This window comes from Epinephelus fuscoguttatus, linkage group LG7 (assembly GCF_011397635.1).
Source record: "Epinephelus fuscoguttatus linkage group LG7, E.fuscoguttatus.final_Chr_v1".
In the NCBI taxonomy this organism is placed as follows: Eukaryota; Metazoa; Chordata; class Actinopteri; order Perciformes; family Serranidae; genus Epinephelus; species Epinephelus fuscoguttatus.
The window spans coordinates 22,245,840-22,367,735 of NC_064758.1; the positions used below are offsets into that span (position 1 = coordinate 22,245,840).

General features: G+C 40.5%; 1 protein-coding gene across 2 annotated transcripts; it reads right to left on the minus strand.

Annotated features, from left to right (window-relative positions):
• Window positions 1-10,674: 10,674 nt before the first annotated feature.
• cpne5a (copine Va) lies at window positions 10,675-118,672 on the minus strand. Of its 2 annotated transcripts, XM_049582116.1 has the most exons (21): window positions 118,240-118,672; window positions 98,415-98,455; window positions 97,536-97,582; window positions 90,151-90,254; window positions 89,003-89,042; window positions 88,012-88,026; window positions 87,779-87,855; window positions 62,650-62,713; window positions 58,085-58,188; window positions 57,726-57,830; window positions 54,028-54,069; window positions 53,607-53,682; window positions 49,045-49,098; window positions 48,379-48,440; window positions 31,590-31,636; window positions 28,616-28,797; window positions 26,159-26,286; window positions 22,311-22,413; window positions 17,453-17,510; window positions 17,211-17,284; window positions 10,675-14,488 (listed from the first exon to the last, which is right to left on the minus strand). In XM_049582116.1, the coding sequence occupies exons 1-21, from the start codon at window positions 118,347-118,349 to the stop codon at window positions 14,300-14,302; spliced, it is 1,722 nt and encodes a 573-aa protein (XP_049438073.1). In that variant the 5' UTR covers window positions 118,350-118,672; the 3' UTR covers window positions 10,675-14,299. The 2 variants fall into 2 exon arrangements, with proteins under 2 accessions (XP_049438073.1, XP_049438074.1); XM_049582117.1 differs by lacking the exon at window positions 88,012-88,026 and having other exon boundaries at window positions 118,240-118,671.
• Between the last annotated feature and the right edge of the window lie 3,224 nt (window positions 118,673-121,896).

The following is a 121,896-nucleotide window of genomic DNA, read 5'->3' on the forward strand; positions in this document are numbered from 1 at the left end:
CTTCATCATCCCCTCCCTCTAAAATATTCTCTTTTACTTGCCTCCTCTTCCCTTTCCCCTCCAGCCACAGAGATTACAGTCCCAGCTCTGAGTCAGTGAAGAGGTAATCTAAGGTGTATAGTAAATACATGCAGAGGGCACAGCAGAGAGAGCAGCAGAAAGAGCAGCTGTCAGTGTAGGAAGTATTATCTGAGCACTATGTGAGACTACCACCTACTTTCACTTATTTCAAATCTCCAAAGCCTTTTTACTGCTTGACAGGGCTGGTCATGCTGGGTATTGTGTGCACTTTTCAGCTCGCTGGTAAATGGCACGCATCAACCAGGGAATGGTTTTCACTGCTGAAATGGTTCATGGCTGCTGGCAGCATCAGCACTCAGAGATGTAACAGCCATTTGATTTGCATGAGATTGAGTCAGTGTGGAGGTCCTTACAGACCTAAGGGATTGTGGGAAAATTATTAAGGGGGGAGGGTAATTTTAATTTTAGCTGAAGGAAGGGTAGGCTGACTTTCTGTAGGAGAGCAGGGGGGCTGTCATTTGTTTTTCTTTCCCATAGTTATACTTTAAGAGATTTGCTGGAGATTTATTGCTGGATGATATCAGACAGAACTGTCAACTCGTTACATTGTGTTTCCATCTTCAGTCTGACACTGTGTCCTCTCTAAACAATTTCCGTGGAGAAAGGCGATTCAATTTTCCCAAACCAATCACTAGAGACCAACATCTACCAGGATCTAATGTCATTTTCAGTCCACACTGATGTGTAGCCATGCCAACATACCTATTTTGCTTGAGCTTTAAGAGTGAAGTGGAGCAGAGAGGAGAAAAACCAACTACGTTGTCCAGCGAATTAAAGACGACATGTCGATTTTGACAAGAAATTCTCCAAATTAAACGTCAAAATACAATGTTTGCTCTCCAGAACGACACATACAAGCAGGGTGCAAAAACTTTTTGGTCCACCAGTCAAATGGCTAGTGAATGTTCAAATTTTACCAGCCACATGGGGCGCCCAGTAGCTCAGTGGGTAGAGCAGGTGCCCCATATACAAAGGGGCCATGGCTTTGATTCCAGCCTGTGGTCCTTCACTGCACAGCATCCCTTCTCTTTCCTTCTTTCACGCTTAGTCTGTCCTATCTAATGAAGGCATAACAAGCCAAAAAAATGACAATTACCAGCCTTTCAGCAGATTACCACTGTTTTTTGGCTGGTGAGTGAAGCATATCTTAAAGCCACTTGCCAATTCAATTTTGTTTCCTGCATAGTATGTTCTGATATGGCTCCCCTACCAGTAGGATGATATCATTGTCTGTGCCTTTCAAAACTGTTACGAATCCATTGTATGATGTGACAATGCTAAGGTTAAGGTTTGGTTAGGTTCAGGCAAAAAAACACCTTGGGTGGGTTTAGGTAAATGTAACCCCTGAAGCCTGCTCAGTGGTCACAGGGCAGTGAAATCAATACTGGTCCACTGTGTAGTGTAGTGTAAAAGTTATGTTCAATGAATCAAGTAATAAGGTTTTAACCCAAAATTGATTATAAGGAACTATATAATCATGTATAAGGTATTATAAAAGCTTTGGATCAAAGTTAAATATTGTATTCACAATATCAGGTTATTATGTGATGTTGTATGCACTTACTGAAAGAACACACCATGTTTTGTTCAATGATGATTCACACACACACACACACACACACACACACACACACACACACACACACACACACACACACACACACACACACACACACACACTCACATATTGTATGACTAAGGCTTTATTTTATAAGAAACTAAGAGCACTGTGGACTGTGTAGAAAGTCCCTAGAATTCACATATTTTTTAAAAATAAAGTGAAAACGAAACCAAACATAAGGGAAGGAAATTTGGGAAATTCCAGGCTGCATTACACCATTAAAAATGGGCCCAATCAGAATTGGACACAAAGAAAAGTTCTCCACCAATAGAATTGGCCCAGAGTGGGAAGGATTAGCAAAAAGAGGTGGAGACTCATTTGAATCTCCACCAGCATATAAGCTAGGACACTGAGAGCAGGATTTTAGTCGCATCCCGGGGGCTGACTCACGAAGTTGTATGTGTTATTGCCTGTTGACACATTAAACTTGATTGCATCGGACTTTGCCTGTTTCCAGTGATTCTTTAAGAGTTTTGCAGCTGAATGTAAGATACCAAATCGACATCTGAGAACAACTGACAGAGACAAGAGGTTCAAGGTCGGGAGCCTACAGGCCCACTTCCAGGCACCGATCTTTGACACTTCAGTAGGCTCACAGTGAGAAGCTGAGGGTGAGTAAGGACAGTGTCAGTCTCTGGAGCCAGAGGAGAAGGTTGAATATGGTGTATGATGTATTAAAATCCTGTTTTAGTAAATAATAAAATAAAATCACAACCTAAGCGAGCATTACTAGCTTTTAATAAAGTCAGAGTCAATGTTATTGTAAGTCTGCCAACAGTCCAGGATATATAGAGGACTTAAATGCTGTTTCTGTCAGACCGTAATGTTGGTATATACAACTATTAAAACAAAACAACAAGAGTTAGAAATACTAGGATATGCTGGCAGCCTGACTGCTGCTGGAGCTCCTGACACTAAGTCGCTGTGTCACACTGAGAGATGCTGAGTCACAACGTTCAGACAGGTTTGGCGGTGGCTGTGAATCAAACTAAGTGTTTAGTTTGATTATTCAGTCTATTAACTGCATTTTTCTAATAAAAACAAAAACTATAATTACTGCTTCGCGCTTGTATGCACTTACAGTTTATATCCATGTCTGAGAAAACGTTAATGCTTCACACACATCATCACCCCAACAGCACAGACAATCTATTCAATCAGCACAGTTTCAAAGTGGGCACCTAAGATTAGTGTCACCAGTTCAGTATCCGACCAGATGTCTCCCCTTTTGTTCCTGCGATATGACGTTCAATAATTGCCAGATAAGTGTTTTTGCAAAACATTATGACCTGACAGTGACCTTTGACCCTCTGGATATAAAATGTCATCACTTCATCATTTTGTCCTATCAGACATTTGTGTGAAATTTCATGTGAAAAGTCACAGTGACCTTTGACGACTAAAATACTAATCAGTTTATTCTACAGTCCACGTGGATGTTTGTGCCAAATTTGAGGAAATCCCCTCAAGGCCTTCTTCAGATATTGTGTTCATGAGGAGCACGCTGTCGAAATCCAGCGCTTGGGCAGAGACTTGTGGCCTCAGAAATCCACGCAAAAAGGTGTCCTTTAACGTCGTCATGATACGCTGCCAGTTGCTGTTAAAGTCTAACAGTGACAGGGGGATACGCTGCGGCACAAGGACGAAAGTTAAGGCGGCGAAAGTCTGAGTGGGGCGAGTAGGAGTGTTGGTGAATGGGTCCCACAAACACAGACTTTTACCTAAGAGAGCGGTGTTTGCATCCTGTAAGATTCTAAAGCCAAACCCTGTTCTTTTGTCCTAAACCTAACCACGTGTGTTTGTTGTTGAAGGAAAAAAATCATGGTGGTATTCCGGCGTAGTGCGAGACTGTATGTAAATGTTAAATTTCCTGTGAAAACGGAAGTGTATCTTGAAAGAGGAGAACTTGACGTGGTGTCCCAGAACGTCAACAACCAATGCACCCAGAGTACCTTGCACATTGTATGTGGACATGGAAAGTCCATGACCAAAACATCAATATGTGGCAATATCAGAGTGAGAATGTATTGTCATAAGAATAAGACAGATGCAAGGTCACACTGACCTTGACCCTTGACCATCAAAATCAGTCGGAGCAAGTGGCCAGGAAGAAATTCCCTTAAGCCATTCTTGTGATCAGAATGGGGACGTACAGGAAGTGGAAACAGGTGTAGTGCATATAGATGAAATATACTGCAGGTAAAGATGAGAGAAATATGCCCTCTACAGGATGAGTAATTAGCAGCAGTTTTTGTAGTGTTCAAAGTGTCTAGTGTTGAGTGTAGACATGTGTGCTTGTATAAAAGACAGTTGTCAGCATCCTCACAACCTGATGTATAAAGCTGTTAACCAGTATGTTGGAGCAGGCTTGGAGGCACCAGTATCTTCTCCCAGATGGCAGGAAACCGAGGAGGCGATGTAGGTGGCTTTGCGGGCTAGGCAGGTGTTGTAAATGTCCAAAAGGAAGGGGAGTGAGGCGAAAGTGATCTTCGCAGCTGCGTTCACTGTGCACTGCTGGGTCTTGTGGTTGGAGGCAGTGCAGCTCCCAAACCACGCAGTGATGCAGCTGGTCAGGATGCTCTCAATGATGCCTCAATAGAGGGAGCACATGATAGTTGCCGGGGCTATTACCCCTTTTTGGTTTCCAGAGGAAGTTAAAACACTGCTTGGCTTTTTTTGGCTAGTGATGCGGTGATATTTGTCCAGGAGAGGTCCTCGGTGATGTACACAACCAGAAATTTGGTGCTTAAGAACCACTTAAGAGAAGAACTGTTCTTATTTTCAGGTGATTATACACTAAAGAAAACATATCCCACTACATTCTGGGTTTATTCTATATATTCTGTACTGGGTTTTGTATGAACAAGGTCTGGACTAGACTGTGTACTTATGGTTAGGGGATCTTTACGGTGACATTATAAACACTTGGTTAAAGGAATAGTTAATCTGAAAACAATACAATGGTAAATTGTATATAGTTGGCTACTCACCTCCTATGCTCACTACTTTTGCTAAACTATTGCTAAACAAAGCTTTTCCCATGAAGAATTTGTGTACAAACTTCTGCGAAGCATAATGTGAACATGCTTTGTTCGGTCAACAAAAGTTAACTGAAAATTGCTGGCTTTAGCTTTAGCTCCCATCCCTGTACATTTTCACACAGTCCCTTTAAAATTAATATTCTTTTTTTAGAGTACTTTTGTGATTCTCCCTCCCTTTTCCCCAACAGAATTTTTAGCACTTCATAAATATTCAGTAACTGTGAGGAGACTGTGTAGTCTGAACAGTGACTAATAAATCAACCGAAAAAGGAAAAACATTACTTTATCATTTTTCTGGGTTTTTATTCATAACAGTAAGGTAATATATTTTATTTCAGCATTGTTAGTATTAAGAGCTTGTGTGGAGCTACACTGACCTTCTCTCTTTCCCTGCCATATATGCATACATCTTCATTTAACGTATCAATTTGCAATAATTATTATGATTTTTTTCCCAGTGTTTCCAGGTGGTGTTATCGTTGGCACCACTGTTGCAAAGACAACCATATCGCTCTCCATTTTCCACAGAGCCCAGCAACAACACAGGACACACTGCATTTAGTTTTCCACAGTTATTACAGTAGTTTCACTGGTCCCCGTCTCCGCTACTGGGGACATTAGATGTAAAAAATCTAAGAACTTAACACTGCTAGTCTTTGGTAACTGGGGATAGCTGCCTATAGCTACTAGTGCTATCTTCTTCCTGTTTTTGTGTCATAAACCTTTATTTTCCCAGGAGAACATACTCTGTGGCAGACAGAGCTGCATAGTGAAAGTAAGGCTTGAAGGGAACCACTCTAAATGGCAGTGGTGTCACTATTCTATGGCCATTACACTGTGCATACAGCACTTATCATCATGGTAAGTTTAAGCAAAAAACTCATCTATTTCCACTGTAATTGGTCCAAAATGTCAGAAAACTGTGAGACAAATAATCAGTATTCAAAATTATTGCTGGTAAATTTTTGCTGATCACCTAATTGATTTACTGGGGACTCCTTTCACCTCTAAATATGCTGTGGCAGTGTTTAGGCAGTGGTCTGTTCAGCGTGCAGGCAATTAAAACATGCATTGGCATTCAGACTGGGGTATTTACCTTCTCAGTATTCTCCTGTTTTGTTCCAGCATGTAGAATCACATAAAATCACCAAAATATCCCTGACATTTTCAAATTCATTGTTGTTTTTGTGCCTGTAATGGGAATGCATTTTTATGGAGAACAGTCTGTTCCAGCATGCTGCAAACAGTAAATAAGGCTCACTCTGCCACGATGTAATGATACTCAGCATGTCGGACTCCCTTCTGAGAAGTCAGCACTCTCATACAGTAGGTACTCAGCTCTTCTCCGGTTTGTATTTGTTAATGTTATTGATGTGTGTGGTCAGTTAATGAATGCTTAAATGTCAGATTTCATTCCTTCAAGGCAGAGGAGGTGATATTTATTGATGTGATGTTTTATTCCAGACCACTTCGGTCTTTAGATTGAAAGTAAAATGAACAGCTTTAAGAAATATTTTATGTTTGTGTTTCTTTACATTGAATCTGAGTGATTATTTTTCACAATTATTTTCCATATGAGCGGCTTTCCCAGCTGACAAATCTCCAACACATAATCTCAGCAGTGGGTGGTAATGGGAAACCACACACTGCTCCACTTCGGCTCCATTACAGTGCACTGAAAACTCACTCGTTCTTCTAATATCAGTCTCTATCGGTAGCCTAATGATGATTTATAGCCAATACAGCTGTGGCTGGTGAATCGTGGTGGTGAGTGCATTTGTGCTGCTGAGCGAGAGCTATGTTGTAGCCCTGAGGTGAGTGGAGTTCAGTTTGAACAGCAGAGCAGAAAGCTTACAACAGAGAGGTGCACCATACAGTTAATGGGAGCCGCGAAGGTCTAACGAAACCTTCCCACTGTAACTCCAAACCTGAAGAGAAATAGCTTAATGTTTTCAGCTGACCTGAACTCTGCAAATTGGTGGATGTTGTTCCACCCACCATCAGACATGAAACAGCCCACCTTGCCGCTGGACAACCTGGAGGCTGTTTTAATTGGGCAGCGTTGGCAGTGCTGTGACGTACCATGAAGAGATCTGGTTCTGGTTGGTTTCCAGGTCAATACTGAAACTGCACATCTCTGATTAGAGTGGGAATAGCTTCTGCACACCTCCCTCCCCGCCCCGCTGAACAGATTAAAAACAGAGTCCAGAGGGATGTTTGGTGGCTGCTGACCACACTCGCTGCAGGCCTTATTAATTTACAAGTGCACACTTAGTTTGTGTTTCTTAAAAAGCACTGTAGTTATTGCTCTGCTAAATTAAATGTTGCAAGCTGCAGCTAATTATTCAAATGACTTTTTAAGATTATTTATATCAGTCTGTAGTTATTTATCAGCTTTGTATTTTTGATGCAGTTTAAATGTTTTTAGAAACACACACAAACATTTCATAATTTAATGCACTGCCAACCTCCTGTTCAGACATGAATTCATGCAGTGGCATATTGTATCATATTTGAGATATTTCTGATGTGTGCACATGGCTGATTGAAAAACATGAGTCAACAGTCGAATACATTTTAACACTTTTAAAATTAAATATCAAAGACACAATTCAGCGTTTTGAAAAATAAGCTCATTTGCTTTCTTACAGAGAGTTGGTTTTAAAGACTGAAGCTGTGTTAGCTTAGCACAAAAGCCGAGCCTGTGTTTTTCAATATCTAATTTGGCTCTTGAAATGTTGCCTGCCAGAGCTCCAGAGTAATTGGTGCAGTTAGTTCTAGCAGAACTGATTTTTGCACATTATACATGTGAAATGTTACATATAAGTAGGGTATAATTCTATGTCATTAGCTGTTGATTTTCTTCCTGGCTGCCAGTCGGTGGTTATTGTTCAGGCAGTAAGTGGGTGGGCGAGGGAGGTGTTGGCTCTATCTTAGGCTGGTAATTTATGGCTCCAGCTGCTGTCTCCCTCTCCCCAGGTGGACAGCTTGATTCGTCAGCAGTGCATCTCATTAGGGGGAGAAAAACACGTTTCTGAGGGGAACACACTCTGCGAGAGGATAGCGCTGATTGGACGCAAGTCTCTCGGGGGGGATAGATGTGTAGATGCGAATCAGCCATGTTGGTGATTGTTGAAGATCTGTGATAAAAAATCTCAAGACAGCAGTGTTTTTAATGTTTGAATAAAGGGTCTGTTTATGTAACTGTTAAAGTCCAAGATGATAAATTATTCAGCTGAGTCCAAACGACAAACTAAATATAAGTTAGTGCCCACTTTAAGATGTCTGTCCTTCTGTTTCATACTGGCAATGATGACTTTAGATGGAAGATCCTAGGCTGTAATTGCAGTATATATTAGGGGGGACTCAAACATGCTCAAAATGCCCCCTCCCAATATACTGATAAAAAAAATATAAAGTAAAATTAGTGCTATGCTACGAGACCCATCGCCCTCTGATATAATCATTAGCAAATTTAATCATAATCATAAACATACTTAACAAACTGCCATTATTAATACTATCAGTTCTGGTATTATGGTACTGCAGTTCTGTGTATGGTTTGTCCAAATGGGGTTTCCATACTCCAGCTGTTACTAGACAGCTGTAGGTACAATCAATGTCTCTATTTCATTGTTTTCAAATGTATTAAAATGGAAAACTAGAGTGTAATATGAATGTCACATAGGCTGTATCAGTGTGGATTGTGATAATTCTTGTCAAGTGTTAGTATGCCATAAAAATATCATTAAAAGTCAGATTGTGTGCGCTTTTCCCATGTGTGGCCCTCCATCATTTGCTGGTGCCCTGAAATGAAACTCAGCCATCAGAACTGTGAGAACCTCTGATCTAAGATTTTTGCGTCAAAATACTTTAAAATGTTCAGTTTAGATTTTAAAGTGTCTAAAAATGTCGCTGATAGGGAATTCCCCAAAGAGCCCTGGAGGGTGTGGAGGAGGAAAGTGTAGATTGAAAATGCACACAAGACTCAAACAAAAAGCTTGTCTGTCTTAAACGTCTGTTCACATGATTTCTCTCTCCATTTTGCTGTAGTTTAGTCCTTATCGACTGCAGCACAGTATCCCTGAACAAAGTTAATTCAATTTGCTAATTCATTATGGGACACAGATCAATCAATGTCCAACACACAGTATTCTCCAACTTATGATTGATTCATTTCAAACTAATGAATCCTAAAATTAAGCATTTTTGAAAAAAACCTTTTCAATTAGTCTTTTGAATATTAATTTGAAAAGGCTAAATTAACAAGTCAGCAAAGTAAAACTTGAAGGTCAGTGGGCCCTTCCCTTCAAGGGATACCAGACAGACCACGCCATAGGGACACCAGAAGAGAGGTCCTGTACCCTGCTGCATGATATTAAATCAGTTTTTTTTTTAACTAAATGGTGCTTTATGGTGCCCCTCGATCCGTGTGGGCTCCTTTGTCCCCATAAATCCTGCTGCTGTTCAGCACTGCCTATGTGAGAAAAGTTGTATGAAGCCTTTTGTGCTGAAGGAGCTGTGTGAAGTCTGATAAACTGTTAGGATTGAAGACCACAAGTCTGAGAGTGTGGAGTGAAAAAGAATTGATCTTACCAGACCTCTGCTTGAGGCTAACAGGTCGAGGCTACAATAGCCACCACTAGCGTAACACACCTGCATCGAACAACTCAACTGCGTTTTGGGCAGTGGCACCCCCCAGGAAACTTTTCATAGGGGGGCAGATAGGGGCACTGAAAATCTTGGAGTGGCACACCAAATCCAAAAGCTGTAACTGAATTTTAGGAATTTACTCAGGCTGTTGAGGTAATTAAAAACTATGCCAATATAGAGAGTGTAGGGATCACACACTGATATACTTTGGTATTTCTTATTTTACAATTAATCTTACTATCTGATGTGTGGCGGCACAGTGGTTAGCTTTGTCACCTGACAGCAAGAGGGTTCCTGGTTTGAACTCCTGTGCGGAGTCTGCATGTTCTCCCTGTGTCGGTGTGGGTTTTTTCCAGGTACTCCAGCTTCATCCCACAGTCCAAAGACATGCAGGTTAACTGGTGACTCTAAATTGTCCATAGGTGTGAATGTGAATGTGAATGGTTGTCTGTCTCTATGTATCAGCCCTGTGATAGTCTGGCGACCTGTCCAGGGTGTAACCCACCTCTTACCTGTCAGCTGGGATAGAGTCCAGCTCCCTGCGACCCTCAGCAGGATGAGCAGTTATGGAAAATGAGTGAATGAATGATTTGATGTGCATAGACTAGTACTGGTACAATTAACACTTTGATTTCCACAACTATCCTGTTTTAATGTATTGTGTTTTTACACATTCGGTGATTCACTGCTCCTCAAATAGGCTGGTTGTCCTTTTCTTAAAGACACATATGCAGCTTTAATTTGAAGGAGTACACTGATAGTTGGAACAAAACATTTACTTGAAGCAAGTCTTCTCTAGCTCAGGGTTAGACTCGTGGGTCTCTATAGAACCCATTTTCATTCAGATATCTTCATGTGAGCATTCAAGGGACCCCTTTTTAATGGCCATGCCAGTTATTCTCTTGCCAAAATTTAGCCTTATTTTGGTGCATTATTTAGCCCCCTTCCTGACAGACTATGCTGACATGGTTGATAGCAATGGATGCCTTAGATTATCTAGTTTCACAAGATACCACTACCATCATAATAACACTAGGAGGGGACAGCAATTTATCAGGGTCATTGATTATGGGTGATGTTTTAACAAGGAAGAAGAATGGTCGAATACAAAAGACTAAGTCTGTTTCTCCAGCATTGATATTAATACTAAATAGTCCATTGTGAGGCTGGCATTGTGAAAGGGTACTTTATCAAAATTAAGTCTTAAGTTACTGGTCCAACTCGCTTCATCTCATTAGTGACCGTACACATAAAAAACCCATTTTGTATTCTGCCAAAGTTGTCAATGTTTTATTAATCTTCAGTTAAGGCAATCCATTACAAAGCATTTCACAAACCACAGTATGACGACAATATTATGTCCAACACCTGGTTTGGAAATTATTCAGCATGCAAGTCAGAGACCAAGAGAGGTATGTAAACAACCTGGGATAAAACAGGAGTAGTGGCAAGAAGAACCCATACAGTATGTGTCTCATAGGAACAGAATGGAAAGAAACCAGAGATGCAACATGCGAGAGGTGGCCGTTATCTCTAAATAACATCCCAAGTAACAAATGAAGCACATGGCAGATGCACTAATCGGGTGAAATGAAAGTCATCTAACAAACTTCCTGCCATTTTGGCACAAACATGCACGTTGTCTAAAGAGGCCAAGTTCAACAAGTGAACACACTTTGGCTCTGAGTATTCTTTATATGGGGCTTATGTACATAATTAGAGTTCAGCCTCAAAGAAAATTCAAAATGAAGGGGTAATCAAAGCCATTTCCACTGAGAGAAAAGAATTAATTGTATCATTGGAAAGACATCTTTTAGACTGAAATATATATTTCATTATAATTTCATGTTTCACAATTGCATAAGTGTCATTACTGTGCTCATTTCATATTTACTGATTATTTGTTGACTTCTGAGGGTAGTCATTTTTTGATTTCCCTGTGGTGGAAATCTCACAAAGGGAAGAGGGAAAAAAGGGGTTTAGCTTATTATAATCTTGGTAGAAAAAAAGCCATCTTGTTATTAATTACATGAAATATGTATGAAAAAGTGCACACAACATACGGCCCCAACTCCACGTTTTCACGTATACTCTCAGACATTTGAAACACACTCATAGTATATGAGCTGCATGCTGATGCTGACTTCACGTGCCTGCCACATGACGCACTGTACTTTTTCTAACTAATTCCTGTGAGTAATGATTAACTTGTGGTTGCTTTTAAAAATAAAATGTTAAAATAAATCACTTTGAAAAGCAGAATTTAAATAGGTTACTTACAAAGCAAATATATCAGATATATAAGTCAATCATTCATAATATCTCTTTAAATATATTTCATAAGAATGTATATATTCATGATTTCCTTTTGGCTTGAATGGCTTTCCGCAGAGGTATTCTGGTATTTATATGCGTGTTATGTAACTTAACTTAATGGCCTTATTTAACTTCTGATGAACAAGTGAATTTGGCAGCAGATTAAACGCTGCTTTGTCTTTTGAGGGAAAAAAAAAAGTCATCGCTAATGAAAAATTAAAAAAAAAGAAGAAGAAAAAAAAAGCCAAATATGGATCAGGGCCTGTGACAGAAGGAGCCCACTGCCTCTGGACTGAGTTTCTGCAGTATCATCACACTATATCTTCTCTCTGAGAGCACTAAAGCAATGGGAGTCAGAGGACATTATGCGGCAAACAAAGATCGTAAAGCAACATGAATTACGTAAACACATTTGCCCTCAACACAAAACAAAAATATAACAGTGAGAGATCTGAGCTTCACATTCTCTGGGAACAACATGACAACTCTTTGTAAACGGTAGTTCTCCAGTGGCATCCAACGAAACTCTTTTAAAGCACAAAACAAGACTGAATAATGCACAAACACAACGGACCGGAAATAAACTCACGTCTTAATGAAACTCATGAATGTTTACTTTTTTTCCTTGAGGCAATGTTAATAGCCACAGTTGAGTTGTAAACAAGTCTTGACTTAGAATATTGTACAACAAGGCTCAGAGACACTCTCGTTATTTCAAAGATCGTTAGTGAAGAGCTGTAAGTATAAAAAGTACAGGACACTGGTAGAGACAGCGTGTAGTAGTCCTAATCTTGCAACAGTTTAATCATCACTAACATTTTCTGTGTGTACGTCTTTAACACGAGACCTACTGCTGCTGGCAGAGTAACACCTGGGTAACTGAATTTGGATATGTTTCCATATAATAGGCACATTTGGATCGAGATATTGAGTGACTGAGAGATACTAATGGAAATAATGGCCTTTATATATAGATAGGATGTACACAACCGGGCTACAGCTGTCTTTAAAAATGTGCACACAGTCACTGAAAGGAAATGCAAATGTAAGTAAATATACCGAAAGCTGAATTTAATCCTTAAACAAAACTGTGAAATTGGATCTCAGGTAGTAAAATGGCATCCCAATGTTCTGTTGTGCATTAGTGTAAAACAATGTTGTCTGGGAACGCTCAATTAATTTGACAGAGTAAAAACAATGCACTCATAAGACACTGAATAAACAAGGAAAGATGGTCTCATTTTGTTTTGTGCAATCTGATGTTGTTTTCATCAAAAAACAAACCAAAAACAAAAACAAACAAAACATTCAACGCCCAAATACCTCATTGCAAGATTTGTGATCTTTCACTTTTCATTCAGGGAAACAAATCAATTTAAGGAGGAAGAAAAGAAAGTGGGTATTAGTTGACATCAGTCTCTGAAAAGTGTGTTTGTAGGGTCCGAGCCAAATCCCAGACAATAAAACTGTAACCACAACAAATATAATGGAAAGAAACACAAACAGCGAGATGACGAATGAGACGTGGCAGCATGACTTACAGTTTACCTCTCTGCATACTAACTGGGAACGTGAGTATGTGCTCTGAATTATTCATCAGCTTCTGTGATGAATATAAGCTGACTTTAATATATCAGTATAGTTATTTCCTTATAAACACCGTTCCTGTTGTGATCCGGTTTAAAATGATGTTAAAGCCATGTTAAAAACATAATGTGGGGTCCTTTCCATTATTTTTATTGTGGTAGCTGTTCCTTCAAAATAAAGGTGTCAAGCTTATTAACACTATTACCTTTGTGCTTTTTATTTGGACAGTAATTAGTGCATTCTGTTAATATAAATATTAGAAATACCTATAGGACATGGTGCTGGAAAATCAGTATGGCAACAGCTCACAGCAGGTCCTCCACATAACTGCTTTGCAATCAAAAATTATCCATCAGTGAAAATGATCCATAAACTGCTGAATAGGTTTTATCACATGCTTTTATATTACAGTCCTTATCAAAGTAGAAATGGGGATTTTTTTTTATTACACTGGTCACAAAATATAAGATGGAAAACTACAGGGGAATATGACTTTAATCCCCTCCCTGTAAAACCCCCTGAAAGGAATAAATTACTCTGCAATAAATAAATAAATAAATAAATAAATTAGTATACACATGATTTCCTAGTTTAACACACACCGATTCCAAAAGGGTATCACAAACATGATACACACTGTCACATTCTAATATATTTACGCCCTCAAACAGGCTCTCTCTACAGGTTTACTTGCTATCCATTACATCACCACTTTGACAGGTTTGACAGCGAACAACTAAAACCTCTGTCTACACCGGGCCCCTCTCTGCGCTCTCATCCTCCAGCATTCAGAGCGAAACAATCTCCCTGATCATCAGCAGGTTCACCCAAAGCAGCCGCAGTTCTCCAAAACAAAATGGAGTCCCGTCATCTTTTATATTTAGCCGAATTAATATTTACGAAAGGGCCTCGTTTCCATTTAACCAAAAGGACGGTTGTGGAGGCGGGTTCCTGTCGTCCACGCTCCTACCCTGCCCCACCTCGGAGCTGTGTGTGGGGCTCAGACGGGGTTGGTCTGGGGGAAGTCGCCAGGTGAGTAAGCTGGTGGGACGGGGTTAGGCTTAATGCCTCTGCTCTTCATGTAGGAGATCAGCTGGTCAGGGATCTCGGCCAGGACGTCTTTAGCCAGCCGCGCCATGCTCAGCACGTGGTTCCCTGTGCGGTCCATGTAGTCTCTAAACGGGACAAACTGGAAGACAAGTATGACATAAAGTACACCTGGCAATATGAAACCATTGGACCAAACAATTTGATGATGATGATGTTGATGATCAAAATAATATTGATATTGTGATATGAGACAAGATATCTTCTTAGATTTTGGATATCGTAATATCACAAGTGTTGTTTCTTTCTTGTTTTAAAGGCTGCATTACAGTAAAGATATAGTAAAAGATATAGTAAAGATATAATTTCCTCAAATGTTCTAGCTGTGCTATTATTTGCCTTTACCCACTTAGTCATTATATCGACATTACTGATGATTATTTGTCAGAAATCTCATTGTGTAAATAGTCTGTGAAAGCACCAAAAACCCTACACTACCACTGGAATATTGATAAGGAGATGTTGGGTTGAAAAATATTGTGATATTTGATTTTCTACATATCATCCGGCCCGAACCGCCATTCAAGAGTTTAGAATCGCCTGCTGCCACAAAAGCTTGATTGGATACAGTCAGGCAGCTGAAAGGACTTCTCATTTATATTTTTGAATGGTCTTTTTGCTTTTTGGTTGTAGAAAGTCCTCTTTATAAATACATGTTATTTAGTGTGAAGTGCTGCTGTACAAGGGTTCGTCCAGTCTGACAACTGAAAGGCCAGACAGAAACAAAGATTCCTCTGAGCAGCAGTTCAATAAGAACAGAGGAATCACCAGTGGTGGGTAAAACAATCTGGAAGCTTAGCATCAAAATCTGTTCAGGATTAAACAGGTTCCTGTCTCAGTGTGAAGTGCACAATAATGCCTCTAACAAGCTGGAATTAACAGGCAACGTGTTGCTGTGGCAAAGCTCTTCTTTAAACTTAACAACAGAAATAGAAGGATGATGTAGGGTTAGCACGTCTGGAATATCAGCTGAACATACTGTGGACTGACTATTCAGTCTAACCAATGAATCGACTAAAGGGCCCAAAGAAAAATGGATGAACTTAATATTTAGAGCCCAGTCGGACCTTGTGGTTCAATAATAATCTAGGATAGCTTAAACTGTTCTAGACTGGAAACAGGTTATTTTGGGGAAAAATCTTTACAATGATATTCTCCCCTGTCATGCAGCACTGTGGGGACATTGACTAAAAGTTAAATTCATTTGATTAGTCTTTTCAAATGTAAATAATACATCTTGTGTCTCAATTAAACTGTTTTTTTTTATCTCTTTTAAAACAGCCATTACTGAAGAATAGAAGAAAACCCCACATATAACAGGTGATTCCAAACTTGTGAACAGTAGTGTATTACATAAGATCGGGCTGTGCTTTAATTATATTCCCCACAGAAGCTGTGTTTACATTCTTTAATCTACTTTGTGATGTAGAGCGACTTGGGTGGTGCTCAAACTTATATAACAGGAGTTACATCCAAGCAACTTCTCTTTTGCCTTGTCTTATTACTCTCTGCTGCCATGCCATTACAGCATTTACATTCTTCTACTCACTGTGATTAAAAATGGAGATGGCTCTGCTAGACACAGCAGATATTTGAGTTAATTAATGTTGTCTTTACAACTTAACAAACTCTACTGGCATCAGAAACTTCTGAACACTTGTGACTCTGTAGCTGCCAAAAGTTTTTGAGGCGGTACATCCTATAGAGGTGCATGCATACGCTCTGTGACTGTCATGGCTTCTTAACACATGACTATGATTCAAGATTTGGAGCATTTATCAGAACTTAAACCTTAAAGATAAGAACATGTTATAGTTTCCATGATACTGGTGCTAGAGGATAGAACAGAAAGTCATTAAATTTCAATAGTATACTCTCTTTTGAACATTAGTGTGTTCAACTAATTTTGCACTTGCAGATTAGATTGTGAGAGTTCATGTAAGAAAAGTTTACATTTTAGCATCACTGTGGTGTACGAGTAAAGGACATGGGGTCACCAAAGCACAGTGGTTCATCCTCTGCAGATGAAGAATATGCATAGTAAATGAATTCAAAATCCATTTATCTGATATCTTTTGTACAAAGTTGCCATTTGGGTTGAGCTTTGGGTGTGGATAACAACCCATGGAGTGAATTCATCCTCTGGTGAGCATGAATGGGTTCAGTAAATTTCATCGTGATTTGCTTCTTGGATTTTTATATTTTGATACTGAATGTGTACATAAAGACTTCTCAGAACCCAAACTATCGACATATTTTAAGACATCTGGCACTGACAGGACAGAAATGACAGTTTTTAACCACTGCTGTGGTGGCGAAAAAGGCCTAGAAATACTTCACCCTTAAGTTCAAGTTAGAAGCAAAACATGTTTACCAAAACTGAGCAACCCTAAATGGTCTCTCTCTGGGGAGAAGTCCTAGAACAAGGTGACCTGGCAAACATTGTGATGAAGAAACATTGTGATGGGGAAATAGATTTTGTTGGCAGAACAAGTTGTGCTAAAACGGCAGGTATTAAGATGAGGATAAGTGCAAGTTCTGGAAATGGCAGCAAATCACACCAACACACATACGCACATGGAAAGTTAGGTATGATGTTTATCTAAGGAGTATAAGAGTGTTCAGTGAACTGTTCTACGGGGTTGTCTCATTGTTGCAGTATGTGAAGTTTGTATTTGTGACTTCAATAAAGTCCTGCAAAAGCTGCAAGACTGATCCCTTGTCATAAGACTCCTTCTTTAACACGGTGCCTTTGTTAAATGAACCGTGTCCTTCACATGACAAATAATAAACAAAGGTCTCACCTGTACAATGTCTCTCTCTGCCAACTTCCCTCGTGAGGAAATCCTGATGTCATCACCATCCAGCTCAACCATGGCTACAGAGAAAGGGCATTAAAAACAATTCCACATAAAAATATTTCCATACTGATCATATTGTACAATAATTGTCATGGTTTGTTTAGCCAAGAAAGCCCATTTGACTAAAACAAATCACCCCTGATGCAAACAGATCACAAACTGGTTTCTTTAGTTACTGTTCTCACCATCAAACTCAGCCTGGCCAACTCCGACAATGATGATAGACATGGGGAGTTTAGCTGCCTGTCGTGAACAAGAAGAACAAACAGTCAGTCAAGGTTACATTTCCAGCTATTTGTATTTTTCCCCCAATACACTTCTTATTCTGCAAAGTCAGAATCAATCTCCAGGCACATTACTCCTGAGAACAGAAACAATAATGGACAAGGTAAAATAAGACGAATTTAACAGATACATAGCATTCTCTTGACTGTGTTTCACATTATGTTGCATAGTTTGGGCTGTGCAGGGACTGAGAGAGAATACAAAATACATTATTCAGCCCAGGATCCCTAAGGTTGTTACAACAGCCAGCATATAACACAATATTTTAGCTAACTATTACAGTGTACACATTTTACAGGCTGCTTTTACAATGTGGAATACCAAACGAGTTAAAGTACACAATGTTCTTGATTTAATGGTCACAAAGAATAAAAAAAGTAAAGATAACATGCACAAACATGAATAAAGTCAAATGCTTTATTCATTAAACATCATCCTACATACTCACATCATTCAGTCAAACATTATCTATTTATGATCTTTGCATATAGAAATGTTTCAAACACTGTTAACATCAAAACAGAAAGGCCACAAGTCCTGCCTAAAGGCACAGTTCACCCCTAATCAAAGATACGTATTGTCCTCTTACCTGTTATTTGCTGATATGCATATAAGTTATTTATCAGTCTTGATTGTTTTGGTGTGAGTTGTCCAGTGTCAGAGATAACGGCTGTAGAGGTGTCAGCCTTTTCTCCAGTATAATGGAACAAGATGGCACCTCTCAGCTAGCTAACATTACAGCTCAGCCGAGGAGGACACCATTAATGTTTATATCTAACGACAAGCATGCTCTCCATGAGTAGATGCACGCTTCCTTCTGCATGGTAATATGGTTGGCGGGTGTAGTTTGGTGGAAAAATATAGTTCTTCCATGAAACTGCTCACAACAAGGCCTGTGAATTATCTTGAGTAACCAGGTCATGATTTCTGAGAAAGAGACATTGCTGTTAAGTTTTTTTTTAATTATTTTTTTTCGCGCTTTGAGCACCACAAGCCATGTTTGCACAAAAACGATCGGCTGAAAATGGAATAATTTCTCATTTTCATTTTGAAAAAAGTTTCATGTTCAGACGACAACATTTTCATAACAACTGCAGCGCACACGGATCTACAAAAATGTCCAAATGCAACTAAAGTTTACCGTTTTCGATTTAAATTGTTGTCGTATGAACAGGACCCTAGTTTCATCTGGGGGGAGGATATCACCAGAGGCCTCACAATATGATCATGATACTTGAGTCACAATACAACATTATTTTGATTTCAAACATGTTGCGATTTGCTGAGTATTGTGATAACATATATTTTGATCTAGGAAAACTTTGTTAACATCTCCTTTCAGATAATATTTTCAGTCTGTTCATCTCACGCCAATTTATCAAGTGGCCTGTGAAAGCAACTTTTATTATTCTAGCAGGGTACCAAAAGTTTAATTTGTATTTGGAACATCAATAATTTGGATTAAAAAAATCAATACTTGGCATCAATGTATCAGTATGATACTGCCACACAAAAATATTGCGGTACTATGCTATATCGATTTTTTTCCCTTGCCCCTAATTCAATCACATTGGAGAGAAGGCAGGCATCTCTACAGCACACGGCAACTCACAACAAAACAATCTAGCCTGATAAATAGCACTACAGGTAAGAGGAAAAAGATGTATTTTTATTTTGGGGTGAACTATCCCTTTAACACCAACTGGATCAAAACCTTAACCCATATAATAAAGCTTTAATAAGACATATTCTTCACACTGTATGTGGTGTACAGGTTTGACCACGGCATTATTCCAAACCGCAGTCCTGATGTGGAGACTGTGAAAGCTCGGGCATGAATGAATGATATATGCTTGTGGTAGAAATGCATTTACAGGGGTAAAAGTAGGTCAGCTTTCCTGGAAAAACATCCCGAGGGTAGAGGCCTGTCACAGATAGGAGTAAATAGACTGAGGAGGACCATCCTCTCCATGGTCTCTATCATTATTCCCCCGCCATCCCCTTCCTCGTGACCTCTTGCTCTCACATTAAATACATACATTCTGTTTGCCCATTTCCAGCAGCAAAACACCACACAAGCATATACCTATAAATGCCAAATCAGATTCTGTATCCAGAGCTGAATTATTCAGTCGACACCATTTGTTACTTTGCTTGTTCTGTAAAGTCACTCAGGGGATTTCGATCCTTCAATCTGTCTGAACACATCCTCCTCACGCCGCACAGAATAACATACAAATACCTGTTCTCATAAATAAACTTTTAATTGATTTCTTTAAAAGCACTTCACCAACTTTTTCACCTCATCACATTTAAGAGATAGCTTGGATCTTTTGAAGAGGGGTCGTATGAGGTACTTATCCATAGTCAGTGTATTACCTACAGTAGATGGCAGTCAGCACGCCCCCAGTTTGGAGAAGCAGACAGGAGTACTGGCATGGAAGATAAGCAATGTACCGCTGTGGACATGGGCAACAGCAAAATGCATTTTAGCCACTTTAAAAAAAAAAATCAATATGTGTTTAAGAGTATGCTATATTTAGGATATTTTCACAGCTTTACCTTGCCATGACATAGCGATATTCAATGGGGAACTGAAGCTGTTATCTCTCTGTCTTCAAAGCTCTGTCTTTAAAGTTGCTGAACACAGAAGCTGCTCCTCTACTGCTGCCTCGATCAGTTACACAATAAGACAAACTAACTGATCAAGGCAGCGGTAGACCAGCAGCTCCCATGTTCAACCAGTTAAAATGAATGTTTTTGTCAATGAGTCTGGTGGCATTGAAGAGAGCATGGATGTGGAACTGCAGCAGTTAATGTTTCGCTCTGTTAAAGCTGTGAAAATATTCTCAATATAGTGTACACTTACACTAACAACACATTTTTTAGATGGCTAAATATGTTTTGCTGTTACCCCATTAACAGCAGTACATTGCTCAGCCTCTGTGTTGGTTCTCCTGCCTGCTTCTCCAAACTGAGGGGGTGCTGACTGCCATCTACAGGAGGTAATACGCTGAATATAGATAAGTACCTCATACAACCCCATTTCAAAAGATCCAAACTATCCCTTTAACTATCAGAAGAGAGGATTGACACTAGATTGGTTGATAGATGTTTCCAGTACAAATGCTGACACTCCAGGTTGTTCAGTTCCTGTATTTAACCCCTTAAACAGGGACATAGAATTAAAAAACTGGGAAATTAATGTTTCATGTCTTTGAGTAACTTTACGGTTGGAAAAGACATCAATTCATGAATCAGCTTGTCATTATTTTCTATGGCCATAAAATGGAAAAATTCTAAATGTCTAAGGCATCATTTTATACCCATTTCCACAAAATGAAGCCAAACATATCTGTAGTCTTTGTAAACTCTGGGTTCTTTGAGTTTAAACAAAGGTTGTCTCCACTGCAAAGTTTTTAATGACTGTGGGGTTTAAAAGGTCAATGATAACAACAGTGAGAAAAAGAGAACTTACAGCAGCTGTAAGATGAGATACAGTTCATTTTGATAACAGAAATCTAAATCTGTTTGCTTTACTCAAAATTTGGTAAAATAAGAAATAAAATATGACTAAATAAGTACATTCAGTAGCAGAGTATCTCTTCTTGTGTCAATTTGTACATAGCCTGCAGGTTAGTCAGTAAGTGTTAGATGGAGAGGTGAAACGTTTGTGTTGATTCAGAGTGGACAGAGGAACTGAGCAAAATGCAATAATTTGTGTCTAAATTTTTAAATATTCATAGGTTGTTGGTGGAGCCAGTGGTCTCCATCCACACAACAAACTGACACCCCAAGTCATAATCCAATACCTGGCCAAAAATTAAATTTTTTTTTTTTTTCGATTTTTTGGCTGCCAGGTCAGAGTGAGACCCTTTTTATAATTCAAAATCCTGAAATGAAATTTGGAGCTTAAAGGGAAAACATCAAAGGAAAGATGGCCCCAGAAGCTGTCCTGTTAGATGTGTGGACACATTAGTCACTGAAGGCTAAGTTGTGTTGGTTTGGTCAGCAGCAGCAGTACCTGTAACATTACCAACACATATCTTACGTGCAAATTATAAGGATATCTCTGAAGATAAACCACAGCATCAGCGAGTAGAAAATAAGACACTAAAAGTGCAGACGTAAGCATTGCACCTAACTCTTTCGTAATGATTCAACTCTCCAGGACAAAGGCTAAATGTCAAACGAAGCAGGTCATTCGGTCCTTTGCTCTGTGGGCAGAGAAGAGTGTAGCCAAGTCCAAACTGAGAGGCGAGAGGTGGCAGCAGGACGCAGCAGGTTCGGGCCGAGCAGTGCAGAGCAGCAGACAAGATCTTAAAAGGAAGGTGTGGCTGTTCGAATGGTTTGATTAACAGTCGCAAATTCCCTTTAAACCCAGTCTGCTGGGGGTCAGAGCATCGTGTTGCTGTGCCTCAGATGGTGCGCCGGGTAAGACCATCGCCTCTAATAAAGTGAACCTGTTGACCTGAGAGTGAGTCTCAGCTGAGCCCCTCAGCCTCCTGAGGGTCTCAATAAAAAGGAAAAATATTGGACAAACAGAGCACCCGAGCACAGGGGGTGAGACAAGTGGAGCAGAAAACATCCCATAAATCCTCAAATCCAGTGCTACAGGCTTATAAACCCTCAAAGTAACAGAAAGCCTGAGAGAAGCGCCACAGCAAGCTAAAAGCACCTGCAATGCCAATGCAGACAGGGTAAGAGAGAGAGTGCGAGAGATGAACATCCTCCGGGTAGTGTTAGAACAGCACTTACATTCACTATGGCCTCCTTGGTTTGAGCCATGTCTGATATGACGCCATCAGTGATGATGAGGAGAACAAAGTACTGAGACCCGTCCTGCACTGCTGCTGCATACCTGAAAAAGAGAACTCATTAGCACGGAGCAGTTTACGACCACACAGACCATCTTAAAGTGAAGCAAAGTTAAAAACAGCTGCAGACAACATGTTTGTGGATTTACATAAAACTCTGAGATTGGTTTGAACCACCACAGAGAGAGTCTAAGAGCAGCAGAGCGGCATCCACTGAGTCAAAGATTAAAAACAAAAAAACATGTTTTGCAGACACAGTCCCCCGCCCACCACGCGACACAAAAGCTTAATATAGACATGTAAAGAAGTGAAATATGTTGTATGGCTCTTTATGTCTCAGAGGTCTATCTAGACACTGTTACGAAACCCATCAGAGACAGCATAGTGAGTGTGGCCTAGTTTCAATCGCCCATCGCTGGCTGCTCTATGAATAATTTATTAAACTGTTTATGCAAGTGCTGCAGTCTTATTCTTTCAGAGCATTATTGATTGCCTAGCACTCGATTGACCACACTTGATGAGCGAGACAGGGAAAAACATGGCAGATCATTGTGAGAGCCAAGGACAGGTCAGAGGTCAGCCTGTACTCTCGTTTTCAAATCGGTAAATTTGACTTTGAGGCGCTGGCATTTTAATCAAAGAGCGCGGCCGGTTAGTGACAGAGGCAAGAGTGATGACTGGTGTTCAGGAGATTAAAGAGACCTTTGTCTTCCTCATCTGGCGTACAACAATGTAGGTCACTCTCACTGGAAACATTTGAGCACATTAGAAGAATAATAACTGCAGCACCAAAAACAATATTGTTTCATAAAGAGTCTATATTTTAGAGATTACTAGTCCACCATAGTAAAGCACAGCATATTAACAATTCAACGTCATACTTTACATCTAGTTTGTATTCTGCATCGACACCTTAATCAATCGTCTGCTTCCATTAACTCATCAGTTTTCTGCCTGTGCTGCTTTCATAACGTACACAGAGTACAAACTGCATTATTTTGCACAACATTCAATGTTAGGATTTGTTTCTGGTCATGTAAAGAGTCATATTAGTCTTTATGTCATTGGTTTACTGTATGACCTATTTCCCTTGTTCTGAACTGTTGAGAAATGGCAACATCTTTGTAAATAATGTGAGTTCTCCTGCACCCTTTAGGCACAGAGAGGCTGTACAAAGTCAATTTTTTTCAGTCCCTGATTGCTTTAAACCAAGATTATTCAAACCCCGAATGTGACGTTTTTTATTGGGCATGAAATCCTTCAAAGAGTTTTGTTAATTATAAATAATTCTATTCTATACTTGAAATCACACTAAGACACCTACAGGAGACATTTTCCCTTTTTTATTATTATTATAATGCTTATGAGTCTATGTGGGTAGAGAAGTAAACAAAATAAATGGTTTACAACACACAATTGTGTAATTTAAAGCAAATATAAGTGTTTATAAATGTATTTTGTCAATGACTAAGTTCTCTAGTGGACCAGAGTAATTATAGTTTTGTATTTTTCATTAGTTTTTGTGTTGTGTTTAATTATTGTTTTCAATTTAGTTTCATTTCAGTTGGTTTCTAAAGTTTTTCTTGTTTCAGTTCAGTTTTTTTTTTTTTAATGTTTACTTTCAGTTTAGTGTATATTAGATTCAGTTTCTTATTATACTATGGGAGGTATTTGTCGGGGACAAAATTTGAGAAGTTCAGAATAGGTGTTAGAATACAAACACAAAAGGCGACTGACTCACAGTCATGTAGAGATCGCAGTCTCAATAAACATGTGAACCAATGCCTCGCCATGCTTGTGTTGATGAATTTCCCCAAATTGACAAAGACAAAAACTGAAGACATTTCCAGTTTATTTTTATTTTATTCTAGTTAGTTCAGTAAATGTTTTTTTCACACCTACTTTTAGCTTTTTTGTTTAGTTTTAGTTAACTGCTATAACCTTGCTGTGATAATGAATGATACAGTACAACACAGTTTATTTATATAAAATATAAATATCTTCTTTTAAGGTCTACTGTGTAGGTTAAGTGGCATCTAGGGGTGAGGTTGTGACATTGCAACCAACTGAAACTTCTCCCATGCGCCAAGTGTGTAGGAGTACTATGGTGGTGGATGCAAAAATGCAAATGGCCTTATCCAGAGCCAGTGTTTGTGTGTCCATTCTGGGCTACTGTAGAACAACATGGCAGAGTTAATGGAAAAGGACCCAGTCTGTGTGTAGATACAAATGGCTCATTATGAGGTAATGAAAACACAATGGTTCTTATTTTCAGGTGATTATAAACTAATGAAAGCACAGTTCTAAATATTAAATTCCATTTCTGCCAATAGATGACCATAAATCTTACAAATTACAATTGTACATTGATAAACATGTACTTATATCTATAAAACTGTCCATATATCTGTTTACAATGACATTGTAGTGTCTTAGAAACCATTTATTAAATGTTTATGCAGTTTGATTTAAAGCAAAATGTTATCTCATGGGGTAATTGTTAACAACAACAGAAAAACTCTTTACACATCTATTTCAAAACAGGTGCAGACCTTCAAAACAGACCTTCAACAGGCAAACAGGTTTGTGACAAAGAGAAGCCCACTTAATTAGGAAGTGTCTGTAAGTCTGCAATCAATCAAGTTACCCCTGTGCAGTAGCAAGCCACAAGTATCATCATCAACATCAACTTATTATGTGACAATCTACAGTATAATGCATGGAGCTAGCCAAGTATAACACTCTGTATAGTGACAATCATAAATGTAACCTAAAATGGTTACATTAAATCAGTATATTCTTATAAAAAATAAATGCTTAAAGCCTTAAAGGATAAAATGTATTCTCAAAAAGATACATTTCCAGATATTGCAGGTTATATCTGTAGATGAACCAGTAGGGATATGTTTACATTTCCAGTGAAAAAAACAGCATAAATAAATAAAACAAGGCCTCAAAAAATCGAATGAGCAAACTTTACATCAATGTATACATGACGACAATCACAATAGCCTCTACCACAACTATCAAGACTGCATGCACTGAATGAAGTAGATCTTCTCTTTGTTACTATGTTCAAATGTTTACCGATGAAGGTCTGGTACCGAAATTTAGGGTTGTATTTTTTTTTGTAAATTATATGTCAGAGTTTGTCAGCAGATTTTTTTATTTATTTATTTATTTTAAGATATTTTTTGGGGCATTTTGCCTTTAATGGACAGGACAGATAAGCATGAAAGGGGGAGAGAGAAATATGGGTTAATGCTGAAAATCTAGTCTAAAATTCAAGTTCAGGTCAACAGTGCACAAACCTCAGTCCAAGAAGTGTGAGTCATTAATATTCAAGTCCAAGCCAATTCATGAGTCATCACTAGTGAGACCTAAATCCCAGCTTGAGTCCGAGAGTCCAGTATTAACACACAGGTTGGGGGGAGATAGTGTACATCTGTGCCTTGTTACAATTTCACCACTATTTCAATCTTGAAAAGACCAAATAAATCATGTGGTGCAGCCCCCCACCACACTAGACGTCTAAAAAGAAATGTAGCACCTGCAATCTGAAATATCTGGTCCCACATACGCCTGATTATCATTTCTGTTCATCTCCGCTTGGCAGCCGATTGTTTATTTTCCCTTCATTAGTTCTGCTCAATTCATAGAGAAACCATCACTCACTGTCTTAATACCTCTGACGGAGCATCTACCTACCGAGGATTATTTACAGATTGACTTTCAAAGAGAGGACGCCTGTGCTCTGATGTTCACTGAGACAGCTATTTGTTCTTGTACCTTGCCACATGATTGACAACAGGAGCAAAGTTGGTGGGTCCATACAGCTGAACCGTCTTAAGGCTTTGATGGTACGCTTCGAGAATCCCCTCCATGCCATTGCAGTACGGGTTCTCGACGTTGCCATTCTGAGAAAAACAAAAACAAAACATGAACAGTTCATAAACAACAATGTTATTCAGACTGGAATACAATGCTAATGCATTCAGTACAGATATGATTCAGCGACATGCTGAGTCTGGCAAAGTACAAAGGCTGTATAGATTAGCTATTCTTTACATAGTCGACTACACAGTGTGCCATGTAGTGTTTTTTGAATGTCTAATTACTGTATTCTTTGTAGGGAACTCAGATTATCCAACAATGCATCTCAAAAAGTTGTGTACAATTCAAACTGATGCTTACTAGCTGCAAGAAAAACTACCATCACCGTCACATGCGTCTGACAAAAGAGGCTTCACCATGAAGCGAGCCAACCAATTACAAGACTCCGCTGATTGCTTTTTTGAATCTGCAACTTGTTTACAGTTAAGATTCATGCTAACACTTTCACAGGTGACTCGATAACAATCAAGCAATATCATTTTTTGGTTTACAAACAAGCTCATTTTTACAAGAATGGCTGGAAACTTGACAGATTCAGACACAAGGGAGCTCCTCTCAATCTGTGCAGAGGATGACATGGATAGGCAGCTGTCTCACAAATTCTTTTAATGTTCCTCTTAATGTATTAAATGTGTGTTTCTGATTCATGTAGATGATGAAATTGCAAACTGTTAATTATTAAATACATTACAAGAACATTAGCAATGGACAAAAACAGCTCCTCCCCCAACATGTTCCTAAAAATAATGAGACGTCTTCCTCCACGTACACATCCAGCCTGAATGCTTTTTCTCTTGAGTTTTACAGCGGTTGGCAGCTGTAAGTGTTGCATTACCCTCATCTGCTGGATTGCTCCTTGCTCCATCCATTGCAGCATTGCCACAGCATGTGTGAAGACGTGCAACATGGAAATGTTTTTGAATGTAGTGCATACGTGAATAGTGAAAATCACTAGCGGTGCCTGAAATGTTATCCCAGTAACTTAGCGGGAACTAAGTGTGAAAGAACTGCTAAGGGGCTTTAACACTGCCTCACAGTAATTTGCTGCCTCTAGTCATCTTAATGACAAGAATGCAGCAGAAGGGAAGCGATTTCCAACATGGTGGCCAAATGATTAGCGACATCACAGAAGCACAAAGAAGACAAGGAGATGATAATGTTGGTGTTCCAATACCTGGAGTCATGGTGCTAGCAAAGGACAATCAGTCAAAAAACTGGGCCTGGTGTAACATTTCCACCAGACTTTAGATGACTGGTACGTTGTCCAAGTATGAAAGTAGTAATCTTAAGTAATTGCAGGGACTTCTGTTTTTGTGCTACAATATGCAGCTAAGCTAGTTCTGCCAGTCTTTAACAAAGCACCTGCCTGGTATCACAGCTGTGGACCATAGCGGCAGCAGCCATTTTTAAAAATGCTTTACTTTTTTGGGGAACACTCTTGCAGGTAGGCAGTTGTCAGGGCGCTTACCCTGCGGCAGTGTGAAAGCAGCTTCAGACTGCTTTCCATCAAAGCTAAGTTAGGCTAAACATACTTGTGGGTTTCTGTAGTGGATGTAAACATGCAACTGGGATGTAGCGGCTGGCTGTGTTCTCAATTTACAACACAACACACCTGACCACACCCAGCTGTGATCAGGAGTTTACATATTAGTAGACTTATATCTAGCAATCCACAGAGGTCTATGTAGCAGTGCTTCTTTGCCATAAAAGATGGAGCAGTGTGGTTACTCTCAAAGGGCTAAATGACATTTTGATAAAATTCTCTGCACCCAGAGATGTGCTTGTCAAACTTTAGCTTCCTTAGCTGCAAGGCAAAACTCTAACCAAACATACTGTATATAACAAATATTTCTCCAAGGACTCTAACTTTACTTTTAAACCCACTCACAAGACTAGTGCATGAAAGAATGAGGCTTCAATTATATGGTGAGATGAGTCTTAATTTGCAAATTTTAATGGAAACATGGAGTGATGCAGACGTTACCCAGTAGACAGACTCCTCATTAGGCAGTACTATGTAGCAGCCAGAGCACATTAGCTGGCAGAGAGAAGCCAAATTGATTTAAGAATCCTTCAGCCTTAAAGAACCTCATTTGCACTATAAAAGGTAAATTGAAATTCACTCTGAATTATGCATGTCAAAGGTGTAGCAGCATTCATCTGAAAATGCACACATCCATATTGCACATGAAAACACATTCATCCATACATGTTGGAGAGAGTGCTCCAGCTCAAAGATAAGCTCCACTGGGAGGGCAAATTCATTTTCACATGGAGTCTAATTAACTTTGTGAACAATACTGATGCTGAATTACAACCCTAGGTTCTGATATAATCCCGTAGTTTACTCACAAGGGGGAACTCGTGGGAGACCCTCCCATCAGGGGGCAGCTTAGCACCGAATCCCAGGGCAGGGAACATCTTATCACTGTCATAGTCCTGGATGATCTCTCCCACGGCCTTCAGGGCCATGGCATAGGCATTCATCTGGTACGGGTTCATGTAGTGCAGTGAAGTGGACTGGGACGGATTTCCTTCCAAGACAAGAGAAGTCAGAGTCAGTGATGCAAACCATCAGACTGAGGCTGAACTGACAGCAGCTACTGCAGCAACACGAGTGAGCTGAGACTAAATTGGATGTTTTGAATCAGATGTGGGGCTCGATGTGACTATCTGGGTTATTAGCGATGCTAGAATTCAATGTTTATAATTTCCTGTTCATGTTTTTGAAGGTTACAGCGACATTTTTAACATTTCTGGGTAGACATGAGTTTCCAGGATTCTCTTTTATGCTGACATGAATCAGTAACAGTCAAAACATTACAGGCAGTTCAGTGAGAGCAGAGAGAATAAACTACCTTTAAAATTATCTCACTGAAATATTCAGTGTACATGGAAACCATGAATTGACTATTTGCAGCAGTGGAAGACGTATTTAGATTTTTTACTTCAATAAAAGTAGCGACACCACAGTGTAGAAATACTCGGTTACAAGTAAAAGTCCTGCATTCAAAATGTTCCTGAAGTAAAACTACAAAAGTAATAGCATCAAAATAAACTTAAAGAACAAAAACAAGGTGAACTCATTATGCAGAATGGTTCACTACAGAATAATATACAGTATATCATATGATTGCAATTATTGATTCATTAATGTGTAAGCGTCATGTTGGCAGATGGAGCTACTTTCTTCCAGCGTTACAGGGGTTTTTTTGGGGAGTTTTCCCTTATCCACTGTGAGGATCCTAAGGACAGAGGGATGTCGTATGCTGTAAAGCCCTGTGAGGCAAATTGTGATTTGTGATATTGGGCTTTATAAATAAAATTAATTGATTGATTGATTGATTGATTGACTTGTACTGTAACTACTTAATATAGTGTTGGGTAGCTGAACTGATAACACATATTTGTTATATATAAATATATATACACCGATCAGCCAAAACACTGACACCACTGGCTGGTAAAGTGAATAACATTGATCATTTCGTTACAGTGCAATGCTCTTCTGAGGAACCTTTTATTCACCCACCCCAACAACATTACAGACCAAGTACACCCGCCACTGGCAACTCCACTCCCTGATGGAAGTGCGCCCCCTCAGGCAGGACAATGCACCATGTCACACCACAAATACTGCTCAGGAATGGCCTGGGGTATGTGACTAAGAGTTCAAGGAATCAACCTGGCCTCCAAATTCCCCAGATCCCAATCCAATTGAACATCCACTGAACATGCCGGTACCTTATCTCACAACCCACAGGACTCAAAGGATCTGTTGACAATGCCCTGGTGCCAGACAACACAGGAGACCCCCAGAAGTCCTGCCTCCATGCCTTGACAGGTCAGAGGCTCCACCGTAGACCAGACTTGGCCCTGACCCGTCAAGGCCCAGACAACGGACCTCTGGGGTACCAGTTTGTCCAACAGATGCTTGATTAGATTGGCATCTGGGGAATTTGAACGCTAGATTGATGCCTTGTCAAGTTACTTGGACCACTCCTGAGCAGTGTTTGTGGCGTGGCATAGTGCATTGCCTTACTGAGGGGCTACTGTCATTGGGGATACTGTTGCAATTAGTTGGGGTACTTGGTCTATGACAATGTTTAAGTGGGTGGAGTGTGCTAAAGGGCATCCACATGGATGCAAGGACCAAAGGTTTCCCAGCAGAACATTGCATAATGATGAAATGATCAATGTTGTTCACTTCACCTGCCAGTGGTTTTCATGTTTTGGCTGATCAGTGTCTGTACTGTTGAAGGAGCTGTATAGCAGCAAACAATTATTTGTTCACACTCCCGCTCTGTGTCGTGTAATCCAAGCTTCTCTGTTCTTCGTTTTGGTAGCCAGTGTGGCCCTACGTACATCAGTGCTAGCTCATCGCCACCACTCTGCACTGCACTCATACAGCAGATAACTGCACACTTTGTTGCAGAAGCAAGTGCCCAAACTCCAGTCCCCTCCCCCATGTTAACACTGGTAAGTCTGTCAGCACTGTTCTCTGTTAGTACCCTTTGCTGCCAGCTCATCCACCTCCATGTTTACAGCTACAGTATGCGCAAACAATCCCAGCTCAGAGTCTGAATCATAAGCTCCTTTTAGACCAACATTCCAGGCAGGAATGTTGCACTGCTATTCCACCTAGCTGTTCTGTATTAATGGCACTATCACAGAATGGGGGAACAGAGTTTCTTGTCTTTAAGACAACTGCAGGGGAAGTGACAGCACTGAATCAATGTCTGTATAAACATTGTGAGCCGTCAGGATGGGACAAGTGTGACATTTTGATGACACCAATGTTTGGTTCTAGATTAAAAAGCAAAGGCAGCAATATGAAGGGTCTCTGTGCTGCAGAATTAGAAGATATAAGGGCTATAAATGTGTTTTGAATGTCATATACAGCTCCTATAATGATAGATTTCCTTCCCATTAATTTAAATCTAACCTCAATTACTTCATTGATCCTTTGTGTGCATCTCTATATTTGCAACCCCCATGAACATACCATATCATCTTAACTATAGTATGTATTATGCATGCCGTGCCCTTAAATCCACAACTGACAAGATACCTTTTCAACTTTTCTGCATTTAGTTTATAATAACTTCTTTTAAGTCTTCTCTCCTGTCCTCTTTTTAAAATGTATTGCATGTACTTGACTTTGTTTATTGTGTGTACACTTCAATGAAAAAAAGTTTTACAAGGCACAAGATAGAACATTACAAGCAGAGAAAACTCCAGACACTCTGATTTATGAAAAATGCCATAGTCATACATCAGATGAGAAATGGAAGCAGAACAGGGTGATGGTGGTGAAAGCACTCACCATTTGATGCGGTGAAATCAATGGCCACTGTGAAGTGAATCTGAGTCCTGAAACAGATGAATGGGAGAAAGGATGCTGTTAACAAAAGCCAGGCAGGAAAACTCAGCGCAGCAGTTTAATGAGGCTCTGCCAGATTTCACTGTGCTCTCACACTCTACCTCTCATCTGAGGAAGAGGTGGAACAAAATGAAACCCGAAACAGTGTGGATTATACACCTTTATTGTCAGGGCAACATGGGATCTAATCAGGTTTTTATTATTCCATTTCATGAAACAGAGAGAGGCTAAATTTGCTTACGGTCAAACAGGATCCAAAGCACCGTTTTTTGTTGTTGTTTTTTTTATTTAAAGATTTAACAGCACAGAGGCAGAGTCAAATCACAAACACATCACACAAAAACCTAGAAAAACTAATAAAGGCAGAGTAATTTCACAAATGGTCACATAATGAGTTGCTGCAGCTGGCTTAATGGTCTGACTGAACATCACACTGAGCAAAGATATGACTATTAACAAGAAACAAGAGCTGTAAAAACAGAACAATCTCAATTCTGCACTTGCTGTTACCACTACTTTTCAAGATATACTTTGATAAGATAATTTGCACAATCCTGTATATGGTACATGCACCTTATTGTTCATTATAGGTACATCATCATCTCTATTATCATTGTAATCACTGTCATTGTCTTCACTTCACATGGTTGCTGTTGTATGATCAACGGAAAATTTGAGTTTTTCCATTCCCTGCATCAATCTGGAAAAAACAGGCTCACAAAAACTACTGGACATGTTTTATTCATGAGCCCGTAATGATAGCCAAAACCTTGAAAAGAAACTAAACATGGCCTAACTAGTCTCCGCTGGGTTTTTTCCCCAGTGAGACAAACGAAGAAAGGAAGGGGAGCTGAGATCAAAGTGTGTGCTCTTTCATTGTGATTAACACTGATTGCCTTTCCTGACTTCACCTCCATTCAGAAATTCCCACAAGCGCAGCATCGGAGATAATGGCGGCTTCCTCCCCGGGAGACTCTGACCCCAGCTCATTAATCAGCATTGAGCTGGACCGCTCAGCTGACAAAGGGGAATTGTTACAAGTGCTTGCTGCCTCAATTTGAAAGTCTCTGCTGATTTCTATGGTTAGTTTTGAATGTTCGGCTGGAGAAGCAAGGTGGGAAGTTAGTGTTGAGGCAGAACACAGGACAGCAGAAATGGCCACACGGGTACTCTCAGTCAAACTGCCAATTACAGTCGATCATCAGGGCATTACCTGGAAGTTCATCCTCTGCTGCTACACTCTGCAATAAATGGTGGTCCATTACTGAAACTTAATACTGTTTATTATATTTGGACAGTGGGGAACCCTTTACATCCTGACCTCATCAGCTGGATCTTGAAATAACAAACAGATCTGATTTGGTGTGACTGACAAGTAACAGTAAATGAACCTAGCCTGGAGTGGGTGTTCGAGAGGCTTACTAAGTAAACAAGATGATGTTTGTTTGTTGTTGATGACATTATGTTGTTTTGGGATGCTTGCCATCAGCTGTCAGATTCCAGAACAGCCTGCTGAGTGATCGTTAACCTGATGGTGCTGTCATCTCCCACAGAGACAGCATCATACCAACCCTGTCATATTCAATATTTCAGTCAAGTTAGGCTGTAATAAATGTACTGCATGTCTAGTCCACCACACAGCATTCAAATTATATTAAATCTCATTTGCTTACATGTAGGAAATGTTTGCTCTGTGACATATGAGGTCAATTTACAGTAAAACTTTGGAGATTAACATCCGATCTTAGTTTTTCATTATCATGATTTCTGTGCCTCTCTACTTCTGAGCAACCATTCAGGCAAAGACTGGTCTATTTTGTTTCATGAAGAAATATGTAAATAATTGCCATGTTTAACTGTTTATTTCTATAATTACTATTTTATTAAAATACTAAGATACCTTTAAGTGGCAACTCCCAGGCCTGAAAAATGAAGCCAACACGGAAGTGACAAAAACTGCAGTTCCTCAAATAGCTACTTGAGGCTGGCTCCAGAAGCCAGTCTATCCCCATAGACCCTCATGTCAAGATGCCAAAATTTACTGCAGAAATAAACATGTTTACAGCTTTGCACAGGTTTTGGTCTCTTTAGCTAATCCCCCCCCACACTGACAACTGTACGGGGGATGAATTTTTATATTACCCATCTGTTTACATTTTATCAAGGCTTAAAGTTAAGCATAATTAAGGGCAAACTGCTTTAAGTAATGCGCTGTCTGTCGATAGTATCCATGGCTTCTTAGTCAGATCTATCCTTCACTTCACTAACGTGCCAGTCTCTCGCCCTAATATGGTCACTTCTGGCTCCAAAACACAAAGATGACGACAGCTGAAATGCCAAACTCAAGGCTTAAATTTTTTAGAATAGATATAGCTATGTCACAGTAGCTACATCCATTATCTTTACAGTCCATGGCTACCTCACATGTGACCATTCTTTACAAGTAACAACAAATTGGTTGATATAAGATCAACACAAGGCTAAGAACAAAAGTATGATTTGATTTCAAAGTCACTGGCTGAATCTCTGCTGCTCTCTGCAGACAATGTAGTTTAGCTTTTAAACATTATTTTATGTCACATTTTCATTATTATGCTGACATTTAACTGCTTAGTGTCTTAATTACTCAAAATATAAAGGGACAAAAAACAGCAACCCTATTTCAGTTTCAGTTTCAGTAACCAAAACCAACCACTTTTAAAAGTTAGTGTTGAGCCCTGCAAACAGTAAATAGAGTGTATAAATTTACAATAAAAGTACTTAAACTGATGCTGGAACATTCATTTTCTATAACTGCTTATCATGTTGGGGGTCGCGGGGGGCTGGAGCCTATCCCAGCTGACATTAGGCGAAAGGCGGGGTACACCCTGGACAGGTCGCCAGACTATCACAGGACTGACACATAGAGACAGACAACCATTCACACCTACGGGCAATTTAGAGTCACCAATCAATATGCCAGCTCCATACAGAAGGGCTCCCCACCCCAGGTTCAAACCAGGAACCCTCTTTCTGTGTGGTGAAAATGCTAACCACTGCATTGTGCTACAACAATTAGTCAATTAATCAATAACTCGACAACCACTGACCAAAATAACCTTAGTTTATACACTATAGCCTTCTTTTTGCAGAGTTTTGCAGAATGACCCAAGACCAAAGTCCTTGTCTGGTAATGGGATTCTTAATTTCATATTATGTATCTATATCTGTAGACTATATGACCAGTTTTAAGGGAAAAATATCAAACCTCTCTGAGCTTTTGTGTAACTGCTGCACCGTACACGAGGTAGATATCAATTGTCTCCCTCTTAGGACCATAGGGTTTGGACTGAGGTTAGAGGTGAGGTTATCTCAATCCTACTAATCGTCTATCCCACTCTCTACGGTATTTTTCCATGAGGACTCACTGGCTGAACATCAAGGGAAATCAGGGCATTCTCAGTAGTGCCCTTTTCTATTAGAGAAAAATACAGTGAAACAAACAGGCCAACAGACCATGGACACATGGTCCTCTGGGGATCAATATTTTCTGCTGTCTGTCTGCAGCGTGCTGCAGGAAGAGTTACATCTCCCATCACACATACGTCTGTGTTCAGCTGAATGGTTTGGCTTTTACTACTTGTTTTTTTATTTCACTTGTGACACACAGTGAGGCTTTGTTTAAGAGCTGAGCTCACAAATTATTTTGAGACTAAAAAATCAATGTGGATTGAGGTTGACTGGTGCTGCTTTATTGTCTGTTTTCTGGGTCTAGCACCAGTGGCTGGTCCGGGGTTAGGATTTTTATCCCTGCTATCCTCAAATCTATAGTCCTTGAGAACGGGCAATTCACTCATCTTTCAACTTTCAGACTTTTCTCTGAGTGAAGTATTGCTCTCTGGACAAATTAATGTCCCATCATCTGTTCCTACATTTTATCAGGAGATCATAAATCTGACACCAGAACTTGACCTCTCACAACCCGATTCAGGACAAATCCTTCAGAACATGCAGTCCAACAACTCCCTATGGGCGTCATTCTGTTCTTTCAAGTCTTCACTAACTCGCTCAGCATCTCCTCCTCTCTCAGTTTTGTTCTCAGCTAAAATGACAGCTCCTCAGCCAGTGTGCCCATCACCTTGAATTACTGCAATAGTTTAAAATAGGTACAAATGTATCGGTGTCATATTGACTTTCTCCTTCCAGTTAGACAAACACCATATGGCAGGAGGCTTTGTAATGTGAAATCCCTGCAGTCTTGGCAGCCTGGGATGGCTGGGATATTGTATGTAATGTAAAACAGTCTGACAAAGAAAACAGCTACAGTATACTGACAGTCTCATCAGCATGTGCTGTAAATTGGCCAACTCAAACTACATCAGTGAGCAGATTGGCACAGTGTTTTCCTTGTGTATGAAATGCAGGCAGATATACACAAGGGAGTAACTTTGATTGTTTTTTCCCTTCATTATATGTATTTTTTAAAAAAAAAAATATATAGTATAGAAGACAGTAGAGCTATGTAAACTGTTGCACTATTCGTGCAATAACCTTACTCAAAGTTATTTTTAGTTTCATTGATGGAGACCTGATACTTCCTGATATTAATGCTTACCACCAAAGCACTGTGCTTCACTGCCTTATCTGAAACTAAAATACAGATTAAATGATCTTATTCAAAGTAGAAACAGACAATCCCAGTGTTTTCAAGTGGTATTATTGTTGATGCTGCTGTCACAGTAACAACCGGATCACTCTCCATTTTCTCCATTTTCCTCTGAACCTAGAAACTACCACAGTTTTCACCAGTAGGCGTTTTGTTAATTTTTAACAGTCTGATGTTTAACTTGCGTTTGTATTCAGTGATTCAGTGCCATACAAAATATTTTTGTGCCCTAACCTTGGATTTGAGTGGGTGTGTTTACTCAAAATATGCTCTGTGCTTTGTCTTGTAGTGTCTCTAAAAAATGTCACTGTTACTAATCACTATGGTCTCATTACAAATGATGAGACATGCTGGTTTTGATCATGTATGAGTTTATTCACTGCTGATTAAAATCTCTGTTTTCATTATCTACTTTTCTCTCTTCAAAACAAGTGAAATTACTTTTCTCTGACTCGGTTATTTCTGCAACTGCTGCCTCTCGTCTTGTCTCCCCTGTGTGTGTATCTCACTCGAGCTGCAATGCTCAGCTGTTGGTGGACGTTTGCTTCAGGGCTTTCTGCCAGAAAGGGATTTCTTGGTTAAGGTTTGGAATAAAATCGTGGTTTGGGTTAAAATGAATAGATTGCAAACTTCTCCCTTGGGCCAGCGCTCATCAGAATGCACAGATCTGATTGGCTGAGTAGCATCACAAGAAGATTTCACGCATGCTATTGGTCTGTGGTTCACTAAGCAAGTGCTACAAATGCTGCACTGGTTAAAATAAAAACACTCTGTAAACATTTAGTAATTATCAATAAATTATAGGTCTGGGTCTGGATCGGATGGCGTCTGGTTTCAGAACCAGGGGATGGAGAGGGATGGCAGATTAATTAGTGCGATGCATTTTGGTGATTTTGCTAACAAGGTGGGATGCCGTCCCCACTCATTCCCCCTCAAATTCCACAGTTACTTCAGTTGTCCCACCATCGACCATTTCTGGGGATAGTAACTGCAAAGAACTTATACTGATACTCTTTGGTAAGTGCCGATGGCTATTATGGGTGGGGGAAAAAATGATACAGCATAGTTTCGCAATATTTTTGTGTGTTTGTGTGTCAATTTTTTTATTATATAAATTATTAATATGAGAAATAAATATTAAACTTATGGTAGCCTACAAGAATAATATAATTTATTGCCTTTTTAATCTAAAAAAAAAAAAAAAGGCTGGAGTGAGATGAACAGAGTGAAAACTTTATTCTATTAGATAAAACAGACAAAGTTTTCCCTTGGGGACATTATTTACAGTTGAATAAAAGGTAATAAATCACAATATATTGCAATATATTTTACCACAATACTTAGCATATTGCCACATATTTAAAATCGCGATAATGTTGTATCATGACTAAAGTATCGTGATGATAGATAATCGTTTTATTGATCCTCTTGTGATTACCACCCCTAATAGCTACTAATAGCTACAGAGGAAAACTAGTAAATGGTAAATAGACCCGCACTTGTATAGTGCCTTCCTAGTCATCTGACCACTCAAAGCGCTCTTTACACTACGAGTCATATTCACCTATTTGCACACACATTCACACACTGGTGGCCGAGGCTACCAAACAAATGCCTCTTCCTGTTTTGGTTAGCCATGGTTGACAGACTTCGTTTAAGCCTTCATTTTCCCAGGAGGCTGTATCTAATGGCAGAAAGAATGGCATTTTAAAAGCAAGTCTTAGAGAAAACCAATCTGAACACTGGTTGGTCAATATTACAATAACTGGTGCAACTAACTATTCAACAGTGCAATATTATTTTTTTGTGTTCTAATTTATTTCTATTTACACTGCACTTGAATGCTTGAATGTATATTTAACATATGATGCACATATTATACAATCACAATTTTTCCATTGCAATCGATAAAGTATTGCAATCAATATAGTATTTATATATCTATAGCGATTACACTGTACCATCAACATTTACTTGTAAACAATAAGTTAAAGCAAAAAAATGGTCTATTTCCACTTAAACCTGCAAAACTAAAACAATGTGAAAAGAAGTTATTCCAGGCCTGAGCAAAGTCTGCAGGTTTTCCTCTCAAGGCTGCATACAACCAAAACAACCACCAACAACAAGGTAAGGCAGCCTGTGTGAATGTTTTTAGCGACTCAGATCTGCTCTCGTCTAGACTAAGGTGGGTGGACAGTAAGAAAACAATGCTCAGAGAGATTTTAGAAGGAAACCTGAAACTATAGAAGTGGGGATGAGAGTGGGATTTTGAAAAGGAAGGTTGACATGTTCATCCATTCCAACTGGAAATTACGCCCTTGGATATTTAGTGTGTGGCAGTAAATGTGGCTTTAGCACAAAGTAAAAGAAAGGTCAGGCAGGTCTACAGCAGCAAGACTCAGATAGCAGAAAACTGTCATGACAGTTTCTAGTTGCTACAAATTCCCCGGACAAAACTGAACACAATTGTGCCATACATAAATTTAAAGTGAAGTGTTCTGCCTCTGCTTCGCGGTAAACTCAAACATGAACACGATCAGCGGTGGCCTGATGTCAGAATGAGACGCCAACGCAGCACAACACCTCGAATCTTTTATCATCAATACAACAATACATAACTTTCCTGTATTTCTGCAAAGTGAATAGATAACAAACCACCACGCATGCATTAAAATATAAAGTGGCAGAAGAGGGAAGGCCAAAAAATATCTCTCTATGCACAAGTATCAGTGAACATAAAAGGGAAGTAAAATAAGACAAAGAAAGAAAATGGTGTTCTCCCGTAAAAACACCACATATCTGCAGTCTGACCACAGAGCAAAGCTAAATGAAATGAGAAAAAAAAAACAAAAACGCATCACTTTCTCCCATTTCAGGACAACAAGATATTTTGGGATGAAACTATTAAACCTTAATAAGATCTCCACACAACAGAGACTCCACACGAGCCATTACACGGCCGATCTCACTGCAGATTTAATTTAAAAAGAAACATTTCAACATGCGATGAAAAGAATATAAATCTTTCATTAGCCTCTCAGAATCAGAGCAGCATGTGGCTTTTGGACTTTAATTACCTCTGTTTGACTATATCTCTGCCCCAATTGAACATTAATGAAAATTTATGAAAAACCAATTCACTGTGAAACCAGTCAGGATGTGATAGTGTGTCTGGAGGCGAAATTGCTTTTTTACCCTCCGCTTCAGAAAAGTCATCTAAAATGCATCATGTTAGTTATCACCTGTTAGAAAGGGAGCGGTAAAGCAAACATTTATGAAAGGGGAGGAATCAATAGCAGAACTCTAAAAGATCAAATTTGGGTCTTTGGATCAGATGTATAAGCCTGATGCAGGCTTCTGCTCATATTTCTCATCATCTCTATGAAAGGCAGGGTTGGCAGACATTCTGGTTCATCTTCTTTTTTTTCCTTCCAGTTGCTTTTTATACATTTGCATGATTTGAAAAAAGCCATCTCTTTCACCCAGCGACTGCAGTACAGATGCCAAATCAAAACCAAGCGATCCATTGGACAAACACTGACTATGCCAGAGCCCGTAAATTGCAAATGTTGTAGAATAGAATTTAATCTGAGTCTGATTCAAAAATGTTTTGCAACTTGTGATTGTGTAGAAACATCTGTAAATGAGCAGAAACTTTCCCATTGCACATCAATTTCAAATTAAAGTAAGATCTTTTTTTGGAGCATGTCAGAGTTAGATTACAGTAAAAAATGTGTTTATGTATTAGTGATTTGTCGGAGTATATATTTGCTCAAATAGCTGACATCTAATTTTTGTTGTAATCTTGGTGACAATGTGAGCTGTTTCCTTAAATGTTATCTCGCAAATCAAACCAGCAAACATCGTGTGATGAGATGAAACGCACAATTAATCTTCATTAGCCCATTTTCAGCACCCACTGCACATCTGACCATCTCACTGGGGCAAATCTCTTTGTTTCTAATGAGGATTTGTGAGTTTTTCTCCACCTCAGTTGAAGGGTTAAGGTTATGGGGGTGGGGTTTATTTTCATAATGTTGCTGTTGTGAAGCCCTTTGAGACACAAACTGTAATTCAGGGTTATACAATTAACCTGGCCTATATTGATGAATGTTCATTGGAGAATAGGCTCTGACTAAAAAGACTAATAACACTTCAAAGTAGCCTGAAGGTTTCCCAGTTGAATCAACCAAAACAACAGCTACTTTTCCAGAAGTCTCTTCATTTAAACACTGTAAGTCTGGTGTTTCATTTTCCATGGATACAGTTAATCTGGATCCCATCATGAATACGCAGCACGCTCATTGTTTCACTGCCAGCACTAGTAATCTTGTTTATTTTCTTCATCAGTCTGTCATGCAATCTGCTCCATGCAGAGAGTCCGTTAAATGCTTTTATTTTGGTTTTTTCTACATGATAAATCAGGTTATTTTATTTGATGAAGTAAAATTATATCTCTGCAGTTGTGCCACAAATCTCTTCACTCCCATAGCATCAATAGATCATAAAGTTCTATTGGATAACAGCAGTGCACAAATAATATCTGAACATATTTTTACGTGTTTTATATATCTAAAATGTGCAAATAATGGGCCAGAGATGAAAGAACTGATGGAAAGTACAGACACGTTCTAGGTCATAACGCAGACATCAAAGGAAGGACTCATAAATCAGATCCACTCTTTGTATTTCAAATTATATTAATCAGTGTTTCAGCACAGTGAGGCTTTCTGCAGGACAAAAGCCTCTATTTAGCACCACAAACTACAGCCTCCAAAATACCACTAAATTAAATTAACTACTCTCTAAAATAGGTCCACACAATAACTCAACAACTGAGAATAAATCAAACTAATTTGCAAAATTAAATAAATAAACAGATACTGTAAAAAACAAGGAGTCTTTAATATTGTGAGTTAACAGATAATGAGAATTAAACTGTGAATCATACAGGACAAAATAAGAGTTGGGTCTGAACAAGAACAAAGAAACAAAACTTCATAAAAATGGTTCAATATCAGATTTTGTGATTCACTATATTATACATTTATTTCTACATATTTTCTAGTTTGAGCTGTTTCCTTACTTGACCACAAGTATCATGTGTGTAACTCACGCTTTTTTTTTTTTTTTTGTAGACTTACTTACTGAATTTAAATGCAACCATCCATTCTATTTAGTATTTGCTGATTCCTATAACATGGACCTACATTATAGAGTTCTGCAGGGATGAGTCCTAAAATGTTTTTTACTTAGATGCCTGAAATAAGGTCTGTAGTTCACACAAGCTAAAGAGACTTTCACGTTTTGTTCTCCAACATAAAATACATCAGTAAATATGTCACTTGTGAATTTTGCTTTTATGTGTCTCTTAAAAAGCGGTTGCTAACAAGTGACTGAATGAGAATACAGAGCACCATCACACTGGACACGGCTTTACAGCCTCGTCGTGGTGGAGGCTTTGAAGTCATGCGACCATAGTTCGTTTACAGCCTAAGGTTAGACTTTTTACTTCTGGCGATTGAAAGTACGCTTAAAAAATCATAGAAGTGGTGTTAATATGTGAAGATTATCTCAATGAACAGAACATGTACAGTATCATATTGTTTGTTTGCCACACTTTCTGAAATGATCCAAAATTTAATGAAAAAACCCTGCAGACTTTTATTCAAAGGAACCAGGGCAAAAAGTCATCGCTGCAACACACTATTAATGTTATAGTTCTTAAATGACCTATAATATTTCATCTATCTATATTTCTACATTCTTGTTGATTGACCAGTGAACTCACGTTTTTGAATCACTGTCATATTCTCTATATATGTCATCTTGACTTTAATCCAGAAGAGGATGATATGTGCCATAAAAATGATTCATCAATGTCCTCCAACATCACCAAATATGTTCTTTATATTTTCTATTGTTTTTCACCACCGGGCTAGAATACCTGGTAACTGAAACAAGTTTATAGAAAGCTAGAATCAGTGCCTTCCAGTTGTGTACCTCTGCTTACCAGTCAACTTGCAGTTTACATCCTGTCCACACGCATATGTAGCTACAACAGCAGATGATGCTTCAAACATGGGTGTTGCTGCAACGAAGCTACATATTCTAAAACATGGATGCTTCACACACAACTTCAAGGTAGGCACCCAAGATTAGTGTCACCAATCCAGTATCTGACCCTCTGCTCCTGAGATATAACAATGAATAAAGGCAAGAAAAGTGCTTCTGCAGAACATTATGTCACAGTAAAGTTCACCTTTGACCTTTTGGATATAAAATGTCATCATGTCATCATTTTATCCTATTAGACATTTATGTGAGAAATATTGCTAGAGGAAGCGAATAAATTCTTGAGTCATGGCCAAAAACATGTATTGTGAGGCCACAGTGACCTTTGACCAACAAATTCCAATCAGCTGAGTCCAAGTGGACATTTGCGCCATATCTATGGAAATACCCTCAAGGCCTTCTGGAGACATTGCAGCCACAAGAATGGGTCAGACAGACAGACAAACTGTAAACATAATGCGTCCAGCCATGGCTGTCACTAAGGCGGAGGCATAAAAAAGATACAACACAGTGATTCTGTGTCATCAGTCACATCATTGCCATTCCTCCTAACAGCCACTAGTGGACACACAGTTGAGGCTAACTACGAAAGGGTGAATGAAGGTAGAAATCAATTAATAACAACAAGATAAATGAATGAATCATCAAAATTATAATGAGTAGTAATTAATATGCAAGTTATTTTTTAATTAACAACAACTCAGGGTGCTGTGGGTGTAGGTCAATTAATTAACATAATGAGTAAAAGTTAATGTTGCCTTAAATCTCCTGCATGTAGAATGAATGAATATTAACATCAGTATATCTGTCTGAAATTGATTTTGACAGCACAATCTAATGGCCACAATAAATACACGTTAAGCATTTATTGCTCTCTGCCCACAGAAACTATTTGTCACAAAAAAACAGAGTGACAAGGAGAAAGAAAGTGCCTCAGTCACAACACAAACCCACAAAAGGTGGAGACAGAGATATCTTTGACTTACAGCACAAAGAGACCAGGAGATTGGACTAAGTAATATTGACCCTTTCTCAATCCCCTGTAACTATCATGTTTTGATGATATCTTCCTAGCAATTCTTATCTCTGCTGCTCCTTATGAGACTTATAATACACAAGGACTTCCACTGTTGAGAGCACTTTTCAAAGAAAACATTAGGGAGAAAATGACAACAGCAGGCACAGAGGCTGCAGCTGAGTCTTTCATGATGATTTAAAAGACCTCAAGAGAGAATATCAGAACACAGATGCTGGAGCGATTTCCTTTCAGGGATTTCTTTTTTTTTTTTTTTTTTCCCAATTCCCAAAGTGTTTTTAAAGTAATAGTCTGTGTCATCAGCCCCTCTCCCAAGCACGACACCGAAACCACACAAAGGAACCTGATGAGCTTTTAACATCTCTAAATGTCTGGAACAAAAGGATGAAGCACCACTCTGCTTCACTCCACATGCTGGATCACATTAATTAATGGGGTAATCTCCGCCTGAAACAGTTTCATGTGAAGATTACCACTTTTCATTTAACATGATGAATAAAAAGCTGTTTCAAGCTTTAAACTGGTGGCTTTATTAAGAGTTCAATTTCAATCTGGTTTTAAAGCGCGGACGTTAAGAAACAAATGACTGTCCCTAAAATCCGAGTACACATTTTCCTCTTACCTGTAGTGCTAGTTATCAACCTACATTGTTTAGGTGTGAGTTGTCGAAAATTAGAGATAACGGCTGTAGAGATGTCTGCCTTCTCTCCAATATAACAGAACCTATGTCACTCAGCTTGTGGTGCTCAAAGTACCAAAGAACTAACTTGTAAAACTCAACAGCAATGTCTCTTTCAAGAGATCATGACCTGGTTACACAAGATAATCCACAGACCTCGTTGTGAGCAGTTTCATGTATGAACTATATTCCTTCTACCAACATACACCCTGCCAACCGTATTTCTGTGAAGCATGCAGCTCTGTGGATTATCTTGTAAACAGGTCATGATTTCTGTTCCTTTGTTTTTTGTTTTGCTTTGGATCTTTGAGCACCACAAGCCGAGTGCCATCTAGTTCTATTATATTGAAGAGAAAGCCAAAATCTCTATGGCCGATATCTCCAACACTCCGCAGCTCATTCCAAAACAATCTAGACTGATAAATAGCACTACAGGTAAGAGGAAAAATATGTATTTTGATTTAGGGGTGAAATGTTCCTTTAACAACAGATGTAGATGAAAGCAACGTGCCTACAGCTCTGGACCGTAGCTACATTTATGTTTATTCCATTAATAATCAGAAATAGACCTCAATCAAATTCCTGTCAACACTATGAGAATAAAGTGTCTCTAAGTAGGTTTAACCTTTCAGAGCTATTAAAAGTTGGACATTTGTTATACAAGTACTTTTTTTTGATTACATTCTATTTTAGGAAACCAAAACTTATCCTGCACATGTTCGCCCACTTGTCCAGGTTGTCTTTCTCAAGGGAGCCATCTACGAATACACAACATTTATGAGTTTACTATCGAACAGAAGGTGAGCCATCTGTTAATTAAATAACTCCAGCAGTAGTATATTCTAATAACGACTTATTTATGGAATTTCACCTCTGGGGATCAGTAAAGAATTATCTTCTCTTATCTCAAAGCATTTACTACAATGGAAACACAAAGCAGGTAACCAACAAAAGTTATTAGTGTTTCAAACAGGTAGTGGTGGGTGGAGTATTGAAAATCTACTCTGAAGTGAAAGTAGAATTACTCACAGTAAAAACATACCTGGTTAATAAATTACTCAAAGTACAAGTTATTATTTTGATGAGCAGCGCAGCTAATCAAACATATAAGAACAGACTATACAACTGAGATATAAAAATCTCCCTTTCTCTTTCCATTTCTTCCCTTTCTACCCCTGCCTTACCATAACATTAAAGATTAACGTTACACATGAAAAATTAGCTAACTAACTACACTTTCACTTACAGTAAGTACGACTTATTTAAATGTAGGGTTTTCCAGAAAAGCCGTTAGGCCAGGTGGTAGGTATCTTTTGACGAGGCCTGGAAGACAGGTGTTTTTTTGCCAGCAACACTTAGTTTTGATTTTAATGTCAACAATGCAGTTAAATGAAAAAATGAATGAAGTTAAATTAAGAAAAGTTTTTATATGTATAGCATATGGTCTCATAAGCATATGGAATATGATGCAGATTTGGTGTGTACTGAGTGATTGAAATGGCAGGGAGAATCAAGGTTTTCCATAAAAGGGTCTGAAAAAGCTAGAAATGGCCCTGCTAGCTGGCGTGTCTACTGGACAAGATGCAGCATTTTGCCAAAAAAACTTTGTTTTAGTTTTCAATTTTATGATATGTCAACTCCATGGTTAATGCATGGTTAGGTTTAGGCACAAAAAACACTTGGTTAGGGTTAGGAAAAGATCATGTTTTAGCTTAAAATACTTGGTTTGGTCACTATAAACAGGGCTTGTTGTTTTTCAGTCTACTGCTTCTCACCTACATGTCAGGACATCCACACTCCCCTCCTCCCCCTGATGAGAAACTCATATACATGTAATCTGAACTATTCATTGAAGAAATGTTATAATATGTATGAAATGTTCTAATGTAGCACATTTGTGGTTTGCAGCAACGCACAATGCCAACATTTTTGTCTGGTGACTGGGCTGCTAAATGTCATGCAGAAATATGTCTGTCCCAATTAAAGCAAGAACAACAGTGGGAACACTATGTGTACATGCCCCAGTATCTGCAAATCCCAGTGCTCATATTAAGGTTATACAGTACTTGGATAAGTGCTCATCTGGAGTTTTGTGAATATAAAATGATGATAAGATGCACCAACAAAAGACGAGAAAGCCCATTAAGTGAAATATGAATCTAAATGCAGCACATTTTTATTTGGAGCTACAGTGCGTAAGCACTTATTTGTCAATGTTCCCTCTCCCTCCATTTTCCTAAAGTGTCTCAAGGACCAACAAAATCAGAGGCGAACAGGTAGTGAAGCTAAGGATGAAAGCACAGTTACTTTAAGTGCCTGTATGTGTGTCCATTTGTGTGAGCTGGAGAGAGACCAACAGGACAGATCTGGGACACTCAGCCATCAGCAGCAAAGTAGCAGAAAACTAAAACCAGGGCAGCCACTGATCCACTGAGAAACATTTCCATATGTGACAGGTTGTCCGCCTTTAATTAAGCTCTCAGATCTTCTCCATATTTTATCATAGTCATTCATATTCATTCACACTATAGTTGTGAATGTGGACAACATCGTCTCCTGTGGGGCCCACACTTTACTCACATGTGGAAACTTCCAGGCCACTGAGTAACCGCAGTCAATAATAATACTGAGGAAAATGTGGACGGGTGCTTGTGCTGCAGTGGGCAGCAGGGGAGATGGGAAAGGGGATGAGTCAGGGGAGGCAAAGTAATGCATTTAAATCTACTGTATTAAATCTCGCAGCACTGATTTTCCACCTTATTTCCATGCATTAGTCACAGAGATGACGTGTTTATAATGCCCATAACACAAGGTAATGTCCTCCATATTGCTGTAGCAAGCTTTAGCAATCTAGTTAACTCCCACTCTTGACTGATATGTTAATAATGTATCTATGTAAGGTGAAACGACAAAAAGAGTCCAGTCAAGTGTGTCCTCTTTTTTCCCTCTCATTGCCTCAAGGTTTACGGTTTTTTCAGTATTGTACTATGTCATAGAAGCAGTTAGTGGAGTTTTAGTCAGCCACATTGGTTTCCCAAGGCTGTTAAATAAAGGCTGCGACACGTTGCCATATCGTGTGATATTATTGTGGTACAACACACACGCAGGAAAATCCTGTCTGCACTTGCCAAAAGGCTCAATAGCTGGTGCGCTATCATAGAACATGAAGATGATTGATTCATTTCACTGAGCCGTCTGCAGTCTGCCTTGGGTTGGATTAAATTTCATGAGAAAAATGAAGACATGGGTTAGAATTATAATTCTGCAATTACTGAAAAGATCTATAATAAAAGACAATAAACAAATGCTTTTTATTTGAAATGTTCTTTTGTATGTTGGCTGCCATCTACTCAAGCGTATCCAAGAAGTTCTGTCAGGCCCAGTGCACCCAAACTGCACCTGAGCGGACACCATCTCTTTATTTCTAGCATCGTCTGCTGTAACCCTCCAACATCGCAGCTCCAGTTACATTGTGCATGTGTCATACTCCATAGCTCCCATGGGGTCAAAGACAGTGTCCCATTCTTCACTTAAGAGCCTTTATCAGCTGGCTGATGCTACACTTTGATTAGCCAGTCTGAAGGGACTCAGTGAAGGTCCCTTACTATTTGCAAACACAGCACTCAAACTTGGCCCCTCCTTCCTACACTGCAAGCTACTGTTCTATTGTAGGAACGCTACAATTGTTTTAATGGAAAAGCTGATACTTTAGCAAGCTAGCCAAGGTAACCACCAGTGCCTATCTGTCCAATAGAAAACAGGCTAACTCCGCGTCCGTCTTCATCCTTTCCTTCAGCTCTCACCAGCGAGAATGAAAGCTAACCCAAGACTCATTATCATTTTGTAGCGAGCTTTGTCCACTTGCGGTTTTACCTAGTTACATTTGCCTGATTTTTTTAGCGCTGTGTCTGCAGTTTTTGTAAGTCTGTTGGACTCATACTGCATAAGGTCTGGCAAATGGTTACTACCTTTTTTATGAAGTCCTGATCTCACCTGCCCACTGTTATTGCCTGGGGGCTACATACTAGTACCCAAAGGCTGCAGCCTATAAACGTCTTTGGGGAAAATACACAGCCACACACACTTCTAGTGGGTATAAACTGATGATTGAGAGGGATCACTTTTGTATGAGGCTATTTTTTTATTAGGAAAATCCTGCAGGGCATACCTTTAAGAAAACTAATTATATGTTGTCAGACTTTCTGTGTTATTGCCCAAAGGAGCCTGGCACAAAGGTGATAAATAAATATACCGGGCGTGCATATAAACATCATTAACAGACAAACATTAGACTCACCCTCCTTTGATGTAATCCAGGAAGGTGTGCTCCGACTCCACATTGAATGACAACAAGGACACCTGAGGAAAAAAAACGTCCAAACTGATTATCTCATGCTTGGTAATTAAGCAAAGCTAAATCTACCAATCTCCACATTAACACTGACCTCTGAGCTAACCACCCACAAAATGACTTATCCACGCAGAGTGATTCTGACGCTTGGGCAGCATATTAGTATTACAATCACTGAGAGAACATCAGTGTGGCTGCACGCTGATGGATGATCCGTGTGATGGATAACTAGCCACAGATTTTAATTACAGAGTCACCGCGTACAGCAAGAGCAGCCAGAGTGCTCAGGCAGTAACAAAAGCTCTGGCTCATTTATAAATACCCATCACTACTCTTCACTAATAGGACACAGACAAGAGTCCCTTTATGCATTACTATGGACTGGGTTATTCACCCCGTTTCAGGTCACGAGAATGTTTTCCCATCTTCTTAAATTCACTGTCTGGATCATAAGCCCAGAGAGTGGGAATGGAGCAAAAACATTTAACAGAGCTGAACAGCCTCATGCAATCCACTTAGAGGAAACTTCCCGATGAATACAAAAGCGAAAGAGGGCAGGGGCGTGTGTGAGTGCAGCAGGAGGTTTGCTCTTATCTGAGAACTCAGCCTCACCGTCCCAGAGTTGATGTATCTCTTTTTCTTTATTTTCTTCTTGGCATTCACCACCTGGTATGAGGGCAGAATAGAACAGAAGGGATGATGATAATGTAACCTTGCAGCACAATTCTTTTTATCCACCCATGGGCAAGTAATAAAAACATCTTTGTCCTCCTACTCCATGTCTGTAAGGGTAATGGAGCATAGGGACTGAATCCAATAACTGCAGTAGGTGAGAATGAGATAGCATTGATCATGCCTTGCAGCAAGATACAGATTATTCAGAGGGATTTTTATAAGCGCTTACATCGTGCTGTACATTTTACATGCACATCACCAAGCTTGGGATGGTAGAACACATATCTCTGTCCCAAACCATTTGCTTGTAATAAGCTGTATGATAACCACATACAGACGGCATTACATAATAATGTGTAAAATGGGCAAAAATACACAAATATCAAGGCGATAAGCAAGGCGAGCTGATCATGAGCGATTACATTACTCCTCGCTTTAAAATAATGTTACATCTAGAGCCTTCGGGCAAAAATATGAGCGCAACAGTAAGCCACTGCGGTCCAGTATCTCTACTGCTTATTCTATGGGTCTGCACATCAACATAAAGCACAAGCCTGAAGCAAACTGAGCTGTATAATAAAAGTAAAAGGTATCCCGCTCTCTCCCTCTCTCCTCCGTTCTGCCTCTGCGGCGTCTCATGCTACTCTTCAACTCCTCCAACACAGATGATGCCTCATAGCACTGTGGCCATCACTCAGTCACTGCCAGGTCCACATTACGTTACACAGACATCACCCTCAGTTACACCAGCCTCTGCTGGCATTCGCCTGCTGTCATCTCAGCTCACAGAGCTAATGTTTGCAGGCCCTGTGCACGGCAGGTTGAGTCCACGGGAATCTGCAAAGAGTTGAATACCGCAGCCTGTGACCTATTCAAATTCTGTATTTGTCAGAAAGTGGCTTCATGTTGTTTTTGAGCACATCTTGAAATTGATTCAGGGGCACTGACTTGGCAATGAGTGCTCACTCTTAGAATTAATGGTGCTAAATTGAACCATAAAGGGTTCTTCGGCTTGAAGGAAACCAATTTTTGGGTTTTTGAGGTTTCTACCTACAACTCAGTGTAATGGGTTGCACTTGGGACCATCTGTGAAAGGTTCCACTCGAAACCCCCTGTGAGAGGTTCTACAGACACTCCATCTATGGTGTAATGGTTCCACCCTGAACCCTCACTGGGGGTTCTATTCATAACCTTTCCACCCCAAAGGGTGCTAACAAGAACCACCCAGGGGGTTCTACCGAGCAACCATTCCAAGTGTTTCATTAGGAACCCACCAGGGAGGCTCTAAAAATAGTAGTCAAGTACGTTACCCATACATGTCTTTTACACTTTTTTTTTTAGTTTGCAGGTTAGACTGGAGCCAAGAAGCCCGTCTTCAGCAGCCTTGACCTTAATAAAGAGCTGGGCTGATGTGGTCCAGCACAACTTACAACAATCATGGCTCACAATCACGTTTTCAGGGGGTGGAAATTTCGTGAAATCACTATTTCTACACCCTGTGCTATTTCAATGCCGCAACAGGGCGAGGAACAGAAACATGGTTCCAAATTTGGAACAAATAAAAAATGCCAAGTAGTAGGCACCCATAAAAAATGAATTTCTGCAAATCATATGGTATTGTATGGCATGAAGTGAAAGATATCAATTATGGCAGCAGAAAACTAAAATGAACTGATTAAGTGGATTTCTGATACATCTATATTCAAAACTATCCACATATATGAGGGTAAAGAACTTTTGACACCCATGCTTTCAACAATCCTTGAAGAACTCTTTCTTCCAAAAAGGGTTTTTAGGATGAAAAGGGTTCTTAATGTAACCCATAGTCTTACAAAGAACCCTTAAAGAACCCCTCTTCAGAAGCAAATGGTTCTGGGTAGAACTTCAGCCCTTCAGGAAGAACCCATCTGGAACCCTTATATCTCAGAGTGCACAAAGAAACTGCTGTGTTTCATTTTCTAATTAAAATCCAGAAAGGGTTGGTGAAGGGTAATGGATGCACCTTCTTCTGCCATGTCAGCCGTGTGGAAGGGCAACTCTGCATGTCACTCACTAATTCTGTCTCTCTCTCTCTCTCTCTCTCTCTCTCTCTCTCTCTCACTGTGACTCTCCTTATCTATCCCCATGTACCCACCACCCTCTCACTCTCTTCATTGGCCCTGTTCTTGCCTAAGCCACCTCCATGACTAATTCAGAGGCTAATGTAACATGGCAAGTGTTTTAATGAGCAGGGACCAATAGGAGCCTCTCAGCACCGTACAGTAATACCCAGTCTAACCCTCCAAGGACCATCCTATAAAGCTCTAATCAGCAGCATAGGTTCCTATGCCACGTACCTCTCAGATGCTTAATGCCTTGTAGGGTGAGGAAAGACAGAGGAGACTAGGTGTTAATCGCAAATAGCCACAACTCTGGCTCAAACAACCACAGCCTCCTAAAGTCATTAAACTTTGGAGAGCAAGACCTTGCTGAGCCAAAGGGCACACTGATTTGGTCTTAAATCGAAGTTAGTTTCTCACACTTGCTCCCAGAAATGTAGCTCAGTTTTGTTTTTGTGCCAAAGATGCATCCCACACTTCATTCAGTAATAGGTTGCTCACAGCTCTGTCCAGCTGCGGTGTGCTCCACATACTTCACTCGACTTTAAACACATTTAAGGAATACTTCATCACCCAAATGACCATTTGCATGCCAATTCCTCACCCTGTGTTCCATTGAGTATGTCAAGAAAATATTTTTCTCGCATGCCTCCACATCGAGCAAAGAATCCAAAAACTGAGAAAATTCTTGGTGAATTGATGTCAAAGGGGTCCACGTTTAACAACAGCAAAACTATATCACAACATCCGTTTACAAACTCTCACACAACTTGTGCAGTATAATCCAAGTCTTATTTACTCACTCATATGCTTAGTACTTCCCAAATACACATTTTTCTCTGAAACCTTGCTTTTTAAAAGTAAACTGAAAGTGAAACACATCTACTACGGCTGTCCTGAATTCTCGTTTTTAAGAATCAAAGCTTCAGTGAGAAATATCTGCAATTAATCAAAGCAGAGACAAGGACATAAGACTTTTTTTGTCAATGTACCTAATATAACGTGACAAGTAGCCACTTTGTTAGCAGGTCGCGGTAACATTAGCCATAAAAGAATACTTTGCAAATGGCTCAGCTTTTACTTGCAGTTTTCTGGTGACAGGCTATACCGGTTTCCTTTGGCGCCTCAGGCACTATACTTTTCTGGGGTCACCTTTGCAAATTTTAAAACTGTTCCAGACATTTCAATTTTTCAACATCAAATTTGTAAGCCTGTCACGTGAGGTAAAACTATCCCAGTTTCAGAAGTGCTGGAGCACTAGTGACTGATGTTAGAGAGAAAGCAAGTCAGAGTCACAAAGCTACCACTAAGTTTAAATGTCCTTGTCTAAGGATGACTAATAATAATTAATGTTGGATGCATAATGAATAATGTTGGATTATTCTGTCTCAATTTATGGGCTATTTGGTATTCTTAGGGTAATGAATTTATACTTTATATATTTTTAAAAAACAAAACAAAACAGAGCATTCGAATATTTATTTCAACATCCATTACCAACGCAATGATCCCAGCTCTGAAGCACTCAGGTAAGCCCTAAAATCTATGCTCTCTTTAAAGCAGACTCCATGGACAAAAAGTGTAGTTTTACCTCACTGAACAGGCAACTGATCATTGCCTTGATCAATTGTTTGTGTTAATGTTTGACTTTAGTGTTTTAAAAGGTTAGTTCCGATTCAGCAAAGTCACACAATAACACAAACAAAGTAAGTGATCGAGGCAGTGGTAGACCAGGTGCTCCCGTGTTCAGTGAGGTACTTACAGCTTTTGTCAACGGAGTCTAGCTTTTGAAGAGGGCATAGATAAATTTCACTTTTACTGCAGTTCCCGGTCAGAAAGGGCTGTCTGTTTGGGAATTTCTGATGATACAACTTGAATTAAACTGCACAAGTTGTGTGAGAGTTTGTAAACAAATGTTTTAATATAGTTTTGCCATTGTTAAACATGGACCCCTATGACTTCAATTCCTGAACAATTTTCATTGTTTTTGGATTGTTCGTTTACCATGGAGGCATTCGAGACAAACAAAGTTTTCTTCACAAATTCAACGTAACATGGGGTGAAATACTGATATACAAATGGTAAGTTGGGGGGTGAAGTATTCCCTTTAAATAATGGTTGTAGACACACAAAAATCTTATATGCAGAATTAGGTATAAAGAAGGTCAGGTTTACACTGGGAACTGAATTCTACTTCAAAGTAGTTTAGAGAGACCAAAGATAAACAGCAAGAGAAAATAACATAAAACAAGACCTAAACACAGCACTATGACTTTAAAAATGTCTGCAAGAGAGGTTAACTATTAATCAAGCACAATCAGTGTTTTAAATAAAGGTCCTCTGCTCTGAGGCTAAACAGAGAGGATGATAACAGTATTGACTGGCTTTATCTTCACTTACCTCGTAGACGTTTAACTGGCTCTGACCTCGACATAGCTCTTTGTAGCTGGTGGTGAATTCACCAATGAAATCGTGGCTGGAGAAAAGAGACAAAATGAAATGATGGTGAAAACATGACATACAACCCTGAGAGGTAGAAGATAAAAGTAGCTGGAGGAGTTACATAACAGCCACTGATGCACAGACGTAATCTAATAATCGAAAGTTAATTTAAAAATTAATAGTAATTAGGTGGAAAAGATTGTGAATGAGATGAAGATGTAATTTATAAGGGGAGCTGAAGAGGAGAAGTGTAGATAGTGTGAAAGACATGGTAAAAACTTCTGATAATAGAGATGTTTTGTCTATGTGTGTGTGTGTGTGTGTGTGTGTGTGTGTGTGTGTGTGTGTGTGTGTGTGTGTGTGTGTGTGCATCCATTACCTCCCGTCTCTGTCCCAGTCATACACCTCCACTTTGATTGTCCTGTAAAACACATCAAAAAGAGAGGAAAACGTGTTGAGCACATTTATGTAGCATGTGAGCCACCAGTAAATGTAAATGACCTTGAAAAGAAACTTCAAATGAAACATTTCTGAAATGACGCAGCAAAAAAGAAAAAGCTATTAAAGCTCATTAATTGGCTAAATTAAATCAATCAAAGACAGACTGCTCTGTGTTTTGAATGACAAAGTTATGAAGATGCTTTCGGCGGAGCTCATTAGGGTGCTAAAACTTTGTTACCTCTTTAGTTTTTGACATATATCAGCTTAATGACAAATCATTTAACGTAAACTGAGACCAATACAAACCCACAAAGCTTGTTTTTTGTTAGTGCTGCATCCAACAACGCAAAAAAAAAAGGCTTTTCAGAGCAGGTTGGTGAAATTTGATTTTAATGAATTGTTGTGAGTTTGTGTTTCTCACTGAAGAGTTTGAGGTTGATACAATTGCCAACAGTTTGGGTAAAGCATTTCTCTGCACATCCCAAAGATAGAAAACTAACCTCTTGGGAGGGAGGATATTTTGCAAGTTCCTGAAATAATTTGTTAGTCGAGAAACCAAATAGGAGATAAAGCACTGAGAATGAGGAAAGTGCTTCCCCTTTTCTTCTCTATCTGATGGAAAGATCAGTTGGCTGTCCCACTCCTCCCGTCAGCCTCTGACAGTGATGTGTTTCTGGGTCCAGGAGGAGGCAAGGTGATGGAGGGCCGCCCTGTTATCCTGACCTGAACTCATTCTGTCTGCTCTTAACGGATTCCCCCACATAACAAATGTGTGCGATCCATGTAGTGCAGAGAGAGATAAGGCGAGCATTGTGCTGCAAATCTGTGACAGAACTAGTCCTTTACTGAATACTGAGATAACATATAACACAGCCAGATATTCAGAGTCGAAGTGGGAGACACTTATATCTTCCTTGTACTCCGAACTAATAAACTAATGTGTTTTGACACACAGGGCAGATGATTCCTCAATGATGAGTCACTCATCATCGGTTTCATCTCATGTTATTTTCTCACAACTAATGATCAGGGTCATGAGTGGCATTATGAGACCATTAAATACACTGTTGAAGATAGAGAAAATTAGTTACTGGATCAATCCTATCTTGGCCCCTGCACACACTGCATGTTGGAGCGTAAATTGGAGGGAATTTCACTGTCTGATCGCTATTAAAGCCAGATGATTACAAGAGATTGGAAAGAGTCACATGAGGCTGAAAGACGTGACTCAGGTGAGGGAGTAAACATGATTATCCCCTCCTTAGATTTAACTGTAAAAGATGGGCACGGAGAAAATATCAAGAGCAGAACATGAGGTTTTTCAGCACAGGAGTATCAGCCATCCTGGGACCGCTCTCATTTCTACCCTCATCTCCTTCCAGACATCTCGGATGTAGGTCTTCGTCCTCCATGAGAACCACCTCTTGCCTCTGCTAACAAGTGTTGTCAAAGATACTGATTTCTAATACTTATTTTCAGCAGTACCAGATGCACTTTCTCACTCTTTTTTATTGTTGAAGGTTGTGTATGTGACATCAGAGCATTAATATAGCAACAAACAAGTATTTGCTATGTAAAGATTTAGTGGATTAATTGCATCCTGAGCAGAGAATGAAGTCACGCTTCCTCTCTGTGTGTTGTAATCCAGGCTTCACTGTTCTTTGTTGTGGTAGCCGTGCTGCCTGCACATGCATGTCAGTGCTTCTGAGTCCTATGTTCTAATGGCTAACTAATTGCCGCTGGTTACTGCTGATATCAGGATGCCATCGTTTCAGAGGTGTAGCACCCACCCTAAGCTTCCCCCCAGGTAAAAACATTAGGTCTTTTACCACTGTTACTGTTATTGATTACTGAGATAGCACTGTTAGCTGCTAGCTGTCAGCTGAACCATGTACATGTACAACTGTGTGTAGACTAGGGATGTCAGTTTTGGTTAATGTTGCCTCTATAGCTCGATACCGATTAACTGCTAACTAAACAGTTAATTTTAAAAAGGACATGAATCGAAAAAAGACTTTCCTTTTACTTTGGGGCTTTTAATTGTGTGCTGTAAATGTCTTGCCTTGTTGACAGATGGCCAGCTTAACATATGGAAATTTAGTGCCCACTGCCCAACCTCCCGTCTCCACTGGTTAGCTAACTCTCCACGGTTAACCAATTAACGGTTAACAGCAGACATCCCTAGTTCAGCAGACTACTGCACTCCTGACTCTGAGTCATAGCCATTCTCTGAATGTCACACAAAGATCCATTACTGTTTACTACAGTCATTCTGCTGTCCTCTGCTGATAACCACGAAGAGAAAAGTCATCATTTTCATGTTACAGTCATTATCTTTTAATAAAAAATTTAAATTGTATGCCCTTAATATCAATTTTTCCCCACGGTATGGAATATCAGTATTTTTCAAGGCATTTTATCGAAGATAGAAATTCCAGCATTTGTGACAACACTACTTCCAACAATGTATGAATGGTGTTTCAGGTTGGCCTTACAGTATGTGTGTAATCTGAATGTATCAAATATTATCATTGTGTCCTCCCATAGTGTAACTTTACAAATTTTATTTCTATCTGTGCACATAAACTCTACTGTGTGTCAGAGGCTAAATCTGTGAAGCCTGCATTATCTGTAAAGTACAAAGGGATGTGCATTTCAAAAGTGCCTGGGTCAAAGATATTCAAAGCCTCAGAATCACTGGAAATACTGTGGGTTCAAAACCAGGCCAACTGCAATTATTATAAAGCCATTATATTTTAAACATAATTTAAAATTTGATTTGTGGAGAAGCACTGAATCAGACGAATGAAAACTGCAGGGGCTCTGCTGTGCAGATCTTGGAAATAGAGCACGTCAAAAAAAGGCGAACTGTCGATATTTCACAGGAAACGTTGGGGTAAATCGGCATAGATTTCTCTTGACATCAAAATCCTCAAAAGGGAATCAGGCTTCTTTCATGCTTCCACTCCATCTGTCTGACCCAATTAGCTCCTCCAGGCAGGTGAGCGGAGACGGGATCGAAGTGGAGAACCTCGGTTGACACCCAGTGTGGTGGAGAGGGCGAGGTTTGACATGTTCTTTGACGACTTCTACACACTCTCTTGGCTGTCTGGGTCTATAATACACTTTCATGGCTAGGCACACACATACACACATACACGAGCAGCAGGGCTTCTCTGTTGTTCCAGCCACCTGTCAACATCTATAGAACGACAAGTACAGCCATTCCTACTCCCCCTCCCACTTCCTTTCTCTCGCCTCTCATTTTTTATTTTCCTGCCAAAACTCCTCCTGCTCCTCAGGTATCCCACGAGGCCCTTTGCTCTGAAGAGATTCGGATAAGATAGGAGATGCCACTGGAGCAGCCAATCAGAAACTTAAAATGCTCTGAAATGCCGCTTGTGGGCAAATCGATGAACGGCCAGATAGCATGTAGTCAGAGATGGGCCTTTAATAATTCTCTATTACAGCAGCAGATAAAAAAACGATAGAAAATCAATGGTGTCTAAATTTGATGCACCCAAACCATTTTGAAATAAGTACACAGCATATTGAAACTCTGTGTGGCTTTGATTTCCACTGGAAGATCCATCCAAGTGTGCAGAACACTTTATCGAACATCATCATTCATCTTACCTCTCATAGTCTCCGTTGCAGAGTGCTCTGACGGGGATGGAGAAGGGCTGCCACACAGGGTTCAGCGTGCTCTTCACCACTTCAGTCTTGTGGCAGATGGTGAACCTGGAGAAGCAGGTCGACAGGGATTTAAAAATCTTAAAAGACACATCTTTCAGGAAAAAAAAAAAACACAGATAAGATCTTCTCGCTATATTTTTGCTTCAGCACCATGTCTGCATGCTGCTGAGTTCAAGGGATTTCAATCTAATTCTCTCGACCTTGGTTCACTTCCTCTTTGATCTCAACGCCCTCCTACCTGTCTTTGATAGGCTAAAATAAGATACCCACTGAGGAGCTGAGGCAAGAGACAAACTCACGTGCCATCCTCGTTGCTTCTGTAGAAGACCATGAAGGGGTCTGACTTCCCAAAGAAGTCTTTTTTATCTAGTTTGTTGGCACAGAATTGCATGGTGGCATAGTCCTAAAAAAACAGAGAGTGAGACAAATGAAAAGACGAAAAAAAGTAAAGGGCATTGTAAATCCATGCTTCTGCCTCCGTTTCCCTCCTGTTGTTTGTTTATACATGCTGTGTGCCAAGATATAAAAGCACTGAAGCACCAAATAAAAGCAAAGTGCTGACTGAATCCTAATAAGAGCAGAGTGAAGCCAGCCAGTGGGCGCTCACTTCCAAAACCTGCAAATGCATTCATTACCATTTCTTTATTATGCAACTGCTGCATAACAACAGTGGATGGGATAAGGGGTATCAAATTGAAAATACCTTGTTGTGCTGAATATAATCATAGTAACAGTATGAGAGACCATGCCGAGGCACAGAAATGGATTCTAAAAACCTGCACATGGAGGAGGTGGGTGCTGTGTACAAAAAGGATGTGGAGGGTGTGAGTGCAGCTAATGATACATTAGAAAGGCTGGTATTAACATAATTATACTCATTTAGGCAGCATTTCAATGTGCGCTGCCATTACAAGGACAATGAACATACCCCATAATGCTCTTGGTTCCAGATAGTCTCCCTGTGGTCAAGGTATTAGTCTGCATTGTACAATAATGAGGCTGCGTAGCGGGTACAGACTGGACAGGTAAACGTCAGACAAAACTCTGCAAAGTGTTCTCCATAACTTCTCCCTTTATATCAGTGCTGTATGGTTTGAAGCTTTTTAGCCCCACAACATATGCAAGTCAAGTGTCTGATCAGTGAATTTCAAAACATGAGATGTGATATCAGAAGACATTCAGGGGCTTCAACTGGCAAAAAAAGAGCTGTTTTCACCCTGCTGGTCTCCTGAGCTTTTAGGGGTTTGAAGTGCAGCTATTAGATCTGAATCAGCATGGTGCTGGGATGGGCCTCCATCGATTGCTTTGACCCACATCAGTGTGGTGCGCTCTGCCTCTGACCTGCCTCTCACTAACCCCCATCACATCAATTTATGCCTTGGACAGGACACAGACCCCGCCTTTGAGGCAACCCCTGAGAAAAAGATGGATGACATTACATAGATACCTAGTAAAATGGCAAAAACAAATTGAGCAAATATGATCGCCACCCTTGTTTCAAATCACAGTTTATGTTTCCAATCAACATTGTAGAAATGATGAGACCGAAGCAAAGAGCTGATTGAAACAGTCACTGGTGGCTGAATGAAGGCTGTCTTATATACCTACTTTAATTTGATTCCCCACTATCATCTTCCATTCTGCAAACCATGGCTATGGTACATTTGTATGTTTCGTATGAATCAAATTAATGTTTCTAAAGTGACAAAGTTCTGATTTCAGGCTTATGAGCTGTCCTTGTCAACCAGAGGTGGAGGGGATACCGAATATGGCTGCCAAGTTGCAGCCCACTGCATACCACTGTTAGAGACCAACAAACAACAAAGTTAAACAGAAAAGTTGTGTTTTAGCGAGACATTGGCAGTGATTGTGCCACCAAGACTGGGTGTTTCTTAGCAAGACACTGGCAGCAACTCCAGCTGCAACTCTAGTGGCATTTCAAGGGGTGATCGTGCCACCAAAAGCAGTGTTTTAAGCTGGAACATGATGTTTTCCTAACCATAACTAAGTGGTTTGTGTACCTAAACATAACCACAAGTTAACCTCAGTATTGTTGAAACATAAGTTTCAAAATTTCTGCTACACTGTAACATACTAATGTGACATATCTGTGGTTTGCAGAAATGTACAATGCTGACATTTATTCTGGCAATTGGGCTGCATTATCTGTGTTTTTACAAATTCTACAATATAGGAAGAGAGTACTTTTTACAATTTGTGCAGCTGGATACAGATTAGCTAAGTGCCATCCACCGTGCAGTTTGTGCCTGAAGTGTGGCATTTCACAAGAACATCTAATTCCCAAGTTCCAACTGTGGCTTCTTTTGTGGATTTAAAGTTTGCTCAGGTCAGTTATCCAAGCACTTTAACACAGAGGCATCCTATAACTGTCCTGCTTAGCTCTGACACGGCCTCTACAATTACACTATCATGGCAACACGGTGCCTTAAGCCTTCATTAGGCACAGATAACACATACCCACTTTGGTGCCAAGCAGTGTTCTCTCATTAAGTGGTGAAAAAAGGCAGAACATTCATTTCAACCACTGAGGTTTAAGAGCAGCAGGGGAATACTGAGTGCAGTCCGCATCCCTCTTTCCATTTCCCTGCTCTACCGAGATATCGCTGCATGGGGTAAGTGGCAGAGCAATGCGCACTGTCACTTTCATAAAGTGGGACTGGTCTTTCAAAGGAATGCAAAGCGATGCAGACAATACCTGCATTGACATTACATACACTTATGACCTCGTCATGATCGTACGCTGCTGTGAATCACCAAATGAATCATGAGCCAGAGGATTATATAAATCTCAAATAACCACATTTCCTCTGTATGCGTCTCGCATCATACCATTCATTCAGATGTTTTTGTCTATTATGACTGCAAGCCTGCCAATGTGAGGAGCTGTTTTACATATGCACAAAAAAAGCATGAAAAAAATAGTGACGATGCTTAATTCTATTTTATGACCACAGTAATAAACTGAGAACACTTGCTTGAGGGGAATGTGCCATACGATCCAAAATGTTAATGGTAAATGGGCTTATTGATGATGAAGGATACAGTAATAAAAATGGATGGCTATGAGCTGAGTATCAGTGAATGGTAAGTTGGTGAGTATATACTGTAAATACACTTGAGAGAAAGACATGGAGGAGCTATGTTTACCTTCACATGCTCTCAACAGGCAAAAATAAACTCTCTCTCCGGTTAACTGCTGTCATATGTAAAGTGTTGTGCGGTTTACTCAGATTTAAATCAGCCAGAGCTGCTGCTGGACTGTGAGGAGGATCTGAGGGAGAGCCAGCCGCTGCTCAGCGTGTCATATGTGCCAGAGTTAACGACAGCCAAGAGGAAGCCTTTGATCCATGCAGAGGCTGTTGCTCTGTCTAATGATACCTGGCAAATCCACCACGAAGGTGAGAGCCAACCCACCTCTCGGTTAACAGTCCCTGCAGAACTTCCCCAGTTGATTCCCACTCTGCTGGTTTCCCCAAACAAGAGTTGCAGTGTTTACCTCAGGCGAATCAGCAACTCAGCTGCCTCCATTTATTGGTCACAGGTGGATTATAGAATAAACACCATCCAGATGGATGATAGCAGTTGCAAACTGCGATAATTCACAGGTGTGGGACTTGTACTGACAGCAGGGTCTTCAGATTATTCAACTATGCGTTTTCTCTCAGTTCCCTGTTCTTTAATCAAACATGAGGTATTTCCATGCAGGGTCAGATTCTGTGTAAACAGAGCAGGTCTGGAGTGACATGTCAAGTCTGTGTCTCTCTAATTGAGTCTGGGAGAAAGAAAACGGTCATTTGTACCGGTAATGATCATTTGCATTTATATTACAAAACCGCTTCTTGAAGTGGTGCTTTGCAGTGATTATGCTTACTTCTATCATGGCAGATCCTCTGCACCTGATGACTCACAGCACCCTTCAATGATGGCACTTGCTTCAATTCGGCAAGAACCAAATCAGTGCTAGTTATCATGGCAGTTTTATTATCAGCATGGCATATCCATCTCACTCTAATCATGGACTGTTTATTTGTCAGGAAATAAAAGGTGCTATTTGTAATTCTTTCTCAACGTCAGAAAAAATTACTGTGGAACCAGGTGCTTTTTACTCAACATGTATTGCTGGAAGTTGCAACACTTAAAACCATTAATTGCTTTAGGATATCATAAAACATAAAATGTTCATACAATAGTTGCAGCTCAATAGCTTGCTTTACAGCCTCTGAGGGAGGCCAGTTGTTCTAGCCAATAAGTCTTGCTACTTTGCAGCACTGGCAGCAGTATAATGTGGTTATTTACTGTCTTCATTTAGCAGTGCAGAGGGAAAGCCAATGGGCATTAGTGGACACAGGTTATTAACGGAGATTCATGGATTAACACACCACACATAGGAGGAAATGCCTGTTTTAGTGATTGGAATGAAGGCGAGCTCATTAAATAGCCATTCAAACTCATAGCATATTCACTATGTACACAATTTCCAAATGGCAAACGCAATTGCAAAGAGACATGGCGTATCCCGCTGGTTTAATGGGGCAGTTATGACACAATAAATCTAACTGAAGTCAAGGCTATTAAACATCTCACTTCACTTCAGCAGGTTTGCTATATTTTTGCATCATGTGACTTACACAACATGCACCATTTCCCTATAGTGTGTCACATACAATTTCACAGTGACATGCTGTGATCTATCAGCTACAGTCATATGTTCAATTTAACTCTAATGTGCTGCTGTTTAAGGGCCCGTTTCAAATTAGATCAGTGAGCACTGCAAAACATTTATTATAAAACCTACATTGTAAGCAAATTACAAAACACACCAGTTAAAACAGCCAAGACTTACTCTGCAGTTTCCCAGCTCCTCGGCAGACAAGATAATGGTCCCACATTTCTTCCCAGGTATACCTCTGTGAAAACAAGAAATTATTCACTCTTACAACAAAAGTAGTTCACAGCACAATGTTAAAGACCAACTTGACAATCATTTTTTTAAATAGCACTGAGAGGCACTGTGTTGCACTTTGCAATGCCCATAAGTCATGCAATATAATAAACTGTACTCACCTGTGATCTAAATTTCTTAAAGGGATAGTTTGGATTTTTAAGTGGGGTTGTATGAGGTACTCACTGTATTCATATTCACTGATTTGGTGGTCGACATGCCCTCAGTTGGGAGGAGCAGATAGACGTACCACAACAGAAGCTAAGCAATGTACTGGTGTGGACGTGGACAGCAGCAGAGCTATTTTAGCTACCTCAAAAAGACCCACCCAAATCATCCTTATCAGTTTAACTGTACACTATATTTAGAATATTTTCAGCACTTTAACTTGCTGTCAGACAGCTCTTTCCAAGGGGAACTGGAGCCATTAAATCACTCTCTTCAAACCCACCAGACTCCACTGACAGAAACAGTAATTTTGCCTCTCAAAACACGTGAGTTACAGGTATCCCGCTGCCTTGATTGTTTGTTTGTGCTATTCTGTGAATTTGGTGAACAAGAACCAACACTTAAAAACACAAAAGTCACACAATAACACGAACAAACTACAAGATCAACCAGCAGCTCAGGTATTCAGCAGGGTAAAAATATTGTTTGTGTCAATGGAGTGTGGCTTTAAAGAGAGAATAAATAACAGTCTTAGTTCCTCTTTAAAGACCTATCTGACGTCAAGGTAAAGCAGTAAAAATATCTTAAATATAGCATGTACTCAAATTGATATTGATTTATTTTAGGCAGCTGAAATTTGTTTTACTGCAGCTACCGTGAACAGCAGTACATTATCTTCCACTGTGGTAATCCTGTCTGCTTCTCTAAACTGGGGCGTGCTGGCTCTGATGTTTACTGTATGTAATACCTCATACAACTCCCCTTCAAAAAATCTAAACTATCCCTTTAATGGGGATGGAGGTGAAAATTGTAGCAGTTATTTTAGCAGCAGCTTTCACCATTGCTGGTGAATCCAGCTACCTTTTGAAAGAGGGTTTAAGTACATCTGAGGAGCAGTGACTTTTATTCCAGGTTTTATTTATCACCCCCCTGTATTTTATTCCCATCGGAGAATATACCAGATACTTACATAATAATAATTACAGAGATTAATGTTCATAAGGTATTTTGTGCAGTCATACTTTTCACTTGAGGCTGATAATACAGGTGTATTTTTACATGAAATTATGGCTTTAATCCTATAATGCGTTACAGAATGTGACAATAGTGTGACAGTCTGACGGCTCTAATGAGCACATTATTTTATTTCACCACTGTAACAGAATCAAAAAACCAAGTTATGAATACTGGCTCGAGTCTCTTAATACAATGTGGAACAGAACTCCTCTGATCCCTGTTTGCCCGTATTACACTGAGACTTTAAAGCTCCGCAGGTCTGCAGTTGTTTACCACTGATTCCCGCTCCAGCAGATGATCAAGACATATCATAGCACAAGAGAGGTTCCCTGCATGTCTGTGTGTCTACGCTTCACCTCCCCAGCTGCTTGCTAACCCAATGGCGCGAACAAAAATAGAGACAGAGATGCTCCGGAGTTTGTCCTAAATGTTTTTTGGGCTGTATTTTTTGAAGGTGAACAAAATGAGATTTTTTTTTTTTATATATATGTATATCTCCAACTCCTTGCAGCCACTGAAGCTGTGCAAAGGAGGCAGAGCCCATTTCACCCAGCACAGAGTAAGACAGCAGATATCTACTTTCCCATCATACAGAGGCACTCCAGCTGCTGACACTCCTGTCATCTTTCCGGATAAAGAAGGAAATTACACGGGAGTCCTGCTGTGGCCTTAGCTGGAGAGCAATCATTAGAAGGTCAGACTTGCCACAGATCCTCATCAAGCTGTGACGGTTGATCTGACTGGCAGTAATACTGGATTCCAAACTGCTGAATGGGAGGCAGCCTTTGACTACAGCAGCAGAAGTTTGCATTATTTACAAGACAATCTAAAGCACAAACTTGCAGTGGCTAAACATAAAGCACTGGGTTTGCCAGGGGACCTATTAAGAGATAGAGCGTGGTGTCCTCTTGCTTATCTGCCTGTGCAGGAAGTGTTTGTAGTGTTTTTAAGAGATATGGAACTGGGTGTTTCCATTAACCTTTGCTGGCCTCTCTCATGTTTCCCAAGTCCATAATACATGCAGTTTAATGCTCCATAAAAGCAATTGTATCAGCTTTGATCAATACCTTAACATAAATCTACTGATCAAAAGCATCCAGCTGGAAACGCTGCACATCCACCAGTGTGTGCAATTAAGTAGCCCTATCGCTATAAAAAATGCCTCACGCAACCACCTAAATCTTGCACCCACCCAGCCTGATCGAAAAGATTTTTGACCAGGTTGGGAGTATGGGTGTATACCTTTGATAATCCATCCAGTGGAAAAATATTACCACCTGTGTTTGCACCGTGTGGGGGCAACATCAAGCCCAGGTCAGACCAAAGATTTACAACAAGATGAACATTTTAGAACGTTGCAGTGGTGTGAACTGGCCAGTCTCAACTCAACTTAAGCCAACTGATGGCGCCAACTGCAACTCAGCTTGTCATAAGGCACTTCACCTATTTCAACAGCCAGTCGGCTTGTAGTAAAATCAGCAGGCCAAGTCAGTTACAAACTGTCTGCAGACGACATGTCCACTTGCTGTGGCATTTTGCGATGACAGCCATCCGTCTGCACTGAGCCTGAGTCCATCTCATTTACATCCCTGCAGCTGCTGACACCAACATCAGTCTCCGTCTTCACAGTGTGTTGATGGCGGAGCTGAATGTGTGCATGTCACACACACATATACTCACTGACTGATTGATCGGCGCTGTTTATCTCAATAATTTGGGCGTGTTTATTATAAATACAGTCCATCTGAAGCTCAGGTCGTTTTATGCTTTTCACAGTACACTACTAAAAATGCAACTGTAGCCAGTATCTCACTATCACTATCCTCACCTACAAATGATATTCAGCTACAAACTAAATCCGAAAAGCTGTACGTTAGAATGAAAGTACATTCAGTTGCTCATGGAGACAATACAACGTCTTGTCTAGTCACATTGGTGTAAACAGGCAGGTTTTCAGAATGTTGCTGACTGGCACATTGCAAATAGTTGCAAGATTCAACTTGTCTTGGTCTTTTGTCTAAACTGGCATCACACATGATATGTTGCAACTATAACACCCATTTGTAAGAGCCTCCATCTGCTGATTTTTACAGAGAAATCATAAAATAAAATCTTCCAGTGCTATGATCTTATGTGAGTGCCCTTTGATTTTGAAACAGTTGTCTTATGTTACATTGTGTTACATGCTAAACATTTCCAGTAGCAGCACCCTGCATAGGAGATGTTTGTGGAACATTGGTAAATTGTAATGTCTACAGATAGTCTGCATGTGAGGTGTTTAGGGGACATCTGTTAGTTGTAGCTGTAACTTCTTTGCACATGTCGAAAATGTTATATTCTGATTAAATGCTTTGGGACGTGTAAGAGAAGAAGAAGAAATATTGTCCATGTAACCGCAGCTTTAGTCTCAGCCTTTAATGAGGTAAAATGTAAAGTGAAGCCATCACACTCAGAGGGCAGACACACTCCACTCTCAGGTTCTATGATCAAGCTCCATGGAGACCAATCTCAAGGTGAATTAACTGTCCCTGAATTATTGATGTTTCACTTCAAGTCGCCACCGTGCTGTTTGATGACGCTTCACAGAGCCAGTAAAGCCCTCGCCCACGAGGCCAGTAAGCCCTACACATTCCACAGGTCAAGTTATCTCCGTAGGGTCACAATAATGACCCATACTCCTTTTTAAACTGGGAAATTAGATCCATTGATTGGTAAAATATCAGCTCCAGACAAGTTAAAATGCGCAGCCCTGCTCTAATCTCTGCTACGGAGACGAGAGCAGGTACCAAAAGGGCAATGGTCTTTTAAATTAGGCATGCATTATTGAGTGCGGCATTTTCTCTGACAATGACTAGTTAACTTGAAGAGCAAGCAAGCAGTGAATGGATAAATACAGTTCCTGCCATTTATCTGTGGCACAAGAGTTCCTTTTTATTGCCCAGACTGACAATTTTTCTGCTCGTTCTAACAGCTTCTGCACTGAAATGTGACTGCTGGTGATATGAAGTGTCCTGCATCAAGAGGCCTCATTCACTCAGCACTCATTCACTGATGGTTCCCTCAGTGGAAAAACGCTTTGATGATGAAATTATGTGAAATGCGCTGCTGGTCTACAAGGCCTACAGTCTGACTGTAGTGAGGAACTGACAGGCTTTAATCAGTTGGTCATGTAAATGTGTGTCATATTTGTCTCCACTGATTCCGCTGCTGCTCAAACATTTGAATATTCAGATTACAACAGTCAAACATCATGAGGGTGTTTTGTGATGTTTAACAGTTGGGCAATCCCCAGTTAGCCAACTCATGTCAACAAAACGCTGTGACAGCATCAGTGTTTCAGGTTACATCATCATACATATCTGCAAACAGTATCATGCAGAATAAATATCAATATTTAAATCTTTCTTTTTTTTCCCAGTAATGCCATGTACGTGTTGCTATGATTTAATTTCATAACTTTATGATAAGGTAGTGTGTATCAATGTAATAAAGGATGCACAGATAGTTATCCAATTACACTATAAACGGTATCAACACAAGTGTTTCTACTGTTACACAACAAATTGATGAGGTCTGTTACATAGTGGCAAACATCATAATCACATTTATTTTTTCTGACTTTTGAGATCACAATTATTTAACACGACTAGTCCTTGACTTTGGAAACATCATTAATTTATTGAACTTTTTGTTTCTTTCAACAGTGGATTTTCTTGAACTTTAACTGAACAACAAATAAAAAATAAATGTAAAAAATAAGATAAATGGATAAAATAATTAACATATAAATAGAAACAGAGCACAACACGAGAGGGGAAGACAAAGCACTGTTGGCAGAAGAGCTGTGGACTGAAATTACTCATGCAGCATGCACTGGAATTAATTACAATATATATGAATATTTTTCTCTCTTTATGTGATGGTGTGAATTTGTTGACTAACTTTGTTGCTAGTTGCGTTTTAGAAATCAAGTCACTATGAGGGTGTGAAAATTTGCTAAAGCTAGCAAGAATCACCAACTTAGCAACACTTGGTGTGCGCTAGATTTGTAACACAAGACAAAAAAGAGCATCACTGTGCAACAGAATGCAGCAGAATAATCTTTTCATCACACTTATCTTGTTTTAATAATAATTGGAAGCCAAAATTGTGAAAGAAAATAAAATTAGATGAATAGCCCAGCACTGAAATTGATAATCAAGTTCACCATTAATTATAAATGGGTCTAGTTTATTTAGGTAACATTAGTTTAACTTTGACAGATGCTGGTATTTAAACACAGGTATCTTCTTACTATATGACGAAAACTCTGTCTGTGGGTGTGTCTGTGTTCCACATTTTTCTACTGACTGACTTGGTCAATCCATGTGAAATTTGGCACAGTGGTAGAGGGTCATGGGAGGATGCGAATGAAGCAATATTACATCAATTGGCCAAAAGGGGCGCTATAGCAACCGACTGAATTTGCAAACTTTGAATGGGCATATCTCATGCCCCGTATGTCGTAGAGTCATGAAACTTTGCACTGAGATGCCTCTCCTCATGAGGAACAAATTTGCCTCAAGAACCCACTTCCGGTTATATAGATTTTCTGCTATTTTGAATTTTTTGAAAAACACATTGATCTCTTCCTAGGAAGTTTGACCGATCTACATGAAACTCGTTGAACATAATTTAGGGACCAATATCTAAAGTTCCCTCTTGGCAAAAGTTGGAAAACTTACTAAAACTGAGCTTCTATAAGGCAATGAATATTGCTGAGGGCGTGGCTCATCACATAAAGGTGTATAACATCTCAAGGGTTTCACCGATCACCACGCAACTTTGTAGGCGTATGACCACACATAATCTGAGGGGACCCCTCCATTATTGACCCAATCAAACAAAATGGGGGCGCTAGAGAGCTAATTTCTTATCTAGGCCTAACCACCATATCGATTTTTACTAAACTTGGTAGATATGTAGAACAAGACGCCTCAAGGTGACTGGAGAAATTTAACTCTAATTGGCAACTGGGTGGCGCTATAACAACAGAAAAATGCTTAAAAATGGCTAAAATGCGACCGATCGCTGTGGCTCTCCCTGTGACCGAATGTTGTTGGGTTTTTTTTCTAATTTTTGGTATGACTAAGTCATGGTATGGTATGCTGTACATAATCACGGAAACTGTCAGTGTGTCATTCTGTCAGTGAGTCATTCTGTCTGTCCCATGTTTTTCTACTCACTGACGTGGTCAATCTATGTGAAACTGCACATAGGCATTGAGGACTGGCATAGGTAGAAGGTGACAAAGCTACCAGTGGGTATGGACTAGTTTTCTATATTGTCCTTTTGATTCTTTAAAGAGTTTGGAAATAAACATAATGTTGGTCAATAAGGATTCATTTTGAACTTTGATCATTTGACTGGATAGACAGAGGCACATATCACATATTAACTTGAACATTAACTCCCTGATGGGATTTTCATTAATTTTCTATGAATTTTCTTATTCAAATGATGAATCTTAAGGAGCATTTCAACAATTTTTTGCTACGCCCTGCTTCACATCCCACTCCACTCGATATTACGCTGCACCACTTAACGAGTGAGGCGTCAGGTCACAGGGAATTAGAAGATTAAAAAAGGACTATTCTTGGCCTCATCTGCCGATAAACTCTACAAAAGTACTCAACAATGAAATCATAGTTTATTTATATCAACTGAGATTACTCAACCCCATGAGATGCATGCTGGGTAGTAAGCACAATTTAAGTCTACATCATTGTTCACTCGTTCCCTTGGCCCTCAGACGGTCGCTCTCACAGAAGTACACTTGAGTTTTCACAGTGTTGTAAGTTAAGGAGAGCTTGTTAAACCACTAAAACAACCATGGCTTATGTTTTAAGTGACCCCCTGAGCTTGTCTCTACTCTACCAGGCAAAAAGTTCCACTTGAATACAAGAAACATCAAAGTCTAATGGACATACTGAATCAAATTTACTCATCAAATTAATGCTCCCCAAAGCAGGATCCCTTTCATTTGCATATGACTTGAACATTATTTAATTGTCGCCTTTGGTCAATAGTGCTCCAAATGTTTAGCCACACTGCTGGGTAGGCTGTATGAATAGCAAAATTATTGGTATATCATCACCAGTGGTTTGGACCAATCAGCATCATGTGAGGATCTACAAGCAGAACAGGCATGGTTTAGGAGTTTGTGACGACACAGAGAGATGAATGTTCATTCAAAACAATGGTGGCACTTTAAGGGGTGAGCGTCAATGCTGCAATAGCATCAGTTATATCAGAAAAGCAGAGTAATATCTTCACTGAAAGAAGAGCAAAGAACAGCACTGAAGGCTTTTCTGACAATGACAATGACAGTAATAGATAAATGGTTGATCCATGTACCTAACAAGTATATTGTTTTAAACTGCCTGTCCTGTTTCAAAAAATTTCCAATGATGGCTTTCCAGAGGTTCTGTATGACAAACCATCAGGTTTGGTATATTGTACATTTAATTCAACACTTTCATACTCTGCAAGTCGCACAGGGTTTCTATTTGACTGTGTCAAACAAAGTGAAATAACTGCCTGACAACTTTCAGTGCCTTGGAGCTTTGTGGTGCCCACCCACAAAGTAAAACAGAGGAAAATTTAAATATCAAACATATCCTTAGAATTAAATATTTTATGACTGCAGTTTAAGGCTGCAGGATCCTCCCATCTCCTCACTTGCCTGACTGAGGTTGTTCAGGCTGAATGACTGAGTGCATTAAAGAAGTAGTTCACTGCTGGAAAGATGCTCCTTTCCTAAAACTGGGCTGTCTATGCAGTAATAAGATGCAAGTAATTTTAAAATTGCTGCTCCTTGACCAGTGAAAACAGAGGAAAAGGGTTTGAGGCATTTGCTTTTGCTCAAGAGATAAAAAAAAACCTACAACTACCAGAATGCACTGTGCTGCACTGCACCAATAAATGTTCCCGCTGGTGGGTGATGTAATGGGAGCCTGTCCGTTGTGACTATAGATTGTATAAAAAGGATGGACAACATGATAACTCCCCAAAGTGATGCCCAAACACCCCCTGGTGGCTGGCTGCTGTAAAGGTCATAAACCCCGCCCTCTCCATATTCATGGATGGAACATGGACCAAAATTTTAAAAATCAAAGTACATTTCAAATCATTTTTTCCCAAAGATGGTGCCTGTCATTTCAGGTAGTTCTTATCACTATGATATATGTTCAAGTGATCCTATTTCAAATTTTTTTTAATTGATAATTGATTTGATATTATAAAACAGGGGGCTGACATTGTCACTGACAGCTGTGTGCACCAGTCAATGTCCTTGCCATCAATGGTACTGCTTGTGATTGGTTGGCAGGGACTGGGACTGCTACTGTGCAGACTCTGGTTCCAAATGGCCATATCCAATATTTTTTTTATCTTTATTTTTCTACGGTAGGAGGAAGTGGAGACATGTTGTCCATCTTCAGTCTATGGTTGTGGCCATCTGACAACAAACAATCTCAAATTACAGTTAAAAAGTGCACTAAAATATGTTTCCAAAATCATTTTAGGTGCGAAATAGGCAATGCAGTAACATAATCTCGGTTCGTATTTTATCAACACTGCTTAGTTTTACTGTGTGATGTCAGCTTTTTCAGCCTTTGTTTCAACAATATGAGAAACACTATGGTACCAATTTACTGTTAACAAATGCTCATATTACAGACAAACAGTGCACTAAAATATGTGTCTGAAGACATTTTAGGTGAGAATTAGAAAACTGAATCAGCAGTAGTATAATCTCGGCTTATATTGGATCAGTACTGCCTAGTTTGATTTGAGTTTGGTCTGAGTTTGAGAAAGAGGGGGTGGGTGGGAGTGGGGGGGAGGGGGGAGGGCTCTCACTCTCTCGATTTGCTTCTGTAATCTTTGTGTCTCTGGTGGCGTGCACAAAAAAATACGGAAGTACAATCTGGAGTTCAAGCTGCCCTTAAGCCAGCCAAACATTTCATCCGGCAGATATTGAAGTGGGAAATGAGCAGGGAGATCTGAGAGCTGGTAAGATGGAAGGGAAGGAAAGGAAGTTTAAGGTTTTTTTGAAGACCAGAAATTTTAGCACTTCTACCATTATGTTGCTCATTTCTTTTCAAGGTCTAATGCAATTTCCTGTGAAGAGGAACAATAGTAAAGAACAGATCATTGTGCAGAGGTAATAATGGCATCTAAATTCAGGGAGTGGAGCGCAGACAGGTGAATAGAGTTTTGATAAGGTGGTCTCGTTCAGAGAAGAGTGATGACAGTCTTTTATCGTCCATGGCTTCTGTGCTTCCAGTGAATGATTAATGTGATATAATAAAGGCATTCATGCTTCCAGCATCTGAGCAATGTAGGTGAGTAGTGACTGCACTAACTGCATGCTAAGTAGCTATGATACTTAACACTGTTCACAATTCTCCATAATTAAAACAGTCACTTAGAGGCTTCCCTTGGCACTCAACAGACAGCATGCCATATGGTGCTGACCAGTCCAGTGCCAGTCCATGATGTGTATTGGTGTTGCTTGAAAATCTCAGTGGGCCTAATATTTACAGACAGATTAGCATCATGTCAGCAAGGCTACCTCCTCTGCTGTCCCGATTCAACGGAAACCCAGAGGATCAAACAAAACTTCATGAGGAAAACAAACAAGCAGAGACAGAAATCAAGCGGGGCCTTGTAGCAGAGTGGTTTCCTTTACACAAAAAGAAATGAAAGGGAGAAGTGCCACATGCTCTTAGCTCACATTTAAAATAGAGAGTTAGCCACAGCTGTCTTGACAGATCCCCTGCTTGATCAACTGAATGGAAAGAGATCAAGCAGCATATTTCATCATCACTACAATTACTTGGCCAAAGTTTCTGATACTGCTTTTCCTGCAGAATACCAATGAGAAAACACATTCAAGTCACGCATTCCTCCAAAAAACAAGCCTCAAAGATCATTGCATATGACATATTATATTATGGATATTCAGGCTCAATGTATGGCCGCAATAAAATTCCATCTAGAGGCAGCTGCTGTCGTAAAATGGTGATCCACAATGTCTGTATTCTCCATTACCTATCAGTGCAGAGGTGGGGTGGATGAAGACTGGTGAGATTAAAGTCCGAAGAGGGAGAAGGAAGCAATTGTTGATGCTGTTCACATTAGGTCATTAGGATGAGGAATGGTCTTGATATTTAACAACGCTGCAACGTGTCATGCATATGAGAGTGGGGGAGGGTTATCTGCCCAACAATATGAGTGAGAGCCCAAGAAGAAGAAAATTATTTTTTCACACTGCAGCTGTTGCAGGGTGGGTCTACACGTTCTCCTACCAGACAAAACGACTGCAGTGTTATCGCGCTGAAAAGACTGTTACTTTGCAATTTCACACCTGGGGATAAGCAAATTAAAACATATTATTTGGGAAGGTGGAGTGCAACAAGACAAGAAATAGGATCACTTCCACTGCACGAAACAATGATTTCAGTGAGACTGATACGGTTAGTGAAGCCAATGAATCTCTCTGGTTGACAAGCAGATAAGGGCAAATGAACAAATCTAACTAGCTTGAGTCAAAAGCCAACAGAGGTGGAGGGTAGACAGATGATCTGGCTTTGTGCCACTGTAAACGTTTGGGGCAGTGGGCAGACCATAGTTGAACAGAATTAGACAAGGTTGCCAAAACTCTATGTGGGTGCAAATGGGATTATACCCCTAATCCCCTTGATCTTCACACAACGATAAGCATCCATAATCCCTCACCTCACCAGGATTAAAAAAGAGGATGAAAAGTGCAGCGGCTAATTCAAAAGGACACCAGAATACCTTACTGTAGTTCTCGACGGGGAAAAAGAGGGCTGCTTCCAACTGGCGCTGCAAAAGGAGCTAGTGTTTGTGTTTAAAGTAGGTAGCTACAGGCAACCTGTGCTAAACTCTTTGAAGCTTTGTTAGAATGAGCACAAAGCAAGTAAATAGGGCAAAAAAATGCAGAAAATGTCAGACGGGTATACAAAACAACCCAGAGTGAAGAATGTGTTTCCTTTTTTTTTTTAACCAGTGGAAACGAGGTGCCAGGCATGAAACCACATTGTCACCAGCATGCCTTCCTTTTTTTGTTGTGTAACCTTTTGGGTGCTATTGACTGGATTCCTGAGGTCTCTCAGTGATACACAGTGACCATTATCACAACCTCAATGAGTGACAATATTCCTGTTATTTTATGGGATTTCAGTTTGCTCTTATGTTATAATGAACGCTTAATATGAAATGCTATTAAAATTCGAATGCACTGCTTTGTAGTACTGATGTAATGAGACTGTTGTTGACGTTGTGATTACATAAATTACAGCACAGGCTTTAATCGCTATAACAATCTTTGATTTATTGTGATTCCAAAATAAATGAGGCATTCATCAACCACCTGCAAGCTAACAATTGCTTGTTTTGATAGAGAAAGAGAGGATTAGGAGAAGTTGTCAATCAGACAGAAACTCTCTCGCAGTCTAAAGGCAAAAACTACTCAAAGTCATGACGGTGAGTTCAATTCCTTTCTTGTGCTCTCTCCTGCCAGCGAGAAAAGCCTTCTCTAGAGGACAGAACGAGCCCATTTTAATTCCCCCCTGGCAAGAACAGAATATCCCTCTCTATCAGAGACCAAAAGCGATGCCAAATTCTCTTTGTTAATAATACAGCGTTACACATATGATGTATTTTATCCCATTTTCCCACTCTGGGTGCTTGACATCAAATCTCGGCTGATTCTCCTCTCCTGTATCCTCGCTATGTCACAAGGCCGAGACACCGCTGGCCCCCTCACCTGGTGCTGGGTGGCGAGTAATGAAATTCATGCCATGTTACACCGTGCTGCCCTGACCTCCTCTGTGGCGGTTACTGCTGACTATAGATTGCAATCTGCTTGCCGACAGATCGTTTTCAGCTGCTGAATAGATTAACAACATGGGAGTGTTAAAGTGGGGCAGCAGAGCGCTCGTTCAGAGGCTCTCGGGGTGCTTTCTCACCTTTCCAGCAGATGACAGAAATTAACACTGTCTGCTCTAAGTGCAAAACAAATCAGCTAAGCTTATCTGCTGACTAAAAACCTCTGCTGCCCTTGCCTGCTCTTGCACTTGAGGCCTCCATTATTAGTGTGAAGACAAAAATCTATTGCCTTATTATCCACAGCACTTTAAAAACCAACATTAAATAAACACTTTCTTTTCATAGCAGGAAAAAAGGGGAGATTTTTATATTTCATGAGAAACCAACGTCCTTGAAGAGTGATAAATAGAGAAGTTCACCTGGATGCCAGAGTGAGAAGGCCAAGTGAAATAAACAGTTTGTTCCAAGAACTGTGCAGCTGAGAGGGAAGGCTTTTTGCCTCTCATGGAACCAGTAAGGTACCTAATAAGTCCCTGTTTCACCAGGAAAACAAAAAGGTTCTTGTAGAATCAGCACAGCTGAGGTTTTCCTCACCTAAGCAGGAGCACACATTATTAGAGAGGGACCCTTGTTAGTGTTCAGCCTTGGAGCCCAAATTGGCATTTAGCGAGGCAGCAGAACGCTCTAATTGTGTGTGATGTCCTGAAGCAGAGGACGCTGATTACTGTAAGCCGTCTAAAACACTTCACCTCCCAGTTAAGTAATATAGGAAAAAACAGGCCAAGAAACACCGCACCTGCTTCCCTCTCTCCATACAGTATCAAGAGTACTTAAGAATTTTTAGTTTCACCAAAAAATGAACTTCTCACACTCCCACTCATTATTTAAATCTGCAGAAGGGTTCTTTTTTTTTTGTTCCCATCTCAGAGGAATTGCCGCTGAGTAGCCCCGAGTCAGTCAGCCAACTACATTAACCATCAACTTTAAAAGCACTGAGTCTCTGAAGTCGAGATGAGACAAGTGATGCCCTCTGCTTCAGTTTTCTTTGAGTAAACTTCTCATGAGTCATACAGCTCTGCTACTTGACTCAGTAGTTTGACATCAAGTGGGCATGACATTATAAAGATGCATTTGACCTGTTTATATACAGTTTGATTATAAATTCTGATTCTTGTGTGCTGCTGTATTTTGGTATTAGGTTACGTAAAAAGATTTATCTCAGACACAGTATTTCATCTCAGTGCTATAAGGGTCTCACTAAGACTGTATAAAAGAAGTGTGCATTTGTGGAGTACCATTTGGAGGCCCTGAGTTAGCGTTTTGGTTGTCACCATCTTGGTTATTTGGAAGCAGAAGTGACCAAATTTGGATGTTGGGCAAAACTGAAGAGGAGTGAGAGGTGAATATGACTGGATACATATTGCTACACCTCTTTCCTGATTGACAGGTCATTGCAGCAAGAGGTAGCACAAAAGCATACCTGCTTTACTGTACATTTTACTCTAAATGGAACCATGATTATCAGATTGAGCATTGCGCTGTACTGAAGAAGACTTGAAACTAGTGCAGGGTTTCTGTTGCTGGGAAGATTTCAATGTCCAAGACAAAAGGGACAAATCTTGATCAAATATTATTTGTGTATATTTAACTTAAAAACAACTGATAGTGCTGTTATGTCATGTTAACAAACCGTAAACCTGTGTGCTTGAGATCATACTGGAGACCTAACAGCAAGTTGTAATTTGGCGCTGTCATTAACAATGGTCAATCAACAGAAACTTTCAGCTCCCCGGTGACCTCCCTCTAGCCAGCGGCAACCTTTTTTTTTCCCAGCAATATCTTTATTAATTTTCAAGTACCTAATATGAACTGGGAAGCAACTGTGTTCTCATCCAGAAGAACATCGAAAGCACACAGATTATTGTCAAACAACAAAATGATGTCTTCCCTTACATGTCAGACATTATAAAGATTACAAAAATGTAAACAACATTAATATAATAATCAATTATACATAATAGAATAAAATAAACTAATTTTAAAAAAAAAGAGGTTTCTCTGGTTTCCAAAGAGGGTTCCCATATTGTTATATTCATGTCATGCTTTCATTGTTTGTACCTTGTAATTCAGGTAACTGCAGAGGACCACTACATTTACAACTCACTCGCCACGTTCATCACAATACTTATATCAACATCCTCCATATATTGTAAAAAAGGACCCCAAATGATTTCAAAGAGTGATCGTTTGCATTTATTGATGTATGTAATCTTTTCCAGAGCTAGAGTTGTGGAAAACTCTTTGGTTTACCGGTCTTTCTCCAAGAGAGTGTGCCCTTTCAGAATGTAAACCTAGAATGAAAAACATCGGGTCCAGTGTTAACTGTATGCCCAATATATTCTCCAGAGCTTGTTTAATCTCCTGCCAGAAATTTCACTTGATCGCATTCCCAAACACAGAGGAAAAAGGTCCCTTTCTCCTGTCCACACCAAATACACAGGTCTGGCATATCTGCAACTTTACTCTGAATTGAATAAAGGAGGTACTGTATAGATTTTGACACCATGAATCAGCCGCTAGTGGTATTGCAGCTCTTTCAAATGGAGCAACAGGAATGAGTAGAAACAGAGCGTCTGACAAAAGTTCAGCTATGAACAGCAGTGTTGTGCCACGCTGCAGCAGCCAGTTGAAAACAATGAAATCAAACTGACCCAGACAGATTCAAACGGACCCTGAGGCCAAGTCCATTATTTGTACTGTTTATAGGTCTAACTGACTGCTTGTTAAACCCCTGCCCAAAAGAGACTATCCAATCATAGCAATGGTCACTAGCTTCAGCAGGCTGGTCAAGATTTAGAGCTTTGTGCACAGGGCTGTAGTAGGACTGATACTCAGTATTTCAATAGTTTGTATGGAGTTAAAAGTATAGTGGACCAACAGCGTGTCTGCTCTAACATAAGTGCATACAACAGCATGTCCAGCTCACTAGCTTACTACTGATAACCCAGCATAATTGTCAAGGCAGAGAGTTATCATATCATGAACTTACTACATTAGTCAATGGGGTTACAAGTTTTGTTTAGAAAGCCCTTTTTAGAACAAGCACGAGTGTGGTGCTTGATTTTAACAGAGTTTAGGGCAACATTAGCAGCACTCTGCTCTTTATTGGATTTGGGAACATTTACCCTCCGGCAACTCCAGCCATCATTACCCGAGAGAGCATTATGTTTGACTAACACACTGGTTAGTCCTCATCAGAAAACCCCTTTGTAAGAAAATACTGTTTAAAAATGTTAACAAGTATCTAAACTAAGCAGCCAAAAAGACTACCGCTGCCAGCAACAGTTGTGATTTAAGTTGCTTTTGTCTACCTCTGAGTGACATCAAGGACCATTGTTTAAGAAACGACAATGACTTTCAGTGGTAAACGTGCACCGATGGAAAGACATAGCAACAGTAACTAAGGCGGGCAGGGTTCAGTGAACGGTCAGCTACAAACTTTACAGTTTCAGTGAAATTTTTCCTTGAACATTCTGTAAAAAGAATTTTCTGAGAGACAGTGATGATATTTTTCCACTTTTTCATGACAGTACAGAAGGCAAAGTGAGGATTTTTAGCACAATGAAATCTGATCGATTGAACTATGATAAAAATCATCATTTATTCTTTATCATCTAATGTACTGTGAGCTGCTGAAACACGGGACAGCAGAGAAAAAACAGCTAACTGTATGTATGTAATACAATGCAAGCGCAACCTAAACGTGTAAAGTGAAATCTAACAAATCACCTGAAACGGCTGCTCAAATAACCACAGAGCTGAATCTACACCTCTGACTCAGTGTCATCAAATATGAAACATTATAGGTTTCACAGACGTAGTATTCATGGCATTGCTGTTGTGTCAGATTGTATTATTGTACTGCTGTTGCTGTATTCAATACCTAGTCTAAAACTCGATTATATGGAGCAAAAAGAAAACGTAGAGATATGCTGTATGATCGCAGATACAGTGCTGGAATTATGTCTAGTCCTCGGTGGGAACACAACGATGAGAGCTTGAGGGAGTATAATAAAGTACGTACTAAAACTCTAAAATTGATTTAATTTTAGGCAATCTCGTGTTTCAGAGCTGAGAAACAGTTTTTTTTTAGATATATAGCATTACATATCATATATCTTGTCTTGGTAGAAAGATAATTCATTCAATTGAAGCATGGTTGATCTGATGAAAGCAGAACCAGGCTTCATCTTAAAAACATCATTATCATTCATCACTCTGTTCACTGTTTATCATTCACCATCTGCACTGGTGTGAGCAGTTATCATTTCACATGTGCATCAGCCAATGTGTCAATCAAAGATTAATTATGAAAAAGGCGGAGCTGATGATGGTGATTATTTAAAACAGGCGAAATTATTATCCTCAAAAAGCAGGTTGGACATTGTTAACGCAGCCTGTGACTCACTGGGCACTGCACTATTAACCTGAAAGTTACCACACCAGAGAGAGCAAAGAATTAACAGCAAAGCCATGATTTAAAGAAAAAACAAAAGATTTTTATCAAATCAAGCTTCTTGTGATGTTGATCAGATATTGGCACTGCTTTGACTACATCTGGCATGTGTTAATCAAATCGTGTCTTGATCAGAACATGGAAAAATTCAAGAGATAATTTATCAGTTTAGCTGCACTTTCATCTCCTCTGTTTTTATCATTTAATTTTTCAGCTTCACCCCTGGGCTCATTTAAATCTAATTTCTGCTTGGCCTTTGACTTTGAAGTTTTGCATTCAGAGCATCACGGTGGTGCAGGCTCTGTGGAGCTACAGAGACACGTTTCAACAGTTTATGGCGAAGGCTTAAATAAAATACAGGAATATAAAATCACACACAAACCGATGGCATAAAATCAATATTACATCAAACTTCCATGGTCCCTCCACATCCACGGTTTATTCTAGCACAGTATGAATTCTACTTTAACTACAACACTACTACAACTAATACAAAACATCCTTATATAAATGTCATTTGTAGTTAATGTAAAGTGTAGGACTGTGTATTGGCAGGAAACTGGTGATAATATACGTATCGTGATTCAAGGGTTACATCAGAGCAGTGGGATCTGCATATGTATTTATCACACTTCCTGTGGAGATATGTTTTTACGTTGAAGTGGAAGAGTCAAATAGCTGAAGACAGATTATATCACTGCCATATAGCGGTTTCAACACAACAAAAAATAAGCCAAGGGCACAAAATCTTTGCATGTACCCTATAAATTAAAAATCAAGTGTTTTTGAGAATGGATTGAGTATCATAAAGCATAATATCACAATACTCAAGTGTGTCAATGTTTTCTTTCACCCCCAGCAGAATGTAGACTCCCAGCAGAGTGTATCAGACTACAACAAATACTGGAATTGTTTCTATATCGATACCAGTATCAGAAATGCCTCTATTACTGCCTAAAATACTGGATCAGGTTTTGGCGAATGCATAAGTCTATGCACCAATTTAATACCATGACTTTATTTATAAACTCAAAAAGTAGTTTCACCTCCTGTGTCCTTAACACACTCATTCTGGCTGTGTCATAATTTGTCCACTTATTGGTGTTCCATCTTCAAAACACTATCAGATATTTTTAAAATGAAAATTCACCCATATCCTTTGACAGCCATCTTAAGCATAGCAGGAGAGGAAAGTAAGAATCTTACAGGAACTTAACTAAAAGTAACAACATTTGTCACTTTATTAGCATGGAGGTTAATCCTTCTCCACTGGAAGAACCCTCATCCACCGAGTAAGTGATGCAACATCTCAAACTTGAGAAACTAAGATTCACATTAAATGGCTCCTCTGATAAATTTATGATAATCTGGAAACCATTTTGGAATATATGAAAGCTAAAGCCCCACTTTATTGACAACTCTACGTGAAGCAAGTCATAATCGGTATCAGGAAGAAAGAAATGATATCAGAACATCTCTAACTCATGCCACCAGCTTAGTACATGCATGCAGCTCTCCTGATAAGTGCAAGAGAGGACACGAGCTGCTCTATATGAAAAGTGTCTTCAGATAACTTATGATTCTGCGCTTTATAAATAAAATTGACTTGACTTGCCTAGCTGACCTCTTTCATGAGCTAAAAATCAAATGAAGTGCACTAGAATGTGCTTACTGTATCTGGCACTTTTCTTACTCTATATGTGTGTTGTAGAGACAACTCAAAGACAAGGTTATGCCTTTAAAGATGGTTTGGTTCCAACTGGTGTGATACAGTTCAGATGAGTCTTTGATGTGGGCTGCAGCTTTCAATCTATTCAATTCAGCATGCACGTTTCTCATATGTTATTTTCTATATTTCTACCAATCCCTTGCCTCCCCTGGCTCCCATGGGTGCAGCCAACCAGCACACCCACAACATCCACTGTAGTTTTGCATATGGTTCATTTACTGCTGAAGCATACAGCAGGAAGGCACAGTTACAGTAGACTAATGGGTTTAACATGCTAATGTAGTGCTGCATTCATATGCTCTAGTGTGTGGCATAATTTACCATACCAACAGAAAAGGTTACTGCCATTTGTATAATGAACTCTATTAACTTGTTACCTATACAAACATATTATGATTCCCTCCCACAGGCTACAATCACAGCCATGGGAGCAGCCAACATGCTCTTTTCCTGTAAAAGATGACATTTACCTGCATCAGTCTCTTAGCCTTACATTTGCTGCTACCAATAACTTTGATGCATGCTTCTCATTAAAACCAGATTATAAACAGAAAGGATCCGTGCCACTGTGTCAGTTCGGTGCTCACATTCATTCAACTGGCGTACGTTTCTGTCTTAAAAAAGCATGTGGGAAAAGCCATACATCTCATCGGACCTGTTATTTTCCCCGAGAAAAATAAGGCTGGGGAAATTTGCTCTGAAGCAAATGGCAGAACATTACGTTTGTTCCCATGTGTACAAATTCAGAAGTGATTGAGCTAAGTGTGTGTGTGATGCCTGTGTGTATGTGCAATGTATCTTCACAATGTGGGTACTAGGAATCCGACAACATGATGAATACCATTAATTTTGGGGTTAAGACTTGATTTTTTTAAAGACTTTTTAAAAACGTATCTAAGTTAGGTTTTGTGTTAAGTCTTAGGAGCATTTAGTGGTTATGGTTAAGCCCTGCTCAGACTAAAGATTCGCGATGAGGCAAGCTGAAATTATAATGCATAGGTCTGCAACTTTCTGAAAACCTGCCAGTTTACACCAATACAACTACACGAGACAGTGTATCGTCTCTATAGTAGCAACTCTGTACTTCTGTTCTAACTTCCAGCTTTTAAAGTACAAGTAATGACTGTAAGAGTACTTTGTTGTATTTTGAGTAAGTGCACTTACTCAAAATGCTGGCTTTATGTGCACGTGTCACACGCACATAAAGCCAGCAGCAACAGTGACCCACCGGGCCAGACGGGCCAGTTCACACCCTGTGGCAAATCTTTGGTCTGAACTGGGCTTCAAGGTAAGACTGAGGGAGCGATGGTTTACCTTGTTACTGTAAACTTACATCCATGTAAAAACCAATTCCCATTGTCTTGCACATTTTGAGGGGTGGAACGGTGGTACAGCTGTTAGCACTGTCCCCTCACAGCAAGAGGATTTAGGGTTCCAAACCTAACAGCCAGTTGGGGCCCCTCTGTGTGGAGTTTGCATGCTGTCATCATGTCAGTGTGGATTATCTGTGGTTTCCTCCTACGGTCCAGTTAATTTACTCTAAATTAATTAATTAATGCACACATGTTTTGAAAGCAACATAATACCACTCAGATTAAGTGTTTATTATTCAATATAGGGAATACTATATGTAACGTATCTGCAAACTGTTCACTGCCGCTTCAAAATGTTCATACTGAACATATCTGCAAATTATTCTTTGACAGTAATTTCCTTAGTTTTCCAACAATATCAGCTCTAAACAACTAAAGCATAATTGAAGTTTTTATGGCTATGTTTCAGCAAAGCATAAGGTTAGGGTTAGCAAAAGATCACGGTATTAATTACTGAAGTAGTGAAACACTCATGAACCCATTAACCCTTGCCTCCGGTGTCATTGCTCTATGCTTTTTAAACTCAACCATCCACCTACAGTAAACCAGCTCCTTATGATTTCTGTGCAGTACTTGAATTTCCCACAGCATACAAAAGCAATGTCCTGATTTTATTTCAGCCAGGGAATTAAGTCCCTCTCTCTTATTTTGTGTTTCCTGACTGTCTGACTGCAACCTGTCAATAAAGGCTATGATGCCAAAAAAGGGGAAAAACTCATTTCCTGGTTTAGGAAATACACCTACAAACCAAAACCAAGCAGCAACCTCCAGGGCTGAAAAAAATTAAACCAACCCTGAAGTGCCAAAAAGTGCAGTTCCTCTTCCAGCCACTTGAGGCTGACTCCAAGAGCAAGTCAGTCCCCAAAGACCTCCATGTTAAAATGCCTGACTTTACAGCAGAAATAAACATGTTTTACAGACTGGTACAAAAAATTGTTCTGGTCTCTATAGCTAATTTCAACAACTCACCTTTTTAAATTTTATCAAGGCTTAAATTGACACATATTGAAGGGCAGGGCTGCTGAAGTGACAGTACAGCTCTAACCTCTCATTCAAATATGGTCACTTCTGGCTCCACAAATCCACTATGGCAACAGCTGAAAGGCCGAACTTGAGGCATCAAAATGGGAGTCCATGACCCGACAGGTGACATCACACTCATTCATTATTTTATAGTCTATCATAAAAACATGCACATAGGCAAATACATTTTCTGCAAAATGTACTTGGAAAAGCAAATCTGTAGAGTACAACAGCATTTTGTATGAGACAGGGTTGAAGCTAATTAGTTGTCACATTGTGGTAACACATCTGAGTAAAAATGGTTTGGTAAAGGTAAAAAAAAAAAAGCAGACAGAAGGATTAAGACTGAGATTAAGGTCAGAATTTCGAAGGGGTTCATTTTTGGGTCAGGGTTTGGGAGGTGTGGAGCAGTCATGGTTAACATTACTGTAAGACTAGGATAAGTCGGTAAAATGTCCTCAAGTAGCGATACACATTTGTGTGTGCTGGTTGGAGGAGGGAGCAAAATGAAAGCAGAACGAGCAAGAAAGGGAAAGAGGGAGGTTTGGGGGAACAAAAAGAAATAGAGAACACAATGAGGAGAAAGGGGGTCAGGCTTGAAAAAAAAGGAATTTGGAGGATGGAGGGAGGGAGAATAAATGAGAGATGAAGTGTGGAAAATAGGGAAAGGGCTGCTGATGTGCTTCTTAAGCAGGTCATTGGAGGCAGTGTGCCTTAGGAGGGCTTGTTTAAGCATGGCTAACAGATTTCCTCAGTCCCTGCGGGAGCGGTTCCTCAAAGCTCCAGTCCAGAGAGGCACTGTCACATCAGGACGCATGACAAGGAAATGGAGCACATAGCCATTAAACAACTTCTGAGCTATCGTCTATCACAGGAGGCGAGGAAATCTCCATTACCCATGGATGCCGTTTAGCTATTCAAACAGGACAGGGCTGAATAAAACTGAACCCTTAACTGAATGTCATTAGCAACAGGAAATCAAAAGAAACCTACTAACTGCTTTTCCTGCGTTTTTGAATTGCTGCTCCCTGACATAAAAGCTGCTGGGCCAGTTTATAGCAACACAAGGGCTCATTTATTCAAACGTTAACCTGTGGGGCTGCATGACTCTTATTATATTATATTTTTGTAAGAACTGAGATCACGAGTCTCAGATAAAGTGTTTATTTTCTTTTGTAACCAAAACATATTATTGCTATCTGCATTATGTGAAAGTGTCCTTCGAAGAAACAAAGCAAACATATTGACTTATCTTACACAAAATCTAATAAAATATCAACACAATCAACAATGTACCTCCACCTTAAAAAAATTGCCTATTCCTACAGTATCTATCTATCCATTTACAGCCCCATCAACCCACAGTACAAATGGTTTTAAATGTAACTTGCTGTCAAGTTATAACAGTGCTGCAAAGGTGGAATAACAAATAGGATCTTGCAAAGGGTGACCAACTAACAGTATAGTGCACATATGCATTCATGTATGCTACTTTTAATGATTCAATTGTTTATCAATTGGCTACACAGTAAGCAATCTGATAGTGTTTTTACAGCCTTAACACACTTCAACGTACAAGCCTTGCATGCTGTTACCGTCAGTGTAACCAACCAGAACAACTGTTCATTAAAATGTTGGTGACGGTCAAGTTTAGTATCAATACTGGCTCTGTTTAACCTTGTTAAAGTGGAAGAAGACAAGGTTTTTCCTGTTTGCACAATGTAAAGGCTATAGAATAATGACATCATTGTTGTATAGATTGGTTCACTATAAGCCTCGCTTTCACAATGCAATTCTGTCTGCCACCAGAGTCGATCACCTGGGAAAACGAAGCTCGATTTACAGCACAAAGGAAGTGCATCAACCACTGTGCAACCAAAACAGCGCGTTTAGTTACCAAAGAGTTCTGTGCTAGTGCTAAGAGTTGCTCCTAGTGACGAAATTATATGAAATTATTTAGAATTGTGATGTTTTCTTAGAATTTCCCCTTACAGTTAAGACTAGGTCCTTGTAAAGATAAAAGTTATGAGACCTCAAAAGAGCTCCTAGGGTGAAAAATTGTGAGGAGCAGGGGGGAGGACTTTTAAGAGGCTTAAGAGTTTTTTCCTCCTAAGCGGAGGAGAAAATGGTGGAAAGACAAAGAGGTCAGAGAAATATCTTCCAAACGCTGGATGACACTGAGTAAATGAAATGCTACAGATTAGAATGTGTGGGGACATCATATGTGACTGATGTCATTAAGGATGATGTGATGTCATGCGCACATTTCCCACCTTAGACTATAAAGCCAGAAATAAAATAATATACAATACTAAGACATTTGGAAAACTGTAAAATTCCAACAGTGCAGCAGTGATGATTTGGGGCTGTCTCAACCTTCCATCAGCAGAGTGATCTAACTAACAATGACAACACTTTCACAGTCATCAGTTTATTTAATTTCTACTGGGAGTCCACACTTGGCAGGCCCACAGAACAACCAATCACATCTGTTAAAAAGAAAACATCACACCTGGCAACTGGGTCAGGTCAACCACACCTCCTCACTAAGGTAGAAGTTTCTGTCCCTTCCTTGTTCAGAGTTACTTTCATAATTCACTCCTAAGCTAGGACTCGTTACTAAGAATTTTTGAGCTAAGCTAGGAGCTCTCTTGCTATCCTCTGAGGCCAAAAGAAATCGATCTGGTTGTGTGTGTTGGGTTATTCTGTTACTTAGTAAATAAATGAGTAAACAACAGTTCTGACCCAACATTTTAACAAGATGACCGATAGTACTTACTTTTCCAGTCAACTAATTTACTTCCTATTTGGTGCAATTTAAACCATCTTACCAGTGCTGATCTGGTTAAGACAATTTTTGGCTAGCTAGTTGACAAAATTTCGAGAGGGCTCAGCTACTTCACTGTGGTAAATTATGCTAGTCAGCTCGATGGCTAACAGTCCCACCCCATGTGTTGGCTCGTCCAGATTCTCTCCACACTGTTTTTGATCATATAGCTTCGACATAACGCAAAAGCGCCCAGACACTGCGCTTAAGCCATATAATGGCAAGGTACATCAGTGGTAGAGTGAACATACATTTACAGTAACATTAGTGCTTGGTGCACGTTAGAAAAGCTTAAGGCTAGGCTTGTGTCTGCCTCCCACGTAACTGCCACTTAAGATTGGACACTCTTTGTAGCGACCCAGCCTGACCTCACAGATATCTTTGTAGCTAATTTGATTGGTTGAGTGTAAGCAAAGTGGTAGGTCCAGGCAGAGTCTATCAATCTTGAAGTGCGTTTTGGTGTGCTGCAGCAGGGACAAATTATCTGCATTGCTACTAAACTGGGTCTGTAACAACAACCATATCATCATCATCATCATCATCACCCTCTGCTGCAGCTAAAATTGGGTGTTGCATCAGTGCAGAGTCTCAGCGGTGATCAAGGTGCCCTGCTGAAGCTGCAGAATCAATACTTTTGTCCATCATGTCTGCCTGGGGCTTCCAAGCCTTCTGCCTGTCTCTGATGTGGGGTGTGAAGCCTAGTTTACAGCATACATGAACACTCTCTCTTGATCCTGCTCATCCTCTTATTCAGCACTGAAGGGCACAGAGCTCTGTAATCCACCGCCACCAGTCCCTGGCAGAGTTCATGGTCGACACCAAAGCCCTGTTATTCACACAAACCCCCCACTGCCAAGGCCAGCCCCGCATCATACTTCAAATAGAGGCATCCAGGCTGCGCTTCACAGACTCACACAAAAAACACAAGCTTCGTAGTTTGTCAAATTCTCCTCCTCACTCCCAAAAAGACACATATAACTCAAAGAGCCACACACAGGTCCGCTGGTGCCATTGGCTTCCGGGCTTCATATTTCCCAATTTACGCCGAGGCAGAGTTGATAGTGCCATGTGTCTCACGCTGACTTCAATCCGCTCTTCGTGCTAGATCGCTTCCCTAATGAGAGTAATTGCATTGAGGAAGCCCCCGGTCGTGTTCAATTACCCATTCCCATCCAAGCACACAGGTCTAATCTTGCACTGTAATGTACGATACAGATGGCTGTAGAAGGCAGACATATTCATCACCGCCTCATCTTTGCTGCAACGTGTGAGAGCTGTGTCACATTTGAATGGGCTGAGAGGTGGCACTGAGTTTTCATTATCTGATAGTATCTGAAAATTCGTGTTTGCAATGATAGAACTGTACTTTTTGTCTCCTAGAGATGACAAGTAAAGGAAAAAACGCTTCCTGGCTCTGAGTGGCTCTTGTTCTTACCACACAAAAAAAATCAGGGCGTGAACACACTAAAATGAACACTCACCCCAGAGGTTTCTCCAGGCGACTGGCAGGTGAGCCAACAATCTCTCCCAGCGTACAGAAGACCTGTCCCAGGAAGTCCTGTCATTGGGGGGAGCACAAAGTGGGATGGAGAGAGATGTAGGATGGGGGCGTTCAGGTGGATCACGGGGAGTAACAAGGAGAGTCGGTGAGGAGTTAAGCATCGTTATAATCATTGTACGGTTATAAATTAAAACATCTGAGGCAAACACGTACGTTAAAGTCGGTTGGCTTCCGGGGTGGAGAAGGAGGAGGAGGAAGAGAGAGAGAGAGAGAGACCAGGCAGCAGCAGTGACACAACAGAGCATATCATGGAACAGAAGGCACACAACTCAAATACCAGACTGTCATCAACCAAGTGCAAGAAAGAAGAGCAAAAGTAGCTATGTGAAAGAGCAGATAGGCAGAATGGGAACAGCAGAGGGCAAAGAGCCACAGAGTCTCGGAGGGAGAGGAAAGCAAAGTGAAAGAGTGCAAGAGATGGAAAACAACAAAAGCTGAAAGAGTTTCACACAAAGAAGAGTATGTTTCCAGAGCATGCAGCACAACAACACAACAATAAAAGCATCACAGTGACAGAGGCAGTTAATGATGAACATTTTGGCAGTATGCAAACCAAGTGCTGCAAATATATTCTTAATGTATAGAATGAGTAGGATTTTATTTATCAAAGCTTCCAGCATAAATAACATACATTCACCTCAATGACTTGCTTACTTGAATGTATGTTCTACAATAAAGTGTTGTCCCTTTCAGACAAAACTTCCCTTTAAATAAATATATATTGTTCTGAACACTCTGTGCTGTCTTGGAAATGAAAATCTAAATTGCAAACGACACTACAGAACGCGCGGGGAAATGTGTTGAAAAGCTTTGATAATGATGTGCAATGCTTCATTTCTCATTTTTAAAAAACAAAGTAATGAGGGTATGCCAGATGCAAATGAAACTCTGATTATTATAGCTCTGGAGGAATAAAATACCTCATTTACACATTGAAGCAGGTGGAAGGTAAAGACATAGCAGCAATATTTTGCCAGATGAAGCATAATTTACTCATTATTCCAAAAACATATTTGAGCATTTAGATGCCACAAATGTTGGTTTGCATAAAACCTACACATTAGAGACATGCACTAATAACAATTCTGATTTCAGGATAAAATGTAAAGTGAAACTCTTTGGAGAAAAAAAGTTCTTCACTTACATGCTTTGCCAGATCTGGACTTTTGGAATCAATATCATACCTGAAATAACAAGGAGAACACAAATCACAGGGGCAAAACATCATGAGACCTTACAAATTACTGCAGACTCTAATAAATAATACGGGCTGCAGCGTGGACATTTTCTGCCTGTCAATCACACACCTGGGTCATTGACGGAGCAAAAAGGGAACGACCAGTGAGATAAAAAAGCGTAAGCAATAATGTGACAGTTAATTAAGGAAGTCTTTCTATAGTTTATGAATGTAATTTCCTCACTATGCCAGGGGGATCGCACTGAAACAATCTACCAATGCAGAGAAAGTTTCCAGCATTTGCCAGTCAAACTTAATGTAAAAGTAATTAAACCTCGGTATGCCCCGGCTCCCACCTCTGTGATAAAAGAAAGATGTAAATGAGTAACACTAATTGTGAGGGGATGCACTCCCTCCTTTCCTGTGCCAGAGTCAAATCATGATAGCATGCCAAATGAATTCATTAAGGGTCTAAAAATCCTCAGAGACTCGCTGCTCGGTCCTGGGTACATCACTGAAGTCCACTGGGGACTTCATGCTCAAAGGGAGGAAAAAAAAACAATGGATGAATTTTTGGAAGCATATCTGTTCTCCCTGAGGAGGGAGGGGGGAGGGCAGAGAAAATGATCCTCACTGTTCTGGGAGATCTCAAAATGAAACCACACCTTCCTGATCCTCTCACTAGTGTGGCCTTTTCAAGAGGAGGAATGTGAAAGAGGGGAGGACAGGGGTCTCTGTGAGTTTTATGGGACTTGGTTTCAGACATTTGCTTTGCTTAGCAGCAGGGAGATTAAGGGTAAAACTTTATATGAAATATTTATCACCTTTATACCAATCTCCCTTCAAAGAATGACTACTGAGACACTGCGTCTATGAATAATTCCTAGGAGAGAGCCGGGCTGGTGACAAGGGAGGGAAGAGGGAAAATGAGAGACAGGAGAGAGGGAGCAGGGATGAAAAGATGTATGAGGAAGAGGGGGAGTGAATGTGGGAGAAAATGCGAAGCTTGTGGTGGAAACAAAAGGAAGAACTGGGATAGTAGAGGACGGCACATCTGAGAACACACACCTCAGTGTGTGTGTTCTCAGAAGACCGGATCAAACAGAATAACTCACACGTCAAAGCGCAGGTTCTGCTTCTCCTCAAAGAAGTAGTCCAGGATGTACTTCCTGACAAAGTCTGGGTTTAGCGTGTTGTCGATCACCTCTGTTCTCCCAAACTAGATCAGAACCAGGTGAGAAGGGGGTAAAAAAGACAGAAGAGGAGGAAGTGAGCTCAGAGCTTTGAGAGCTGCACATCATGCAGTCACTCAGAAACTGCACCTACTGCTCTATTACCTCACCCCACCCCCACCATCCTTCCCCTGCAACCGTGTGAATTCACGGCTTCGGATAAGCTCAGATTTGATAAACAGAAGTCAGTGATCACACAGTGTCAGCTCTTCTTCTCCACCTCTTCACATTGTGCTGGGGATGAGCAAGCCTGAGGAAAACACTTCATGGAGTCCAATTACACTCATTTAATTAATAGCACATTCACACCATTGTCACTCTCACTGCCACTTCAAAACAAGGGGCAGAGGACAAGGGGATGATGCGACAAAGGCAGAGAAAAATAGTGATTTTCGCATTTTGTCTTTTCACAAAGAAACTGTCACAAATGATGGGAAGATGGCAAATTATCTCCTGTTCCCTGTAGTTAAAGGGACGGTTCAACCCTAAATCAGAAAACATGTTTTTCCTCTTACGTGTAGTGCTGTTTGTCAGTCTAGATTGTTTAGGTGTGAGTTGCTGAGTGTTGAAGATGTCAGCTTTAGAGATGCCTGCCTTCTTTTGAATATAATGGAACTAGATGGCACTCAGCTTGTGGTGCTCAAAGCACCAAACTCAACAGTAATGTCTCTTTTCAGAATTCATGACCCAGTTAGTCAAGATAACCCACAGACCTTGTTGTGGGCAGTTTAATGTAGGAACTATTTTCTTTCTACCGAAGTACACCTGACAACCGTATCACAGCACAGAAGAAAGTGTGGCTCTGCTGCTAGCTCATCTGGCACTCATAAGCTAGCCAACATTACAGCTCTGCTGAGGAGGACACCATAAATATTAACATCATGCTGTCATGAGCACGATCCTCTCGACAATGAGGAAATGCACGCTTCCTTCTGCGCAGTGATGCAGATGGTTGGTGTAGTTTGGCATAAAGAAAACAGTTCCTATATGAAACTGCTCACAACAAGGTTTGTGGATTATCTTGAGTAACTGGGTCATGATTTCTGGAAAGTGACACAGCTGTTGAGTTTCTAAAATGTTTTTTGTGGGTGCTTTGAGCACCACAAGCCGAGTGCCATCCACTTCCATTATATTAGAGAGAAGGCAGACATCTCTACAGCTGATATCTCAAACACTCAACAACTCTGAACAAAACAATTTAAGCAGATAAATAGCACTACAGGTAACAGGGGAAATATGTATTTTTGATTTTGGGGTGAACTGTCCCTTTAAGAAGAAAACAGGAACCTGCCAGTACAGACAGACAAAAGAGATTAGTCAGTGTTACAAAGCCAAGACCTTCTGATGAGGTGATGTGCCGATAAACAAATCAACAGACACAGAAAGTGCTGCACCCCCCGCACACAAGCACACGCACATTAATTGTATCCAAGATGAATAATTCAAAGTCAGAGAACTGATGTTGAGCTGAATAAATAAAAGCTTCCCAGTAGAAAGTGTAACCATAAAGCGACACAGTGAATTACTAATAGCAGTGTTAGGGCTTAATGACGAGATGAAACAGCAGGATTACAGGCTCACACCTTTGTGATTACATCCAGTGGAGGTATAACTCAGTGTGGGACTTAACAGGGAAGGAACACAGGGTAACGTTCCAGCAGCAGAACAACTCTTAAAGGATGGACGTCTATGCTAATGCAAAGACAGTCAAACAGGATTGTGTGTAATATAAGACAGATTGAGAGAGTGAGTTTGCTGAAGTGTAACCTGCCATCAAACATAAAAGAGTGTCTAAGCCCATAAAAGTTTAACTACTGTGTGGCAGCACCTCTCCTCTCGCTCTCCCTCTTCATCCCTGTCAGAAAGTATGAGCGCTCCCTTCCAGCAGATGCAAAGAAGGTGAAATCTCCACCGAGCGAACAGCAGCCTATTTCAGGGATCGGAGCTGAGTGTGGCAGCAGGGGGGCAATAGCATATTCAATTTGGTCGCAGGCCAAACTCAACAGAGGAAGAAGAATCAGTACCAGAGCAAAGAACAGCTACTCGAGGAAATAACAGATCTCCCACTCCATATATTATTCCTACCTTGGCAAGTACACAGTCGGCCTGTAAAGCCACAGTTGCAGAGCACTACCATTAACTGTCAACGCCCTCCAAATAAAAAGAATCCTACCACAGGGATATCTGGGCACTGGCAGCATGCACTTCTTCTCTTTCCAATAACCCTAACTAGGATAAATTGTCAGCTGCAATGTCAGAAAATACATCTTGGTGAAAAGATTAATGTCTCTGGGTTTTACCAGAAGTGGAAAGGGCAGGCTTTGCTTGAATTTTGGGAGGTTATATTGTGTCAGCTGCTCGGTTAAGTGAAAGCGGTAGCGAGAGGAAAACCTGTCATGCACTAGGAGTAATTACAGACAAGGGAGTTGAAGATTAAGATTTTTAAGTCATGTAGTAACAGAACGATGGGCTGCAGCTACAGTTTTATATATTCGACTCCAGATGCTGGCAGAAATACAGGTCTCAAGAGGAGGTGATGAAGCAATCATCCCGGAATCAAAACAATATTTATCCATGAGTATTTGTTTTTATATTCTTTTTTTTTTCTTTTTTCTTTGATGGATGTGTGTGAATAACTCGCAGCCGATGGGGGAGTTTGTCCTACAGAAGAGTAATTGGATTACAGACGGTTGGTGGCACAGTGAAAGGTGCTCCGACCAACCATGTCTACTCTGGGGAGAACTAAAACGCATTAAATGACAGAGGGGCAAAAGACGCGTTTAGCTTTATCAATACTGCACAGCTTGACTGTGCTGCTCACAAAGCCAGCTGTCGTCTGCACTAAAAACACGAGCCTGTATCTCTTTCAGGGAGAGATGTTCAGGCTGCACCCACAGTTTGTAAGCTCGAAGCGGGGCGGTGTAGCCAGAGGTGACAGGTGTAGGAGGCTCTTCCCACCTGAACACTGCACTTGATGCTTGTCTACATTTGCATGTTAATCAGTAAAACTGCTCTCTGGCTTTACTGAAAGAATATCACTATGTTGCAGGGAACAAAATAAGCACCATCCTCGAGCCAAATGCAGGTAAAATATGCAGGTGGTAAATTTGCTTCACTCACCAGCCAGAAAACCCGATGATAATTTTTTAAAGATACAGTTGGTAACTTTTATGAAAATAACTTTGTGTCATGTTTGCTGAAACTGTCATATTCTGGAAGAAGTACTTGAAATAGACAGCGTGTTAAAAAACCCATGTCCCTCCTCACCTCCTACTGCTTTGAATGGCATTTGCTAGAATCAGATCGCAGCGCGGTCAGCAACAACCAGTCAGAGTTGAGAAGTCTTCACTGCAACCGAGGAGTCCCTAACACAGCTGTCAATCATATCAATAACCCAGCAGCTCAGTGGATACGATGGGTGTCCTACACACAAAGACATTGTCCTTGCTGTGGCGGCCACAGGTTCAATTCCAGGCTGCAGCCCTTTATTGCATGTCATCCCGTCTCTCTCCCCCTTTCACATTCAGTTTCTCCTGTCAAATAAAGGCAAAAGCCAAAAAAATAATCTTAAAAAAACTGATGTCGATCACTGCTCATGAACTGTGGCGAAACTGTCAAACTAGGCAGTGCTGATCATACTGTATATAAATCAAGATTCGGCTACTGCATTGCCTATTTCTTGCCTCAAATGTTTTCAGTAACATATTCCAGCTTGTGCTTTGCTGTAAAATGAGAAAGTTGGTCCTGCTGGTGGGCGGTGCTTGGTAAAACTGTTTCACTGTATCCAACATGGCGTCCGGGTCACAAACTTCCTGATTTTACAGCACACAGTCTATTAAAATAAGATTCAGAAAACATTTGAGGCAAGAAATACGCAATGCAGTACCAGAATCTTATTTGATATTTGATCAGTTGGGCCTAGTTTGACCACAGTTCATGTGCAGTGATTGACAGCTGTGTTGGAGACTCCTCAGTTCTGATTGGTTGTTTACATTCACGTGCGGAACGGCCATTAGAAATGCTACAAGGCAATAAAGTAGAAAGAGTATGATTTTTCTCACACATTATCCGCCTCGTGTGAATATAGTGACAGTTTCAGCAAATATGAACAAAGTTTAAGTGGCTGTTCAAATTTAAAATATTAACTAGCAATTTAGCTGAAGGTCAAAAAAGTTATTTCACACCCTGCTGTCTTGCTAACAGCACCAAGGTTTGATTTACTGTGAGCTAAAGCCAGCTGACCACTCTGGAAAGGCATGTGAGCAAAAATTACAATCAGCCAAAAAGTTCAAGTGTTACTTGCTCTGATTAAAGTAAAGCAATGAAACACTCAGCTCACTCAATTAATCGATCAAACATCCACCAATCCATCATTCAGTCAATCACTCATGTTAATTGCCCCTGCTGGGGAATTTATTATGCCGTCAGGTGATCAGAAATGACAATCACGGACACATTACACACACAAGACGTGATAACACAGACAAGTAACCACTATACAGACACACAGATGACCCCAAAATACATAATAAAGGTTAAGTGGACAGCAATTCTCAAGAGGAGAGAAAGAGTGTAAAAGTTAGCAACTGTCTTGTGAACCCAGTCATGATATTAGTTTAACTGTGATACAGTTTCTGTTATGTGTATGTGTGTGTGAGGATGTGAAGCTGAGTTGTTTGAGTTTTAAACCTTCAGGACAAATTTTAAAAGCAATGATATTTTGATTGGTCCTCTCTTCATCAGCAACCAAGTTACAGCTCCCAGCCAAGAAGTAGTTTGGCACATTAACTCCGAAAAAACATGACTTGTCATTTCTACGTTTCAGTTGTTGTACATTTGAAACAGAAAAAATATAACATGTTGCTAAGTGCAGTATTTCTCACAAAACTAGATTTTATATGCATCAAGGGTGGTGGGGAAATGGAAAAATGATAGACACAGATGGGTCTGGTGTCAATGTGTGTGTTCGTAAATCCAATCTGACCCTCTACACTAAAATAAGAGCACTGTTCTTCGCAGAAATAGAGTGCTGTTTCTACATGATTAACGAATGGTTAAGTCAAGCATATTCATTGTGCTTGGGGCCCTGCTGCTTCGAGAGTATGGTGCTGAATATCCGAATGGTGTGTATGTACACTGATCAGCCACAGTATGAAAACAACTGACAGGTGAAGTGAATAACACTGATCGTCTTGTTACACTGCAACATCCTGCTGGGAAACCCTGGGTCCTGGCATTCATGTTAATGCCACTTGACACCCACCCAAACATGATTACAGACCAAGTATGCTCACTTATGGCTATAGCATCACCCTGGCATCCAAATTCCCAAGATCTCACTGGGATGGAGCATCTGTGGGATGTGCTGAGACCCAGATCTAAGTCTGATCTATGGTGGAGCTTCCTTGGATGAGATGCTGCTGTGAGCCATCGAAGCATGGACACAGGACCTCTGGGGCTGTCCTGTGGTGTTTGGCACCAGGGCTTTGGCGGGTTGTGAGGTGGGCTACCAGCACGTCCCCACAGATGTTTGATCGGATTAGGATCTGGGGAATTTGGAGGCCAGGTTGATGCCTTGAACTCTCTGTCACATTCCTCTGAGCATTTTCTGAGCAGTTTTTGCAGTGTGGCATGGCGCATTGTCTCTCTGGGGGGATCACTGCCACTGGGGAGTGCCATGACACATGAATGCCAGGACCCAAGGTTTTCCAGCAGAACATTGCATTGTAGCAAGATAATCAATGTTATCCACTTTACCTCTCAGCAATTTTAATGTTATGGCTGATTGTCGCATATTCCGACATTGCTCCAAAAATAGGAACAATCCACTTTGTGCCAGAGTATGTTCTGGCGCTCAGAGTGACTTTTTATGAACGTACCCAATGTGTTTGTGAGAAAGGGAGAGCAAGAGGTGGGTGCCCAGCTCCAAAAATAGGAAATAAACATATACATGCCAGACAATGTTGATATTGTGGTGGGCCATCACAAATAAATTAATGTGTGGGAAACCCTGGAGTGAGCTTTAGAGGTGCTGGTGGGCAGATATTTTTAGCTGTGAACAGAGCTAGGCTCAGTGTTTCAGCCCTGCTTGCAGTCATTTTGCTAAGTTCAGACACATAATCTCCTGGCTGTAACCTCATATTCATCTTACAGAAATAAGAGTGGTGTCAATTTTCTCATAAAATTCTAAGCAAAGAGGCAAATCATTTCCCAAAATGTTCCTTTAAGACTTTGTTTTAGGGTTAGGTTTTGAAAAAAGCTTTCTGTGAAGGCTATGGTTCCGGTTAAGGTTAGGCAATACATCGTGTGACTGACGGTCCCTACAGGTATAGAAGTCAAACATTAGTGTGTGTGTTATTGTTCCATGTAAAGGTGAAATTTAGTGTCTCTCATCTATGTTGAAATTCAAGTTATCAACTGCTGCTGTACCCGTTTTAAATTTTCCTCCCTTTTCAGAAACCCACCACCGCCCAAACACAGATTCTGACTGAAACCTTTATATCTTGGAGCAGAGCTTTTTCCACTCTTTAATCTGTTGTGTCACACCACTGTGCACCACCATGACACCAAGGTCTCCGTAGAGTCAATAAACAAACCAGTCCTATTCAGTCAAAAAGGATCGGAGCGTGAAAGCAGAGGCAAAATATTTTGAGCTCTCGAAGTATCTGTCTTCTTGTTCCGCAGCATGTATACACCATATTGATTTTGTTGTATATTCTGACTCTGCTGGCTTTTAGCTTTTGTAAAAAGTGATTCATGTTCACAAAGAATGGTTGGCTACCTTAGACCAAAAGAATATCAGAGTGTAAAAAAAACAACAACAACAAAAAAAGTATTCCCATTTGAGATGTAATTTAAATTGCCATTTCTCTGTGTGTCAATCTACTGACATTACAGAGACAAATAATCCCAAAGGGATCCTCTGTAGTGCCACACTCTCTGCCCTCCTCTGCTTGATTTGCTTCTCTGGTCTAATTAAGGCCATAGTGGCCAACAGTCAGGGGAGTCTGTGATGCAGAGGCAAATCTTTATCGATAAAAGTAGCCACCACCTTAATCAGCCAATCAGTCACAGCTAACACACTGCTGACCAGTGCACACATATTCACAGGGTCAATCAATGGCAAATGATTGGCACTCACAGCATTTACCTTGAGGGAGAGGACGGGAGGAAGGGGAGGAGGGAGTTGTAAACAGAGAGAGGGCTGTCATGGAGAGGAGACAGGCTGATTGAGTTGTGTTGACAGAGGGACGGCTGTGATCTCTTACCTCTCTCCACTGCTTGGACTCGACGCCCTGCGTGTACAACACCACCACTGAGAAGAGAGGAGGTGGAGGCGAAGGGAGAAGGAGAGAGCAGAGAAATAAATTGTCACTGTACAATCTCAATCAAGCATCCTGCTTCATTAAATGGTGTTTGTTTTGTGCTTTCTTTGCTGACATTCATCATTAATTATCCTGCCACACCCTGACAGCATAATGAAGTGCCAAGCTTGATGATGCTGCGCCGCATCAAAGTCTGGGTATGATGTCCACAAGCATGGAGCAAAGCTCTAAAGCTGAAAGCTCCCAGAGCACAATTTAAGCCATGCAATCAAAACGCAATTTCTTAATGGTAGGATTCTCCTGATTCATATTCGATTTTGCTACTTCAAATGAAGCTCAGGTTGCCGCACATGACATGACCTGTCATATATCCCAGGGTTCATCTTCAGGCGAATACAAAACAGGAGTGTGATATTTTCCCTGTAGCTTATTTACACAAAGGGCTTGAACCTCCTCCCTATTATTATAAATGTCTCCTCCGTTCTCTATCCTTCAGGGAGTATCAAAGAAAATGCCTTTATGGCGGTTCCCCATGTGTCTCACCAAAAGATACCCATTTGTATTCAAAGGCTGGCGTTTATACCCTGCATGCATTAAGGTACTTTCTGTAGCTCTCGGTGAGGAAAGGTTGTCACATTACTGTGCAAATGATATGCAGTTATTGAAGGAACACTTTGAAATAGCAGAGTAAACTGAATCAAAGTTAAGCTCAGCAAAAGTAAAAAGTAGAGCTTCGCGAAAGGAGAGGAGGTGTCAATGAACCATATTGTGAGCAAGGAGAAGTTAAGCTGCAATTAGCATCGTGAAGAGCTGAGAACTTACATGGGTCGGATTTGGAGAAAGTGTCTCGGTCCAGGAGATTCCTGTAAGAGAAGCAAACAGTTACACAGTGAAATTGGGGTTCGGCACATGTTTGTGTCAGTCTAATTAATTTCAGTTAATTTTAGGACGGCTGTGTAAGTGTTGGGAAGTTCTTTCTTATTTTGTGCACGTACTGTATGTAGCTGCTTCCTCTCTTAATTAAAAAATCCTATATGCAAAAGCTACAAGATAATTGAATGGTAATTCACAGCCACACTTAACTTCACATAAACCATACTGTCCTTGAGTTTTCATTTCCAAGTAAGCAGTACAATGAGCACATTAAAGCTCAGGGAGAGGACACAGAGGCACAGGTACAAGTGACATATGGGCGCTATATATGAAAATGGTTTGGCACTACAAAGCATTCAGAGTGTGTCTGTACTTTGGCCAAGGCTGCAAAATCCTCTGCATTAATTCTAATAAGAGAAACTTTAACCATTGAAGAAGGGCTGTATCGAAGAGTTTGAAGCTTTGAAGCTTGACTTTCAAATGCAGCTGTTTTTTTGGATTGTCAAAACCAAGCATTTCAGCACAGATGCAGATAAAGACCAGACACCACTAATATCATTAATATTAACTGCAACGGGCTAACTGTGATGATTTAAATTTGTGTATGATGACATTTTGATTTTGTTTGTTTATGATTACACTGTCAGCTACATTGTTTACATAAGGTTGTTAAATTGTGCTATCCATGTTGTACTTATATCAGTGATTTATATTTATAATAGTAATACTGATCCTGTAATTGATGTCCCAAAATTCAGCACTTCATGCCTGCATACAGTTCTGTGATGATGGGAAGATCAGCCCGGGAACACTCACTGTTGTTTTTATCCCAAGTCAACAACCTTCAGTGCCCCTCCTCCACTTTGAGGTAGGCTGGGTAGGCTTTTTGTATTTTATTGCTTTGTATCCATCTTTCTGCTAAAGCAAATTGCCCTTTGAGGACAAATAGAAGTTGAAAGTTGAAGTTATACATTATACAGTTATTTTGAAGTATTAGATTCCAGTGGTGGCTACGTAGGATTGATTTTTGACTTGTGTGATTGAAACATACCCAATAACTCTGATGTCAATATCTCCAAAATCGACAGCATGTTTTTATCTAATGAAATATCCTGCTCCAATCTGTATTCGTTGGCGTTTAGCCTTTTAAAAACAACATTTTCACAGTCGGCAGAAAACTATTTGCTCTCTTTCTGCCGGAGGCATACACCTGTATTAAAGGGGTGGTCTAGCAGCAAGTTGACTTAATTTTTAAAAAACTGATAAAATTTTGTGGTTGCTGCTTGTCAAATGTCTTGTATGATAGTAATCTCAGTAGTGGATATATCTGCTTTCTGGACTGTTGGTCAGAAAAAACACATTATTTGAATTTTGGCTAATTTTACAGATAAAACAAGTAATCTAGAATGTAATCACCAGATTAATTGATTACATAATGAGTGTTAGTTGCAAATGTGATATGGGTCAAAAATCTTTTTGGTGTACCATCAAGTGAGCAACTTTTATCCAAATAGGCACTCTTGGAGTTCCCTTAATGCATCCATGACAACACAGAGGACAGCATGACATTCAACACCGAAACAGTTCCATCATAGCTTAGTAATAATGCAGAGCAGTCTTCATCTTAAGAGCGAGACAAGGATGAGCTAAAAATGTATCTTTGATAGTAAAAACTATGTCAAATACATGTTTTGTGTTCCATGATGGGATTAAAATGTTAGTGGTCGGCAATCGGATATTCAAAACGCACAATGTTTCCACCTAGTTGCACACTGAGTTTGTCTTCTGTCAGTGGCTGAATTGGTTGAAGGATGCGTGCATATTCCCAGAATCCCAGCCACACAAGTGATGATGTCCGAAACCGACAGCAAAACATGATAGCTTCAACTCAGAAAGGGTTTAGTCAGAAAAAAGAAGAGATCTGTGGACACACTATTTTTAAAGCAGCAGAATGGGGAACACAATGCACAGACAGCAAGTCAGCATCACGTCAATGCCAGGATCTAGACTAGAGATATCCAACTAAAGTAAGAATCAGAAATAACACAAGTAAAAGTGTTAAGAGAGTGAAATGTTGCATTATGAATTTCAACACTTGATAAAACCTGTCACCTTGATTTCAACTTCCGATACCAATATTAGCCTAAATGAATCAGTTTAAAGACAGAAGACACTTTGACTAAAAGTCGTCCGCACAGATGCGGGGCAACACTTCTGCCACAGTATTCCAGCAGCAGAGCTTGTTCATAATAATCAACTGGAGCTGCTACACTGACCATGGAAGTCGCATGTGCCTTCACGGGCATCACGCTGCTCATCTCTATTTTCACACAACTGGTCTATTTTTTTCTCTTTGACAGCTTTGCGGCCCTCCAACAGGAAGAAACAATATAAAACTGTGTAAAAAGAGAGTAAAATCCGCTTAAAATCATAAAAAGTTGGTTAAAAATGATAAGGATGAATACCTCATTGATTGTACCAGAGGCAATGCAACACAGCAGAGTGACCTTGTGGGTATTTTTACATTTCAAATTAAAATAAATCAGTCAAATCAATGTGTTTTGTTGTTAAAACCATCCAGTTAATTAATTTAGTGCCAGTTAATATAGCCTATATATGTCCAAGCCCTGCATTACAACTGCATTACCACTTGGAGGAACTCAATATGCACACAGTGAAGCTGGCGCAACTACACGCTACAAAGATGGAGTAGCACGTAAAAAACACCCCGCTCCGCCTGCCTACGTGATGCGTTGAATCTGTGCCCCATGAATTTCAGCTGTAAGATTAAATCTAAACCCATTGCCAAATTTAACACTGCTGTAGAGTGAAGGCGTGGATCCTAGCTGTTCATGCCCAGGTGACTCTGGCCTCGGGGCAGACAGCAGCGAGCCACAGTACTGAGCGCATATGAGGATTTATTTCAACATTCACAGCATGTAGCTATCAATACAATGAACAGGCCCATCAGTATTCATCCGCTACAGGTTAGATTCAAAGTCAGATCCAGTCCTCATACAGCAGTATGCAGGGTCCAAAACTAACTTTTTCACTTACCAGCCACACTGGCTGGTAAGTGAAATTTTTTACCAGCCAGGCAGATATTTTACCAGCCAACCAAATAATTAATAATTTAAAGGAAAAAAAAGTCAAGTCATTTAAGGCCTGCACAGATTCGATCACTGGCGATCGGCGCACAATGCATGCTGGTTAGTTTTGTGTCCGACTTCATCCCGACTTGCTCTGACGTATTACAAAAGTGGACGGTGATAAAACCGCGAGAGCGAGGCGGCCGCAGTTTTTAGAGCCAGGTGCTGCAGTTGCTCTCCACCGACTGCACCGCCTGGCTCTCACCTGATCTAACAACTGATTGGTTTAGTTGTCGACTCAACAATATGACGTTTTAGATAAACTTTTAATTTTTGTTGAATTTTAGAGATTAAGATTGTATTTGTCTGATTGGAAGGTTTATTCTGTAACAGAAAACATGTTGTGTGACTGATGGTGAAGTTTAGTTGTCAGAGACTGAATACATTCATCATAAACTATACAGAGTCTACTGTACTATATTAATATTGGACGGTTTAATTATTGAAGTATTTAGCAACACAGATCAGTGGGATGTGAGGATTCTTAAACTAACATTTGTACAGATGTGAAGCCCTGACTGGATCTGACTGATCTTTAATGAAAGCTGTTGTCTTGTGTATTTTTTTCCTCTGAAAATATTAACCTTATAGTCAAACACAGTTTATTCAGCCTGTGTAGTTGAGGGACAGGTCAAACTGATATGATGCTGATTTACAGGAGAGTTCATATCAAATGGAGGTTGAACCATGCACATAAACTAGAGATCACCTGTAAAGCATTTTAATAAATTAATCTATCATAATTAAAACAAATGGAGACTGAAAACAAACTGATATATGGGTCTGATCACTTTTTTAATGAATGAATTTAATGACATCATTCCAGACAGGATGTAAGTGTGTCTGTGACTTCCTGTACGGACTGAAGGCTGCTGGAAACTGTCGGGAAACTGTCCGACTTCACCGCAGCTTTTTGTCACCGCCCCCTGCTGCGGCCGCCTGCTCTCGTCTACTTTTCAGGCGAGGCACAGTTCATCTTGAACGAGCCTATTAAAGGGAAATTTCAGTTTATTTCAACCCATCTCCTATCGTCCTAAATTTGTTTCAAGTCACTAGTGACATAGAAATAATAGTTAGCATGTTAGCCGTTAGCCTAGATACAGCTGTAGCGTCAGACCTGTTAAAACTTGAACGGGCATCCCTTCAAGTGCAAAGTTAGTCCACTAAAAAAGCTTTTTCTCCACAAAGACCGCCTCATATCGTTAGGATAAATGTCAGAGAACATATAGAAAGCGACATGTAAACGTGTTGTCTTACCTTACCAGTGTGGTGCCATGTTTGTTGTTTACCATTTAGCTAAGGCTGCAACTGGTCCTATTCTTTGCAACAGAGGTATTCCTCTTCTGTGGGCACTGGGGTACAGCATTCACAGGTAACGTTACACCACCGATCTCCAGAGCTAAATCCTTCCAGCAGCCATTCCTCCTCTGTCATCCTCTAACGTTACCTGTTGTGCCTCTCTCTCTCTCTCCTCCTCCGTTCTTCAATTTCAAGAAGCTCTTCGTCAGTGTATTCTGGCTCAAATAAGTAAGGGCGGCCATAAACTCTACTTTATTTCATAAAATAAATGAATGAACCTTTCAGGCTACTGTCCGGTTCTGCCTTGCAGCTGCTATGGCTTGTTCTCCCGAGATTTCAGGTACGGTATGAGATCGCTGCTTGTTCTCCCGATATTTCGACCACGCTTTGGGAAGCAGAGGTAAATGGTAAACACACGGTAAGGTAAGACAACAACTCTGAAGACCACCTAAATGTGGAATGTTAGTATATAGGTTTTCCACATCGAGAGGCGATGGCCGCCCTTATTTATTACTAATGCAGTACAAGCTGGATTAAGCACTGATGCCCTCCACACAGGTTGCTAATGACTACTTTTTATTTTGCAGTAAATGTGTCATAATGACAAATGCCAGTTCAGCCAGTTTGTATAAAATCAAAACAGTTTAAACCCATACATCAGACCACACCGACAAAACCAGAAACTGGCCCAACTCCATTAAAGAGCACTAACTCTGAAATTAAAACACACAAATAAAACAAGTGATACAATCTCATGCGCTCCTAGTTTTGGACCCTGGCAGTATGGGTATGTAAGTATGTAATTCACACTCAGTCCCATCAGTCTGCCTCAGTTTGAACCACAATCAAAGAAAACAGGGTACAAATGTATATCAGGATGCCTACAGCAGCATTTCCCACAACTTAAATGCTCTAAACCCTAAAATAAAGGACAGCCTTGCTTGCCGTGGAGGAGCTATCCAGTTCCCTGACACTGATCATCACCCAGCACCTTTTCAAGCAGCCAGACACTGATTGGCTCGTTGACTCCTTCAAGTGCTGCAATCAGCATTAATATTATTTCTTCAACCTTTATTTTTAGCCTCTTCCAGACTGGATTTGTGTGTTTTCTGGGAGCTATAGGGAAGTTTCCCCAACAACTCAAGTCATTAACTTTAGTATCTCCTTCTGTCACCGTACAAGACCTAATAAAGCAGATATTACCTTTAAAGCATGCGATGGTGCCATAAATAAGTCCCGCCATCAATCACTTAATGCAACATTTTAGATGAGAGACATTTTCCAGATGGTTTCAATTATCTCATTAGCATATCGGTATAATGCAAAGGCCTATAAATATGTCTTGTTTCCGCTTCCTGGTTGTGAGCAATGTCAATAAATAACTTGCGTGCAGTTCAGAGCCATCCTCATCCCTTTAGGGTACAGCCGGATTTCAATGAATATAGATGAGATTTCAGGACTGAATCCAAGGAACGGGGCATCATTCATGTACACGTAATGCCGCATTCTTGGACACAAAATCTTCTGTCACAGTGATACGTGGGGGGATAATAGATGCAGCTTCGTCGGGTATTAGCCTTGAGCTGACCTGACTATAGTTGGAACATTGTCAGTGTAATTATCATTGGAGATAACAAAGCCATCCGTGACTAACTGCTCCTTTGTATCCCACCTGTAACCGTCTGGCATTCATTTACCTCCGACAATTAGCTTGTCCATCACCGCATCCCATCTCTCAGTGCAGCAGAGAACGTGCCACATGGAAAAAGGGAAAGCGGGAAAGCAACACATCCGTATTCACATTTACACAATGTAGAAAACAAGCTTTCATTTGAGTTGCTGAACGCCACTTTGCTCTTGCAGAACCTTTTTATTCTGAAAAGAAATGATTAGTATACAGATTTATACACCAATGCAAATTAATCCACCATGTTACGGTGCACATGGCCAGAGAACACAACAGTGCCGCAGGATGGGTATTAACATCTCAGATAATCCGTCTGCTCTCACTGAAGTAACGCTGCCTATTTCAAAAGTTAACTCCTTCTCGCTACAAATCTCAGTGGGATAAGAGAAGATCATTATCCCGGAAAGCTGATGTAGAACAAGTTTGTTGATGAAGATAAAGTTCACTGAAAGTAGGACAAAAGTAATTAGATCCAGCTGCTTTTCATCCACACCACATTTCATCTGTCTTTCATACTGCAGCACTTTTCGTGATGGCTTTGACCATCTCATTTGAGACACGTGAATCAAGATGGCAAACATGACTTTTCCTATTCCTCTTGATCTCACCACTGTCATTAAAACTCGTGTTGTAATCAAGTGTAATAATGTCCTGTAGTCACTGGAGCATTTATTATTTAATCACATGTGAAGTAGTCTGAAGTGCATTATTAGATGTAGAACAAACAAAACAACGAGAAATGAAATTCAGTTTCACTTGAGGAAAAAAAATAATTTTAATTTCTTGCTTTCTGTGTCTGTCTAATCATTCCTGACAAAGTAATGTGTTCACATTCATCAGTGAACTGCAGTTACTGGCTGTGCACACTGTAATTAATAAGTAAGGCAGTACCAGGAAAATGTTCACACAGTGAATTTGTGTCATCCAAGAGATGCATGCACTCCAATCTGCAAACTCTCACTGGGTGTTTAAATGTGTCAAAAATGAATTTAGTTTGGCTAAAATATGGAGAAATATTTCCACTACAGGCCAAAAGTAAATGAAATTTGACCTCTAAAACACAGCTTGCTGCTAAACTCTAATTTAAAAGAATATATTAAGAACACACGCTCCCTCTTGGTCAGATCCCTGGAGATATTTTAGCAGCTCCTTGGTCCATGTGGCTGATTATTAAACTAAGAAATGTGAGAATTAATTCCTGCACCCGCAGTGCCTTATTGTCAGCAGTCCCCTAATTCTCCTCTACTTTCTTAGAGTTGTCGAAATCATAATTGGCACCTCCGAGAAATCGCATCTAATTCAGTGGAAAGTGGTTTTAAATAGTCTGGAATCTGGCTGGCCAGTTCCGGCATGAGCTGCTGCCTCATTGCTTTTTAAAAGACATGACAAATGCGAGCTTGAAAGTCAAGTTTCTGACCGGGTTAGAGGAAGGAAAGTCTCTATATTACATTACAGACAATGGGGGATGGCTGGAAGGAGAAAGTGAAGGATGGTTTGCATTTTCAACTCTACTCTTCTGCAGCTTCACTTTCCCTGCTGCCCCATGACCCTTTCTTTTTTGATTGAGAACAGAGATTTTCTTTCCACTCACACACCAGGGGGTTAGGAGGTCTACTTTTTGCCTAATATGCCCTTAAGCAGCTTCTCGGGGATCAAAGGGTCAGAGATCCAAACAGAGGAAGTCTATGCTGCTGCAGAGGTCAGCTGACCCTTCACAAACTGGAGGAATTATTTTATTCAGACTTAAATACTCAGCTTCATTAAGGGTGTTTTTGTAATTCACAAAATGAAATCTCTCCAATATATTCTGCACGATTATCAATTAAAATCCAAATTGATTAAAATCCAAAATGCTGTCACATTGGTGCAGTTTTAGTTTTCTCTGCCATGTCTCTGTTTCGAGAAAAGCAGTACAACATGCAACATGCACATCTTTCCTCTCCCACCTCTGCTTAAATTTCACCTCCTTCACGTTTCCAGTGTTGTGTCGAAGTCTGTTTTTGTGTCAGATATTTTTTTCCTGCCGTTAGAATGTGTAGCACCTCAGCTGTGCAGTAAATTGCGCACAGCCTGTCAGACATTAGCGGCTCTGTTAGTTTGTTGTCAAATTGCTTATTACTAATGCAGTACAAGCTGGATTAAGCACTGATGCCCTCCACACAGGTTGCTAATGACTACTTTTTATTTTGCAGTAAATGTGTCATAATGACAAATGCCAGTTCAGCCAGTTTGTATAAAATCAAAACTGTTTAAGCCCGTACATCAGACCGCACCGACAAAACCAGAAACTGGCCCAACTCCATTAAAGAGCACTAACTCTGAAATTAAAACAAACAAATAAAACAAGTGATACAATCTCATGCGCTCCTGCATTTCATTACTGGTAATGATCTCTGCCTGCATTGCATAACAGAATCCTCCTAATAGTGACAGATGATGATCCACAGTAATGTTGCTTTTGTCTGGATCTCAAAACCTCCCCTCCATTTCATTCACCGTGCAATCTGGTCCCTTTATTAGTGACAGACCCATCTGCTGACCTTCACTGTGATGGCACCAGGTGTCTTCTCCTCCTCCATCTGTTTAATTATTCAGTTTCTGTTCAACCTGGGATCTCTGCAGGTCGACAATACCTGCAGCAGAGCACTCCCTGGGCGGCCGTCCCGCGGGCAGTGACAGAATCTCAGTCATAAAACTGCTAGTTTAATAAATGAGAATGCACGTACGCTGTGACTTCCTGTTTCCGAGTGGCTTTTGGTGTGTGACTAATGTCCGACCAGGGAATAATATCACTGCTAATTGCATAGTGTGACAGCTCGGGGTTTGTGCAGAGAAAGGTCTTCTTTTTTTGAGAGCAGCTGAGGGAGATGCACACACTGATACTATATGGCTGTTATAACCCTGGCAGAGCACTTTCCTTTTAGTGAATTCACGCCAATTTCCCTTCATCTCTCTGTTCCATCTGAAAAACCCCAAGCAGAAAATACCTTTGCAGGCACACACTTACCATATACTTCACAGAGTGGTGACGTAAAGCACGTTAAATCGTACACTAGGAACCAAATCAGGCACAGTAAAGCATTTCTGAGCTCATACATATTTTGGCTTTGAAAGACAGTAACTGATCATTAAATCAAGACGGAGAAAGGAAGCTCCGCGTGGATTCAGTCAAGTGAGGAGTGGTGAGAGCAGGGTCAATGTGTCCATGATAATAAAGCATACAAAGAATGTCTCTGAGGATAACACTAATTGATGTTAGTGAGGGGTGAGAGAACTGCGAGCACTGTGCCATAATGGGGTGGAAATGCAGCTGTCTAACTGGTGGTGGACTGGTGTAGAGCCTTGATGGTTGAGAGCAGCACACAACAGATAAGGTGGCGGTAAACCGTTATGAGCACGAACCGACAAACACCAACTAGCACAGTATTCAGAGGTATGACCTCACACACATATTCACTCAAACACACAAAGTAATTCACCTGAGATGTAAAACACTGGGCTGGAAATAAATGTCCTGCAGTTAGCCTGGTAATTAGACTGAATTGCCGTTTCATTTGACGTCACGACACGGAGGCTGCAGTTGTTCCTCGATGCACAAATGAGTTTTTGCATTGGTCAAAGAGTCAAAGTCAACATACAACAACTTGTACAGAATGGTACAGTGTATGTTTGCTTAGACGCAGCCTGGGGAAACTAAAATAAGGAAAAATTTAAAAAATTCCAACTTAATTGGGAGAAACAGCAGCCACTGAGCACAACACAAGACCTATTTAAATCTGAACAAATTAAAGAGGTGGGTGGTGATACAGAGGTCTGGAGCCAGGCTACAACAGAAAATTCCTGCTATAAGGCTTATATGGAGAGATGAACCAACCAACGAAGAGATAACGTTTGAACCAGAATCTGGTGACAGTCAGTGGGTTGCTACTGTCTCTAGATATTTTCGGACCGGAGGAAATTTTTCATAATTCTAACAACCACCCTTTTAGTTGTGTCTGCACCAGAAGAACTAGGAAGATTGTAGTTCTTAGAGCGCCGTTTCAAGGGAGTTTTTAGCCCCTGTTTTAGAGTAGGTTATCTCCCAGCACAAGAGGAACCATGAGCGACATACACGTATGTTGATTGGTCTAGACGTAAGAATACTGTGACTGGTTGGACAAAGCCAGCACTGGCAACTACCATCTTTAATAAGCTCTTAGCTTGTAACAGAAAAAACTGACGAAAACACTGACAAATGGAGAGACAGAGGGGTCCAATTTATACTGAGCATCTTTGCAGTGTAGGGTATACAATGTGATTTTGACTTGTCAAAGCTGAAGTGACATTGCTATACCACCCGCCACTCAGATTACAGTATGTCATTTCAACGTTCCTATTGGCAGTGTGAAGGCAAACATAAAAGAGCCCTTGAAGGTATGTAATTCAAGTTCCAGGGCAGCTCCTCTCAGAGAGTCCCCACAACTGTTTAGGCTCTGTTGCCATAAACCCATTCCAACTAATTAAAATGCATAAGTTTAGAGTTTAACCAACAAAATACAAGAATTAAGGGTTCTGTTGCTCACATACTGTACACAGACTCTCATGTGCTGCTGAGACAATGCATGAAACTGGCAGTTCTCATGCGTGAATGCCAAAAATTGGATTGGACTGAAGGGAGACGAGAAAAAGGGAAAGAAGGGGGCTGCAAGGCGACTTGGTTGGCAGTGTTTGCCTCTGCTTCCCCAGCAGTGGGAGAGATGTGCGTAACATGCAGCAGAGAGGGGTGGTCATCATCTGTGCGCTGCATCACTGTGGACCACCTTGTGCCCTTTAAGACGCATCGAGGGGTGCAGCCTGTGTCACGCATGAGACACAGAGCCAACGACAGGCTCTTCAAATAACAAATGGAAGAGAAGAAGGAGAAGTGGTGCGAGAAAACATGACAGCTCCTAGCTTGTAATAAATGTTTTAATATTGAAAAAATATATATATTTTATCACAGTGAGAATATGAGTATTTAATTTGGCTCAGGCCTAAAACTGCTGTCGTGGTTCGGGCTTGAGTTGTGGTTAGACAGAAACTATGCGTGTTCGTGTAGGGTAAACTCTTACTAAAATGTAAAATCTTACTCCAATATATATCTGTCATCATTTTCCCTCACTTTAATCTTTAACCATCCAAGAAGCTACTTTATTCATTTGAGAGAAATCAGGGTTTCTAGTGTCCGCCAGCAGTTACATGAACATGGTGGATGGGGAGGATTCTGTGACCGACTTTTGTACACCAGAAGCTGCAGTGTAGGGAGATCTTGTGTTGTCAGAAATACTATTTTCAGGGTTATTTTAATCCCAATAAAGCTCAGTAAATGTGAAAAATCTTAAATGGTCATACAATGTTTTAGGTCTAACCTTTTATAGAGTTATTACACCCTAAAATTAAATTAATAAAGTTCAGAAGTAACATTACTCTGCCAGACATGACAGACTGCTGTCAGAAAATGAAAAATAACTACATGACACAATCAACTGATAATTATACTGTATTCAATGAGATTTGTTTTTAATTTTTATTTTTTTTTTAATATAACGCTTAAATAGCATTAGAAATGCCTGCTGTCCAGGATACCGTGAGTTGTTCACTGTAGCCTGACCACCGTGTGTCTTGGTTGTTTTTTCATAATGTCTCTCGAATGACTGGTCCAAAAAAGTTAGTCAAACTTGTTTTGGCTCATAATATCGTCCCCCAGAGACAAGGCGAGCAAGCAAGCTAGTGTGTGCATGTAGTAAGGCCCCGTGTCCGCCAAAGAATTTTTTCTTTGGGACACCAGGCGCTCCTCAGAAAACGCTAAGCTGGGAACATTTGAGAGTGCATTGGAGGTGCAGTGTTTTTAAGCTGAGACACTTTGGTTGCATCTGGTTGTTATGCTATGGAATATCCGCGGAACTAAACATGCTGGAACAAGGTAAATCATTTGGTTTGGATGAGGGGAAGACTGAAGCATGCAGGGAGAGAGGATGGACCCGCCAGTCTACGTGGGTTTATTAACAGATGTCACTGCCATTGTTGTTGTTGTTCAGCACTTGCACGTTAGATGTGTCAGTTGGTCTTTGTGGTATTCGTCTCCCCTCCACTGTGATTGAATGGCTGAAGTGACAGTAAACAATGTTGAACACCTTTCAGTTCTGTGCACCCAGGAAAAAAATGCCCTACTGGCAGTGCTCAGCAAAGAACAAAATGCCCAGCGCCTCCTCATGCCGCTGGCGTTTGCAGCACAGCATAAATACACGGTGCTCCCATTGTAAAACAATTAAAAATAAATTGCTGGCCTCAGAAAAAAAATCTTCAGTGGACAGTGTTCCTAAAGCAGCAAAGTGAATTTACCACAGCAAGTATCTGAAATCCAGTGAGTCTACGTAAAAATGCAGAGCGTTGCATTGTGGGATTGTTAGTAAAAAGTAGAGTACATGTTGGGATAAATTATTTTTTCATTTCATTAAGGAATTTTCAGGGACACTACATTACAGTGCATATAACTACACACAGAGTTCAGACTCTCAATAAAAAAAATGGCGGAGGGTCAATATAGTGCATTATAGGAAGTGATTTTGGACACAGCTTGTCTGCCTGTATGGGGTAGATTTTCACAGTGCCTCCACATTGATCTCCTGTGTTTGATCAATTAAGACTTTCAGCCGAAACATGTTGGTCTCAGCTATGTAACATTTAAAGCCTTTTATTATACTGAGGACTCAGAGCGCCTTGTATTTGTGTCCTCTTGTTTGCAATGTCATGGCCCCATACTCCAAAGAGCATCTTTGTTCACTGAGTGGGATTAAGTCAAAAAAAATTTTTTAGCTACTTTGTATCATCCATCATTTGTATTATCCAAAGATGCACTCAAGCATCCTTCTTTTTCCAGTCTGTTTCCACTGAGTTATATTCATGACTGTATTAATGAATCTTTACTGAAAACTCAGAATTGTGATGTAGGCGTGTTTTTTTTTGTTGTTGTTGTTTTACTAAATTTCTTTGTTTTAGACCTTTTGTTCCCAGCATGACCTTAAAATGCAGAAAACACAATCTCACTGTCCAATTTTGAAAACAAAAACCTACTAACAGCTGTTCTTCACGACTTAAGCCACTTAAACAGCAAACATATCATGTACTTGATTTCCCACGTCAAAAAAACAACCTTGCACGTTCAATTTTAAAAGCATCAACACAACAAACATGAAACAAACTTAAATAGACAGTTCACCCCAAAATAAAAATACGTATTTTCACCTCGTCTGTTTTGCCACTTATCAGTCTAGATTGGTTTGGTGGGAATTGCCAAGTGTTGGAGATATCGGCTGTAGAGATGCCTTCTCTCCAAAATAAATGAAATAGATGGCACTCGGCTTGAGGTCCTCAAAGCGCCAAAAAAACATTTGAAAAACTCAACAGCAACATCTCCTTCCAGAAATCATGACCCAGTTACTCAAGATAATCCATAGACCTTGTTGTAAGCAGTTTCATGTAGGAACTAATTTTCTTCTACCGAACTACACCTGCCAAGAGTATCATCATGCAGAACATGTGCATCAACTCATGGAGGAGAGGCTCGTGCTCATAACAGCGTGAGATGTAAATATTAATGGCATCCTCTTCGACTGAGCTGTAACGTTAACTAGCTCAGTTAAACTCTTGAAATCCTTTTTCTTTCAGAGGGTGGACTGTTGATGACCAGCGTGGTTATATGGTTGGCAGGTGTAGTTTGGTAGAAAGAAAATAGTTCCTACATGAATCTTCTCACAATGTCTGTGGATTATCTTGAGTAGAATTCCGGAAAGAGACATTGCTGTTGATTTTTTCAAATATATTCTCGGTGCTTTGAGCACCAGAAGCTGAGTGCCATCTAGTTCCATTATATTGGAGAGAAGGCAGACATCTCTACAGCCAATATCTCCAACAATCTGCAACTCACACCAAAACAATCTAGACTGAAAAATAGCACTACAGGTAAAAGAATATGAATTTGGGATTTTGGGGTGAACTGTCCCTTTAACACAAACTTAAAATTAGACTAATCTACAGCTTCTGCAAAAGCCTATAATTATTTCTCAGTTTTGCAGCTTGTGGTTAAGTTTATCTTGTACTGCTCACACATTTTCACTGATATCCATACTAATCCATTTCCCTACAGTGAAAATTTAATTGTACTTGCACTTATCAAATGTTTCAGCCACATATTCTGGCAAAAGCACACACACACACACATTCTCACCCTCACAGACAGAAATGTCCCTCTGGGCCACTGTGTAACATACCCACTTTAATGTATCGAACAGAAAAATTACTATCTCAGATAAGTCTGCAGAAATGACAAGAACCTGACAATGAGTAGCTTGTTTAGGCCTGTAGCTAATACTGTCAGCGACACACAGACCTTCAACATATGCAACATAATGTGGTGAAATCTTCACAGAGCAACTTGTCACACTTTGTAGAAATCTGCCACCAGCTCGCACATTTCCCAGACAAGCTGTGATGTTAGGTCAAATATCCCTCGACACAGAAATCCACTAACATACTCCGCTGACCCTTAAGGTTCTCTGAAAACAGTGACAAACGCAGCTTGAGACATCTGAGCCAAGAGGGACGGCTTTGATTTCTTACTGCTGCACCACCCTCTTGACTTCTCCTGTCACTCCAATCAACACTTTCAGATGACATAGGTAACATGCAGAGTGCTGGCATGGCACCACAACTGTGTATCCGTGGGATCCCCCTCTGCTGTCATATATCCCAAATGAGAATATATTAATAACACTGACACCACCACAAGCCAAGTGTCTGGGATCCAAACTCATTTTCACTGTGTGTCAGGGGTTCATGCATAATCATCCGCTTCATCGACCTGTGAGACTCGCCTGCTGCAATCTTTAACATCCCCAAATTGGAATAAAAAAAAAATTCTGCCTCCCCTTGGCACCCTCGTGTCTCTCAGCCTCGATCCCCAAAACAGATGCGACACATCAGTCAGACACGCACACACACAAGCCATCCTGCGAGATAAAAGCTGCGAGCTCGCCCCAGGTCAGTCTTAACCCAGAACATGATATGAAAAGAGCGGCACAGTAAAAACACTGCAAATTGAAATTTCTCTCTTACTCAAAGAGATGTTTTATTAATATTTTATGCTCCTGCACAATGCAAACTAGTTCAATTCAAACTTGCTTTCTGCCAGAGAAAAACAAAAAGAGGCTTCAACTAGAAAAACAGGTCACAGGGTTTGATTGAATGGGTAACGAAGACTAAATGAGATCAACAGCTATAACAGCTATTAACACAACAAGAGCAGCAGCAGCAGAGTTACAGGCCATAACAACGCATTCAAATAAACAAAAGGTTTTCACACAGCTTGAATCCCAATTGCTCAGCTCAGGCAATTGTTTTTGACAGATCGAGCTGCGACGCCGACACACATCCTAATCGTCCTGATGATTTCATTAGGCTTCCCCCCTCTGCAGCAATGATTGCCTCAGGAAGAGTTCAGATCAAGAAGCATGCCACATGTTTTAAGACTGACCCCTGGGAGCAGCAATCAGTGGCCTTGTGCGCCAAGAATCCTCTCCTATGAGTATTTGTCATGGGATGCCGGCAGTGGTGTGACCTCTTGTGTGTTTCACCAGGTAATGAATCCCTCGGGAGTGGATGGCCTGGTTGAGTTAGATCCCCCCAGCGATGGAGTGCATTGATTGGATGCAGTGCTACTCTAACCAATCTATCGCAGCAAATGAATGGTTACAGCCAGATCCAGAGAACAGGAGGAGATGGACAAGGTGCATTGTCTTTGTCCTGATGAAATGGGCAGCGGGGGCTGATAAAGTTCGATGTTCAAGCTGTCAGATGGGAGGCTCGACGCAGTGGAAGGGAGGGTGGCTTTGTCAGCTGATTTCACTTTTAACAGCATACCTGTGGCGTGTTTTGACATGCTGCAAAGGACCAATACATTTTTATAATATGGCCCCGTTGATGTGTTTTCAAATGGGAGGGAAATAAAAATCAAGCTACGTCCTTGAGCTTGGTGGTTTCGCTGGATAACAGTACGTATCATGTACTCACAATGACACATTGTCGAAATCTGAGTTTTTCATCAAATCATTCCGGGGTTTTTTCCTTAAATCTCTCTGGATGGTAAGAATCTAACAAATGAGATGCCAAAAACTAATCTTTCAGAAGCAAGAAATTCTTTTTCCCCTTACTCCGTTCTGATAAGGGTTGTAAACGTTTGTGAAAGTTGTCAAGCTTATCAACTCTGTTCCCTCGTCCTGGTCACAGAGGCATATACAGTAAACAGCGTATTTCCAAATCATTACTGACATCCTGTCCATGGATCCGTCCTGTGATGAAACACAGCAAAAAAAAATCTATTCATTAAATGAAGATCCATGTGTCAAGCCTGTAGGGGCTTTGTGATTTTCGTCTGTGTGCACATTTTTTCTGACATTCATTACCACAAGAGTGCTTCACTGTGGAACCGCAGAGCTGTAGCCCCAGTTTCCCTTAAGTCATTGTACATGGGAACTCTGAGACGGTCTGGTTAGCTGAGATATAGAAAGGGCAAATTTTACAATCCAGCAGGATTCACATTTACTACTTCGCTCATAATTAAAGCATGATGTAGCAAACCGCACAGACAACTTGTGAAATATTCATCAGAGCTGCTTCAATATTTACTAATGAACACACTCATTACTGGCACGTAAGAGGTGGGATCGACCCCGTAAAACCACCAGGGGACCACTGGCCCTAACCCACTGAACTGTATTGGCTGGCATGCATTTGGTAAAGCAGATGTAGGAATAGAGGCCACTTGAGTCTGAAGAGCTATCTTATCACTGAGTTGGAGTATAGCCCTCGCAGCTAAGAAGCAGATGCTCTGGGCTCGGCTCACTGGCTGACCTGTGAGCAAAACCAATCAGACACAGAGAGACCATGGACTGGGAACAATGTGCTATCACAGCGATATGCACTTGTTTTGATAAGGGGTTGTCTGCTTCAGTCCCTCCAGTTTGTCAGGGGGCTTGCTGTAATATTGGCAGAGGGTTATGAGAATGCCTGTAGGGCTGCACGCCGCAATTCAATTCCATGTGCGCTGCAATCTCAGAGCTTTCAGGCTTACTAAATCAATTACACAGAGTTGTGGAGCCTCTGCCTCTCACCCACATAACACCCATTGTTTCTGTTTGCTTCTGTTGGGTGGACCAAATACACACTTGCTAATAAGTGGGAGGACTGGCTTCATGCATGGCTGTTTATTTCATATCTGTTCAACTTTTGAGCTGCCCATTGTTTCATCTTTGAAGCAGTCCACAGAGGTCAGACATGAGCTACTGTAGCAAGTCACAGAGTACAACAGGCAGGACCTGAAGTGTTCTTTGCATCTAAAGCAGATGCTTGTTTCAAGGCCCAATGAAAGCAGGAATGATTTTTTTTTTTCTCTATCAAACTGTGTCCTGGAGCAAGTCTTTGTTTGGAGAGACATTAATGACAGACAAGGGAGCTGCAGATCGACAGAGCCCGGGGGCATAAACACAGATCTTGGCTTAAAGTATGAAGGTCTGAGGGAAGAAATAATATAAGTGCGTACCAAGGGGGAGACAACGAGAGTCCAGCTGCTACTCACAACACAAGCTCTACAGTGGATAAACACACACACAGGCCTTTAACGATAACTACTTTTATTGAACGATATATTGCCCCAGATGTAACTGCAATAAATGATATTACTGGCATTTCAAGACCATTTTATACCACTGTGTACGCCATTTCAAAAAGCAATTAACTTCTAATTCAACCTGAAACAACAGCAAAACATGCTTACGCATAGTTTTTTCTGTTCATTAAACTTAGGCGCTGAATTCAAGTCTTATAATGGTCGGGAAAACCCTGCTGTTATTCTAGCATGATATTCTGGCTAAAATGTTGGTGACATTCTTATGTAAACAAACACGAATGTAATCACAACAACATATACTGTATGATATATGGACGTGAACTCAATCATTTTTACTGACCTTGATAAGTCGATAACGCAATTACCGTTACAGTCCTACACACAGACAACCTAAGCTCCATTTGGAAACCTTACACACACACACACACACACACACACTCACCACACACACACATAAGTTAAATTTTGGTTACTTAAACACAGTTTGCCACAGTAGCCCTAAGTAGGGTTTGATACTGCTCATCTTTACCAGCCCCCCTCCCCCCATAGCTGCACCCTCCTCTCCACCTGTCAGCGCTATAAAGGTTAACAGATTCCTTCTGAAATGTGACTAATTAATTCATACCCCAAATGGGTTATAAGGTCATCTATGGCAAAAGGTAATGTTCACTTTGTTGAACAACTTCAGGATTTCAAAATGGATGACACAGCAGCAGTATTCAACAACAGAGACAATCAATCAGTTTCTCCTCCAGATAACTGAGTGAATGCAGATTTCAGGAAGAAGTCAGATGAGAGAAAGAGAGGGGGAGAGAAAACAGTGACAGCAGAGTGTTTGGTAGATAAATCTCTCGCCTATGGCTTAACATACATTAATATTTGAAATCTCTATGGGATCCTTTCAAACAGCATGGGAGCACATCATTTACATGCATATAATACTGATGTAGCCAGGAGCTACAAAGAGCTAAACACTGTGGATTATGGCAAAATGACGCACAGCCCAGGAGGCCGTGGAAACACAAATTAAAAACAACTTCCATGAGAGACGTTAATTAAAACTGTACCAACTGTACATCTCGACCTACGTGAAGCCACTACATGTTGCAGCAGTACTGTTCACAGTGATACCTGCAACCAGCGCTGCCCCACCCTATCCAGTCGAGGTGGTATTTTTGGAGGAGCGACCAGGGATTCAGTTGAAGCGTAAATGGAAAACAGGGGCTAAAATATTAAGTTCTAATTCTTGTTTTCACGTTTCTGTGACAAACTGGTGTCGTTCCTGCAGCATGTATAGCGAGTTACACAGCAGCACACACGACAAGTTGCCTCAAGGGAAACCTCTCAGGCACGCCAACAAACTCTACGACGGTCGATATCTCTTGTGGCACGCGACTTGGCGCGCACAAAACACAAACACACAGCGGTGTAAACCCAAGAGACACTCTGGTGGGGATGGGGATGAACTAAATAGACATCAAACCCCACATCTTTGCGATAAATAGGACAAATAAACAAATGCGTAAAAGTTAAGGGCACGTTGTTTACTTCGCTGTGATTGCTACAATAGGTGGACATTACTGCAGTGCTTAAAATGTGCTGTGATTTTTTTTAATTCTGACAGAAAGTATCTAAAATGCTTAAATATTCAAACGACGTCTTGTATGTCTGTAAGTCTTTACAGCAAAGCAGTGATTTCTGCGAGGATTTCACCTACATGGCGTTGTCATTTCACCTTTATAAAGTTTTTTATTCTTCAAAATATTTAACATTCTTTTTCATGAGTAAATGACACATCACAGTCTGCACCAATATATAATAAATGGCACATCGCTTATTTTATATCGCTGTCCTCTCATAACAAAACGCGCCCAAGACGCACGGAGCTCCCCAAACCCTGACGCAGACACGGCAGCATCAGCACCGGAGTGGACTCACCTGCAGGACACGGTGATCTCTACTTTGGTGGCGGGGATGCTCCCACTGATAGGGTCGAAGTCACGGACAGTCGCCGTGGCCTCCACTTTGTCCATAACGTCTCCCTCCATGTGTGCAGGAGACCCAGGCCAGCTCCCCGAGCCGCGTGAGTCCCTCTGAACCTGGAGAGCCGACGGTGGAGAGCCGACGGTGGAGAGCCGGAGCGCAGCGTGCGAGCGAGCGAGCGAGCGGGAGCAGATAGGGTCCAGACAAAGCTCCTAAGTGCTGTCCATTGGACGGGCAACAGCATGGAAAGTTTAATGGGGAGGCTGCAGCAGCGAGGCGATTGATTTGACTAAAGTGGAATCACATGCCAGGACGCATCAGCGCCAACTCCGCTGTTTACCAGGCAAAGAATGAGCTCTTCTGCCCGAGCTGCGTTTGAAAAGTAAAAGCTGTGAACTCCACCCCTCCTGTCTGCATTCTCCTACATGCGTGGCTGCGACTGACAACTCGTTGCAGATTCAAGCAAGCGCTCTGTGGATGGACGCATCGTTATTTCGCTCCAAATTGGTTTCAAGAGCCTTAAACAGAAAATACATAAGCACCGAGGGGCGTGAATGCAGCCGTGGATTGCATTTTATTTTTTATTAAAGCAGAACAGATGGATATAGGTGGGGTATTTTTAACAAACTGAACCGGAATAGTGTCATATCTTTTTTGCTGTGTTGGTTTATGAGAGGGAATAGGGGACGGTGGGGCTAGAGGAGTCCCTGCTGCATTAAATTACCGCCTCGAATTAACGACAAAATAAAATGTTCCAGCTGAACCTTCAGGTCACACGCAACGGATAAATAGTTTATTTTCACCTCGTGTTAAGATTACATCAGTTCCTTCAGAGCCACCAGCTCTTATTACTAATTGAAAGGCTGCATGGAGCTCTTTCAGCATCTGGACAGCTCCTCAAACTCCTACAGATTAAGTCAGAGCCTCCTTCCTCGTTTATCCTGACAGCAAAAAGTGACGTTTGTTTTGCCTCTACACCTACTGTATATTCATCTCTGGGAGGCTGTATGGGAGGCAATGTTCTCCCAGGGGAGCTCCATTTCTGTTTCATCATTTTCCTGATTGAACAACCTGGTAGAATGAGGAGAAACTCAGCCTGTCAAACATAATTCATGGGTAAACTGCTTTACCTTAGATTCTGTGGACATTCCTGCAGTGAATTTGTATGTGTGTGTGTGTGTGTGTGCAACTCCCATCAGTCACAGCGACAAACTACCGGGAAATCTCTAAGGAGAGGATCACTACACAGATTGATTGCTTCTCTCTTGCAAAACGTTTTTTTAAGAAATCCTTTTAAATCACTCCTCGTGTCCCCTGAAGCCATTCGCACAGTTATCAGAGGCAACAGGGCAAAAAACAAATAAACCCTCTCCAAATCACCGATTTATACAAAGGCATTAAAAGCTGCCTCAATATATGATATATGGAAATCATACTCTATGTATGCTACAAACTGAAACACCAATGTTCACGTATTAATCATGCAGCCACAGAAACTGAATGAGATCCATGCTACAGGCTATCCATCACTCTCCAAGCCCCATTTCTGAAGCGAGTATTGTGGAAGGTCTATTCACAGCGGTAACACTCTGCTATAGTTACACTTCTACACCTGAGAGCGAGACCTGGGCTGACGAGAGCCGCACATTTCGGACACAGCACCACCAGAGTGCAGCTTCATCATTAGTCGTGTTCACTCTGTAATTAGGCCTCGTGGTGGTCCCTTGGTTGGTTGATTTTGAGCTCCCCCTCAGTGCTCTGTTCCCCCAGCCGCCTGCTGTGAGGCCCTCCACCATTCCCACCCTCAGCCGCCCAACTTCCTATGGCTGTGGCAGGAGTGTAATTACGGCTGTATGGACCCTCTCCGCAGGGAGTCCGTGTGTGTGTGTGTGTGTGTGTGTGTGTGTGTGTGTGTGTGCACGCACTGGTACCATCCAGACCTGCTCAGCATCAACAGCGGGAGGATGCCAGATTATGGGGTACAAATTCCAACATCACTGGTGTTGTGCAGTGCAGAGTAGCCTATAGCAACAAGAGCAGAGCCTGAAAGTGTTGAGTACAGTATATTCAGGAAGGGCACTTTTTCATTTCATTTGGCATAACTTTGCTGTACTGCACAACATTAAGGAGTAAAACAGAGAACATTTTACTCCACTACATTTGCAAAACAGCATAACAATAACCAGTGATGTAGTGGAGGGGTATACACAGGTATACAGGGTGTACCCGCTTCTTTTTCTGTCTGTTTGCAGTAGACCCACCTATCGGCCAAAATGCCACTGGAATACAGGCTACAGCAGAGTGTACCCACTTCCTCCTTGGAAACCTACGCATCTAAATAGTAGTAAGCCTGGTGATTTTAACTAAAGATGACCATCGTGAAAGAAAAGTGGCGGTATCTTTGGTCATGGCTCTTAAACGGTGCTCCTTTGTCACACAGTGAGAAAGGTTCAAGGATGGCTGTTGTCATGGACTTGCGATCAAAGACAACCTGGGATCAAATTCTGAAGGTGTCAGGAATTTGGGATGACCATCTCACAGTGTGACTGTTGTTACAACCGGTGTCTACTAACCAACCAATAGAAATACAGCATGAAACAACACAATGGTGCTAAACCCAAACAAACAGACAGATAGCAGCTTGCCATGGAGGCAAAATGCGCTAAAAGAAATGTGTGGGATTCCAGCAAAGAGGAAAACCTTGTGGAGTTGTGGCAGCAGAAGCCTTGCCTGTATGATGTGTCCTCCAGCATACATCAAACCTGATATCACCCAAGCTTATTAGATCCATGTCACACAGTGCAGCTGCACTAAACTTATAAGATTGCTAAAATCTCATAGTCTGCAGAAGGTTGTACACTCACCTCATCAAGTATCACTATAGCTCTCATAATGATATATGATGTCTTATGCAAATACAGTATGTGAATTATTTTAAACTAGAAGGGCACTCAGAGAGAACAGACCTCTGTCAAGGCCAAATGTCTGATCTTACGATGTTAACCAAAGTGTGAGAAAAAAAAAGCATCTTACCCTTGTTTTGGATCCATTCTGAAATGGGTTTTTCATACTCATGCTACACCCTACCACCAAGTTTCATGAAAATTCGACAAGTAATTTTGCCACAATCCTGCTGACAGGCAATAAAACTGAACCGGACACATAGCCTCCTCCGCAATGTTAATTAGTAGCCTACCACCTGGAGAAGCTAAAGAATATTTCGGAATTTACGGAAGTAAAACGAAAACTTTATACCAATCTATGTCTATAGTAAATATAAAGCTACAGCCAGCATTCAGTTAGCTAAACACAAAGACTGAAAAGAGGGGGAAACTGACAACCTTAAAGCTCATCATTTCAATTTTGGCCACCAGGGGGACAGAAAAACGCCAAAACAAGCAAACAGATACACAGCCACCAACATATCACAGACAAGGCGAGGGTATGCTCAAGATGAACATGTTCCATCATAGAGGAGGGTGAGACGCAATAATTAATCAAACTGGGATGACAGCTCAGAGTTTCGGACAGTTTCTGCTAAGGCTTTTATACTGTTGCAGTCACCTGTAGGCTACAAATGAAAGTGACAGAAGTAGCTGAGTGAAGAATGAA

Coding starts and splice junctions, on each gene's coding strand:
- cpne5a (XM_049582116.1), bottom strand. CDS start 118,349: ATGGAGGGAGACGTTATGGACAAAGTGGAGGCCACGGCGACTGTCCGT. Junction 58,189..62,649: donor AGGAGCTGGGAAACTGCAGA/GTAAGTCTTGGC, acceptor CTGTTTTTTTAG/GACTATGCCACCATGCAATT. Junction 49,099..53,606: donor GCCAGTTAAACGTCTACGAG/GTAAGTGAAGAT, acceptor CCCTCATACCAG/GTGGTGAATGCCAAGAAGAA.